General features: G+C 51.7%; 21 protein-coding genes across 21 annotated transcripts in view; 12 read left to right on the plus strand and 9 right to left on the minus strand.

Moving 5' to 3' along the window:
• Positions 1-2953: 2953 nt before the first annotated feature.
• On the plus strand, positions 2954-5018 carry MIND_01228300 (Vacuolar DHA amino acid exporter; the record flags this gene model as incomplete). Its single annotated transcript, XM_037368784.1, has 3 exons — positions 2954-3095; positions 3144-4021; positions 4068-5018. The coding sequence occupies exons 1-3, from the start codon at positions 3086-3088 to the stop codon at positions 5016-5018; spliced, it is 1839 nt and encodes a 612-aa protein (XP_037214752.1). The 5' UTR covers positions 2954-3085.
• Positions 5019-5814: 796 nt separating this feature from the next.
• On the plus strand, positions 5815-6843 carry MIND_01228400 (uncharacterized protein; the record flags this gene model as incomplete). The annotated part of the gene is made up of 4 exons (XM_037368785.1): positions 5815-5977; positions 6031-6127; positions 6180-6211; positions 6265-6374. The coding sequence occupies 4 exons, from the start codon at positions 5815-5817 to the stop codon at positions 6372-6374; spliced, it is 402 nt and encodes a 133-aa protein (XP_037214753.1).
• Positions 6844-24796: 17953 nt separating this feature from the next.
• Positions 24797-25842, plus strand: MIND_01228500 (uncharacterized protein; the record flags this gene model as incomplete). Its single annotated transcript, XM_037368786.1, has 3 exons — positions 24797-25402; positions 25455-25761; positions 25820-25842. The coding sequence occupies exons 1-3, from the start codon at positions 24875-24877 to the stop codon at positions 25840-25842; spliced, it is 858 nt and encodes a 285-aa protein (XP_037214754.1). The 5' UTR covers positions 24797-24874.
• Positions 25843-26178: 336 nt separating this feature from the next.
• MIND_01228600 (F-box domain-containing protein) lies at positions 26179-28636 on the minus strand (the record flags this gene model as incomplete). Its single annotated transcript, XM_037368787.1, has 8 exons — positions 26179-26374; positions 26428-26541; positions 26601-26704; positions 26758-26968; positions 27022-27212; positions 27263-27778; positions 27836-28435; positions 28538-28636. 8 exons carry the CDS (start codon positions 28634-28636, stop codon positions 26179-26181), a joined length of 2031 nt encoding a protein of 676 aa, XP_037214755.1.
• A 369-nt stretch (positions 28637-29005) lies between these two features.
• On the plus strand, positions 29006-29691 carry MIND_01228700 (uncharacterized protein; the record flags this gene model as incomplete). The annotated part of the gene is made up of 4 exons (XM_037368788.1): positions 29006-29183; positions 29242-29324; positions 29375-29465; positions 29576-29691. The coding sequence occupies exons 1-4, from the start codon at positions 29036-29038 to the stop codon at positions 29689-29691; spliced, it is 438 nt and encodes a 145-aa protein (XP_037214756.1). The 5' UTR covers positions 29006-29035.
• A 28165-nt stretch (positions 29692-57856) lies between these two features.
• On the plus strand, positions 57857-58889 carry MIND_01228900 (SRP72 domain-containing protein; the record flags this gene model as incomplete). The annotated part of the gene is made up of 4 exons (XM_037368789.1): positions 57857-58043; positions 58090-58319; positions 58370-58435; positions 58482-58889. The coding sequence occupies exons 1-4, from the start codon at positions 57875-57877 to the stop codon at positions 58887-58889; spliced, it is 873 nt and encodes a 290-aa protein (XP_037214757.1). The 5' UTR covers positions 57857-57874.
• Positions 58890-78250: 19361 nt separating this feature from the next.
• MIND_01229100 (F-box domain-containing protein) lies at positions 78251-80520 on the plus strand (the record flags this gene model as incomplete). The annotated part of the gene is made up of 7 exons (XM_037368790.1): positions 78251-78802; positions 78860-79360; positions 79423-79613; positions 79665-79881; positions 79944-80056; positions 80117-80236; positions 80298-80520. 7 exons carry the CDS (start codon positions 78251-78253, stop codon positions 80518-80520), a joined length of 1917 nt encoding a protein of 638 aa, XP_037214758.1.
• Positions 80521-81060: 540 nt separating this feature from the next.
• On the minus strand, positions 81061-84285 carry MIND_01229200 (p-loop containing nucleoside triphosphate hydrolase protein; the record flags this gene model as incomplete). The annotated part of the gene is made up of 16 exons (XM_037368791.1): positions 81061-81208; positions 81258-81781; positions 81837-81874; positions 81929-81964; positions 82017-82086; positions 82140-82161; positions 82210-82265; positions 82316-82465; positions 82520-82836; positions 82887-83261; positions 83315-83488; positions 83540-83771; positions 83817-83848; positions 83897-83917; positions 83968-84031; positions 84082-84285. The coding sequence occupies 16 exons, from the start codon at positions 84283-84285 to the stop codon at positions 81061-81063; spliced, it is 2463 nt and encodes an 820-aa protein (XP_037214759.1).
• Positions 84286-84431: 146 nt separating this feature from the next.
• On the plus strand, positions 84432-85059 carry MIND_01229300 (uncharacterized protein; the record flags this gene model as incomplete). Its single annotated transcript, XM_037368792.1, has 3 exons — positions 84432-84470; positions 84518-84679; positions 84742-85059. The coding sequence occupies 3 exons, from the start codon at positions 84432-84434 to the stop codon at positions 85057-85059; spliced, it is 519 nt and encodes a 172-aa protein (XP_037214760.1).
• A 1263-nt stretch (positions 85060-86322) lies between these two features.
• Positions 86323-88425, plus strand: MIND_01229400 (Zn(2)-C6 fungal-type domain-containing protein; the record flags this gene model as incomplete). The annotated part of the gene is made up of 6 exons (XM_037368793.1): positions 86323-86426; positions 86478-86490; positions 86547-86561; positions 86617-86890; positions 86946-87030; positions 87096-88425. 6 exons carry the CDS (start codon positions 86323-86325, stop codon positions 88423-88425), a joined length of 1821 nt encoding a protein of 606 aa, XP_037214761.1.
• Positions 88426-88762: 337 nt separating this feature from the next.
• On the minus strand, positions 88763-90328 carry MIND_01229500 (F-box domain-containing protein; the record flags this gene model as incomplete). The annotated part of the gene is made up of 1 exon (XM_037368794.1): positions 88763-90328. The coding sequence occupies one exon, from the start codon at positions 90326-90328 to the stop codon at positions 88763-88765; it is 1566 nt and encodes a 521-aa protein (XP_037214762.1).
• A 3353-nt stretch (positions 90329-93681) lies between these two features.
• Positions 93682-95694, plus strand: MIND_01229700 (putative halogenase; the record flags this gene model as incomplete). The annotated part of the gene is made up of 11 exons (XM_037368795.1): positions 93682-93699; positions 93753-93825; positions 93873-94012; positions 94062-94104; positions 94154-94200; positions 94248-94602; positions 94651-94928; positions 94982-95130; positions 95181-95293; positions 95341-95493; positions 95534-95694. 11 exons carry the CDS (start codon positions 93682-93684, stop codon positions 95692-95694), a joined length of 1530 nt encoding a protein of 509 aa, XP_037214763.1.
• Positions 95695-105913: 10219 nt separating this feature from the next.
• On the plus strand, positions 105914-106811 carry MIND_01229800 (uncharacterized protein; the record flags this gene model as incomplete). Its single annotated transcript, XM_037368796.1, has 3 exons — positions 105914-106047; positions 106094-106251; positions 106297-106811. The coding sequence occupies 3 exons, from the start codon at positions 105914-105916 to the stop codon at positions 106809-106811; spliced, it is 807 nt and encodes a 268-aa protein (XP_037214764.1).
• Positions 106812-108779: 1968 nt separating this feature from the next.
• MIND_01229900 (Glutathione S-transferase) lies at positions 108780-109847 on the minus strand (the record flags this gene model as incomplete). Its single annotated transcript, XM_037368797.1, has 6 exons — positions 108780-108869; positions 108916-109409; positions 109465-109477; positions 109528-109653; positions 109701-109721; positions 109764-109847. 6 exons carry the CDS (start codon positions 109845-109847, stop codon positions 108780-108782), a joined length of 828 nt encoding a protein of 275 aa, XP_037214765.1.
• A 519-nt stretch (positions 109848-110366) lies between these two features.
• On the plus strand, positions 110367-111398 carry MIND_01230000 (Serine carboxypeptidase; the record flags this gene model as incomplete). Its single annotated transcript, XM_037368798.1, has 5 exons — positions 110367-110492; positions 110531-110635; positions 110692-110704; positions 110754-111247; positions 111303-111398. The coding sequence occupies 5 exons, from the start codon at positions 110367-110369 to the stop codon at positions 111396-111398; spliced, it is 834 nt and encodes a 277-aa protein (XP_037214766.1).
• Positions 111399-111861: 463 nt separating this feature from the next.
• Positions 111862-113193, minus strand: MIND_01230100 (uncharacterized protein; the record flags this gene model as incomplete). Its single annotated transcript, XM_037368799.1, has 3 exons — positions 111862-112388; positions 112433-113043; positions 113093-113193. The coding sequence occupies 3 exons, from the start codon at positions 113191-113193 to the stop codon at positions 111862-111864; spliced, it is 1239 nt and encodes a 412-aa protein (XP_037214767.1).
• Positions 113194-114582: 1389 nt separating this feature from the next.
• MIND_01230200 (uncharacterized protein) lies at positions 114583-115147 on the plus strand (the record flags this gene model as incomplete). Its single annotated transcript, XM_037368800.1, has 3 exons — positions 114583-114726; positions 114786-114959; positions 115010-115147. Exons 1-3 carry the CDS (start codon positions 114592-114594, stop codon positions 115145-115147), a joined length of 447 nt encoding a protein of 148 aa, XP_037214768.1. The 5' UTR covers positions 114583-114591.
• A 265-nt stretch (positions 115148-115412) lies between these two features.
• On the minus strand, positions 115413-116569 carry MIND_01230300 (Fe2OG dioxygenase domain-containing protein; the record flags this gene model as incomplete). The annotated part of the gene is made up of 4 exons (XM_037368801.1): positions 115413-116106; positions 116154-116208; positions 116256-116498; positions 116554-116569. 4 exons carry the CDS (start codon positions 116567-116569, stop codon positions 115413-115415), a joined length of 1008 nt encoding a protein of 335 aa, XP_037214769.1.
• An 82-nt stretch (positions 116570-116651) lies between these two features.
• Positions 116652-117617, minus strand: MIND_01230400 (Acid proteinase A; the record flags this gene model as incomplete). Its single annotated transcript, XM_037368802.1, has 4 exons — positions 117405-117617; positions 117183-117355; positions 117086-117132; positions 116652-117040 (listed from the first exon to the last, which is right to left on the minus strand). Exons 1-4 carry the CDS (start codon positions 117606-117608, stop codon positions 116652-116654), a joined length of 813 nt encoding a protein of 270 aa, XP_037214770.1. The 5' UTR covers positions 117609-117617.
• Positions 117618-138786: 21169 nt separating this feature from the next.
• Positions 138787-139558, minus strand: MIND_01230500 (Cytochrome b561 domain-containing protein; the record flags this gene model as incomplete). Its single annotated transcript, XM_037368803.1, has 2 exons — positions 139459-139558; positions 138787-139412 (listed from the first exon to the last, which is right to left on the minus strand). The coding sequence occupies exons 1-2, from the start codon at positions 139514-139516 to the stop codon at positions 138787-138789; spliced, it is 684 nt and encodes a 227-aa protein (XP_037214771.1). The 5' UTR covers positions 139517-139558.
• Positions 139559-140283: 725 nt separating this feature from the next.
• MIND_01230600 (uncharacterized protein) overlaps positions 140284-140955 on the minus strand; it is a gene marked incomplete at both ends in the record, with an annotated part of 2020 nt that continues 1348 nt past the window's right edge. Inside the window, 3 exons of the mRNA XM_037368804.1 lie at positions 140284-140642; positions 140692-140804; positions 140850-140955. The exon at positions 140850-140955 is cut by the window's right edge and continues 43 nt beyond it. Of these exons, the coding sequence (XP_037214772.1) occupies positions 140284-140642; positions 140692-140804; positions 140850-140955 (578 nt within the window). The remainder of the gene's footprint in view (positions 140643-140691; positions 140805-140849) is intronic.

Raw genomic sequence — 140955 nt, forward strand, 5'->3', positions numbered from 1 at the left:
CTTATATATATTATATAATAATTTATTCCATCATTGATATTATTGAGTCAATAGCCTAAATCACTAGGTACAGCTAGCCCTAGGTGGAAATAACCGTGTAGGCAAGCACCTGTTTAGCTGTACATAGGGCTTTAGCCTAAAACTTACAGCTACGGGTGGCCCGGCGCCCGCTGTCGGCGCTGGGGGACGCGACGTCGACGCTGAACTGGATCTGCCACGGCGCGGGGTCGGGCCCGACGAGCACGCGGAACACCCAGTGGTTGTCCTGAGGCCGTCGTCCGCGGCCACGTCGCCGGTGCCCCGCAGGGCCGTCGCCGTCGTTGAGCACGTCGATGTACAGCGTCGCGTCCGCGCTGCGCAGGGCGAGCACCGCGGGCGGGACCGTGCCGGTGGTGTAGTCTCCGGCCCTCTGGCGGCAGTGCGACGACGGAAGCGGGGTCGGCGAGGGCGGGGTGCCGGTGGGGGGCAGAGGAGGGAGTAGCGGACGACGCGTCAGCAGGCGGCTCGACGGCGGGGAGACCGTGGCTTGGAACGTAACGTACCAGAGGGGACGATTGCGACTGCGACTCGGACATGAGGCAAGGTGCGCACGGTGGAACTTGAAGTGGCTTTATTGGAGAGGCGAGGAGCCGGAGCAGGGGGCTGCGGGGAGGGAGGCGAGGTATATAAGGCTGCCTGCCAGCGAACTTCGGTGCTTACTCACCGGGGCACTTCGACGCCCACCGAAGTCCATCACCAGCCGGGAGCTTGTTCGACGTCGACGCGGATGACGTGATAGCGCGTCTTCTCCTCGTCTCAGGCGCTTCTCCTCGTCTCTTCCTCAGGCTGCCGCATGCGCATGCGCATGCGTGTCGGGACGTTGTGTGTGGGTTTTCTTTGTCCTATATATAGTAGGTGTCGGCGTCGTGGCCGGCCGGCGCGGGCTAGCCGGCGCTTGCGTAAGCCGAGTTGCTGACTCACTTTGCCGAACGATGCATCAGTCCCTGCTCCTGCCCCTAGCCGGGTCCTGCAGGCCCACACACCCGCCCATCCGCTAGCCGGTGCCATGGCCATGGCCAGCAACACAATTGTCAATTACCCTGCATCCCAAGCGAGACAAAAATGTGTATGACCACTTCTCTGACAGGTCCCAGCAGTGCCAGGAAAATTTTTGCTAGATTTTAGATATATATATATATATATATATATTTTTCGAATTCAGCACCCCAAAAAAACGTCGATTTATCACTTCCGGTCTAATTTTCCCCACAGTGTATCCCTTTTTGGCCAGGTTTCACCATTTCAGGACACTGGCCTGGTGGGTCCGCGGCTGACTGGCAAGCTGCAAGTTGTAAGTTTGGTAGCTGGGGCCAGGAAAGGGTTGGATGAAGCCAAGGACCAAGACCTCAGCAGGGTTGAGCACTTCAGCCAGTCACAGTAGTAGATAGTATACCTACTGAAGGCTTCTCGTCTGGGCTTGGACAGATTTGGACAGGCTGTGACTTATGACAAAATCACAATATAAGTATACTGATGATATCACTTCCATCAACGTCTCTCTGTGATGTATGGGTGATCTACAGCAATGCCGAGTGATGCCGACGTGATTTTCCCACATGTATCACTTTTCTGGGGGGGGGGGGATTTATGAAAACCTCCACCAATTCCTTAGATATTTTCACTGCATGTACCTCTACCCTGTAGCTTTCATTTCCTGCAATCTTACAATAACACGGTGATTACCAGGCTCATACCCAACCCTCGTTGCAGAGCAGCCAGATCCGAGAGCGTAATTTTTTGCTAAATATGTAATGATTTTAGAGCTAAATCAGAATGATGTGACAAGCATTATTATTTTTCGGGGGGTGAGTGCTCTGCAAGAGGGCTGGTGCAACTAGCCCGGCCCGGCTCTGAACCGTGCGTAACCCCTGCCCACCACTCTTTTCTTCCTCCACATCCAACCCCTCTCACAGCCTGTGAACGACGTGTCGACTCCGGTCCCGACACCTTCCAGACCCCCTCTGCCTCCGCTGCCACCCCCGGAAGCCCACCAAACTGGTATACAAGTGGTCTATTTGCAAACACGGGCCAGGCTAATTGTGCCAGCCCTCTTGTAGAGTGAACCCACACTTTTCCATCACATTTGTCACACTTCGGATTTATCGGTTAATCAATTATATCACATTCGGCTTTAAACTACACTACTAGGATTGTGAGCTCTACAACGAGGGCTGGGTATGAGCCTGGGTGATTACTAAAAATGAACGGTGGCCATCTTTCTTTGATTGACATCTACCCTAATCCGGCATTCGAGAGGTGGTCACACACACACTGTAAAAGAATAATTTTGAGTCTTTGCAACTAGTTTTACATACTAAGAAAAAATTACAAGAAAAAATTCAAGGTGTTTTGAAACATTTTTACTAGTGAAATATCTCAAATTTTTTTACTACTAAAAGTTGGATCAGTTTTTTCCCCTGTAAGGACCATCAGAATGCTTCCTGCTACCCGTGGCTGCTCAAAAAACCTGGTTCATGACCACATTCCGTCAGCTTCGGCACAACGCAACGCTGTAGACAGCGCCAGCATGATGGATGCGCGTCCGCAGCACGCAGCCCGCGGCCCGCAGCCCGTTCGACGCACACCGCGGGCGGGGCTGATGAACAACCTCCCACGTCTGCCGCCTTTTTGGCCGACGCGGGCGTTGCGCCGCCGGCCCGGGGACCCGGACGCTGATGTTATATTGTTGCGTGCGTGCCCCGGGCTCGCTTGCGTAAGCCGAAGTCGTTGACTGGTCTGTTGATGTCCCTGCCCCTACATCAAGACTCGCTGCACCTGGTCCTGCAGGCCCACACACCACACCCGCCCATCCGCGAGCCGGTGCCAGCGACACAATTGCGCTGCGTCCCAAGCGAGACAAAAAAGCGCGTGACATCACACCCCGATTTGGGAAGTCACGCTGTCACACTCTATTGTGCGAGGAACAAGGACGAACAATGGGCGGCGGGGTATAAGGGCCCGCGGGTGGCTGCGTGGGGCCACTTTTGCTCTTTCCCCGCTACCACGACTACGCTCGCTATTGACGACGACGAATACGAATACGACTATGATGAATGGTGCGTGGCTGTGCTGCCGGTTGGTGGGGTGCTGACGAGAGCGACAAGCTACTACGCCACCACGAAGAGATTTGAAGAGACAGTCGCGGGTGTCCCCGGCGCGGCGGGGGACGGCGACGATGGAGGCGATTGTGGAGGTGCTTGAAGTGGACGACGAGGAGGTGGAGGTGCCCCCGAAGCGGAGCAGCGTGAAGGCGCGGCGGAGGCAGGGCGTGTCGGACCTGCGTGTGCCCGTCATCGCGCTGTTTGCTGCTGAGAACGGGGGTGAAGACGGGTGGCGGGTGTCGCTGGACGGGGAGGAGGTGTATGACTTCCCGCTGCCGCCCCGGAGCGCGGCGAGTTCGTCGAGCTCGGGCTCGGGCTCGGAGGCGGGGTCGAGTCCTGCGACGAGCCCGGGCCCGAGTCCCGTTAGGGAGAGTCACGGTCACGGGCTGCAGCGGTGGAAGACGGTTAAGCCGCTGACGATCACGAAGCGCTCGCGGTCGGCGTCGCCCGTCCCGCCTGCGCCCCTCCCCCAACTCCAACTCCCCGAAGATGATCACGACGCCGACGACGACGACAACGACGACGACGGGTTCTACGCGTCCTACGCGCGCGGCGTCTTCGCGCTCGCCCCGCCGCTCCCCGCGCTGCCGCTGCCCCCCGCCCGCGCCGACTCCGCCACCCGCCGCCGCCACCGCGAGTCCGCCGTCGTCGCCCCGCCCCGGCCTGTCTCGGCGCTCCTCACCCCGCCCGCCTCCCCCCACACGCACGCGCGCTCCGCCTCCGCAGACGTCGTGCCAAACTTCTCCCGCCCCACCTCCCTCGCGCTGCGCGCCGGCTCCCCGCCCCGCGCCAAGAGCCGCGCGCTCAGCGTGTGGCGCGACAGCGACTTTGCCGCGTACGCCCCGCTCATATCGGCCGCGGCGTCCCCGACGTCCTCCGGTGTGTCCAGTCCCGCCTCTTGTGTCGGTGTAGCTGACCATTGGACAGCGTTCCGATCCCCGCTCTCCCTCTCCCCCTCTCCCTCGCCCTACTCCGCCCCCGGCCAGCTCCCGCTCCCGCCCACCCCCCCTCTCCGCCGTCTCCGCCGTCTCCGCCCTCCTCTCCCCCGCGTCCTCCAAGCGCCGCATCAGCGCCGAGGTCCCGTCCGATATCGACCTCGACGGCGACTGGGACGACGTCTTCGACGCGCACGCGGACTACCCCGAGATCGACGTCCCCCGCTCGCCGTCCTCGTTCTCGTACGACGAGGAGGCGCGCGAGCGGCGGTCCGGGTGGCCGCGCGCCGAGTCACGTGTCCCGCCGGCCCCGGCGCCGGTGTGGCTCGACGCGCCGGTGTCGCCCGTGTCCGAGTCCGCGTGGAGCTTCCCGGAGGACTCGCAGGCCGGGTCTGGCTCCGACGACGACGAGCCTCCGCTCCGCTCACACTCCCCCGACGACGATGACGACGACGTGTTCGGCCCGCCGCCCGGGCCCGGGCCTGGCCCGCGCACGCCGGTGCTCCGCTCGCGCTGGTCCGCGTCGACGCTCGCGTCCGTGCGCTCCGGATCCGCCACCTCGCCCCGGTCGCCCGCGTTCCTCCGGTCCCCGGCCTCGGGCAAGACGTTCGCGTTCGCAAGGCGATACCTCCGCGCCCCTGCGTCCCCCGCCGCGCCGAAGCGCCGGGCGTCTGTCAAACCCAAGCCCGCGAAGGCGAAGAAGGCCCCGAAGCCGGCGCCAAGGCCGATGGGCAGCGTCAGCGCGCCGATCCATCGGCCAGCCAGCGCGGCCGCGGCGGGCTCGGTCGTGGTCGGCCGCCCGCCCGCGCCGATGTCCGTCCTCGCCGCCGCCGCAAGCGCGGGAGGGGGAGCCGCGGACGCGTCCCCGTTCGCGGCGGCGTGGCCGTTCTCCGCGCAGTGGGTGGGCGTGGGGGCGGGGAGCGGCACGGGGCGGTTTACGTGAAGGAGGGCGCTCACGTTCGCTTTCCACGATTATGATCTACCCACTTGTCTTGTTCGGTGGCCACTGCTTATATTTATATACCAGTCGCATGCATACCACGCTCCCTTGTAGCCCTATCTCGGTTTTCTTTTGTCTTTTGTTTGTACCTACTTGTGTTCTGTGGCTCGTCACTCCGCCAACTTGCTAGTAACTCCCGAGACCAAGACCCGGCCCAAGAAGGATCCGGCTCGTGATACCGAAATGCGCGGGGCGTGCGTCGAACGGACGCCCGCGCGCGCGGCGGCCACGTGCACTGCAGCTGCAGCTGCAGCTTCACGGGGAGTGTGCCCTTGCCGGCTTAAGTATTGTCTGCTTATAATTAGATACCAGTCGCATGACCACGCTCCCTCGCGCGCTCTTGTAGCCACTACTTAATGTCTCCGTTTTGTTTGTCTTTTCTGTGTACCTCCTTATGTTGTGTGTAATGCTGAATCTGTCCGATCGCCGGCGGCTGCAGGCTGCAGCGGGACAGGACTTTCCCGGCAGAGCGGGACAAGGCGAGATAAGACGAAAAACAAAAAACGTACATGACAAAGACTTTGTCAAGGCCCCGCCGGCACCGGCACCGGCGCGGGCCAGGGGCGTGCGTCGAACGGACACTGGGCGATAGTAAGGACAGACGCTGGGCGATGGTATATTGGCGCTCGCGGCCCAGTGCCCGCTGCCCATACGAGCACGCTCGATGCTAAGTTTGGCCCAGACGCCGAAACCATATGATAACTAAATATGGCAAGCCCCAAGAAGCAGTCCTGCAATGATGCTGCCACGCCACTGGCGTGATGCCACATGGTGCATGCGAGGCAAACGCTTGCCTCCAGCGCTCACGAGCGGTCTTGGTCTATGGCTGTTTGAACCCCCCCCCAGACTGATGGAGAATCAGGTTGCACCGGGGCTGGGAACTACTGTGGTTCACAATTACGGTGAGTATGCCCTTTCTCGATGTATCCACCCGTGACAACCGCGTGTGCTGCAGGCGGCTACGGGGGCCCTGGAGGAGCCGGCGGGCACAGCGGAGGAGGCGGCGGTACAGGGCAGGGCCAGCAGCTGTACGTCACAGGGGACAACCCACGGTAGCATGCCCTTGAAATGCCCTTATTTCCTCTGAATCTGAAGTATCCTCAGAATCTACGACCACGGCCCCTTTGAATCAGAAAGTATGTTACCACCTCCCTCTCCATCCCTCCACTCAGATCTCTGGCAAATCCAGCCGACACACGAAAGAAAATTATCAACTGGATTGCACCACTCAACTTTGCTCCTCATCAACAAGAGATATACGAGACCTGCCACAAGGATACTCTTGAATGGTTTCTATAAACTCCTCAGTTTATCAGATGGAAAAAGGGGACTGGGCGCAATCTCTGGTGCTCTGGAGACCGTAGGTGCTTTGTCCAACCATTTCCCTGGGATCTGCCGACACATATTAATAGCTGGTGTTGGGAAGACTGTTCTAGTGTACTACTCTCTATGTCTGTTCTCCTGCAGTACTAATGTTCTTTGTAGCTCCAAGATTGTGCAACACCTAATGCACACCTACCAAGAGAATGAAAATTGTTGAACAGGGCACGGCTGGCCATACAGCTGACGCGCTTATTCAGCGCGTATCAACACCGTAATTTCCCTCGTTCCCCTTACTACTGTTTCCACACTGATCGAGTACTTATATTTGACGATACCACAGGAGCATGCCTCAGTCGTTCTCCTTGCGCCCCGACTGAGGTATGCTCCATTCTACTATACTCTCATGTTTACTTACTCGATTACTAGTACAATTGTCTACAGGTAGATAATCTATCTAAGTCGTTCTCCTTGCGCCCCGACTGAGTACAATTGTCTACAGGTTATGGGCCCCGCGCGTAACTAACTAACATTGTACTCGAGGCACATCTGAAAGCTTACACGACTCACGATTGCGAAGAAGCAACTAAATCCCGTCATACCCACTCGTAACCCCTGACGCTCAGCATGAGCACGACTTCGAATTCTTTGACCATTCTCCCAGACGGGGAGAAGTTCGATGGGACCGGTTTCATTGGATTTGAAACCAAGTTTATTGCCATCGCCGATGCACGCGGATTGCGTGGATATATCCTAGGCAGCATAGCTCGCCCTTCTCCACCCCCTATTCCACCGACGACAACCCTTCCTGCTTCAGTTCCTCTCCCCCCCGATCCGACCAGTGTATATTCGACGACTCCCAGCGTCGACGAATGGATGCATCGAGACGCTATGGCCAAGGCACTCCTTATCTTGAATGTCAAAGACCCCATTGGTCTCGGAATGAAGACAGACGGGACCGCTGCAGAGGCGTGGAAGTCGTTGACCGACAACCACAAGCGCATAAACTCTATGGCACTCATTCAAGCGAACCGCGAGTTGGTCTCCCATTTTCTCCAGCCCGGCACTCCGATCCAAGAACACATCTCGAAGATGCGAGTCTTGTGGCGAAACGCGAACGACCAAGGAGCCAAAGTCACTGACGAGGCATTCCGCATCATATTCATTGGATCGTTAGGCGAGGAATGGGACAGCGTCGTTCCCCAGCTATATCCGCTACAGACGTTGGCCGAGGTGATCAGCCTAATAATCATGCACTCCGAGCGAATCAGTAACCGTGCACTGGCAAACACCAACTCACCAGCACAAGTTCTAGTCACGGATACATCCCCAGCCGCCGCACGCCGAGCCGCACGCAAGAATCTGATTTGCGTCAATCCGCGATGTGGAGTCGAAGGCAAGCGTGGGCATCTAATCGGCGACTGCTTCTGGCCAGGAGGAGGGAAGGAGGGGCAATGGCCGTCATGGTGGAAGGGGAAGCGAAGTACTACGACCCCAACAGCGAATGCAGTCGATACCTACGCTTCAGCGTCAACACATTCGCTGGTAACCACCCTGACATCTCCTGGACAGTCCCTGCAGCCACAATCGGGGTTTACGACCAAGATGGTACCCAGATCATTGGGTTCCAAGGCGAAGAAGTGCTTGCGTCGCCTGAGTCTGTGATGAACTGGCAGGAAGCTGCTGACGCGACTGTGCACGTGACCGTGCCCCGAAACCTTGCCCATGCCGCCTCAACCGACGAACGCGCAACCGAATCCTCATACTCCATGATCGACTCTCTCACTGACTCATCTTACGTGTCCGACTTCGAATCTGAGGAAGATGACTCCGTATTCGGCGAGCTCAACGACGAATCTGACCTTGAGAATTATAAATCACATTCGGCACGTGAGGAAGAGGTAGCGATGATCCTCCAAGAGAACCAACCATACCCTGGCGATAGCGGAATCCAAAGCGAAGCGCGGTTTATCGTGTACCGCACCTCCGATACAGAGCACGTCTTGATGGATAACGCGCACGATGAGGACGTTGTCTTCCCTTCCGAATGGGTCGACACACCGAAAGAGGGTTTCAGTCTTGCCGCATGGTACAGAGAATACCGAGCTCGCAAGATGACCCCGAACGTCAGTGCACTTGCGATCGAGACACAGAAGCCCTATGTCGTGGTTGCAGATTCCGCTGCCACCGACCACTGCTTCTGGCGCCGTGAAGACTTCATCGACTATCGAGCTGTCGAGAGCCAAGGAAACGCTGCTGAAGGATCGAAATTCAGAATCGCAGGTAGCGGGACGGTCAGAAAGACTTACCTCTATAACGGACGTCAAAAGGAGATACTTCTTCACGCGTTGCACACCCCCGACATCATATACAACCTGATCTCAGTGTCACGGCTCGACGAGAAGGATTTCGGTGTCGAATTTCGCAAAGGACGAGCAGTCTTCAAGACTCCAAGCGGGGAGCCGTTTATGGAGGGGAAGCTTGAAGGGGGCATGTACCGTTTGGATTTTGACCAAGCCGATGTGACTGCCGCGGTGGCGAGCTCGAGAGCATCACCGACGGACAGAGAGACGTGGCACCGACGTCTTGCTCACATCGGCGAAAGCGGTATGAAGGCGTTGCTGACTGGCGAACATGTCAACGGCATGGGTGTACTTGACGGGGACACTCACGGCTTATGTGAAGACTGTCTCGCTGGAAAGCAGGCGCGTAGGCCTTTTGACGGGGAGCATGAACCGGAAAAGGAGATTGGCGAGAGGGTATATATCGATCTATGGGGACCAGCACAGTTGGTCGGGCTAGGGGGAGCTCGATGGGTTTTCCATGCGGTCGACGGATTCTGTGGCGGACCTTGGGTCTTCTTCCTCAAAGACAAAACGGCAACATCCTCGCTTGATGCCTTCAAGCGAGTGAAGGCTGAGATAGAAACTCAGACTGGGAAAAAGGTCAAAAAGGTTCGAGTGGATGGAGGACGCGAGTGGATAAACGAGAGCTGGGACTCTTACCTCGCGGCTGAAGGCATTATGCTGGAAGTGACTACTCCCCACTCGTCAGCACAGAATGGTGTCGCTGAACGAGGAATACGCACGACTATCTCGTTCGCTCGATCCCTACTCGCAGGCTCCGGCTTGCCCAAGTCGTTGTGGCCAAAAGCTGTGGAGGCCGCGGTTTATATCCAATGGTTCCACCCAAAGCGACGCGCTGGTGGGGAAGACACCGTGGGAGGTATATCACGGAAGCAAACCGGATATTGCTCACCTCCGCGTATTCGGATCGATTGCCTATGCGAAGATTGTTCCTATCTCCGAGGCCGGTGGGAAACTTAATGCCCGATCTGTCAAGACGGTGATGGTCGGCTATAACGGCACAGCGGGTTACCAGATGTGGGATGCCTCGAGGCGCCGACTCTTCTCCGCACGCGACGTGGTATTCGACGAAGGGGCTGGACATTGGTCCCGCCTCCCCAGCAGGGGGAGGAAATGTGGGTGCTGGAGATGCGGGAGACGATGGAGATGGGATGGAACCGCATGTTTCTCTTGGCTCTGATTTGGATGTCGCTAACAAGTTTGGTGCCGCGGGTGTAGATCCTGGTAACTTGACGGCGCCTGACGATCCCAAGATGCCTCTCGCTTCCGCTGCTCCGATGGCACGCCGCTCTGGACGTACGCAAACCGCAACGAGGGCCGTAATGGAATCGCTTGAGTACCAGTCTGATGAAGCAGCAGCGCGAGCTGCAGGCGAAGACTGGACCAATTCGCGAAAACGGCCAAGACGGACGCGGGCCGCGGCGGCCTTCACTATTTCAACTCCAGCGGTGCCTACTAGCTATCGGGAAGCTATGCTGCATCCCGAGGTATGGGTAGCGCCAATGGAGAAGGAGTACGCGTCCTTAGTTGGTCGGGAGGTTTGGGTCCTTGTCGACTTGCCTCCTGGGGCAAACGTAATTGACAGTAAATGGGTTTATGCTGTCAAATACGACGCCGACGGCGCGATAATCAAGTGGAAGGCACGCTTGGTTGCGAAAGGCTTTCAATAGATTGCTGGGGTGGATTTCTTTGAGACGTACGCTGGTGTTGTCCGGTACGAATCTCTGCGAATCCTCTGGGCAATCTGCGTGAACGAGCCCGGCTGGGTGATGTGGGCGATGGACGTCGTCAGTGCATACTTAAATGCAGAGATGACTGAAACCATGTACATGCGGCAACCCGAGGGATTCACAGTCCCAGGGCAGGAGGGCAAAGTGTGCCTCATGTTACGCTCACTGTATGGGATGATGCAGTCGGGTCGGAACTGGGCACACGAGCTTAACAGCACCCTTAGCGCTCTCAAATGGATTCGATCTCAAGCTGACCCAGCCGTCCGCATACGCCACTCTGACACGGGCACCTCAATTATGGGGGTGTACACTGACGATATGGACGGCATCTCATCGTCGAGCGCGGCTGCGGAGGAGGCTATTGAAGGCATCAAGTCAGCGTACGAAGTTACCGAGGTCCCATGTACGACATCTTCACTTGGAATGACGGTCTCATATGATGAGTCTGCTGGGATCATAACGGTTTCCTCTCGTCCCTATCTTGAACGTGTACTCACTCGTTATGGGATGCTAGACTGCAATCCCAAGGCAACGCCCCTCCCACTCGGAATTGTCCTCAGCAAATCTCAGGCGGCAACCACTCTAGCCGAGTCGAAATTTATGGAAGACAAGCCATATCGTGAAGCTGTCGGATCTATCCTCCACGCAGCAAACACCACTCGTCCCGACATTGCGTTTGCTATCAATCGGCTCGCCACATTTGTGCAAAATCCCGGTCCTGCTCATTGGAAAGCGGTACAGCACCTCCTCGCATACATCAAGGGCACTCTCGACTATCGTCTTTCCTATCGACGCGGCACAGAAACAAATATCCAACCCACTGGATGGGTCGACGCCGACTATGCATCTGATATTGACACCCGTCGTTCAACGTCGGGCGAGATATTCATGATGTCAGGAGGCCCAGTGTCGTGGTCATCAAAGAAGCAAGCAACGGTTGCGACCTCGACGACCGAGGCCGAATACATGGCGCTTTCGCGTGGAGCGAAGCAAGCCATGTGGCTTTATAGCTTCTTGGACGAGCTCAATATGGTGCAAAAACGACCTGCTCTCCTCCGCACAGACAATATGGGCGCTGCTGCACTCGCGAGAGATGCGAAGGGACACGCGCGAGTCAAGCATATCGATGTCAGAGAACACTACATTCGGGAGCGTGTTGAGGCCGAGGATATCAGAATCGAGCATGTCCCATCTGGCGATAACATAGCCGACATCTTCACGAAAATCTTGCCGCGGGATCTTCATCGCGAACACGTCCGAGCGATGGGGCTGATGGAGTAGAGGTGGAGGATGTGGAAGAGCGGTGGCGGTGGGAGCGGGGCGAAGATGCCCGTACGTATATGCGAGGGGGAGTTTCCGTTCTCCCTCGCTCTCTGTTCCTATTCTCTGACTGATTTCACTTTTACTTATGGACCGTCCGCGCCAGGGGGGAGTGTTGAACAGGGCACGGCTGGCCATACAGCTGACGCGCTTATTCAGCGCGTATCAACACCGTAATTTCCCTCGTTCCCCTTACTACTGTTTCCACACTGATCGAGTACTTATATTTGACGATACCACAGGAGCATGCCTCAGTCGTTCTCCTTGCGCCCCGACTGAGGTATGCTCCATTCTACTATACTCTCATGTTTACTTACTCGATTACTAGTACAATTGTCTACAGGTAGATAATCTATCTAAGTCGTTCTCCTTGCGCCCCGACTGAGTACAATTGTCTACAAAAATATTGGGATAGCATATGCTTACCTCAATTACCAGGAGACTCAGGTTCAAACAATGCGAAATATATTTTCTGCTCTTTGGAGACAACTTGTTGAACATAGAGACATCAAGGACGCCAAGACACTATATAAGCTCCACAGTGAGAGGGAGACTAGTGCTTCATTAGAAGACATCCAGCAGCTCATATCTGCACTGGCTTCAGAGCTGACTACAGTATATATCATCATTGATGCACTGGATGAATATCTACCAGATCAACAGAATGTTCTGCTAAAACAGCTACTACTGCTTGGACGGCATACCAATCTCATGATCACTTGCAGACCTCATATCAAGCCTGACACTATATGGTTTCCTTCTGAGTCCATGCTTAAAGTAACAGCACAGGAGCAAGATATCAGGCAATATCTTATGGCACAAATGGATACAAATCCTCGTTTCTTAAGACTGGCACCTAGAAATTCAGCTATAAATCATGAAATTGTGGCCAGGCTAGTGGCCAATGCAAATGGAATGTATGTCAATTTTCATAAGCCTTGTAACAGCTATAACCAAGCCTGAATTTATAGGTTTTTAATAGCAAAGCTCCAAATCAAGCCCATCATGTCTGCAAAAACTCTTGCGCATTTGCAAAGTCTTCTCCTAAGTACACCAAAGACATTGGATGCTACATATAACCAGACAATTAGGCGTATCTGTACCCAAGAGCCTGATATTAGCAAAGTCTCTCTCCTAGCCTTAGCCTGGATTGTTGCTGCAAAACGGCCTTTAAAAGCAGCTGAATTGCAAATAGTTTTGGCATTGGAAGAACATACAGTCATGCCAACTGATGACATGATCATGCCTATTGATAATCTGATAGAAATGTGCTTTGGGCTTATTGTGCATGATAACCAAACAGATATCATCCGACCAGTTCACTATACTGCCCAGGCTTTCTTGGAGAGAATTCAAGTTGAGCAGCTCCCAGAGATAGAAGTTGTAATCACACAAGTATTACTTAAATATTTGCTGCTGGTAGCCACAGAGTCAAAGAAATCTAGAGAGTCACCATATCCACTTCTAGATTATTGTCAGCATGTCTTGGCACATGGCATAGGCAAGCCAGAAGTTGAACTCCAGGATGAATTCATATCTTATTTCAACCATATGGATCCTCAGGTATTCAAAAGCTGGTCTACTCTACCCTGGAGAAGCTTCTGGCCTGTCCACATCTCAGCTATCACCCCTGCTTGTATTACAGCCTCAGGGAATATGCAACAGTTAACAGATAATATATGGCAACAGGGCTTATTTCCCAATGGAACAGCAATAGTCTTTGCTGCATTATATGGCAATGTTACCACTGTTAACCTGTTACTTCTAAGCTCCATGTATGTTGAGGATGAGTATTATGGCACTGCATTACATGCTGCTGCACAAAATGGACATATCAACATTATTGAGATTCTACTCCATGCTGGTTTTGATGTAAGTACCATTGCTGGCAAATATGGAACAGCACTTCAAGTAGCATCCTATTATGGGGAAAAGGATGTTGTTCAGCTGCTTTTGAAATCAGGTGCTAGAGTTGATTTGATTGCAGGAGAATATGACACAGCACTTAAAGCAGCTGCATGTATTGGAGATAATGACATTCTTGAGCTACTTCTTAGTGCTGGTAATGAAGAACTCCTTATTTCAAATCATGGTTCCTATAGCTATCAGCCACGGTCACAACTTCTTGGCTCTCTAATAGTAGATGAAGACTACCAGTTTGACATATCTAAAGGTCTTCAAGATATTAACCTGAGTACATATGCAACAGCAGACCAAGCCACTAGTTGGGCTCCCCATAATACAACCAAATTGAGCAAAAGTGCAAATCATCTGTCAATGGGTAATCATGGAACAGCTCTTCATCTGGCTGCATATCATGGGCATACTCAAAGTATCAAACTTTTACTTAGCTTTGGAGTTCCTATAGATTCAGAAGCAGGAAAATTTGGAACAGCTCTCCAAGCTGCATCCTTTATGGGACAGGACCTGAGTGTAGAATTACTTCTACTTTTGGGTGCTCAGATCAATAAGGAGACTGGTAAATATGGAACAGCACTTTATGCCGCTGCATGTCAAGGAAGAATCAGCACTATTCAAAGGCTGGTGAATGCTGGGGCAAGGGTAAATATGATTGCAGGAATATTTGGAACAGCACTGCAGGCTGCATCCTATGAAGGGGAAATAGAGGCTGTAAAGCTTCTGCTGGTCTTGGGAGCAGATGTCCATCTGGTAGCTGGAAAGTTTGACACAGCCCTATCTGCTGCATCTGTGGAACAACACAGTGACATAGTGCAGCTGCTTATAGAGGCAGGTGGAAAGCCAGATATAGATAGCAGTTGATAATTATGTATTCAAGCAGTCAGCTATATTACTGGCAATCCACTCAACTACTGAAATATATGAAATGAGAGCAATGGTAAATGCAGAAACAACTTCATAAATGACCAAAACACCCAAATCAAGGCTGTATGTTCAGGGCTTTATGCAAAGTATATTTGAGAGCAAGATAATGATGACTTGGTTGCAGAGGTGAAATTAGTGAGAGTGTGATGAGATCAGTGAGGACAGGAATGATGGTGCTGGTTTGCAAGATGGTGAAACACTTGTGAGACAGACAAAGACAACTTTCTAAAAACCTCATGTATTATCATATCTCTGTCAGGGGAACCCCCCGCTTCGGCCTTCTTCGGACCCTCCGAACGCATCCGAGGCGCATCCGACCAGCGCCCCCTTGGACGCTCCGACCCACCCCGACCATCGTCCACGGCCTCCTTCGCCCGCACAATCACCGATCCGTCAAGACCCTCCCAACGATCACCTTGGGACAGAGCCTGCGACGCCGCTCAGGCCTTCTGCGCTCTATGTCGGCAGTTACGAACCACCAGTATATAGTTGGCGCCCTAGCAGGCGGACCCTTAGAGTTTCTTCTCTTTGGATCCTCCCCTGCTAGGTCGGTCCCTCCGTGTATTTCCGTAGCTTTTATTCACGCTTTGGATCCTCCCCTGCTAGGCTTTCGTCGGAGTCTCCAGGGTTGCCCTTACAGCAGAAGAAACTCTCTACGGGATTAACCGGTCAAGATTGCCAGGTTTGGCGCTGATTCAGGCTCAGAGTACGAGTCCGTACCCCCCTCGTCACCGCCCCTGCCACTTGACCCCTCCTCCTCTGCTCTTGTCGTCTTTGCGCCCGCTATGTCTACCGGAGCTGCCCCGGACGCTGACGCGCGCATGGACGCACTTGAGGCGAAACTAGACAACCTCACCAATATCCTCACCCACCTTGCTTCCCAGGCTTCCGCTGCCGCACCACCTTCGGCAGCTCCCGAACCGCCTTCGGCATCTCCGAATGCCCCCGACGCGGTTGTCGCCTCAAAACTGGTCTTACGGCCAAACCCCCCGTTTGCGTTTAACGGAGATCGCAAACGTGGCCGCGCCTTCCTATACGCGGTCAAGACTTACGCCCGGCTTGCCCCGGAGGCCTTCGTGGTCAACAGAGAGCCGAGCGAGGAAAAGGCTGTCCGCTACGCCATGTCCTATATGGCGGAGGGACCTGCCCAACAGTGGGCAGAGCGTCATGGAAGTAAAACCCCGTTCCCTTCCCTCGGTGGAACCTATTCCTCTCCGAGTTTCGCCTTCGGTTCGTTGAGGAGAACGAGCAAGACCTCGCCCTCGCCAAGTTGGAAAGCGCGGGTTATCATATGGGAACGCAGGACGTCTACGGATACACCGACGACTTCGAGGACCTAATGGACCTCGCCGGATTCGAAGACGCGTTGGTTAAGGTGACCAAGTACCGCCATGGACTTGACCCCCTGATCAACAATGGCATCACGTCCTCGAACGACCCCCCAGACCTCCGTGACTATCTGGGCTGGCGCACTCGGGCCTTCCGCCAATACGAAGCCTTGGTACGGGCGAAACTCATCAAAGGGACCACCCCGCGGACGCCTTCGGGGGCTCCGCGTGGCGCATTCCCTATCGTCCGTTCGGCAACTCCGTTCCCCATCCGCCCGGTGGCCGCACCTGCGCCACCCGCGGCCCGCGCCCCCGTCTCGGTACCTCCGGCTCCCGTCCCTATGGAGTTGGATCGTACTAGGGCTCGGGGCGCCCCTCGTCGAGCCTGCTTCAGATGTGGCGACCCCAACCACTTGGCTCAGGATTGTCCGCTCCCCGCCGATGTTCGCCATGTGGACATCCTTGACGAGGTAATCCAGCAACTTGGCGACGAGATGCTGGGAGAGCTGCTTGCGCGGTTGTCCGATACCGCGGCCTTAACGGAGGCGCATTCGGAGGCTCCGGCAGAGGATTTTGTCCCCCGCGACGAGTGACTGGTGTGCCCTCGTTCGCGTCCATAAATCGTTTCACTTGTTTGGATGATGAATCAACTCCCTTGCCCTACAACGAGCCTGAAACGAAAGACGCACCCCCTGCCCCCTCCAAAGCCCCCGTTCGGATTCGCCGACTTGCCTGGGAGAAAAAGTTACCTGGCAGCTATACCATCTCTGCCGCTCCTGGGGTTAACTCGCTCCACCTTCCTCTCGAACTTGAGTCCACTGCGAACGCGCTCAAGCTCTCCCTCTCAGGTCTGGTCGACTGCGGAGCCACTTCGGACTTTATCGACACAGAATACGTCAACCGAAACAACGTGCCAGTCCGAAATCTCTCAGTACCCATACCGGTCTACAATGTCGACGGTACCCCCAATGATGCTGGGTCTATTCGCCAAATCGCGGACCTCGTTCTACAGTACAACGGACACTCCGAACGCGTTCAGCTGGCTGTAACCCACCTTGGGAAACAGGACTTGATAATCGGATACTCCTGGCTCAAGAAACACAACCCCGAGAGCAACTGGGAAACAAAAGAGGTGAAAATGAGTCGATGCCCCCGAAGCTGCTCCACTTGCCGCGACGAGGAACGGACCGAGTGCGCTGAGGTTCGGTGCCTCCGACTCCTCAAATTGTGTTTGCTCTCGGGCGCCTTCCCCACCGTTTGCGCTATCAATATTGCCGGTCCAGACGATGCTGATGACGAACTCGGAGCTACTTCAGACCCTCCGAGTCCCTCGCCAGACCTCGACGACGACGAGCATCTTGAAGACGGCGACCGCATCTTCTACACCTCCTTTCGCCCAATCGAGGAGATTCGCGCTGGGAGCACAGTGTCCCAACGCCTTGCAGAGGCCTTCGCCCGTAACTCGGCCCCCCCGCCTTCGGAAATTCCGGACTGGGCCAAGGAGTTCCAAGACGTCTTTGACAAGGAGTCCTTCGACACGTTACCAGAGCGGAGGGCTTGGGACCACGCTATCGAACTCGTTCCTGATGCGAAGCCCGCTAATTGCAAGGTGTATCCGATCTCCCCCCTTGAACAGCGTGACTTGACGAGTTCATCGAGGAGGGACTTGCTACCGGCCGTATCCGCCCTTCGAAATCTCCGATGGCTTCCCCTGTCTTCTTCATTAAGAAAAAGGACGGAGGACTTTGGTTTGTCCAGGACTACCGCGCCCTCAATGCAATGACGATTAAGAACCGGTACCCCCTCCCGTTGATTAATGACCTTATCAACAGGCTCAAGGGTGCCCGTTATTTCACTAAACTTCGATGTTCGTTTCCGGATTAAAGAAGGAGACGAGTGGAAGGCAGCCTTTCGGACTAACCGAGGGTTGTTCGAACCTTTGGTGATGTATTTTGGCCTGACGAACTCCCCCGCGACTTTCCAGACGATGATAAACGACATTTTCCAGGATCTCATTCTTTCAGGAGACGTTATAATCTACCTTGACGATATCCTTATTGCACATTCAGACCTCCGTAAGCACCGCGAGATCGTCCGCGAAGTCCTTCGGAGACTCCGAATGCACAAGCTGTACCTTCGCAAGGAGAAGTGCGACTTCGAGAAATCATCGATCGAGTACCTGGGGGTTATCATCTCTCACAACCACGTCGAAATGGATCCCGTTAAGGTCGCCGGAGTCTCCGCATGGCCTCCGCCCGAAAACAAGAAGGACGTCCAGCAGTTTCTGGGGTTTGCTAATTTCTACCGCAGGTTCATTCGGGATTTCTCGGCCCTCGCGCAGCCTCTCTTTGCGCTCACCAAGAAAGACCAGAAATGGACCTGGGGAGACGCCGAAGCCGCCGCCTTTCAAGCTATCAAAGACGCGGTCGTCTCAGAGCCCATCTTAGCGATCCCGGACGACTCTCGGCCTTTCCGACTTGAAGCAGACAGCTCAGATTATGCGACAGGGGCGGTTCTTTCACAACAATCCGCCCCGGACGGGAAGTGGCACCCTGTAGCGTTCTATTCCAAAAGTTTAAATGATGTCCAGCGCAACTACGAGATTCACGACAAGGAGATGCTCGCGATCATCCGCGCACTCGAGGAGTATCGGCATTTCCTTGAGGGCGCCGTGCATCCGGTCGAGATCTGGACTGACCATAAGAATTTGGAGTATTTCCAAAAGGCACAGCACCTTAACCGTCGGCAAGCCCGATGGTCGTTGTACCTTTCTAGGTTTGACTTCACGCTGCACCACGTCCCAGGTCGCCAGATGGGCCACCCCGACGCTCTCTCCCGCCGGCCTGACCATGGCGTCTCCGAAGACAACTCGGACGTCACCCTCTTGTGCCCTGAGCTCTTCCACGTTCGTGCGCTTGAGGCCGTCACTGTCTCCGGGCCTGGGTCCGAACTTGTCCGCGACATCAAGGAAGCGCTATCCGGTAAGCCTGACCTAGAGGAGCCCGTCGCGCTTGCGGCCCGGCAACTCTTGAAGGTCCGAGGTCAAGTTCGGGGCCCCCGCTCATCACGTTGGGACGAGTGGGCCGTCTCGGGCGATCTCTTGTGCTTCCGCGGCAAGGTTGTAGTCCCCAAAGACAAGGACCTAAGGAGGCGCATCATCGAGCTCTGCCACGACACGCGAGTCGCCGGACACGCCGGTCGGTTCAAAACCCTAGAGCTGGTTTCGCGCAACTACTGGTGGTCACAGATGTCCCGCCATATCGGACGCTACGTCGCGACCTGCGACTTGTGCTGCCGCACGAAGGCCCTCCGAAGGCTCCCGCACAGAGAGCTACACCCGACTGAAGTCCCCCCCGAACGCTGGCACACCGTCATGGTAGACTTCATCGTTGAGCTCCCCGAGGCTCATGGGTACGACGCAGTCATGGTAGTCGTCGACGCTCTTGGCAAACGTGCTCACTTCACTGAGTGCCATACGACAATAGACGCGGTCGGAGCCGCCCGGTTGTACTATCGGAATGTCTGGAGGCACCACGGAACCCCCTAGAAGTACATTTCGGACCGTGGTTCGCAGTTCATCGCTGACTTCACACGCGAACTCTGGCGCTTAATTGGCGTCAAACCGGCTACCTCTACGGCTTACCACCCACAAACCAACGGACAAACCGAACGCGTTAACCAAGAGCTCGAGCAGTACATCTGGATCTTCATCAACTACCAACAAGACGACTGGGACGAGCTTATCCCTGCCGCTGAGTTCGCCTATAACAACCATGTTCACTCCTCCACTCAACAGGTACCCTTTATGACGGACACTGGTCGGCTCCCCCAAATGGGTTTTGAGCCAGGCGCCCGCTCAGAGTTGGAGTCGGTGAACAAGTTTCGCGATCGGATAGCTAACGGCGTCTCCGAGGCAAAGGCCGCGCTCGTTAAAGCCAAAGACGAGTATAAACGGTACTACGACCGGAAACGTTCGGACGCTCCGAATATTCAAGTTGGTGATAAGGTTTGGTTGGACGCCTCTGACATTAGAACGACTCGGCCCTCCGAGAAGTTCTCCCACAAGCGCCTCGGACCGTTCAAGGTGCTCGCAGAGGTTAGCAAAGGCGCCTACAAGCTCGACCTCCCCCCGCGTTACTCCAAGCTCCACCCCGTCTTCCCCGTTGTTAAGCTCGAGCCCGCTCAGGACGACCCCTTCAGTGGACGACCCAGCTACGACGAACCGCCCCCCGAGCTAGAGGACGGAGTCCCCGAATGGGAAGTCGAGGAAATCTTGGATGCCAGGATAAGGTATAACTTGTAGGCAACTGCATGGGTAAACCCCTGGGTTTTTTACGGCTACCCATACCCCTACCCGCACAGCCACCGTACCCGTACCCATGGGTACGGGTACGGATTTACCCATGGGTAGCCAGTAACTGATGGAGATGTGTCAGATATTGAAAGAGGTTAAATAGCCGGAAACTCTGATAAAAAGACAGCAGTTTGCAAGAGTCAAACCAAGAACATCTCGAGAAATCTACAGGAGTGAAACCACCTGATTTAGGAAGCGACGGGTAGGAAAATCCTGGCAATCCCTTACCCGTACCCGTACCCGCACGGGTAAAACCCGCGTACCCGCACGGGTATGGCCTACCCATGCAGTTGCCTAGGTATAAGCGTCTTAACTATTTCGTCAGGTGGAAAGGCTACGACGCTTCACACGACTCGTGGGTTCGGTTCGACCGTGTCTTTGCACCAGACAAGATTGCGGACTTCTATCGGAGGTACCCAGGTAAACCACGGCACATCGCCTCAGCGACCTTCAAAGGGGGGGGTGATGTCAGGGGAACCCCCGCTTTGGCCTCCTTTGGACCCTCCGAACGCATCCGAGGCGCATCCGACCGGTGCCCCCTCGGACGCTCCGACCCACCCCGACCATCGTCCACGGCCTCCTTCGCCCGCACAATCACCGATCTGTCAAGACCCTCCCAACGATCACCTTGGGACAGAGCCTGCGACGCCGCTCAGGCCTTCTGCGCTCTACGTCGGCAGTTACGGACGACCAGTATATAGTTGGCGCCCTAGCAGGCGGACCCTTAGAGTTTCTTCTCTTTGGATCCTCCCCGCTAGGTCGGTCCCTCCGTGTATTTCCCGTAGCTTTTATTCACGCTTTGGATCCTCCCCGCTAGGCTTTCGTCGGAGTCTCCAGGGTTGCTCTTACAATCTCCATAATATCTACCTACCTGCTTTTAGCATTTAAACTGAATGAAATGCTATAGTAATGAATAATTCAAACCTCCAAAGACTTGGGTTGAACTCAGTGCTGAGGTTATGCTGCTACATATGTCACATACTGCAACAAATATTCCAAAAAAGAAAAATTTTCACTCAGCCCTTTGACAATCATCAGAGAATGTCACAGATTGTCACAAAATCACAGTTGTATAGTTTGACTATATAAACAACTTTCATTAAGTGATCGATAGTGTAAGTGTAACCCCCCTGAGATCAAGGTCCTACAGTGCGTATGACCACCTCTCAAATGCTAGATTAGGTAGATGTTAATCAAAGAAAGATGACCACTGTCTACCCTAATGATCTGTCTGTTCTGTTCCAGGCGCGTGTTCTTAGGAGAAGTCTTGCATGGCCCGACCTGAAGTCTGACAGAATCTAATGTTAGCGATTGGTGGCTTGGCGTGCGACAAGGCACGTGGCTGATGCTGATGCGACAGATCGGCGCCGGGATGCCCGACCGGTTGCCAGGCCGGATGATGGGTGGTAACGGGTACCGAGTCTTTACGGTTTGCCTCTGTACTACTAGGAGGTGCAAACTACGACTATCTACGGGTCGGCTCTCGCGTAAGCCAGCAAGGAAGCAGGGTATCTTTAACATCTAAGTGATCCCCTTACACTCACATATAGAACACACAAGAGGAAACCGATTCGATGAGAAGGGTCTCAGAAATACTCACACGACCGGCAAGGAGCCTGGGAACAGTGGAAACAAGACTGACGAGTGAAATGAGTATGGTCGACTCTATGCACAGGGAGACGCTAAACCTGACGAGTTGGCAACTCTGCCAGGTCGACCAGACCTGATTGCTGAACAACAAATGACAAATACTGTGGGTTGATCATCGAACCAAATGACAGAAAGGCTGTCACGGTTCGGTTTGGGCTGCCGGGCCATGGGGCCATTCAGGGCCGATCAGGCCCGCACGTCCACCATACTCCTCAATGCTTCCCCTATTCTTTAACCCCTTCCCTTCACCCCTGCGGATCCTACGCAGTGCCCATCCAATCCGCCCTGGGACCTAGTGCCCATCCGATCCATCCCTAATTTCTTAGCGTATAAAAACCGTACTTACAGGATGTAGTCGCTAGGCTAATATCGTCTATTCTCCGGGCTTACACCCCACTCTCGTGCTTCTCAGACCTACTTGCAGTTGGACCACCCGACGACCCGATATAGCCCGAGCCTGATGCTGACAAAGGCAAAAGCATCGAGCACTAGAAAGTGTGCTACAGTCACGGGGAAATTATAGGCAGATTCCTTTTTGGGTAGGTCACATTTCCCACCAGCCAAAATGCCATCAAAACCAGCGATATCACCATTTTTTTTTAGAAAAACACTATGCTACATATGAATGAACTATCTATGGTATATTAGAAGACATTAGTAGTCAATCCAGTGGAAATTATTTGCCTTTAAAGCCTCTAATCGACGAGGGAATGAATAATATGTGGGTGTGAATAGCGTATGTAATGAACCCTGGGGAGCCCCAAACCTCCTTTGCGAAAGATATCCTCCTGGGTATTGGCAGTTGTGTAGCGAGGGTGCTTGCACACCTCGCGCTTGAGATGGGCCCAGGCATTCTCAATCAGTGAGATATCGGGTGATTTTGAGGCCCAATTCATTGGGGTGATGATCTCATCATAAAGAAATTCCTTTGTGTAGCGTGACGTGTGTGTGGGGACGTGCCGTCTCGCTGGAACACCATGCAATGGTTGGCAGATGCGGGATTGTTTTTGTAGTCATCGATGAGGAGGAGGAGGCCGTACTTGAGGATTTCCACATATTGGAAACGGTTCATTGTGCCTTCCACAAGGATAAGCTCGGTGACTGTAGGAGAAGGCCAGGCACTACCCGTTAGGGTGCTGTGAGTAATTCCTTGGGAATTACTCACATACTCACAGCTGTTTTGAAACTGTTTCGAAACACCCCCCGTTTCAAAACAGTTTCGAAACCGGCTGCTTACCAGGGCCGGACCGCCCGGTGATAGTAGCCGGCGATGGTGCGAGTCAGGCCGAAGCTTGGCCGATCAAGTTTGGCATGAAGAACTCCGCGGAAGTGGTCAGGGTTAGCCCCAGTTGGATGGCAAGGCCATAACATCGATTGCCAATGGCGTGGTCCGGGGATCCGAGGATCACGTGTCAGTCCCCGGAGCCACGTGCTGGTTTCGAAACCAGGTCGACCCTTGACCGATTTCAAAACTTACATGTGTTTTGAAACCTGTTTCGAAACTATTTCGAAACACTTTCAACTCACAGCACCCTACTACCCGTAGAGCAGCAGGACGGGACTGGTATAAGGCGACAGCAGCTTGTCAATGATATTGTAGACCGGGGCTATTGAGGGGGAGACTCGAATGAACGAGACTGGGAGGGAAGTGATTCGAGCCTATATATGGCCCATGTGGAAGGACTCCAGAAAGGAGGTCAAAGTGAGACACCCTGAGGGCGCCCAAAAAAAGCTAAAACAGTGACAAAGGACGAAAATGTATCATATGCAGATCCACGCATGTGATTGCGGTGAAATTTTTGATGGACAGCAAGAAGGGATCTGCGGACGCCATGAGATAACAGAAGCCGCAGGAGATTAAAATACACAGCCAAAGCTTAGCTTAAGCTTATATGCTGGATGGAATTTGCGATTGGAAGGACAAGCTAGAGTTTAACCCGAGAAACTGGGACGACCGAGCCACACGGACTTGAGACAAGTTGTTCCTAGCAAGGGGGTAATGTCATGGATAAGATCTGGCCCATCCGCTCCGGCGCTGGTGTCGGGCTATCACGGGTCCGCAACACACAGTATGTGACAATGGAGAACAGCTGCCCCAGTAGGAGGAATGTACATGTGGGAAGCACGTGACCGAGAACAATGTGTTGAGCCGTTGCTGGGCCTAACTCAATACCAGGGGACTGGGGAGGAGTGCTGGGAGGTTAGGAGTAGTGCCTGGCTTGCAAGGGATGTGCAATCATCCCCTCTGCAGCCAGGAACAAGGGCGAGGAGGAGCAGGTGAGGTGAAGGGTGTCTGATCACCCCTCGGCAGGCCCACATATATAAGGTGCAATAGTGTACCCTGTACTCTATGGCTTAAATTTTCTATAGTACTGCTTCTTTCCTCCCAAGAAGGTACCACTGACTTATTGGACTTGAAATGACCCGACTCGAACTTCAACCCTGACAGCAACAAGGGACTGTGTTAACGGGCCCTTTTGGTTCCAATCTACCCCACTCACTCTGCTTGTGGGCCTGACAATCCATCTGTTCTGTTCCGGGCGCACATTCTCAGAAGAAGTCTTGTAAAGTTGTACAGCCTGACCCAAAGTCTGACAAAAGAAGCTTCTAAATTTCCCCTATGTGTAAATTATAATATAAGTATATATCAGTGGTACCCAATTAAAAAACTGATTAGCGGAAGTGTCTTCACCTGAATTGACTTAGACTTACTGACGGGCTGGACAAATTGACAATCATTGGATCACTGAAACACTGATGTAATAATTTGTCACATCCGTAACTACTTCATTCATCACAACTATCAAGTCTAAAGCTACTGTCCTCCAGGACCGTCTGCTCACGGCTTGCTACCTCCGTCTCTTGTCTCCTCGTCTGCAGACACGCCATGCCCCTCGCCGAGATCGCCCTTACCTCCAACGACCAGCCCGCCGATCTCCCCAACCCAGACACCATCATCGCGGTGTGTAGGACCCACTTCAACGCAAACAAAGACAGCCCTACTTACCAACGCGGCATGCCTCTGATGAACCCCGCCGGCACCGCGTATGCCTGGGTCAAGTTCGGGCGGTCGGTCACCATGGCCGAGGCCCGCACCCAGGACTACGTCGCCAGCACCGTTAACGGTACCGCCGCTGCCAGCGCCGCCGGCGTCCACGTGCCCAAAGTCTACCTCGCGTTCGTTTCCACTCACGGCTGGGGCTATATTGTCATGGAGCTCGTCACAGGGGTCGTGTGCCGCGCCGCCGATGGCCCCGCCGTCGCCAAGGCCGTCGAGCTTCTCATCACGGTCCGAAGCCCTACACTGCAGCCGGGCCCCGTACATGGCGGCCCGATCTTCCACTCCTTCTTCAACGATTGGGAGTCTGCGGTGGCCTATCCTTCTGTCGAACTGCTCCAAAAACACATCAACGCTGTGGGTGTTCCGCTCCCTATCACCCTTTGTTACATGTTCACGCCTAGGACAGATGCTGAGATGGTACCATAAACCGGAGCGCGTCGACTTTGCCCCGGAGGTTGCGACGCATGGCCTCCGGCTGTGCCTGTCCGACATGAACCGGCACAACTTCATGAAAAAGGACGACGGCACCATCTGCGCCCTCGATTTCGGCGGCACCTGCTTCCTGCCCGTCTCCTTCTTCGACCTTGCGCTGTACCACCACGACCCGTTCACGTGGCGCCTCAGCCGCCTGATCCGCCGCGAGCCGCCGGCGCACTTGTACGCCCTGCAGCTGGCGCGGGGCGCCCTGGTTATCACCGGGAACAACAAACTCTGTGAGCATTCTTTTCCTTTCTCTTGAGTCTGACCTTGAATGCAATCTGCATCGCGCAGGTTTACCCGCAGAACTCCGGTAAAATGGACTTTTGCTCTCCATCCACGCAGGCACACACTTCTCCACTGGTAGGACAGTTTCTCCGAGCTTTCTTCTCCCTCCTCGACCCGGACTTTCGACGCGGCCCAACTTGAACTCGGAGTTGCAAAGGGCAGAACATCTTGCCCAGACGTAGATCGTAAATAGACTCACCACCAGTACCATGGGCAATACCAACAGACCCCAAGGTCGAAGTAGACCACAAATCAAACATTCTCCTGTCCATTCCATTGGATTTTGTAACATAGTACTGATTATGTACAAGTCTATTGCTTTCAGTCCGGTTCTGTTCTATACACTTTTTAACCATCAGGCGGGCTCAATTCAATACCCTGGTTGCACCCCCTCTTCTGTTTTGCTCAGTTTCACTGGTAAATTTGCTCGTCGTGTGGCATTTTCGACTCTGCACTTTCAACCGCGTGCGCCACCGCGTCCCGTTGCGGTCTGCGACCCGAACACCCGCCGCAATCAGCCCATCCGCGATGTCCACCCAGGCGCATCTGTTGATGTCCCGCCTGCAAGCAGGGTACGATTAGCATCAACCTGTGTCATGAAGGAGCGCACTCACTCGGTTATCGGCCACTGGAAGTTCGCATTGAGCACAACTTCCTGCAGCGTCGGGAGGCAGCGCGGGATGATCCGCGCCGCCAACCCTGCGAAAAAAGCCGCCCACGCGTGATCTCTGCGGAAAGCAACTGGGTCAGCCCGGGAGGTTTATATATTCAGTATAATATTACGCACCGGTCAAGGCTTTCGATGATGAACACGAGTGTACGCAGCGAGCGATGTGCGTACTGCGCGTCGAACAGCGCGAGAGTCCCGCCGGTGAATCGGCTGTCGGTGTCCTAGAAACGCGTAGGGTTACTTATCCCCAGAGAACACCACTTGCGAGGCTTACGATGGTTAAGCTCCGGAGGTTGGGGCATAGGTCGAGGACCCGCGGAGGAGATTCCGGTGATTCGGAATTCTCGGAAGAAGATAATAGCGGCTGCATTGTGCGGAGAGAGCTGACAGCAACACGCAGCGTGATGAGCCGATGCGCGTACATCAAGAAAAACAGATGACAGTATAGGTTGCATTTGAACGTGAGGTGGTTCAGCGCGGGGAGCCTGGGGAAAGCGGTCAGCGGCCGACCCGGACTGGGAGTGGACCCGAAGCATACACGGTCATGATAAACGCATCGAGAAGGAGGCTGTTGCCCTCAGCGGACACGTCTTGTCTGGAGTCGCTCAACGATACGGATCGGATGTATCTTGCATAACGCGGTTTCGCCTCCAAAGTCCGCGCCAGTAGTACCCACGAAACCAGGGATTTCAGCTCGATTTCTTGATAGAGCCCCTCGACAGCGGCCGCCTGCAATGCCATCGTGAGCAAATTTCGCAGGAATGGACGCATGGCCCCACATGAAACATTTTAGAAACAAGAAGCAAGTTATGCGGGTCGCGTTCGGCACTGGTCCACATCCAGTGCCAGGCCCGGTCGCGGTCGGATAGAACAAAGGAGAGGATGTGGGACCAAATGCGCGTCTGGACATCGAGTGGCGCAGCCGCCATGGGGCGGAAGAAAGGGTCCGACTCCGACTCGGAAGGCGGGGTTAACTGGGTCCGGACGGATGTGTGGGGGGTCTCTTGGAAGCAGGACCGGATATCCAGCTTTAGTGGCCGTTTGTCAGCCTTGATTTTCGCTTCCATCGACCCGATGCGTGAAGACAGAAAGTTGGCGTCCCATTGGATCCATTCAGTCGTTGATTTGAGTTCGAGGAGGCGCAGGGGGCAATGCTTCGACTCATCACACACATATTCGCCCTCGACTACGCCCCCCACGACGACGTGGGTCAGTGTTGTGGTGGCCGCGAGGACGCGTGATATGAATGGACGGCTTGGACCCAGATAATTCGTGGCGCTGACATCTAGGCAGCCCTGGACAGCGATGTAAGATGAGCAGCTAGTAAAATAAAAGTGGGGGGTGGAACACACCAGCCGGTACCACCGTGGTATGGCGGCTACGAGCGCGTCGGCCAGTCGCTGCGTGGGGTTGTTGGCCTTATATCCGTCCGTGTCCAGTATAAGCCTGCGCGGGTTTACACACGCAAGGCCTTTGCAGAGCCCGTCCGTCTTCTCCGTGCTGTAGGTGTCGAACCCAAGAAAAAGGTCGGTCAGATTCAGCGCATTCGCGAGCACTTTGTACATCGACGCGCCATAACCGCCCTCGACACGCAGCTTGCGGATAAACGCCCGCAACGGCGGGTTGTGACAAAGCACCGCCGAAAGCGCCTGGGCCTGGGCCTTGGACCGGATGACGACGACGTTGTAGAGCAGGGGCGTTGCTACTCGCAGCCAGGCCTTGCAGACGAGGAGGTAGGCTGAAGGGGGTTCCGAGAAGCGCACAAAGGGGGCGGCGGCGAGGGATTGTGTGAAGAGGTCGTCATCGACGTTGAGCGCCGTTGAGAGGATTTCAGAGAGGATTTCGTCGGGGAGGTGCGGTGCGACTCGCAGTCGCCGCAGACTGGGCGAGGGAAAGCAATGCAGTTTCGTCGTCCTCCTTTCGGCCTTGTGCTCGAGGGAAACAGACTGACCCTGGAGTCAACGTAAGAGGAATCAAGGGTCCACGGCCACTCCGTTGAATCTCTTTAAAATCTCGTTTAGGAAAATCACTCTCACAGTGCTGGTCCGACTCACCGCCGCAATCAATCGGTAGGGCGGAAAAAATTGCCAGTTCGCCTGTCCAAATACCGTCGAATACGCTCTTGCAGCAGAGTCTTGCTTATCTGTCCTCATCCTTGAGTCGTTACTGGTCCGTTGAGAGTAGTAAGCTGCGATTAGTCTAAGAAGAGTAAACGCAGTTCGCGACAGAAAACCGGAAGAAACCTTTGTTTCCCGAAGGTTTGTCTGGAGGACATCGTCGTTACGTGTAAAGCCGTGACTCGTGTCAAGGATGCGGTCACGCGTCTTACGTCCTCTTGCGCAAGAAACCTCTTACACTAGCATGAGAGAAGAACTTGGACCATTTAAAACAGTATGAGGGATGCAGTATTTGTATCTGCGCACTCAAGTTCGATAGGACAGACCGACGGAGCACCCAAGCCTCTTGGGAGCCCATCTGCCGATCATGCTTCCAATTTCTCGTGATGCGATGATAAGCGACCCTTTCCCTTCCTCTTCCTTTCGCGCACTGGTATGGCGCCCCGCTCCCGCTCCTTTTCCGTTTCGCTTGGACTCCCCGCCCCGCTGCTGTCGCTCGTGCTTGCGGTGCTGTTCCTGGTGTCGTCGGTGGCGGCGCTGCCGGGGTCGTGTCTGCTCATGAATCCCGACCAGCTACAGAGCAGTGAGCATCTTCCTTTTCGCCGCCGAGGACTGGCTGCTGAAGAAGCTTGTTTGCGCAGTCCCTGGGTGGATGACTTTGCAGCACGCGGTGGAAACGGGGTACGGCACGTCCCCGTACAAAATCGTCACCAACGACCGGCAGGTGGGCTTGCTTTCTCAGTGCAATGAAGGGGAAACGCTGACTCGGAGCAGTTCCCGAATAAGCCCGCGTCGATATGTGGCGGCGTCGCGCAGGGATGGGTCTGGTTTGAGTACCATGCAAGGGTGCAGGGGCATTACAAGTGTGCGTTGGTCTCCATTTCCTTCCGTTCTCTCTTCTTCCTTCTGCGTTCCATTCCCTCTCCCTTCTCTTTGCCTTCCCATCTTCCCCGCCACAACTTACGCCCCTCTCAGGGAGCTTCAAAATCGAGGACATTTTGTTGACGCCCGAGGAGCGCCGCTTGCCGGACGTCCAGCGCAAACGATACCCCGCCAAACTCCGCCGCGAGGCCGACTTCACCGATCTATAGCGCCAGCGCAACTGACTTTCGACAACCTTTGGGCTTGGTGGGCCGTGCTTACTTGGGCATGCGGCGGGCGAGCGAGCAGTATAAGGAAAGGCAGCAGAGGCAGTTATTTATTGAGGAGAGGAGAGGACCAAGCAGTGAGTGAGGAAAAAGGCGGCGCCCACCGACCCGACCCGATCGACAGACTACTTTATCGCTTATCGCTATATGGCTACCCACGCAAAACACCCACCCACCCAGACACACACACATACACTCAGATATCGCCGCTAGTAGCTCCCTGGTATAATGGAATGGAACAGAACGCATTTTGCAAGTCTTGCGAGGGGTGCCAAGCGCAATCAAGAACACGGACAGCGACAAGCTGGCAACTGCTTGATTTTGTGCCTTGCGATTCCATCTGCCACGGTCCACATTGTCTCTTGGTTTTCTCGATCCATATACGTTGTGTCTAGCCTGGCCTTTCGTGGACTAGCACCTAAGTTTGTAAGCTGAGTAAAACACCGAACAACTTCATTAGTGCACGGCGTTTTAGAGTCTGGCCATTCTGTCAAGTGGAGCCTAATTAGCGCTAGAGTCCCCAGGCTCTATGCTTGCTCCATGTGGGGAATTGTCTCGTATTGCGCCTGACCGCGTCGATGTGACGATTCGTGACCAGCGCATCACTTTCCGCCACTTCGACCGGAGTTACAGCGCTCGGATGTTGCCTCGACTTTCCCCTCTCTTTGAGCTCAGCAAAAACAGCCCGTCTGTCGTTCCCGACGGACCAATGACGATTCAGAGATGATAAGGACGAGCTTATTCGACGGTACTTATTTGGGCGCGCACCGACAGGCAAATCTTCATCCCGATTAATCGAGTTACCTAACCGAGAATTTTAAGGGAATGGACCCTTGATCTCTCTTTCGTTTACATACCGGGTGCTCTTAACCAGCACGTCCCCCCAGCAGAAAGCTCGCGGAAAGGCAACGAAACCCACTACGCCGCTTTCCAGTTACCGTTGTGTGCAGCTGACGCCACTGCCGCTCACCTCGTTCTGCGCTCCGCCCTGCACCGCTTTCAGAGCGTGATGTTCCCCGCCGCCCCGCATCTCCCCGACGAAATCATCTCCGAAATCCTCTCCCCCGCCCTCACTGTCGACGATGACCGCTTCACACAGTCCCTGGACAAAGCGCCATTTGTGCAGTTCTCTGAATCCACTTCAGCCTACCTCGTCGTTTGCAAGGCTTGGCTGCGCGTGGCGACACCGCTGCTCTACAACGTCGTCATCATACGCTCGACGGCCCAAGCTCGCGCGCTGGCAACCGCGCTCGGCAACAACCCGCTGCTGGGGTCGTTTATCCGCAAGTTGCGGGTCGAGGGCGGCTATGGGGCCTCAATGGAGAAGGTGCTGGCGAATGCACCGAACATCACCGACCTGTTTCTCGCGTTCAACATGTACAGCGCGGACAAGACGGACGGGCTGTGCAAGGGGCTGGAGCGCGTCAGCCCGCGGAGAGTCATCTTCGATTTGAATGGCTTCAAGTCCAACAACGCGAATCAGGGACTAGCGGGCGCGCTCGTGTCCGCCATACCGAAATGGGACCGGCTGGTGTGTGCTGCGCTGTCTGCTCCTTGATATTGCTCATCTGAAGCACCAGGTGTGCCTCGACATCAGCGCCGCCAGCTATCTGGGTGCAAGCCGACCATTCTTGTCACGCGCCATCGCAGGAAGCAAAACTCTGACCCATATCGTCGTCGCGGACTTCTCCGAGGCCGAATATGTATATGAGCACTCCAAGCAATGCCCACTCCGCGTGCTGGAAATCAAATCAGAAGAATGGCACGCTGGCTCGAGCAACGACGGTCGTATAAAGGCGAAACTCAAGGCCGACGACCGGCCCATAAAACTGGAGCTACGGTCGTGTCCTGCGGAAAAACCTCGCATATCGCGGCTTGCCTATCACCAGATGGAGCGCAACCGTCGGGGTGGCGCGCCGTATACTATACCGGACCTGCCCCTCCCGGATCCATCATTCCATCCCATGGCTACTGCGCCGCTTGATGTTCAGAAACACATCTGGTCGCGCATTCTTTCCTTTTACTCTTGTATACCGCGACGAACTACACAGCGTGGGCCTCACTGACCTCTTCCTGACGCTCAAGATTTACGGCGTGGAGAAGACGGACGGGCTGTGCAAAGGACTCGTATATGTCAACCCGCGCCGACTCATTCTGGATATGAACGGATTCAAGTCTAACAGAATGACGCAGGGACTGGGAGATGCATTGGTGGCCGCCATACCAAAGTGGGACCGTCTTGTGCGTCTTGTTTCCTATTCTTTCAATGCGTCCCGCAAGTAATGACCACTGAATTTTGATTTTAGATTTACCTCGACATCAGCAACTCACATCTGACCGACGGCGCTTACGACTTTGGACTAAATGTTGTCGCAGCCAGTAAAACGCTCACCCATATCGTCCTTGGAAGCTTACTCGAGGCCCGAGATGTATACAACCAATCAAAGCAATGCCCGCTGCGCGTACTCGAAATCAAATTAGCCTACGACTTCCACGATGGCCGGCTTCTCCTTAAAGGAATGCTCAAGAAAGACGAACGCCCGATAAAGTTGGACATACGGACCAGTCCACGCATCAACTCGCGCATATTGGTCCCGACCCAGACGACGCCTGTCTTGCTGCCACCGTCGAACCCTTTCTTTCGCCCCATGGCCGCTGCGCCACTGGATGTCCAACGACGTATCTGGTCACACATCTTGTCGTTGGTCTCACCCAACACTAGCAGTCGCCTATTTTGGTACCTAGGATGGAGTCATGCTGATCGACGGCCGCATAACTTGCTTTTTGTGTCTAAGTTGTTCTTGGTATGTCCATTGAATCATCATCTCTCAAAGCCTGCTCATGCGATCGCGTCATAGGCAGCTGGGACCGAGGTCCTCTATCGAAATGTCGAGCTAACATCTTTGGTTTCCTGGGTATTACTCGCCAGAACTCTCGAATCGAAGCCAGCATATGCAAGATACATCCAATCTGTATCGCTGACAGACCGCAGACAGGAGGTGCCCCCGGAGGGCAACGGAATGCTTGTCTATACTTTTGTAAAGACCGGGTATGTTTCGAGCCGAATCTCATGCAGCCGCGCTCACCGCTATGACCAGGCTACCCTCTCTGCGCCATCTCACATTGCAGTGTAATCTGTATTGCCGTCTGTTTCTCTTCATCCACGGCGATCGCCTCGCCACGCTACGTGTCTCTCTCAGCGCTTTACGTTCAATGAATTCCGACCATCTTTCTATGATCCAGCTGTCCCTATGTGTCCTAGATGGATGCCCGAACCTTACGGCTCTGACCATTGTAAGCCCGCGCAGCATTGTTTGTGGGCACCGGAACCAGTTCTCATGATTGTGGCCTTAGGACGGCGATCTGTATACTACGGATGCACCCCCAACCGTCGACGTGTTCGATGCCCACGGCGTGCATCTCTCGCTACACACCCTCAAGTTTAACATCTATCGCCCCGACCTGTGCGTGTGTTGGCATTTCTCGTCCAAAGCTCATGATGATCAGATGGGCGGTCTTCTTTACGAACCTGGCCACACAGGTCATCCCGCGCAGCCTTCCAGTTTTGCGCGAAGTTATCCTCGATGCGGATTTCCGGTGGCCGACAACTGAGTGAGTACACCCCCCCTGCAAGTTTGTGCTGTCGTGCTGACTTACCTTGCGCGCCGCTGCAGACGGGATATTAACAAAAACCCCTGGGTGTGTATTGCGGATCGCTTGATTGCGGCCGGGGTTCGGGTTACGAACCGAGACGGGACGCGATGGCGCACGCGATTGAGGGCGACGAAGCGCAAGTTGACAAACACCGCAGGAAAGAGCAGCACTTCTGCAGCTCGGCAACGAAAGACGCATACGAACTATGGGACGTCACGGTGAACGGAATCGGGGATGGTATACTATAGCAATGTATGAAAGACAACCCTGTGCGCCAAATGCATCTTCAACGAGATTGTGAAATTCAATTGGAAGTTGGTACCAACCAAACCTTGATGTCGAAGATGTAGTAAGGGACGCGAAAAAGGCATCGATCTTTCCAACGATGAGATTGAAAGCTCGACGGGTTACATACTTAGTGTAAAAGTCGAGGCTGTGTCAGCCGAGAAAATGGACCAGGAATGGGGATATGTCGTAGTATATGGGGTATGTGGTGGATGGACAAGAGTTTCGAGTTGGTTTCAAGATAGACAGTCATTGGCTGACTGAGGAGTCCGATCCCCAAAATGTGAATTTGTCCCTTCGGTGGTTGCATGTCTGTCCGAGATTGAAGCTTCTTCATCCACAACGATGAGCCAGTTACTTGTAGGCACGAAAAAGACGAGGGGTGGCGGGTCCCAGCGGATATTTCATGCTGTAACCGTGACGACGCAGCCGCTTGTCGTTGAATGGAATCGCTGGAGCCGCCTTGAATGGTTGGTGGACCGGAAAGAGCCCATTCATTAAGTAGTTGCAAAAACGGCGCAGGCTAAGGGGAAAAAGGTTGGTGAATATGCAAAATAAGCCAGCAGGAGCACGCACCTTCTTCCACAAAATTGGTCCCTCCAAGCTACATATAGCCAACAAGAGTTGTCTCCTTAGCCGGGGTTGCCTAGATATCTTCTCGAGAGCCCCTGCAGCAACTGGGACTGTCCAGAGACGACCCTCGTCACTGTTGTCAGTGCTCCTTGTTGAGGACAGTGCAAGAGCCAGCGGAAGCTCTGGCAATTGAAGTCAGCTTGTTTCTCCGGCTGCAGGAAGACACACATGAACAGCATGCTGATACAAGCCCGTCGTTCGTCAAAGGAGACCGCCTTCAGGTTTGGAAACGGTGCTTATGATTGCAGCCGGGACCGGAAGAGGTATCATAACGAGCCGCAGTAGATAGAACTGGCACACGGTGGTGAAGGTGAAAGTCAAGAACAAGCTGGATGCTGCGCATGCCAAATTTGGCATGATGATTGCAACGACTCTCTTGCTTCCAACGCCCCACATATTTCCAAGGCCGCTGCCGCCATGGCTCCAAGTCCCCTTCCACTAGAGCTCATCTACCACATTGTGGATCACCTATCCAACGACACACCTTCGCTTAAAAACTGCTGTCTCTCTGCCTCTGCGTTTGTTTACGCATGTCAAAAACATCTCCACCGCATGCTCAGCCTGAAAGCCGGAGAACTTGCCTTCTGGGATGCAGTCGTAGAACATTTCCAGCAGTCCCCGCATCTTGTCAAGTATGTCAGCCGCGTGGCCATCGATGTCGACTGGCTATTGTTCCCCGATATTGACCGACTTTCCATCAATCCAAAATTCTTCCTCCAGTTCACCAACCTTGAGACCCTTAACATCGAGGCCCAAACAGATCTATCATGGCAGGCTGTGCCCGAAGCAATCACAGAAGCACTGTCGGCGCTCCTTGTCGAGAGGAGTGCGCGGCCGCTTCGGCATCTGGTGTTGAAGAGCAAAAAGTGGGGGGTAAAGAATCTATTCTCTAAACTAGGTACATGGGCTGAATTTATAGTACATGAGATGCGCAGCGCGCAGTCCGCGCAGTCCGCAGTCCGTAGTCCGCAGCCGCAGCCGCAGTCCGTAGTCCGTAGTCCGCAGCCGCAGCCCGCAGTCCGCAGTCCGGAGTTCGCACGTGATCAGTGCTCCGTCAACACTCCCCCTCGAACGAAGCGACTGTCCTTTAAACTTGAGTCATACCAAGTTTACGGACTTGCTCTTGGTGCTGTGTGCGGGCAAGTGGTTTGGTGAATATGTCCGCACGATTATTAGCTGATGCGCAGTGGTGAACAGTGACCTTGTTAGAAGTCACAACATCGCGAATGTAATGGTGCTTGATGTCGATATGCTTTGAGCGAGCATGAAATCCAGAGTTGAATGTGAAGTCGATTGCACCACGATTGTCCACGAAAATTGGAAAGGGTTCCATGTTGGTTACACCCAATTCGGAAAGAAGAGTAATAAGCCATTGAGATTCGCGTGCCGAATGTGATACTGCGACATACTCTGCTTCCATAGTGGATAGAGCAACGGTGGCCTGTTTCTTGGAAGACCAAGTGACTGCTCCCCCTGCAAGGGTAGAGACATATCCAGAGATGGATCTACGGTCGTCAACATTGTTGCCCCAGTCTGCATCTGAGAATAAAGCTGGCTCAGAGAAGTTGGTGTGTAAGTCCATTTCAGCCAGAGAATTGGCTGAGTAAGTGATTCCCAGAGTTGGGGTCTGTCAGGGGAACCTCCCTTTCGGCCCCTCGGAGACGATTCCGATTCCGGCCCGACTCCGGCTCCGACTCCGGCGATCGCATCACCGCCTCCGTCAGGCGCATCGCCGCCCCCGCCTGGCGATCCCCCTGGGACCTGGCCTGCGACATGGCGCAGGCATACTGCACGGAGCAACGATCAACCTTGGCGCGTCAAGAGCGCAGTATATAGTTCCGCTACCTAGCAGGCGGACCCTTAGAGTTTCTTCTCTTTGGATCCTCCCCTGCTAGGTCAGCCTCACTTGTATTTGCTTACTTCTATTCACTCTTTGGATCCTCCCCTGCTAGGACCTTGATCTCAGGCCTCCGGGGTTGCCCTTACAGCAGAAGAAACTCTCTACGGGATCAACCGGACAAGATTGCTAGGTTCGGCGCTGACTCAGGCTCGGAATACGAGTCCGTTCCGCCCTCGTCACCGCCCCTACCACTTGTCCCCTCCTCCTCTGTCACTCCTGTCGTCCCCGCACCTGTCATGCCTTCCGGAGCTACTCCTGACGCTGACACTCGGCTGGATGCACTCGAGGCGAAAATCGACCGCCTAACTGAGGCCCTTACTCTTCTCACCACCCAGGCTTCCGCTGCCGCTGCCGCCGCTAATACTGCTGGCGGACCCCAAACAACACCACCCCCGGAGACGTCGATTCCGACTCCGACTCCGGTCCAGGGCGATTCCGAGGCCCTCTTTGGCGACATCAACCTCGCCTCAAAATTGGTCTTGCGACCAAACCCTCCGTTCACCTTCAACGGCGATCGGAAACGCGGCCCGCGTTTCTCTATGCGGTCCGCACCTACGCCCGCCTTGCCCCTGAGGCCTTTGTGGTCAACGGAGAGGCGAGCGAGGAAAAGGCCGTCCGCTATGCCATGTCGTTTATGGCAGAAGGACCCGCTCAGCAATGGGCGGAGCGCCACGGAAGCAAAGCCCCGTTTCCGTTTCCGTCCTGGGGCTCGTTCGTTCCGAGTTCCGACTCCGGTTCGTCGAGGAGAATGAGCAAGATCATGCTCTCTCCAAACTGGAGACTTCCGCCTATCACATGGGCACAAAGGATGTCTACCAGTACACCGACGACTTCGAGGACCTGATGGACCTCGCTGGATTGAAGACGCGTTGGTCAAGGTGACCAAGTTCCGCCACGGACTTGACCCCCTGATCAACAACGGAATCACGTCCTCGAACGACCCCCCGGACCTCCGGGACTACCTTAGCTGGCGCACCCGGGCCTTCCGTCAATACGAGGCCCTGGTCCGGGCCAAGCTGATCAAGTCAGCCGCCCCCAAGACGCCTGGCGGTTTGATTCGGACTCCGTTTCCGGTCAACCGCATCCCGGCTCCGGCCCCTTTCCGCCCGGTGGCTCCGGTCGTGCCACCCGCGGCCCGCGCCCCGCTCCGGTGCCTCCAGCTCCCGTCCCCATGGAGTTGGATCGCACTAGGGCTCGGGGTGCCCCTCGTCGCGCCTGCTTCAGGTGCGGCGACCCGAACCATCTCGCCCGGGATTGCCCCCTCCCCGCGGACGTCCGCTCAATGGACATCCTCGACGAGGTGATCCAACAACTCGGTGACGAGATGTTAGCGGAGTTGATCGCCCGCTACTCGGACACAGCCGCGTTGCCGGAAACAGCTGCGGAGTCGATGGCCGGAGAGGATTTTGTCCCCCGCGACGAGTGACTGGTGTGCCCTCGTTCGCGTCCATAAATCGTTTCGCTTGTTTGTATGACGAATCAATTCCTTTGCCCTACAACGAGCTTGAAACGAAAGACATACCCTCCCCCCGCCCCCGTTTCGACTCCGTCTCCGACTCCGCCCGCGACTCCGGTCATCGTCCTTCGCCGCCTCACTGCCTGGGAAAAGAAACTGCCCAAGCAGTACACCGTCGCTGCCTCCCCTGGAGTGAACTCCCTCCACCTCCCGTTGGAGCTAGAGTCTACCACCAGTGCGTTGAAGCTCTCCCTTTCTGGGCTTGTTGACTGTGGTGCCACCTCCGACTTCATCGACACGAACTACGTCGCTCGGAATGGCATTCCGGTCCGCACCCTGGCGCAACCGATTCCGGTCTTCAACGTCGATGGCACTCCGAATGATGCTGGCTCCATCAACCAGATCGCGGACTTGGTCTTACGCTACAAAGGCCATTCCGAGCGTGTTCAACTCGCCGTCACCCATCTTGGTAAACAAGACCTCATCCTGGGGTACTCCTGGCTGCGGAAGCATAACCCAGAGATCGATTGGGAAACCAAGGAGGTCAAGATGACGCGGTGCCCTCGCGGCTGCTCCACTTGCCGCGAGGAGGAACGCGTTGAACGGACTGAGCTACGGCGACTCCGGCTGCTCCAGAAGCGACTCCGCTCCGGCCCGTTCCCCTCGGTCTGCGCCATGGACCTTTCTGGGTCTGATGACGGAGACGATTCCGTCTCCGGTGACGACTCCGGCCTACCTGATCTGACGCCGGACTCCGACGATGACGATGACGATGGTCAGCTTGAAGATGGTGACCGCATCTTCTACACCTCGTTCCGCCCCTCGGAGGAGATACGCGCTGGAAGTACTGTCTCGCAACGCCTGGCCGAAGCCTTCGCCAGGAACTCCGCCCCTCCGCCCTCCGAGATCCCGGACTGGGCTAAGGAGTTCCAGGACGTCTTCAACAAGGAGTCCTTCGACACGCTACCGGAGCGGAGAGCCTGGGACCACGCCATTGAACTCGTCCCCGACGCTAAGCCGACCAACTGCAAGGTGTACCCCATCTCGCCCCTTGAGCAACGCGAGCTCGACGCGTTCATCGAGGAAGGGCTGTCGACGGGCCGGATTCGCCCTCCAAGTCTCCGATGGCGTCTCCGGTCTTCTTTGTCAAAAAGAAGGATGGCGGACTCCGTTTTGTCCAGGACTATCGGGCCCTCAACGCGATGACCGTCAAAAACCGGTACCCCCTTCCGCTGATCAACGACCTCATCAACCGGCTCAAAGGCGCTCGCTACTTCACCAAACTCGATGTTCGTTGGGGCTTCAACAACGTCCGGATCAAAGAAGGTGACGAGTGGAAGGCAGCTTTCCGGACTAACCGAGGCCTGTTCGAGCCCTTGGTGATGTATTTCGGCCTGACAAACTCTCCCGCGACGTTCCAAACGATGATGAATGACATTTTCCAGGACCTCATCCTTTCCGGAGACGTCATGATCTACCTGGACGACATCCTGATCGCCCATTCCGACCTCCGGAAACACCGACAGATCGTCCAGGAGGTCTTACGCCGACTCCGGGAGCATAAGTTGTACCTCCGAGCGGAGAAGTGCGACTTGAAAAATCGTCAATCGAATACCTCGGAGTCATCATCTCCCACAACCACGTCGAAATGGACCCCGTCAAGGTCGCAGGCGTCTCCGCTTGGCCGACTCCGGACAACAAGAAGGATGTTCAACAGTTCCTTGGGTTCGCTAATTTCTACCGCAGGTTCATTCGGGACTTCTCGGCCCCCGCGTCCTCTCTTTGCGCTCACCAAGAAGGACCAGCAATGGACTTGGGGCGACGCGGAGGCCTCCGCGTTCCAAGCAATCAAGGACGCGGTCACCTCGGAACCGGTCCTGGCGATTCCGGACGACGCACGGCCTTTCCGACTCGAGGCGGACAGCTCTGATTATGCGACGGGGCGGTTCTTTCACAATCCGCCCCGGACGGGAAGTGGCACCCTGTAGCATTCTATTCCAAAAGCTTAAATGATGTCCAGCGCAACTACGAAATCCACGACAAGGAGATGCTCGCGATCATCCGCGCACTCGAGGAGTATAGACACTTCCTCGAGGGCGCTGCGCACCCTGTCGAGATTTGGACTGACCATAAGAATTTGGAGTACTTCAGGAAGACGCAGCACCTCAACCGGAGACAGGCCCGCTGGTCCCTCTACCTCTCCCGGTTCGACTTCACGCTGCACCACAAGCCCGGCCCGCGACGGGCCGACCTGACCCTCTCTCGGAGACCCGACCACGGAGTCGATTCCGATAACTCCGATGTCGTCCTTCTGCGGCCTGAACTCTTCCACGTCCCGCGCACTCGAGGGCGTTTCCGTTTCGGTCCCGGCTCTGAACTCCTCCGCGACATTCGTGATGCCCTCTCCGGTGAGCCTGACCTGGAGGAGCCCGTCGCACTAGCGGCCCGGCAACTTCTTAAGGATGGGCCGACCTGACGCCCTCTCTCGGAGACCCGACCACGGAGTCGATTCCGATAACTCCGATGTCGTCCTTCTGCGGCCTGAACTCTTCCACGTCCGCGCACTCGAGGGGCGTTTCCGTTTCCGGTCCCGGCTCTGAACTCCTCCGCGACATTCGTGATGCCCTCTCCGGTGAGCCTGACCTGGAGGAGCCCGTCGCACTAGCGGCCCGGCAACTTCTTAAGGATGGGCCGACCTGACGCCCTCTCTCGGAGACCCGACCACGGAGTCGATTCCGATAACTCCGATGTCGTCCTTCTGCGGCCTGAACTCTTCCACGTCCGCGCACTCGAGGGGCGTTTCCGTTCCGGTCCCGGCTCTGAACTCCTCCGCGACATTCGTGATGCCCTCTCCGGTGAGCCTGACCTGGAGGAGCCCGTCGCACTAGCGGCCCGGCAACTTCTTAAGGTCCAAGGTCAAGCTCGAGGCCCCCGCTCTTCGCGGTCTGACGAGTGGGCCGTCTCCGGCGGTCTTCTCCATTTCCGGGGAAAGATTGTTGTACCAAAGGACAAGGACCTCCGGAGACGCATCATCGAGCTCTGCCATGACACCCGAGTCGCCGGACACGCAGGTCGTTTCAAGACCCTGGAGTTGGTCTCCCGGAACTACTGGTGGCCTCAGATGTCTCGCCATATTGGCCGGTACGTCGCGACCTGCGACTTGTGCTGTCGCACCAAGGCGCTCCGGAGACTGCCCCACGGAGAGCTACACCCGACGGAAACGCCCCCGGAGCGCTGGCATACCGTCTCCGTCGACTTTCATCGTCGAGCTCCCTGAGGCCCATGGGTACGACGCGATCATGGTCGTCGTGGACACCCTCGGGAAGCGAGCCCACTTCTCCGAGTGTCACACCACCGTCGACGCAGTAGGGGCAGCCCGCCTCTACTACCGGAATGTCTGGCGCCATCACGGGACTCCGGAGAAGATACGTCTCCGACCGTGGCTCACAGTTCATCGCGGACTTCACCCGAGAACTCTGGCGTCTAATCGGCATCAAGCCAGCCACGTCCACCGCGTATCATCCACAGACGGACGGTCAGACAGAGCGCGTCAACCAGGAGTTGGAGCAATACCTGCGGATCTTCACCAACTATCAGCAGGACGACTGGGATGAGTTGATTCCGGCCGCGGAGTTCGCTTACAACAACCATGTTCACTCCTCCACGCAGCAAGTCCCCTTCATGACGGACACGGGACGGCTTCCGCGCATGGGCTTCGAACCCGGAGTCCGTTCCGCTATGGAGTCTGTGAATGAGTTCCGCGACCGGATCGCCACTGGTGTTGCTGAAGCCAAGGCCGCGCTCACTAAGGCCAAAGAGGAGTACAAGCGCTACTACGACCGGAGACGCACTCCGTCTCCGGAGTTTAAGGTTGGCGACCGTGTTTGGCTAGATGCCTCTGACATCAGGACGACTCGCCCCTCGGAAAAGTTCTCCCATCGCCGCCTCGGACCGTTCAAGATAGTCGCGGAGATCAGCAAAGGTGCCTATAAGCTCGACCTCCCTCCGCGCTACTCGAAGCTCCACCCGGTCTTCCCCGTCGTCAAGCTCGAGCTCGCCCAGGACGACCCCTTCGACGGACGCCCCGGCTACGACCAGCCCCTCCGGACCTCGAGGACGGAGTCCCGGAGTGGGAAGTAGAGGAAATCTTGGACGCAAGGGTGAGGTATAAACGGCTGAATTACCGTCAGATGGAAAGGCTACGATGCGTCGCACGACCAGTGGGTCCGCCGACCGCGTCTTCGCCCGGAGAAAATCGCGGAGTTCTACCGTAAGTACCCTGGCAAACCACGGCACATCGCCTCTGCGACCTTCGACTCGATTCCGTTCCGGTCTATGCGTCGGGACGCCGCATTCAAAGGGGGGTGATGTCAGGGGAACCTCCCTTCGGCCCCTCGGAGACGATTCCGATTCCGGCCCGACTCCGGCTCCGACTCCGGCGATCGCATCACCGCCTCCGTCAGGCGCATCGCCGCCCCCGCCTGGCGATCCCCCTGGGACCTGGCCTGCGACATGGCGCAGGCATACTGCACGGAGCAACGATCAACCTTGGCGCGTCAAGAGCGCAGTATATAGTTCCGCTACCTAGCAGGCGGACCCTTAGAGTTTCTTCTCTTTGGATCCTCCCCTGCTAGGTCAGCCTCACTTGTATTTGCTTACTTCTATTCACTCTTTGGATCCTCCCCTGCTAGGACCTTGATCTCAGGCCTCCGGGGTTGCCCTTACAGGGTCCCACGAAGATAGCGATAGACTCGCTTGACAGCAGTCAGATGTGCGGGTCCAGGGTTGGTGCTAAATTGGGAAAGGGTTTGGACAGCATATGCAATGTCAGGTCTGGTGGTGATGGCTGCATACATGAGTCCTCCAACCATTGACTGATAGGTTGGCTTGATGTCAGGGTGTGATTCATCAACAGAGAGCTTCTGAAGTTTCACATCTGGATCCATAGGTGTGTGGACAATGTTGGCTGAGTCCATACCATGTTGTGCAATGATCTTGTTGATGTAGTTGGTCTGAGTGATCGTAATAGTGCCCTCTTCACGGTTCCGATGAACCTCCATTCCCAGAAGTTGGGTTGCATCACCAAGTCGAGTAATTTGGAAAGCGGATTCCAGCTGGTCCTCGGTTTCGGTGATCAAATCAGAGTTAGAAGCATAGATGGACATGTCATCCACATGAACGGCTACAATGACAATACCATTGTCATCACGTTTAACAAAGACACAGCGGTCAGAGAGAAGACGCTGAAATCCCATGTTGTTGAAGCGTGCATTCAGCTTCTCGTTCCAAACGCGGCCAGATTGTGGAAGTCCATAGAGTGTCTTGCGCAGACGTAGGACACGATTAGTCCCATCAGAGAATCCTTCAGGCTGTTTCATGTAAACTTCCTCCTTTAATTCACCATTCAGGTAAGCACCCTTAACGTCGACAGTGCGAAATTCAAGATCATATTTCGCTGCTAGGGCTAGTAGGAGTCGGTTTGTCTCGGCACGGGCGACTAGAGATGAGATCTGGTCAGGGTCATAGTCGGTGCCAGGGATAGCATTGTTCCCTAAAATCACAAGTCTTGCTTTGTGACGTGTGATATCGCCTTCAGAATCAAATTTGTTGCGGTAAACCCATTTGCTGCCAAGTGCTCTACGGCCTGGAGGTAGACCTGTGAGTTCAAATGTTGCCAGGGAATCTAGCTGCTGAATTTCTTCCTCCATTGCCTTGCGCCAATCATCAGCACGTGGATGATTTACAGCTTGGCGATAATTCGAAGGCTCTGTGTGAAGTGCCATCTGTGCAAGATCGGGTTTAGCAGGGCGGCTAGCTGGGTTGTTGAGCAAACGCCAGTATCCAGAATTGGATGTGCCTTCAGTAGCTTTTGCGAGATTCACGCTGTTCACGTGGTGGCATAGTGAGAATGTTTCGCTTAGCTGGTGCAGTAGGGGGTTCAGGTCCATCATTGGAGTTCAGATTTGAATCTGGAGTTTGGACCTTGGTTGAGGATGTTGGTGCTTTGGGAGTGCCTAGATTTGGCGGCTGAGCCGGCGGGCTCGCTATTCCCAGATGAATTACCAGAACTCTCCCCCTCGAGCTGCGACGGGTCAGAAGGTGTGTACTCCTCGAATGTGCCATTTGACTTAATGAACACAACATTTCTCGAAGTGAGAATCTTGCGCGTTTGGCCAGTGTAGTAACGCCAGGCGCGTCCTTCCTCAGTGAGACCCATAAAGCGAAAAGGCTTTGAGCGTGGCTGCCATTTGGACATAATTTGTGCCTGGGTAAGCACCCAGCACTTGGTCCCAAATTCGTACATGTTGCTGACGTCAGGTTTACGTCCCCAGAAAGCTTCATACGGTGTGACATGGGTTGCAAGAGAACGGGTAGGTGATCTGTTGATGATGTAGATCGCATAGTTGACAGCGGCGGGCCAGAGGAAAAGTGGGAGGTCTTGAGAGATGAGCATGGCACGAGCACGCTCCTGAATAGTTCGATTAAGACGCTCCGCAACACCATTCTGTTGTGGTGAATAACCAGCAGTTGGTTCCACAACGATTCCCTTTTCAGCTAACTTGTTGCGAAAGCTGGTGGAAAAATATTCGCCTCCTAAATCGAAGCGGAATGCCTTGCAGCGTTTTCCGTGTTGGGTCATGATGAACTCGATATGGTTCATGACTTGCTGCTCAGCTTCGTCCTTTGTCTTGAGAAAGACAACACGCTTGAATCGCTTTGCGCCATCCGTAAATGTCATGAAATAGCGCTCGCCATTGATACCAGTAGTGTTCATTGGCCCACAAAGGTCTGTGTGTGTGATGTCCCCAATGTCTGTGTATTGCCTCTCTGCTTGTTTTGGAAAGGGCTCAACATGCTGTTTGGCCTGGATGCAGACCTCACATTGGGTATGGCTGGTGTCACCTGAGACTTTCAACCCATTGACCATATTGTGATGGAGAAGCTCCTGCATTCCTGAGTGGCTGAGATGCCCATAGACCCTATGCCAGTCATCAAGACTGCGTGATGGTCCAGCTGCAAATGCAAGAAAGGTTTCGGCGGAAGTAGCGATGTTTGCTGCATGTGGTGTGACCGGTGTGACGTTCCCGAGTGCATATACATCGCCAATGTTACGACATATACCGAGTTGTTGGTTGTGAGAGTCACGGATACCAACGTCCAAAGAGTTGATTGGGAAGTCCAGATGATAGCCTGCACGATGAAGTTTACCCAGAGAAATCAGGTTGTGTGGGCTATTTGGGAGATAGAGCACCCTCTTGAGTGTGATGTAGTTGGAATGTGATCCAATTCCAAGTCTAAGTCTCACACTCCCTTCACCTTCAGCAGTTGAAGAACCAATTCCTATAACTGTATGGCTGGATAATGCCATGTAAGAGGTGAAATAGGATCTGTTGTTGGTGATGTGAACACTTGCTCCACTGTCTAGAAGCCAAGAGTCCTTGGTGAGAGTAGGGGTAGCCATGAATGCAACATCATGGGCTTGCTCTGTAACTGTGTGGGCCTTGGGTCCACTTGAAAATGTACCACCCTTGGTCTTGGATGAGAACTTCGAAGTTGCGCTGCTTCTCCTTATCAGAGAATTCTTTGCCAGATTGCTTGGCTCTGCAGTCGTTAGCGCGATGGCCTAGCCGTCCACAATGGAAACAGGCGCCAGGTCGTGAGTTCTCATGAGTGTGGGAGGATTTTGAATGATTGCCGAATTTGCCCTTGAATGCCGGAAGTGCCGTTGTGCTGGACTCAGCTTCAGGCTTGGCGGTGGGCTGCTTCGCATGCTGGATGATGCGAGCAATAAGGTCCTCAGGATTTGTGAGCTTGGTGAGATCAAAGTTCCCAGTCCAGTTGTCCCATGAATCAGGGAGTGATGTGAGGATAATAATGGCAAAGTCCGGATCCAAAATGACTGTCCCATAGGTTTCGAGATCAGTCCGAAGGGTAGTGAGAGTGCGGAGGTGCTCCTCAATAGGCTGCTCCTCGCCGCATCGAAGTGCATACAACTTGCGTCTCAAGTGTATGATCGTGATTGCGCCCTTGGGGGGCATAGATGGACTGTAGTTTGTCCCATGCTTCCTTTGCAGTCTTCGCGCCTCGAATATAAGCCATTGGTGTATCACCGACACGAAGTCGGATGATAGTGAGTGCCTTGGCTTGCTTTCGTTTCCAGTCCGCATTGGCCTTGACCTCGGCAGCATTGGCGGGGTCGGTGATAGCCGGTTCAGCAGTGCTGGTTCCGAATACATAATCATCATAGTCCTGGTCGACGAGGATGTCTCGGACTTTCGTCTCCCATGTTGGATAGCCAGCGGCGTCTTCCAAAAGCTTTACAGTAGTCCGGTAATGATCGGTCATTGTGTGCTTGTCCAGAGGAGGGATGATACAAAGAAGAAGAGAGAGAAGAGGAAGATCAAAGAAAAGAGGTGGAAGATCAGTGAGATCAACCAAAGATCAGAGGTTTGGGGTGAAGGATCAGAGGAATCGATCCAGAGATCAGAGAGATCAGAGAGAGAAGGCTCGATATCAAGAGATGACAAAACAGGCGGAGGGTTATGTAAGCGATGTCCTAAGTTCAGTGACGGCCGGGGCCCATAACCTGTTGAAGAGCAAAAAGTGGGGGGTAAAGAATCTATTCTCTAAACTAGGTACATGGGCTGAATTTATAGTACATGAGATGCGCAGTCCGCGCAGTCCGCAGTCCGTAGTCCGTAGCCGCAGCCGCAGTCCGTAGTCCGTAGTCCGCAGCCGCAGCCCGCAGTCCGCAGTCCGGAGTTCGCACGTGATCAGTGCTCCGTCAACATCTGGAACTGTGTAACCTTGACGACATTTCCCCCGAGCTTGTAATCCTTGCTCTGCATGCCACGAACCATTTAGCCCTGTGGCTTTGTATCGGAACTGACCTCATTCCAGAGGCCAACCTCGGAAAACATTCCAGCGCGCCAATTATGCACTTGCCGCAGAAGACTGTCATCTTGTCCTACAGTCGCACTCTGCTTGAAATGCTCGCCTGGCCCCAACTCCGGCCATACGTTTCCAGTATCGCGTCGTTTAAAGTGGACGCCGATCAAGACCCGCCCGAGGCTTGGCTTGCGCTGTATGTCCTGCTCGCACCGACCATCCCGGAGATCCATTTCCCCAGCATTGGTGAGCCATTCCTTTGGATGCACAATATGCGCCCTCTTACGACTATGACACAGACGATATCTTCGTTGATCCTGAGGAAGCCGCTGCTCTCGCGCTGCCTTCGTACTGGCCAGCGCTTCGTACTGCCTATGCATACATCAAAACGCGAAAAGAATTAGAGGAAGAGCCGTCTTGGATGCTGACCCAGCTGCTTGCCAACGTTGCCGTGCCGTATTCCACCCCCAATCTGATGGAGATCCGTATAATATTTGAGGTGGACATGGCAGGTCCCCAACTTGAAGGTCTGGCAGCACAGGATGGATCCTTCACTCCCGCCACACCCATAGCGTGGCAGCTCAACGCGACCACATTGGCTGCCCTTGATGCTGCATGCGCCTCACACCCGACACTCGTAGCTCTACACTGGACAATTTCCATTCGGACCTACCTAAACCATTACGCGTATGCTGATTCGGACCATGCCCTCCTGGAATTTGCAGCATGTTGTGAAGCGCTCGAGCGGGCGTTGCCAAAGACCAAAAGTAGCGGACGACTGAAGATGGAACATGAGGGCCCAACAAACTGATACTTAGGTTGGAATAAGGAAAGTAGATGTTAATTAAACTTGATAGAAGTTTTTGTTGAGGATGGAGGTGGGGCATTGCGCAGAGGAGAGGAGAACAACTCTGATTTTGTTGTAGCCATTACATGTGTTTATATACTGTAGATATTTATTCTAGTAAGTTCTACTAAATGAGTAAGTGGAATGTAGTAGAAACTCGGGGAACCGGAGGGGCCGGGCTGAGTAAGCGCCGGCCGGTGACATCATTCTCCGGCCTTACCCCCCAGTATTATTATTATTATAATTGGTGTAACAAATGAGAACATGCGACCCAGGCTGCATGACAATACTTAAGAGGCTGAGAACAGGGTTGTGCACAGCTGATAATATTGAAGCATCTTCTTCTGGACAACAAGCAATGTGAGGTAGCCAATTTCACTGTCAGCCCTTGGAACTCAGAAGTGTTGGTCACACCTTGACATGGTGCAAGAGTTAGACTGTAAAATACTGTAGTAGTCAAGGGGGGGGGTTTTCAAGATTCTTATCAGACAAAGCTGAGTGGGATAGAGAGTGATGATAATGTAAGTGGTGATGATGTCAATGATGATAGTGATGATGTGGGTAATGTGGATGTGGATGTGGATGTGGATGTGGATGTGGATGTGGATGTGGATGTGGATGTGGATGTGGATGTGGATGTGGATGTGGGTGTGGATGTGGGTGTAGACAGGTAAGACCTGCTCACCATATCATAAGAGGAAAGACCAGCTCCCTCTAAACACCAACCCAATATGAAACCAAAACCAAAACCAAAGTAACTTCCCAAAAGGGTAGTAGTCACAGTCACCATCACATTGAATATATTTGTTGTTGTTGATATGTTATCTATTGTTTTTGTTATTGTTGTTGCTGATAGCACTAAAGCCAGCATCAAGAGCATCAAACAATATGCCATATGGTGAGGGCGACATTCCATATTTGGCAAGATGCGTCTGAGCATAGTCACAGTCTAACCAAGTGCCAAGTTGTTTCTCATAAACAGAGTCGGTGTGATCACGTGATCACGGAGATGACTAAGCAGGTGGGTGCAAGGGTACCAGACCCGACGACAAAAAGGGGAGGGGTGTATAGGCAAGAACTCGATGAACTGCGCAGCAGTTCTAGCGTGGGAACGGGGTGGGGCAACAACTGAAGGGCACCTATTCACTCTCGGACCGACGATGTTGATGTTGACAGCGGCGACGACGTTGACAGGTGTTCTTCAATACAATACCCTGCGGGGCTGTGATCGTGATCGTATACAGTACTCGCTTAGTCGTTGACGGCTTCTGTTAACCCTGGCCCAAAGCGGCGCGAAAGGGGAGGGAACCCGAAGGGGGGATTCACTGAACTACCTACTACATAGGGGCCCTTTATATACCTCAGCCGTTGCTGCAGACAAGCCACTGAGTCACTCGGCGCCGCGTTGCCTAGTACCCAGATAACTCACTCTTGCTGACTCACTCAGTTCTGGTGACTCACGCGGCTGTGTGGGTGACGTGTCCGGCCGGCTGCTTACGCAGCTATGCTGACATCTTCCTTCTTGGCCTTTCCCGCCATTTTCACCCCCTCTACAGTGTGCACGCTCTTCAGTATATTTGGTGTAATCAATGAGAATAAAAGGACTAGGGTACAGGGGATCTAGCAGGCCACTTATATGCTGTCTGCACCTGTGACATCTCATTCTAGTGCAACAGGTGTCAGACTAAACCAGACTGTAAGTAGCTGTTTCAGTATGGCACTTGTCACACTACTGTCAGAGTAAGGCTATGCAGGACCAATCATTGAGGAGAGGTATGAATAATTACAAGTACCAAGACCTTGCGCAGCACACACGTCATATCAGATGCAAGTTGTCAGTCACTACATGCTGTGGATAATTGTCAATAATTCTGGGAACAAGAAACTTGCACAGTTATAGTGCTACATGACATGTGCTATGTGACATGTGTGCCATATGGTCCTCAATAGGAAATTTTCATGTACAATCACTTGCACTAGTTTCAAGAGCTGGGATAACCTGACAAATTTCCAAAAAAGGAAATTTTCACCCTTTGACAGTACAATTATCATAGAATGTCACAGATCGTCCCAAAATCAAAGTTGTACATTTTGTCTACGTGAACAACTTTCATCAAGTAACTGAAAGTGGCAGTACCAGCACTAGCCAATCACAAGCTGATCTATAACTAATGAGATGAGATAATATCTTAATAACGAGATGGGCTATAAAGTTGATTGAAGCACTACTGAGGACATTTGAATGGTGAGATCAATCTCCTTCATAATATAATATTATGAGTTTGTATATACCACGGAATGATTGTGCATCAGACTTATTGATTTAGCAATATCTCTCCCAACTCTTTCTATGATTGTTTCACTAGGAGGTAGATAAGTATATTATCTTCATATGTTCTGATCTGCATATAATCTCATACCATTAGACAAAACTGTTATATAGCTTTTCTGTACTTTTTCTGCTTCAAGTTGTATTATAGGCTGATGAATGTCTATTATAGCCCTGAGACACAAGTCTATTTTTAAACATTCTATATGTCTGTATATATGCCCTATATCCTATTCTGCCAATCTTTTAATAACTCACCCAGAAGTGAGGGATACCCAATGGGTAATGGTAGGAAGTATACGGAGGGATCCCCCTATGAGATAATATCTCTCACATCATCTTGTATGCATGTAATCTACTGATATTTGCCAATATACTATTACATATGATATTAACAATACAACCATAATCTGGTAGTTGATCATATATCAGGATATGTAGAATTCAGTCAATGAGGAGTATAAATCTACCCACATACTTTGATTGATCTCTGTATGCTCAGTGAGGATGATTTGGGGTGGACATTCAAAGATATGTTGCATTCAGAACTAGTTTACATGAATAGAAGGGTTTATAGACTGAGTGTTGATCATTGAGGTGGATTTATGAGGATATTTGGATGTCTAATAGGATCCTGTATGATCATCAGTTATAGTTCTGGCATGTATCACTAGAGGTAGCTGAAGAGAGGGTAGGTACCCATAGAGCAAAAGAAAGTGCCATCGCTCTTACAACTGCTCAGAAATTAATTTCAAGTATGATCCAAGACTTGAACATAGGATGGTATAGACCTTTAAGTAAACCTGTCCAGCACTTGAATCAACTGCATAGCTATTCTGGATCTCTCACAGTACCATTATCAGTGTTATATATTCCAAAGATGATGAGTTCACCATGGTATGACCTTTGTGATTCTAAGAAATCTGAGTATACCTATCAGTAGGAGTATGGTCCACCTCTCGGGAAAGTGGCGCCCCTGACCCTATAGCATATCTCTATCCTGGACTATATAGCACCTAGGGTCTCCAGAAATTCAGTGATGTCAACACTTCCTGTGGGGTCACTAATCAGTAGGATTATAGCAGACCATTCTCTGAAACTAGATTATCTTGGATCATGAGATTCCATGCATGGGGTCCCAAGATATCAGCAAAATGCTTCTCAACTCAGTATTCAGTCTGTCACGGATAAGACCTGGCCCGTCCGCTCCGGCACTGGTGTTGGGCCATCGCGGGCCCGCAACACGCAGCATGTGATGACAGGGAACATGCGCCCCAGTAGGAGGAATGCACATGTGGGAAGCACGTGACCGAGAACGATGTGTCAAGCCGTTGCCGAGCCCAACTCGACACCAGGGGACTGGGGAGGAGTGCTAGGAGGTTAGGAGTAGCACCTGGCCTGTAAGGGATGTACGATCGTCCCCTCTGCGGCCAGGAACGGGGGGCGAGGAGGAGCAGGAGAGGCCAGGGTGTCCGATCACCCCTTTGCGGGCCCACGTATATAATGTGTGATAGCGTACCATGTACTCTATTGCTTAGATAGTCTGAAGAACTACTTCTCTCCATGCAAGGAGGAATCACCAACTCATCGGGCCGACACAACCCGATTCGAACCTTCAACTATCGATAGCGACATGGGACCGAGTTAACAGGCCCTTTTGGTTTCTATCTACCCCGCTCGTCGTACTCACGGACCTGACGATTCATCTGTTCTGTTCCGGGCGTACATTCTTAGGAGAAGACCTTGCACGGCCCAACCCGCAGTCTGACACAGTCATACTTGGCAGTCAATAGATTGATGTGATGGCACCAGATGAGATGGGTATATGGACCAAATAGTAATAGTATGTTGTACCTTCCAAATGAGCCCCTCCAAGCTTTATCTACCCAGGCTAGCTAGAAATCCATTGTTATCTTTGAGGGTTGATGGAGATTAAATACTACCGATGAGTGAATATGTTGCATTTTCAGTATCATATGCACTTGGGATTGGGAATAGACAGACTAAAGCCTTATCTTGGAGTCTCTGGATATATAGGTCATCTACCTCATAATGTTGAAGTACCACATATTCTCTTTTACATGACTCAATAGCAATTATAGTTATTATATCATGTGATGGTGATCAAATACCCTGGTCCATTAATGATACTTTTGGGAACCTTCCTGAGAGTACTCAATTCATGTAAGCACAAATGTCTTTGTGTGAAAATTTCTTGTTTGGGACAATTTGTCACACATGTCACATAGCATAACTATTACTGTATAAGTTTTGTGTTCCCAGAATTATTGACAATTATTGACAGCATGTAGTGACTGACAATTTGCATCTGATATGACTTGTGTGCTGCACAAGGTCTTAGTAAGGTAGGGGTCATGGGAACCCCGCACGTTTAGTCAGCTGATGGGATCAGCACTGATGCACCTGCAATGGGCCCTACATCTGAACACTTATATCTTAGTAAAGTATGTAGAAATTAACCCCAAGTGTGAAGTCTGGAAGGTATGAGGGCCTTGAATTTGACTAAGAAGTCTCTATATACTGTATATCTTCTCAGTCCAGCCCCAAACTCTCCCAGAAATGGGCAAAATGAATTATTTTTTGGGCCAGGAGTGCAAATGATGGCGCTGATGGCATCAATTGATGTATGACTAAATGTGCGGGTTCCCACGATCCCTACCTTACTTGTAATTATTCATACCTCTCCTCAATGATTATTCATTTATATGAGAACTGAAAAATTTACTATGGCTTATCAGTGTTATGCTCGCAGGGTGTCACTGATAATTCTCAGTATCTGGTGGGCTAAACAGGTGTGTGACATATGAAACAATTTCACATAAATTGACAGGTGTGATATGTGACATGCAAATTGAGTAAAATACTATAGTACTTCTCACTCAAGGTTTACTGCTATTATGTTTAACTATGCTATCAAGGACTTGATCTTCTGATACAATTTTAGCTGGGCTCACCCTTTTTCCAGAGGTTGGTCTTCACATATATAGTTGCTGAATTTGTTCCATCAAGCATTAACATAGTAGCTGTGTTGAGTAAGTCCCACCATTGATATGGTATTATTTCACCAAATAATATTAGTGAGTAGGCTGTCTCCTTTGGCTATCTGGCAATCACCACAATACCATCATGTACCTGCAAATGTTGATGTGCCTGCAAATGTTAATGAGAATTTGTTCTAGTATGTTCTAGATAGGGTGCTGTGAGTAATTCAAAAAGAATGTTTTGAAACTGGGCGGCTTGATGAGGTAAGTCACCGCCGGCTGGTGACAGCCAGACAGGGTGGATGACAGAGGGGCCGGCCCACTGAGCGAGCCATGCATACATGAGTTCCGGCACATCAGAACACATGCTCATGAGCCGCACATGTTTCCGCAGCTACTGCTGCAGTCCCGGGAGCCCGATTCACATGCCGGACACATGTCCCAGCATCCCGGATATGTCACATGCCTGCTTCGAAACCACGGTCGGTCTGCAGATATTTCAAAACTCACACCTGTTTCGAAACCGTTTCGAAACGGGTCAGGGGAACCCCCGCTTCGGCCCCCTTTGGACCGTCCGAGCACATCCGAGGCACATCCGACTGATGCCCCCTCGGACGCTCCGACCTACCTCGACCCTCGCCCTCGGCCTCCTTTGCCCGCACAATCACCGATCTGTCAAGACCCTCCCAACGATCACCTTGGGACAGAGCCTGCGATGCCGCTCAGGCCTTCTGCGCTCTATGTTGGCAGTTACGGACGACCAGTATATAGTTGGCGCCCTAGCAGGCGGACCCTTAGAGTTTCTTCTCTTTGGATCCTCCCCTGCTAAGCTTTCGTCGGAGTCTCCAGGGTTGCCCTTACACAGGGTTTCAAAACAGGTTCAACTCACAGCACCCTAGTTCTAGAAAATGATGGCCAGAGCTGTCTACAGAGACAGCTGACCTCAATCTCACCTGGGCTTTGTCAGTCCATCCCCATATAAGGCTTAAAAACTGCTGCAAGTCAAGTCTATCTCTTATATTACTGTACTAATTAGATCAAGTGTCTGTGTTACAATTACAATGACAAAAAAAAACTCCTTGTTAAAAATCCCCTTAAATCAGAACAAAATTTTTTGGGTCCAAAAAATCAAAAAGGTGTGGACACTTGATCTAAATAGTATAGTATGAGGGAAAGAGAATCACCTTCTTGACAGCCTATCGCCATGTCATCAGTAACAATTCACCAAGCAAATATGATTCCTTGTCCATCATCCATGCCCAACGTAACTTATCATGTTCATCCCAGTTCGTTCACAGAATGGAACAGAGTATAACTAGGATCCAGAATACAAATTTCAGTGCATCATCTATCTATGACATGGTCACAATCATCCTGTACATCCACCATCCAAACCTAGTGCACAAAATGTTCAATGAATATGTAAAGGCAACCTCGCGAGGCTTGAAATCAGAGTCCTGAGCAGAGGGGGAATCCTTAGTGAACTACTACAACAGGAAGGGACGCTACAGACTCACCTGAGCAGAGGGGGAATCCTTAGAGAACAAGCCAAGGAGCCCTCTGCCCAGGTGTACTACTATATACTAGTGACCGGAGTAATGATAGAGTGACTGCGTAGCAACGGATGACGGGTTGGAGAAGTCAGGTGTCGCTAATGGACCCTAGGTGAGTGTCGAGTAGCCCGGTTTGGGACCGTGATGCCAAGGGAGGGGCCCAGGCATCCCTAGAAGGCCCAAGAAGGGCTTCGGGAGGTCCAGGCTGCCTCTGGGCGTCTCCGTTTGTGACCGTGACGTGACAACCAGAATCGGAATCGAAATCGACTCCGGGTGTGTGACCGTGACGTGACGGCCGGAAACGGAGTGGAGCGGAAAGGGAAGGAGTCTGGTCTAGCCCAAGGGCCGGGGAGTGTCGAAGAGGACCAATAGGAATGGCAGCCAGCCATGACCACTGGAGGGTAGCGACAGGGGGTCACTCGGAGACGTCCCCTCTCCAGAGAGGTGGAGGTGTGAGGGCATGCAGCCTGGGGCGCTGCAGTAGGCATGAGCCTTAACGGCAGTAGGCCTCACCCAGGGGAAGACCCGATGACAGGGGCCATGGTGGCGGAGTGGAGAGCGGAGCCATGGCAAAGCTCAGCCATCCGAACGTAAGCCCGAACGCTGACATAGGTTGGGGACACCCAAGAGGTCCAGCGGATAGAGATCGTAGGGAGACCTTGATAAGTAACAGCCCAGAGAGGCTAGAAGGCCATAGGCTCAAGGTCTCAGAGGGAAGTGGTGCGTCCACATCCGGAGAGGTCTCCGATGGCGTTAGTGATCCCTGATGGTGATTCCGGAGGGACTTCCGGAGGGGAGTGGCCAGGGAAGTCGAAGACTCGGGATCACTGGATGTGGGGTGTGGTGCAGGTAGTGGAGGGAGAGCGTCAGGGTGCGGAGACGCGGAGACGCGAGCGGAGACGCAGCGCTTGATGGGATCAAGTGACGGCATCAGGGTTTCCCCTGACAGAATAGCTGTCAGAATAGATCTACCATTTGTTCTTGTATGGCATATAGGTAATTTGATAGCTAATAACAGTTTGTGTGTCAAAGTTCTATGCAGGATTGAGTGCTATTCAATAGGACTGACAGGCCAATCCTACTCCTACTTTTTTGTACATACTCTGCCAGAGGCTTGGGCCTTGATCTGTTGGTTTAATCGGAATCAAGGCCCTCCAAGTCATTGTCTTGAAGACCCTGACAATCCCAAGACTTCTGCACCAGTCCTGCCGGATAGCCCTTCGGCATGCGCACAGGCACGCCAAGCTGTCGGTGGAGGTGCTCCAGGTCGCGCATGTCCTCGGGAGAAATACCATATGGCGGAAATTCGACGACAAACTGAGTGAGCGAGCATTGCGCTAGTGACTCGCATGGCGACTCCGTCTAGGAACGGACGGATGTTGACGGGGCCCCGGGTAGCGACAGGGACCACGAGGGTGAATGACTCAAGGTGAGGAAGCGTATCGAGGTCGGCGAGGCCCTTCGCACAGCATCGTCCATCGTAGTCGTCCATAGGGAATAACGTTACCGTCAAGTCTTTTACAGAAGCCAGTGCAGATGACAACATGCAACTAAAGGCATCATAAGTGGTAGGCACCAGCGCCAGGGATATAACGCTTGCGGCCGAGCGGACAATGCATGGGTTGATAGCAGACTCAACATCATTGTCATCAAAATCCGAGACATGAAGGGATGTGAGGGAGGGTAGGACGAGGTAGTACAAGATGACGGAGCTCTCTTGGCCGAGGAGGCACAAGACAGAGAGGTGGGGCATCGTCAACAGTGATCTTTGCTCGTCGTCGTCGAGACTCATGTCGGTCATAAGTGAGGCCAGCGACAGCTCCTCCAAGGCTACAAGGTGAGGGAGGAGGGACAAAATGTCGCGGTAGAATGCCGGGCGAAGAATAGTTAGTTTCCGCAATTGGTGTGCAGGAAAAGCAAGATCGAGAACCAAATTCGGGATACTGATAGCGAGCTCGCTGAGCCGGGGGGTGCTTTGCGCGTGGAACTTTGGGTGCTGAGCTGGAGCGAGTGTTGGAAGAGTCAAGCTATCGAACGTCATCTTTGTGAGCCGCGGAAGTTCCAGAGCAGCGATGGTACTCAGTGTGTCGAGCGTCAAGATCAAAGGCTCTCCCCAGTCTGCAGACAAATCTACATCTCCCCATTGGGAAGCAGAGGCGAAGATGTGGTCAGGAAAGCGCATTTCGCGATACTCATCACCACCTATGATGGAGAGTGCGATCGGCAGCCCTTGGGTGCGGGCAATGAAGTGCTCAAACAGCAGATCGGGATTTTCGCCATCGATGCAGTAGCACGCGCGCGTCCACAGGCGGGGGTCTGCAAGCGCAACACTCCGCCATCGTTGGCACACCGCGGTAATGTGCAACAGTGTGTAGTTGACCTGGCTCCGAGGAGAGGACGAGACGGCGGCTGCCGCAAATATCCGGCAGAGGAGTTCGGCGGGAAGGGTATTGACTGGGTACACGACGGCGGCGAGCGTTTGCTGGATCTCTTCTAGCTGGATTGTCAATGTGCTTATCGTTTTCACGATCCGGGCTGCCTCTTCCCGGAGGCGGACGATGTCCGAGCTGCTGAGCGGAGGATTCGCATCGCTGGGTGAGTCGGACCGGATGCGGGGATGGCGAAAAAATGAGAGGAGTTCGGCGGCTGGGAAGTCGTAGGGGTCTTCGTACATGAGAGCCAAGACAGACAGGCGCGATTGATGTCGATAGCCAGAATCGGAAGTTGAGCGCTAGCGTAAAGTTGTTGGCTCGGCTATGGATGGAAGAGATCGATATGGCTCGGGGCTCGAGGGCAGATTTGAGGAATAGGTTGCTTGCTTGGTGCTGCTCGGCTTGGGAGCAAACAACAAGGATAGTAGTGTCACGGTCACTCACGTGGCATACTTTCGGGTGCTAGCAATGTTGGTGGGTGGTGGTGACTCGTTTCTGTTCGTCTGCAATGAGGACCCCCGACAACCCCCTTAGAGGCCGGAGGCCGGGTTTGGGGGTTTTTACCCGAATTTTTTTGAGCGTTTTTGGCCAGTTTTTACCCGAATTTTGCCTCCGGCCTCCGGAAAGGGCCCATTTTTACCCAGTTTCGACCTCCAGCCTTACAGGGTCGTGCTAAAAAAGGCGCGAGGTCAGAAATCGGCTAGAGCGCATTTCAGAGAGAGAAAACTGGCTCAAGACGGGATCGAACGACGTCGGCAGCCTAATAGGGGCTACAGACCACGCGGAGTACGGCCGGTTACACCAAGAACAAGTGAGGGGAGAAGTTACCCGGTTGGGCCTCTGGCTCCCCCAGACGACGGTCACTTTTACCCAGTCTTACACCTGAGGCCCCCGGCCAAAATTGGGCCATTTTTACCCAGTTTGCCTCCGGCCTTGGCAAAAATTTCCGCAAATTTTACCCGGTCGGGCCTTCGGCATCTAAGGGGGTTGTCGGGGGTCCTCTGCAATGCCGCATTGTTGGAGAAGGACAGCGTGCGATGCTCGTTTGATCACCTCCGGATGCGCAAGTCAACAGCGGGTGCCGAAGTCGGAACTGGAGGAGTTGTGACGCGCTAGTCACATGATGACGCAGCTCCTTTTCTCGTCATGCCAGCGAAAACGAAGCCCAAGGCGACTCCTGCGGCCAAACATGTATCAAAACCGAAGACGAGGCCGGCTCCGACGGTGCCCGCGCAGTTGACGCGGTTGTTCAAAACGTTGTGCGCGCAAATCGATGGCGGACACCATGCGAGCGCTATCAAGACTTGCGACAAGAGTGCGCTTTCTCTTTTTATTTCTGGGTTGTTCACGAGGAAGTGTAGTATTGCGACTGGCTCCGGGCGACGAAGACGCGCTGCAGACGAAGCTGTTCTTACTGCTGACGACGGACCAGCCGAGAGAAGCGTTGGCGCTCATCGAGGGTCTCCCGGCAGAGTCGGCCTTTGAGAAGGCGTATGCGCTATACTCTTTGCAGCAACGCGACGAGGCGCGTATGCTTTTGGACGGGATCGGGGAGGAGGAACGGGGAGCAAGGCATTTGGCCGCCCAGTTGGTGTGTGCTCCGTCTTCCCCCCATGCGAGTGTTAACGAGGGCTTGCCCAGAATTACCGCGAGGGCGCATACCAGGCCACGCTTGACATCTACAACGACCTGCTCGACTCCGCACCGGTATAGCCCTGCCTCTTCTTTCTTTCTGCTACTAATCTTCCCATAGACAGCCGAAGAACACGCGGATATCGCGACCAACACGCAAGCCGCGTCGACCCACCTCGACTTCATCAACGCCGGCTACCTCCGCGGCCTGTCCGCCCTCTCCGGCGCCGCCCAGCTCGAAGATGCCCCCCCGCCACTGCCCACAGCGTCCGCGCTGCCCGCCCAGGCACCCGCAAAGCCCGCACAGGAGGATCAGCCGAAGAAGAAGGTCAAGCTTCCGCCGGGCGTCGTGCTGGGCGTGACCCCACCACCAGACCCGGAGCGCTGGCTCAAGAAGAGCGAGCGCTCGACGTTTGGCACGGGCAGGCGCAGAAAAGGCGGAGGTGGGGCGACACAAGGCAGTTCAGTCGATGGACCCGCTGTTGGTGGAGGAGGCGGTGGGAAGAAGGGCGGGAAGAAAAGAAAGTAGCGGACTGTCTGTGTTCTGTCGCATCCACGGATTTTGGTCAAATGGGACTGCACGAATTGGTATTATTTGAATCTTCTCTACTCTGACTTCACATTATCGCAACCAGAGAGAACAAATTGAAAGAGAGAACACATACACCCCTTATGCCATCATGATGATAATGAACGTTTGTACAATGCCCTTAAGTTCCACATACCCGTAGCGCTAACAAGCGAGCTGGCTTCCGTTTTTACCAAGTCTGCAGTTCTTCAGCACTCAAGGTCCCGTCTACCGTAAGGAGAAGACTTGCGAGCTTACTCGTAGCATTCTCCGCCTAGGCCTCAATTTTGTCGGAAATAATGTTGCGAAACTCTTCTTTCAAGTCGGGGTATCGTTTTAGTCGGGACGACGATCTCCCTCTGATGGTTCTCTGGGCTTTAGACACTGTTGTCGTTGGGGAGCCTGTTTTCATCTTGGGTAGCACTACGACACATTCTGTAGTATTCATAGTCATGTAGACAAGGTGCCCGATGTATTGCGCTACCGTAGCACTATGACATGCACCTCTCATGGATACTGTAGCACTGTAGCAGTTCTGTAGCAGCCTATAGTCTATAGATCGGGCACGTCAGTGACGTCACATGCATGTACACCGCTTCTTTTTTCGAAACCAAACTCGAGCCTTGACCAAGCCTTGACGCTAACCCTCCATTTCCCGGGCCCATCTCCATGCTCTTGCTTTCCGGTTTGGGCAACCTATTCTGCCACTCGGGCCATGGGTGATTCGGACTGTCAATGCGGGAACTTGAAGGGGGATAATTTTGGGATGGGCCTATCAAAATCGATTGTGGCCATCAGGAGCATTATTGAGGGCTGATCGCGATGGTGTGAGTTGGTTGCCGGAGTGCGATTTAACTTCGTGACCCTGCATTCGAATCCTGACAAGTTGTAGGCGCCGCTCTCTGACTCAAAGTTTTCCCTCCAGCAGAAGCTGCACCCGCCACTGACCGTCCCGGGCCCAGTCGCCATCGCTGCAGGCTGTGAGCGCTGCCCTGAGACCCTCGCTCACCAAATACTCACTTCATGAAATCAGCGTCGCATATGCCAGTGCCCACATTCCCAGCACCACATCTTCCCGACGAAATCATTTCCGAGATCCTCGCACCTGCCCTCGACGTCGACGACGACCTTTTTACCCAGTCCTTGGGCTACGGCCGCCGCTCGCCATTTGTGCGCTTTTCAGAGTCCACTTCTGCCTATCTCGTCGTCTGCAAGGCCTGGCTGCGGGTGGCGACGCCGCTGCTCTACAACGTCGTCGTCATCCGGTCCAAGGCCCAGGCCCAGGCGCTCGCGGCCGTGCTCGGCAACAACCCGCTGTTGGGGTCGTTTATCCGCAAGCTGCGTGTCGAGGGCGGCTATGGCGCGTCGATGCACAAGGTGCTGACCAATGCACCGAACATCACCGACCTGTTTCTCGCGTTCAACATGTACAGCGCGGACAAGACGGACGGGCTGTGCAAGGGGCTGGAGCGCGTCAGCCCGCGGAGAGTCATCTTCGATTTGAATGGCTTCAAGTCCAACAACGCGAATCAGGGACTAGCGGGCGCGCTCGTGTCCGCCATACCGAAATGGGACCGGCTGGTGTGTGCTGCGCTGTCTGCTCCTTGATATTGCTCATCTGAAGCACCAGGTGTGCCTCGACATCAGCGCCGCCAGCTATCTGGGTGCAAGCCGACCATTCTTGTCACGCGCCATCGCAGGAAGCAAAACTCTGACCCATATCGTCGTCGCGGACTTCTCCGAGGCCGAATATGTATATGAGCACTCCAAGCAATGCCCACTCCGCGTGCTGGAAATCAAATCAGAAGAATGGCACGCTGGCTCGAGCAACGACGGTCGTATAAAGGCGAAACTCAAGGCCGACGACCGGCCCATAAAACTGGAGCTACGGTCGTGTCCTGCGGAAAAACCTCGCATATCGCGGCTTGCCTATCACCAGATGGAGCGCAACCGTCGGGGTGGCGCGCCGTATACTATACCGGACCTGCCCCTCCCGGATCCATCATTCCATCCCATGGCTACTGCGCCGCTTGATGTTCAGAAACACATCTGGTCGCGCATTCTTTCTTTTACTCTTGTATACCGCGACGAACTACACAGCGTGGGCCTTGCCGACTGCTCGCACAACTTGCTCCTTGTCTCAAAGCTTTTCCTTGTTTGTCTATTCCTTTGTCTTTCTCAAGATGCGATGTCATGGTGCATTGATTGGATCATAGGCCGCAGCAATCAAGCCCGTCTACCAGAAGATCTCACTTCGATCCCTTCGCGCGTGGACCCTACTCGCAAGAACCCTCGATTCGCACCCAAAATACGCAGGATACATCCAATTCGTGTCGTTGACCGACTCTCGGGAACATGTAGTCGAGCAGGACCACATCGCTTTTCTTGATGCGCTCATGCGAACTGTGTATGTTTGCGCTTGTTTACCGGCGATATTATGTGCGCTAATTTCCACCCAGACTCCCCTCCCTCCGCCATCTCACCTTCAAATGCGCATTTTACTGTCATTGGGTCCTCCTCATACATGGAAATCAGCTGGTCACTTTGGATGTTTCTGTCAACACACTCGGCGCGATGCGACGGGCGGATTCTGATTGTCCCGTCATCTGTGTATTGGACTTGTGCCCTAATCTCACCAATATGACCCTGGTCAGTCCCGCGATTGTAGTCACCATGTCTGATGTGCTGCTAGAACACGAAAGGCCGACACTCGGGGCAGTGCATCCCCACTGTCGACCTGCTCGACGCGCAAAACGCGCACCACTCCCTCCACACCCTCACATTCCATATTCTCGAGTTGGCGCCGCGGTGATTTCCCCGAACCGCCAGCGATTTCTGCGTGCTCATGCTGCCTTCTGCCAGAGACCACGGTCATTCCTGGGCGGATTTCTTCGTGGAGTTTGCGGCACATGTCATCCCGCGCTGGCTCCCTGCGCTGCGGCACGTCGTCCTCGACGCGCGTTTTGAATGGCCGACGACAGAGTGAGTCATCGAATGTTCGGCTTTGTGTTCTGATTTAGGTTGGCCTCTGTCAGACGGGAGATCGGCAGCAGTCCCTGGGTGCGCATTGCGGACGAATTGATTGCTGCTGGGGTGCAGGTCGAGAACCGGGACAGGACGCGGTGGCGCTCGCGGTTGAAGACGGCCGGGCGGAGGACGGTGAACTCAACCGCGAGGAGGAAAGGGAGCGCGTCCGCGACTAGGCGACGAAGGACGCGAGCGGCCGGGGTAATTGAGGGTGGGGAAGATCCCACCATCGAAGGCCTATAGAGTCTGCTCTGCTTTGTGAAGTGTCGTTTTCGTTTTCGTTTTGTTTGCATGTCGAGTACGGAGGAGTTTCTAGAAAGCATTGTAGTCACACTCAGAAAGCAGTATACTCCAAAATACTGAAATATGAAACCAGAAATTTCCAGGTGTTGCATGTAACAGTGGCCAAGCAATTTCAAACGCAGGTACATATGATTGGAGATGGGCTGACAATTGTCATGGCACAAACGGATTCATGATGAGGTTGAATATTGAGCCTAATTATTGGACCACTATATTTTTCCCCTCTTTTTTGTATATACAACAAACTGTACCCGATAAGTACTAGTAGTCATCAGGAAAAACCTACTTTTCCACTTTACCTCAAATTACCATCCCAGAAGTTCATCTGGGGTAATGAGGGATAAACAGAGGTAAAATACCGGGAAGGTTAGTAACATCACCTTGGCATTACCTATTATCCCATGTCATCATTGACAGACTAATGGGATTTCACTCGGAATTGAATGACCATAAGTATTCAAACCATTGTAGGTTTTGCTGTAAGTAGTGCATTGCATATCAAATAAACAAACAAACAATCTACATTGTCTTTTCCACAATAGTTGTTGCCAATAGTATTGGCAACAACTATAAGTATGATTTGTTTGGGATTTATTTTTTGCATTTTACTCATTATTGTCAAAGTAAGCGCTAGTAAGCATCAATTTGGCTATTACTAAGCAACTATTGGTCCAATGAAATGTCAGGGACAGATGGCACTTCTGTGGAACTTATATAGCATTTAGAAGCATCCCAGTACACAATCAGATATAGGGCGGAATTCATGTTCGTCAGATCGTCAGGTCGCCGGTTTTCGTCAGGTGTCATTTTTATGCAGATCTTTGATTGATTTAGGCTGATTTTCGTTAGTTGCCAAGCAAATGGTAAAGATGTTGAATTTACCGGGCTCCGCGCAGCGGGCCTCCGCGGCGAGCGGCAGCTCCCGGCAGGGTGGGGTCCGGGGCAAAGCCTCGGTCGGGGTCCGGGGTGGAAAACCCCGGCCGTCGCGGCCGGCGCCGCAACTGAGAGCACAAAGGACGTGAAAAGGCAGAAAAAATGGAAGGAAAATGAAAAGAGAAGGGAAACATGCACCGCGCAGCGGGCCCCGCGGCGAGCGAAGCCCCCGGCAGGGTGGGTCCAGGGCAAGGCCCTGGTCGGGGTGGAAGACCCGGCCGTCGCGGCCGGCGCCGCAACCATCAACACGGCATGGTAAGATGATTCCTCAAAATCTGATCGATTATCAAACAACCTGACGAAAGTAAGACACCTGACAAAGATCCCCATCAACCTGACGAAGATGGCGGACCTGACGACCTGACGAACATCGCTACGACCCTCAGATATATACTAAGATTCCCCTCACCCCGAAGGGATCATCGAAGCCGATCCAATCGTCTCCCAAAGGCCGAAGTTAGGGTACGAGGCAAAACAAACAAACCCCGCTTGACACATCCACCACCAGGAAATGCACAACTGCACTTATGCCAGTCCGCCGTTACGGCTTGCCGGTCGCGTCATGTGGGGCTGGGAGACTCTCCAGGGCAGCAAGCTACCCCATCATCAAGATCTCCTGACCCACTAAAACCTGGAGCTCCGCTAATACACGTAGAAAATGAGCAATCAAAGAGATCACCAGGACCTTCAACTCAACTAATCAAATCCTAATTTTGTGCGGTTTTGTGTTCGGGGTTCAAGCCGCAGGAAACGGCTAACGGATTCAGATGTTCTTATTGATATCAGTTGTAATTTGGGACGTTGTATAAGCTTGTATTGAAGTTTTCACTGTGATGAACAGAAAACAGCAGATGTTGGTGAGGAGTTAGATTTGAGAGGAGCAATATGGCTCTACTCTCCTTGCACTTGCACTTGCACTTGCACTTGCACTTAACCTAACCTGATGTTTATCTTAACCTGACAATATGTGAAGTGTGACAAAACCCGACTGATGTGATGATGGTAGTAGTCACACCCAGGGGGGCTAATCTATTAATCTAGGGTTTTACAGGCCTCCTTATATACTACTCTCAAATTAATTACATAATCCGTGACGATGTGACTTGATCCGCTGATCCGGTTCTAGAATGTTCTAGTTCAGGCTTCTGGAAGGTTCTAATATAGGTCCTGGGTCAGACTTGCCAAATATGGACATGTTACCCTTGGTTCGGTTCAGAGTCTAGACCAGTCCCTGGCCTAGAGCAGGCCTAGACCTTGTGGCCGGGTGCATATAGATTTGATTCAAAGGTTTGCAACATTTATTCTGAGATTCTTCATATGTTCCATAGCTATTGTGCATGAAAATGAATTTATGGGGTCCATATGTTATCATTCATATGGTGGTCATATTGACCGCTCATTACCGCGGCGGGCTTAGTCCAATCCGCCGGGAGTGTGTCTGCGCTTGAAACTACCCCTCGCCATGTATTCAACACGAGCAAGGGGGCTAGGGCCTTCTTCCCCCATTTCCGCTTGTTCGTCAGTTGGCAGTCAAGCTCCAGTCGCAGGTCCAGTTGCCTGTACCATCAGTTGTGAATCTCCCACTTGCTTGCTGGGTCCAGGCCATCTCTCTGGATGCGGTGTTCCAGTCTGAGTTGCCAAATGAGATATGCTGATTCCGACACTATTATTCGGAACAGTCCCGTGAGTGATTTATTTACATTGTTGCAGGCAGTCAGGAGTCCATGATTACTGCTGTTAGTGCTTCTATAATTGGCTCTCAACAAATGGTATGCTATTATATTTAGCTATATTCGAAAATGTTCAAGGGGAAACATTACTGGAAATATGTCAAGTTTTGGAATTAATTTTTTTATTCAAAGCAGCTTTGAGGATTTTCATGACCAAAATATTTAATGTTTTTCAATGAGTTTTGGACCAGAAAAAACTTGATATATTCCCAGTAATATTTCCCACTAAACATTTTTGAATCATAGCAGTAGTTTGTAATGAGCTACCAGGAGCCACCTAGTGGCCAAAATACATTATGATCACTAGTGGCTCTAGTGGCTCCACAGTGATGTGGGGAGGGGCATACTATGTGTGATGCAATATGACCTGGAGACTTGCAAACTTCAGCAAATTTGACAAATCTGTAATGTGTAAGATGACTCTCAGAACTTTTAACCCTGTAAGTTCAGTGTAATAGTAGCTGAACTTGAGATCTGAATAGTTGTAAGGGCAACCCTAGAGGCCTGAGATCAAGGTCCTAGCAGGGGAGGATCCAAAGAGGAGAAACTCTATGGGTCTGCTAGGTAGCTCAAAGGTAGCTGACTATATACTGCTTGTCCATAGCTGCTGCTATTAGGCACAGAAGGCCTGGGCAGTGTCACAGGCAAGGTTCCAGGGTGACCATTAGGATGGCGTTGACAGATCTGTGATAGCGTAGACACAATTACAAAAGGGTTGGTATCACAAACAGAGCTTGATCAAATGATAGGTCAACTGAATGAGTGATCAAGTGATGGCTCTATAGAATAAGGTAAAGAGATTTGTAAGATGGTAGGAGTTTGTTACTAGTGTAACAGACTCCCAAACATGTAGGTGTTTGGTGTAATCAATGAGAATAAAAGGACTAGGGTATGGGAGATCTAGCAGCCTACTTATATACTGTCTGCACCTGTGACATTACATCCTAGTGCAATAGGTGTCAGACCAAACGAGACTGTAAGTAGCTGTTTCAGTATGGCACTTGTCACACTCCTGTCAGAGTAAGGCTACGCAGGACCCGTGAATATGCCCCAAGAGGTTGGATACCAAAATCCGGACAAAAATTTGCAAATCTCGACCAAGGTTAGACCAGAATCCGGACAAAAATCGGGCCAAAACCAAAAATGTTGGATCCACAGTCTGGACAAAAAAAATTCCTCTTGGACAGGTCGGATCCGAGTCCAGACAAAAAATGCATGTTTGGGTGGACAAATCATGTGCAATTGGATGAGAAATGTATTGAAGTCACATTTGATATAAAATCAGCCTGGATCAGAGCTTCGAAGAAAAGTGTCTTTTTGAGACAACTTTGCTTAGCGCGGCTTTTCTCGGCTAATTTTAGCTGACTTGGGGATTTTCCCTGATTTTCGCCAAGGTTTGAAGCAAATCCTGACAAAATTTCCTGCTTGGGGCTAGGTGTGTTCAAAATCCGGACAAAAAAGCTCTGGTCCAATGTCCAAAAATCTGGACAAATTTTGGCAATCACCGATTTCAGTATCCAACCTCTTAGGGGATACTCACGGGTCCTGGCTATGCAACAAGACATAGACATTTGACAGGAACAGTGACAAGCGGGGGATGTCATCAGGGCAATGATCGGATCAAAAATGATAGGTATGTGATGGGAATCAACAGGGTGTGATAGTTGGATTGGAAATGGAGACAGACCAGAGGCATCTCTGGGGGAGCTGAAGGGGTGATAATAGTAGAGTATAAAAAAGCTTTTTTTACGCCCTGGAGACCCTCCCCCCACCCTATGTGTAATAAGAATCTTAAACCCCTTGTTTTAGTAAGTAAAAAGCAATTGACTGTTTAATTATAAAATATTCACTGTCAGACTGCGGGTCGGGCCGTGCAAGGACCTCTCCTAAGAACGCGCGCCCGGAACAGAACAGACGGATAGTCGGGCCCGCAGGTACGGCGGGCAGGGTAGATCGAAACCGAAAGGGCCCGTGAACTCGGTCCCTTGCTGTGGTCGGTGGTCGAAGGTTCGAAACGGGTCGTGTCGGGCCCGATGAGTCGATAACGTCTCCTTGCACGGAGTAAGGTAGTTCTTCAGACGATCTAAGCGATAGAGTACAGGGTACGCTATCGCGCCTTATATACGCGGGCCCGCAAAGGGGGTGATCAGACACCCTGGCCTCTCCTCCTCCTCCTCGCTCCTGTTCCTGGCCGCAGAGGGGACGATCATACATCCCTTGCGGGCCAGGCGCTACTCCTAACCTCCTAGCACTCCTCCCCAGTCCCCTTGTGTCGAGTTGGGCTCGGCGACGGCTCGACGCGTCGTTCTCGGTCACGTGCTTTCCACGTGTGCATTCCTCCTACTGGGGCGCATGTTCCCCGTCATCACATGCTGCGTGCTACGGGCCCGCGATGGCCCGACACTAGCGCCCGGAGCGGACGGGCCGGGTCTTATCCGTGACATTCACCAATGCACACACTGGGGTTTTAGACAGAAAAACAGTCCCCAAAGGAGGTTTTATTTCTGAGAAACAGTGCAATAACAAGTGTTATGATGAGAAAAGGAGTTGTGTCACAGAACCCCTGATTATACCCTAAGAGGTAGGATTCTGGAAATAGGGATTGAAAAATTTTGTCTATAGTTTTTGGACACCAACTCAATATTTTTTATCTGGAATTGGATCTGATCTGCGCCGAAGCTGCAAAATTTGTCTGGATTCACATTCATTAACTGCCTTTATTCTGTAGCTACCACCTAGCTACAGGTGCTACATTGTACTATAAATCACCAGCACCTAGCTACATATGGGGGGACCTTGCAATTTAGCTACAGTAGCTATATTGTCTATATAGTCATATATTGCAGTTCTGTTTTTTCCTGATGTTTAGGGCCTGTTTGGGTGCAACAGGTAAGAAGCTGTTGTCAGCCAAAATGATCCCAGTGCTGTGAGTCAGCAAGCTTAGGATCAATCTACCCATTTGAGGTATTCGCCGCCTCCGGCTAGCTTGACACCTCACGTCACAGCCAACACTTCTCTTTTCTGTCTTCTGTCCTCCACACCAATGCCTGCCACTGGGAGGGACAGCCTCTCGCTGTATCTGGCGGGACATCGATAACCAAACCCTTGTCAACACCTTGCATTGGGTCAAGGCTTACAGCATGTAGTCCAACAGTGGCTGGAAGCCGGTTACATGGACCTATGTTGAGCAGGCCCTTGCCTTGCGACAAGTCCAGGACCACCCAAGACTGCTGATAAGTGCAAGGACCATTGGACCAGCACAGTAGGTGTCAATACAGCATTCCAAATATCTGCTGGCGCATCATAGGTCAAAAAAAACTTCATCAATGTCCAGTATCTTTGTTTGCTGTTGGAATTTGGGCAGAATGAAGGGCTGAGGCTGGTGACAGCATCAGATAGGGTCTGGGTAAGTGTTTTGGTAAGTGTTCATAGGACAGTGAGCTTCGGTACTAACAACATCCAGAAAAAATATCAAAAGTGGAGGAACACACCATTTCCCCTGTATGACAGCATTCTTCATCTTGTGGATGAGATTATTGCTACTGGGACTAGGACTTTTCATGCTGGGTTGTCACAAACTCAGCTCACCAAGTCCCAAACATAGTCAGCAGCCTCTTCAGCATTGCAAACTCAAGATGATGATGTTTTACTTCTCGGAATACTAAAGATGGCCACCTCATTCCCCGACACCCCCTTCTCCCACCCTTAGCGTGGTTTGTGAGATCATACCCCACTATATACTCTGCTGACTCCCGCTCAGGATCTTCACAATGATTTGATGACATCTTCACCACCACCTCCCTCCAGCCCAACTCCAGCCACAAACATGCTGCATTGTCATCTCCCAAGAAGCCTGTGGGACGACGACGACGGGCTCGGAACAGTGAAGCTGCAATTGATCTTGCTTCGGCACTGTGCGACATTGCTGGTTTGATGAAGCTACTCGACAGCCCCAAGATCTACCACTGAGCTGTGAAGATGCTCAAGGACGATGGTGACTTTTCGGATAATGAGACAGTAGTATGTATGCACTTATTCAAAGACTCTACTGCAACTGCTTCTACCTACATTTCCTCCTCTAAGAAAGCTATTGTAAGGGCAACCCTGGAGACTCCAACGAAAGCCTAGCAGGGGAGGATCCAAAGCGTGAATAAAAGCTACGGAGATACACAGAGGGACTGACCTAGCAGGGGAGGATCCAAAGAGAAGAAACTCTAAGGGTCCGCCTGCTAGGGCGCCGACTATATACTGGTCGTCCGTAACTGCCGACGTAGAGCGCAGAAGGCCTGAGCGGCGTCGCAGGCTCTGTCCCAAGGTGATCGTTGGGAGGGTCTTGACGGATCGGTGATCGTGCGGGCGAAGGAGGCCATGGACAATGGTCGGGGTGGGTCGGAGCGTCCGAGGGGGCGACGGTCGGATTGACAGTTGCAAAAATATGGATAGAATTTCAGATTGTTTTTAATTTCCAGTGGAGTAGAGTTATCGGGGAGATAAACATGTTTGGTGTAAAATAACCCCACAAGTAGAAGAAGGACAGAGTAGATGGACCTGCACAGTTGATGTCGGAGGCTGACACGCTCAACCCTCCGCCGATAATCTTATCTGTGACTAATCACAATACCTACATCTGGAACCTGGGCGGAGAGAGTAGCCCCTTACTGCTTCTCTCTCCGACCCAGGTATGTCCCCTTTTACCTACATATGGATGTACACTACTGCTTCTCTCTCCGACCCAGAATACTATTTATTGACAGGTTATGGGCCCCGCTTGAATCTGCGCAATACTTGTATTCAACAGAGAAATCACACACACAATCCCAAACTACCCCTTTTTCGTCCCTCTGGCGCAAAAGGCATCCTAACCAACACGTTTCCTTATCAACACTTATTCGCTATGTCGGGATCAGCATCAGCCGACAACGAGAAAGAATGGCGAGGGTTGAAACTGACCTCGATTGTTGAAAGCGAAGATGGAACCAACAACTACGTCGAATTCAGGGCAAAGGCGAAAACAAAGCTTGACGCTGCTGGGTATTGGAAGTATATCGACGGCGATGACTACAATCCCCCTGTCATCCCAAGCTTGGTCGCCAGTCAGAACCACACAGGACTTGATGCGAATGGCGTCCAAGTGACAATAACGACGCCTGGCAATGAAGTAGCAGTGAATGTTGCGAACAAGGCGGCTGAGGCTTGGTTGGCACAGGACAAGAAGGCTTTGTCGATTATTGTTGACGCCATTCCAATGGCGAAACTTTACGTGGTTGACGACTGCACAACAGCACGTCAGGCTTGGCTTGCACTCAAGGACGCCTACGAACCGATAAACACCCTAACAGCTGTTACGCTGAAAGGCCAGATTTCGTCCTTGATGTGCGGTTCTGGACACCCAGTAGTCTGGTAGTCTGGAGGGTAGCGATGCTCGAGAAGTACCAAAAGCTGCGTTGCCGACCCCACCATGATGCCCAACCATGAATTCGCCAAGTCGTTGGTGACGAACATGCCGCAGAATGAAAAATGGCAGTTCTGTCGGGATTCATTGTTGGAAGAGATAACGAAAGCGGAAGCAAGTGGTAAACCGCTGAGTTCAGCACACGTAGTTGGTCGACTGCAACGCGAAGAATTTGCAAAGGGATACAATGCGACCACCACAACACCTGCGACATCCTCCATCTCAGCCACAGATGCAGTTGCAAGCGCATCTTTGGCTCAAGTCAGCAACCAAAACCAACGCCCGAAATGACCGCACCTACCAGCGAAATGACCGCCGTCCAGCTCCGTATGATCGTCGAGGCGGACCAAATCCCAATCACAACAACAACCGCCCTCACGGCCCATATGCAACCCACGCACGTGTTTCAGTGTCTTGCGAGAATAAATGGTGCACAACCCCGATCGGGTACACCCAAGCAGAATGTGTGGCTTGGGAGGGAGGAAGAGTGGGTCAATATCCACCAAATTATCGTGGAGCAAAAGATATTCACCTTTCGCCTGAAGAAAGAATCAGATTGAAGCGGCAGTATGCGTTGGACCAGGCAAGAGAGCAAACCAAGGCCAGCAAGGAGGAAACCGGTATGTTGGCATGGTTTGCATGACAGACGACACAGAAGACGAGATCTTGCAAGCCCTCGGAAACGAGACAGTTGACCCCGCGTTTGCCTTCTCGATGGTGATTGGAGAAGATGATGTTGACGACGAGGGGGGGATATGGATAAACGCTGTGGACGTCGTCTCTGAAAACGCAACCGTCAACCCAACAGACAGTGTATGTCACGACACAGGCGCTTCGCGACATGTCTTCAACAAGCTGTCCGCTTTTCACGACTACCAACCCTTCGCTACACCGGTGAATGTTCATGGCTTTGGGACTAACTTGACTACACAAGCATTAGGAAAGGGGACAGTGATGTTGAAGGGGACGCACGAATTGGACCGCAAGTTCTCACTGAGCGGCGTCTTGCTTATTCCCTCAGCACGCTGCAATTTAATCTCTGGTACCCAACTTGATCGCAGAGGCGTCGAAGCAGAGACGGGTGGAGGGACTATCCGCTACTACAACCAAGAGGGCGCCTTGTTCGCCTCTGGGACGATAGTCAACGGACTATACAAGATGGACGTTGAGGTCACTGATGCTTCCGCGGAAGCAAATCAGCTGACCACGCATCTCATCAACGCAACAACTCCTTCGACAACCCCAATCCTTGACTCAGATACTGGGGATGCGAACAAAGAGATGGTTTTTTCCACCGTCTAATGGGTCATCTGGACGTTAAAGGACTCAAGCGCGCCACGTGTGGGATACCCATCGACACGATTCAAGTCAAGAACTGTCGGATATGTGCGCTGGCGAACATAAAGCGTCTCAAGTTCCCTTCCAAAGCCTCAAACCGCGCAGAGCGCGTGTTATTTCGAATCCATTCAGACATCTGTGGCCCCTTCCCCGCTGGTTACGGTGGTTTCAAATACTTCATTACATTTACTGACGACTTTAAACGGTATTCTTCAGTTTACTTTCTCAAGACCAAAGACGAAGCTCTCAAATGCTTCAAAGAGTTTCGGGCCGCCGCAGAAAATCTTTTTGGGGGCCAAGGTGGTCTACCTCCGCATTGACAATGCTCCTGAATTAATCCACGGCCAATTCAACAACTTCTGCATCGAAAATGGCATCATTTACGAGAAATCGATCCCCGACTCTTCCCAACAGAACGGGCGTGGCCGAGCGACTCAACCAGACAATCAAGAGCATGACACGGGCAATGCTCATCGACGCCTCTCTCACTTCTTGGTTTTGGCCCTTGGCTGTACAAGCCTGCGTCCATATCAAGAACCGGTGATAAGCCGCAGTCTGGGACAGACCAGGAAACGACTATTTTTTGTCGATTTTGTTGCTCAGCGCATGTCTCAGAGTTGACATGAGTCCCGAATGGTCAACTAGGGAATTACCTGCACAAGAACTAGTCAAACTCCAGTCAAAATCTATCAAATGGCTCTCAGTGATTCCAAAATCTTGACTAGGAAAAGTTCGCAGAGCCTGTTCTCGCTAGAATCTATCCAATTCTGTGCAAAATACCCAAAGGGAGTGTATTCTAAAAGGCATATTCGGTTTGGCGCTCAGTGGAGACTCGAGATCGACTTCTCCTAGATAAGGGACACCCCTATCTCTGTTGGTATCGACGACTGACATCATTGGAACGTGGTTACGGATCATGCTGGAGGATTGAGAGTGCCAAGGGACGGTTAAACGGCGAAAACCTACTCAATTGATTGGGGCCTGGACCTGTGATCAACGGCGACTCTAAAACACTGTCCAGGAACAGGTCATCTGAACATTGGAAATGCGCCAGGAGAGTTGGGACAACCACCGCTGAGGCCATATGCACAAGATACGAGTTATGGGTGTCAATCAAAAGCTGGGAAGCAGAGCTATCCACTTATCCTACTCAAGATTGAGGGATTCTTCACAAGACAAACTAGATGGTCGCGAACACGGAAGATTTACACAGGCCATTGACACCAATACATGCGATACCAGTCATCTGGACCTGGATTTTCGACTCTGGGCCGTATGGCGAAACGATACCTATACAATTATGCACATGGACTACTTTTCTTACTCGAGATTTTCCCTGATTCTATCAATTTCTGTTTAGTATTTATATCTCTGTTTTGTATTTGGCAGGTTCACGGATTGCCCCGCTCTACTAGGTGCATCTGGGGATCTAGCTCGTCAATCTATCTTGCTAGCTCTTTCGAAATAGTATCATCACGTCAGAAGGATTATTGGTTGAGGGTTTCGGTTGCTGAATACAAGAGTTCCGGTTGCTGTTTATTGGGTTTCGGTTGCTGGTCGAGAGTTTAAGGCAGTTAGTTCCTGACTCGAGACAACTCAGAGGGTTTAAGGCAGTTAGTCCTGATCCAACGAGTATAAACTCTCCGGGCATCGTATTGGCGCTTCTCTATTGCTGAGTTTCGTCGATAGTACGCTTTGGGGCACGACAAATCAACGTTTTTCGCAAGAAACTCGTATCTACCCTACAACCTTACACATCTGTGCCAAGGCTCTGTTCACAGGGGCCTGTACTTGCACAAGGAGTTGACGATTTTTGGGTGTTGTGACTTTTCCTACTTGACATTATACATCTTTCTCTCTATGAAAAGTGGAGTTTTGGTTGTTTTTGTTGGTTTGGTTAGTTAGAGAGCACATTTGCTGTCCCCACTCCGCACTCATCACCGGGTTCCCCATTCATCTAACGACGACGGATCAGCACCATTCGAGAGCTGGTTCAAACACAAACCCGATTTATCCCATCTTCGACCCTTCGGCGTGCTAGTAACCGCAAGGAAGACCAACTCTACAGAGCAAATGAAGTTCAATGCGCCGGGGCGAAGAAGGCCGCTTTGTGGGGTATGCAAGAGATGCAAGAGGCTACCTGATCTGGCTACCAAAATCGAAAGCCATCCGGCCACGACGCGACGTAGAATTTCACAGCTTCCCAGAATTCATTCCCTCTCCCTCCAACTCCGAACTCTTATGGGAAGACGTGCCTTCCGAGTTGGAGGAACACTTCCGCGACCGTGATACAATGAATCGACCGTCACCACCAACGAGCAAACCCGCATCAGTGCAAGACACTAGCACGGCAGAAGCGAGTACGGAAGCGAGCGTGGAAGCGAGCGCAAGTGGAGAAACTGCCACAGAGCCTATATCAGCCCCAGGGCTTAACGTGTATGTCCTATCGTTAACGATAGAGACGATGTTTACCTGTTTAACCAGGCCTTCCTCGGAAGATACACCTATGATTCCTATAAGGAGCGAAACTCCAGAGTGCGTATCAAATCGCGAAATATACTTTATCCTAATTATTGGTTCAGGCCCGTACGACGCGTCCTAGACGATGTTATGGAGCATATCCAGAGCCAGCCACGTGCTAATGCGTGCGTCATATTATCTATGGGCCATTATAAACCTAATAGCTATTGTTTAGTCCTGCGCAAGAGGACGTTGAAATGCCCGACATCATTGATGATACACCACTAGCCCAACGTCGAGCTCCGGCGCATTCGCCACGTTCCTGCTCGCCATATAATCAATCACGCGACATTGGACGAGGGGGGGATGAACAACTGTGTCCTCTCTGAAGACTATCTACTATCCGTCCTGCTGTCGGGCGACGAACTTGAAATCGAATGTGAACCAGAAGACTTGGTCGAGCTTGCCCAAATCCTCGAACAAACAGAGACAGCCTATTCACTCAAGACTGAACCAATCAACAACCCTGACGCAAAAGACCCAAATTCGGTCAACGAGGTGAAACGATTGATCTACTGGCCACAATGGCTAATCGCCATATTCGAGGAGCTCGAATCACTCAGAGCGAAAGGCGTGTATATTGAGGTTGACGAAATACCCTCAGGACGGAAAGCAGTTGTGTGTAAATGGGTTCTACACATCAAGAGGGATCGAGACGGTCTGATATCTCGATTCAAAGCTCGACTGGTGGCGAAAGGCTTTACCCAAATACCGGGACAAGACTACACCTACACATTCGCTCCTGTAGCTCGATGGGAGTCTATTCGTTTCGTCCTCACACTCGTGGCAGCACACGATATGGTGTTACGACAAGTGGATGTCAAAACCGCCTTCCTCAACGGCCCGCTCGATGAAGAGATATACATGAAGAAACCGGAAATCGCTGGCCCTGGCTATTGGCGTTTGCTTAAAGGACTTTACGGTCTCAAACAAGCTGGCCGACAATGGTATCTGGAGCTCAACTCACGTCTCGAACTCATCGGATTCAAATGAGTTGAATCTGACTGAGCGTCTATATTCGAAGAAGCCACAACGAACTCACGATCATCACAACGAGTGTCGACGATATATTAATCGCTTCAACCACACAGTCTGAATCCGACTCCGTCGTTGCCGCCCCTAGCTGGCCAATTCGAGATAACAGACAATGGTGAACCACAACTCCATCTGGGTTGTTCTGTTGAGCGAGATCACAAGAACCTGACAATCCGACTCCACCAAAAGTCATTTACCGAGTCGATCTTGCGGGACTTTGGTTTCGACAAGAGTAATTCAGTCCAAACGCCTATGGACCCAAGCACCCAGTTGATGCCCGCATCCGAAGAAGAGATGGCTAAGGCTAAAGACTTCCTATACGCTGCCGTTGTGGGAAGGTGCATGTACCTTTCAACATGCACACGTCCCGACATCTCCTATGCCGTCCGTGAACTGGCTCGCTTCATGGCAAAATACGGACCTTCCCATGTCACCGCCGCAAAGCATCTCCTCCGCTACCTGCGGGGAACCGTCACTCACGGGATCCTTCTCGGCGGAAAAGAGGCTCGACAACCAGCCATTAAGGCTATGAGCGACTCCGACTGGGGCATGGGAGATGATCGAAAGTCAGTGTCTGGATTCGTCATCTTTATGGGCAATTCTCCAATCTCCTGGAGCTCAAAGCAACAAGCTGTGGTTGCACTATCGTCGTGCGAAGCGGAGTATCTTGCCACAACCCACTGTGCGAAAGACATACTGTGGTTCCGAAACTTACTGTCCGAACTCGGCTTCCCTCAAGACTTACCAACGTCACTGTTCTGTGATAACCAGGGCACGGTAGCGTGTACTCACGATCCACACGCCCACTCGAAGATGAAACACATCTCCATTCGGGAACACTTCATTCGGGACTGCGTTCTCAACCGACTTATCGATGTCATGCACGTGGCAGGGAACACCAACATCGCCGACCTATTCACCAAACCGCTGCATCGCATACTGCACACTCGCTGGGTCAAATTGTTAGGGTTGGACGCGCGTCAAGGGGGGGTGTCGGAGGCTGACACGCTCAACCCTCCGCGATAATCTTATCCGTGACTAATCACAATACCTACATCTGGAACCTGGGCAGAGAGAGTAGCCCCTTACTGCTTCTCTCTCCGACCCAGGTATGTCCCCCTTTTACCTACATATGGATGTACACTACTGCTTCTCTCTCCGACCCAGAATACTATTTATTGACAGTTGATATTCAAGAAGAGGATATATTGAGAAGCTACTATACATACCTGCTGATTGTATCTGCACTTCTCTGAAATCGCTCTTGAAGCATGCAGTTACTACTCCCAGTTCAGGCCAGGTGGAGGAATATAGCCAGTTCTTCATCTGCAGAAACATGGTTGGAGCTTCGGAGACCATGGTACTGTTGCAGCTTAAAAGAGAGTCGGAAAAATCCAGCTTTTGCCATGCCTAGATTGTTCTTGAACCGTTGGTCATGGCCAGCTGTCAGGTCTCTGAGCCATTTTTGTCTAGTATAGTCAGAATCATTCATGGGAATAGGCTCCGCAAGGTCAAGACGCATAAATGACACTATGTGACAGTGAACACTGAAGATACTGTAGTAATTTATTCAATTCGGCATGCCAAAAGGGTGTGACATCGGTGCCGAAATCAAATTTTCGGCGCCTCCTGTCAATGTGCGTGACTGCCAAAATATTTCGGCCTATTTAGCAGCCCGGAGGGCCGCTAAAATTTTTTTGATAGTCTGATGGGTGTTTGACGTTCGGCATCCAGGCTGTGGGCATGTGACACGCCGAAATATTTCGGCGTTGGAGGGCCCGTGTGACACGTGACCGCCGAATTGAATAAATTACTACAGTAGTGCATACTTAGTAGAAATAGCTACTGCTGCCGGGCTAAATCCTGTTCTTTCTTGGCTCTATAGCAGGCATCAGATGCAGCAGTAGTCGCAGAAGCTTTCGTTGGACGTGTTCTGTCTGTCATTGATGCGACAGAGAGCCAGCAGTTAGTGGAAATCAATGCAGAGTGGGTTTGACAAGTTTGTGGCACATGTGACTAGACATGTTTTATGGTAAAATTATATTACGGGGCTATTACAGGCTGTAACATATTAAGTAATGTTTGGTGGTCCAGTTGACATGAGAGAACGGGAAGTGCTCAGCCGGGCCAGGTCTTGATGGCTTGCTACCCATTGCGACCGAACAGGCCCTTAACCTTTACCGTGACAAAAAGTGCTAAATCAGCTAAAAGTAGCTGAGAAAAGCCAAAATTGTATCTAAAGAGCCCTTTTTCGGGCTCTGATAGCCATTGTGTGCTGTCCAGATTTTTTCTCAAATGTAGTCTGGTTGTCATCTAACTCAATACAAATTGCTGAGTGACAATGCTGACCCAGCTGAGGAAATTTTGTCTGGACTTGGTTCTGACCTGCTTAAGGGTAAAATTCTTTTGTCTGGACTTCAGATCTAACACTTTCGGCTTCAGCCCGATATTTGTCCGGATTCTGGTCACACCTTGGTCGAAATTTTCAAAAATTTGTCTGGATTTTGGTATTCTACCTCCTTGCGTCACTGATGCTGATGCTCATGTGACTAGCGCGTCACAACTCTCTTCCCCCGACTTTGGGGTTTACAGTAAGCCTTGACGCCTATTCAAACCTCGACTTCCCATCGCCATGCTCTCGCTCTCCCGATAGGGCAGTCAATTCACCTGGGCCACGGATGACTCGGACTGCGAGCGGCTTCAAGATGCAAGTGGATTAATTTTGGAGAGTAAGAGATGCCTATCAATATCGATTGCGGCATTCAGGCAAGAATTATGGGCTGATCGCGACGGTGTGGGTTGGTTGCCGGAGTGCGATTTAACTTCGTGACCCTGGATTCCTTACAAGTTGTAGGCGCCGCTCTAAAAATTTCCCTCCAGCAGAAGCTGCACGCAGCACACAAACTTGAAGCAAAGCCACTGACGTCCCGGGCCCAAGGCTGTGAGTGCTGCCCTGGGACCCTCGCTCACCAAATACTCACTTCATGGAATCAGCGTCGCATATGCCCACATTCCCAGCACCACATCTTCCCGACGAAATCATTTCCGAGATCCTCGCACCTGCCCTTGACGTCGACGACGACCTTTTCACCCAGTCCTTGGGCACCGGCCGCCACTCGCCATTTGTGCGTTTCTCAGAGTCCCCCTCTGCCTATCTCGTCGTCTGCAAGGCCTGGCTGCGGGTGGCGACGCCGCTGCTCTACAACGTCGTCATCATTCGGTCCAAGGGACAGGCCCAGGCGCTCGCGGCCGTGCTCAGCAACAACCCGCTGTTGGGGTCGTTTATCCGCAAGCTGCGTGTCGAGGGCGGCTATGGCGCGTCGATGTATAAGGTGCTGACCAATGCACCGAACATCACCGACCTTTTTCTCGCGTTCAACATGTACAGCGCGGACAAGACGGACGGGCTGTGCAGGGGACTGGAGCGCGTCAACCCGCGGAGAGTCATCCTGGATACGGGGGAGTACAGATCCAACAACGCCACGCTGGAGCTGGGGGACGCTTTGGTAGCCGCTATACCGAAGTGGGACCGTTTCGTGCGTTATTATTTCCTGCTTCGCCAAGGCGCTCACCTGCGCCATAATATCTTGCAGGTCTGTCTCGACATCGCCGCCGCCCACACCAGCCTCCCATTCATACCATGCGCCATTGCCGCCAGCAGAACGCTAACGCACATCGTCGTCGGGAGCTGCTACGAAGCTACATCTGTCTATACTCACTCTACGCAGTGCCCATTGCGCATACTCGAAATCAAATCCAAGAGATTCGAATGGAGCATGTTTACCCTTTCGTACCTGCATGATCTCGAGGAAAAGTTCAAGACAGGCGGACGTGCAATAGAACTGAGGCGGCCGGCTGACATCAACGAGACGCCTCGCCCATCCGTCTCGTCGACCAGGAATATCGACATCATGGTTGTGCGAAAAAAACCGGATCCCTGTTACCGGCCCATGGCGGATGTGGCATTTGATGTCCAGAAGCGCATCTGGTCCAGCATTTTCTATTTTGCTCTATCCGACAGTGGCTGGCCCCCGGCGTGGCGCGCCCGCAACCGTCAACCGCACAACTTGCTTCTTGTGTCAAAGCTGTTTCTGGTCAGTGGTAATGTCTGTTTGATTCGGAGGAAACTGGCCATTGATTGTATTACTTATACTAGGCCGCTGGATCCAGGTGGGTCTATCAGAACGTCGTGCTACGATCCTTTCGGGACTGGCCGCTACTCGCAAGGACCCTCGATTCAAACCTAGCATATGCACGATATATTCACTCGGTGTCGCTGACCAATCCGAGCATATGTGTGGCCGACCAAGACCACAATGCCTTTCTCGATGCGCTCCTGCGAATTGTGTGCGTTATTGGCCAATGTCAGTTACATTTGGCGCTAATTGTCCTCCCTAGGCTTCCCTCTCTGCGTCACCTCAAATTTCACTGTGCAATCGCATCCTATTGTCATTGGCTTTTCCTCATCCATGGGCATCACCTCATAACGCTGCGCGTCTCCGTCAACACCCTCCGTGCGATGCGAAACGATCCCGGTCGTGTGGCCGGATCAGAGGTGTCGAGTCCGGCGGCCTCTGTGTTTGACCTATGCCCTAATCTCACACACATGACCCTGGTAAGTCTCGTCCGAGTGGGGTATTGTTGGCTCTCAAACTAGTTGCCATCTTCTACTTCCAGGACAGCAGCGACAAATACTCAAGCTCAGTCGCCACCATCGACCTGCTCGCCACGCAAAACGCGCACCGCGCGCTGCATACGCTCACATTCTGTATCTTTTACTCGGCGAACCGGTGCGTCCAGGCATTTCCTCCCATCTCACCGGGCTCATATCAAATAATATCCTGGTACAGCGACCACGGTCGGGAATGGGCGCCGTTCTTTGCGGAGCTTGCGGCGCGCGTTATTCCGCGCTGCCTCCCCACGCTGCGGGACGTCGTCCTCGACGCGCACTTCGAGTGGCCGACTGCCGAGTGAGTTTGCCAGTGGTTGCGCTTTCTGCCAGTGAAGCCGATTTCCCTGACCGCTTTGCAGACGGGACATCGGCAGGAACCCCTGGGTGGGCATCGCGGACGACTTGATTGCTGCCGGGGTGCGGGTCAAGAACCGGAACGGGACGCGCTGGCGCTCGCGGCTGAAGACGGCCGGCGGGCGGAGGACGGCCCGGGCGAGCACGCAGAGCAAAGGTAGCGCGTCCCCGACTCAGACGAGACGCCTGCGACTCGGAACGCGGGCGGCCGGGGCGATTGAGGGTTAGGAGGAGTCTGGTCCGCTTTGAAGTGTCTTGCTTTCGTTTTTCGAGTTGTTTGCATGTCTGTTTTAGCGAGTACTAAGGAATTGAATGTTTGATGATAAGTAGCAAGAGGGAAAAAAAACCTGCCAAGTTGTGTATTCTTAGTTTTGTATGCATGTTAGTTGTAAAATGTCATTACATATATATCACAACCTATCAAAGAACCAACAAAAAACACTCAATTGAGCAGTGCTCTGATCTGAGGGTCGAATCTTGTCTCTTGCACTCTTCATAGATTGTAATCTTGCACTAAGGTAATCTAGTAGCTGATACATTACAAACCCAATATTTTGTTTATCGCTCTCTCTGAAGTACGAGCCTCTCTCTAGGAATACACTTATCCGTCAGAGCGAAACCACATCCTCTACCAAACATCTGTTCGGGATTGTTAGTCCCCATGAGGGTCAGGATTAGAACGAGTCGGGGCTATAGCTACAAATTGTCTACTACTTATACACAATCTAGTGCGTGGGGATGTTATCGCATCTGTAATGTAATCTTTGTCTATCGGTTTGTGTCAATATCGTCATCGTCAGTCCTCAGCGTCCGCTTCAGCTCCGCCGACCCCGCCTCCGGATCAGGCAGATGGTTCTCTTGGATAAGCAGCGTCTGGTTGTCGCCTGACACCCGGATTTTTACTCGGTCACCCTCCCTGAAAGTACCTGTCAGCCGATGAAGGAAGATAGGTTGTTCGACATTACCGAATGGTCCCCCGCAACAGCTTTTGCGCCAGCGGAAACAGCACCTCCGTCCTGACCACCCGCGCAATTGCCCGCGCGCCATACAGGTTCGAGTAGCCATGCTTCGCAAGCCACTCCCGCGCCCCGTCGTCTACATCAAGCGTGATATGTCGGTCCTGCAGCCGGTTGGCCACATCTTTCAGCCGTAGCCCCACAATTTTCAAAACAGATTCTCGCGAAAGCTTGTTGAACACAAGCATCGTGTCGAGGCGATTGAGCAGCTCGGGCGGGAAGTACTCCGAAGTTACATCGAGCACTTGTTGCTTGGCTTCGGTCGTTACAACGCCGTCGACATCGCATGCGCTGGGATCAGCAAGGATGTTACTGCCTGAGGGCGATTTAGTGGAAAGTATACCGAACAAGAATACTGCTTTACCGAGGTTACTTGTAAGACAGATGATGGTATTCTTGAAGTCGACCTTTCGACCTTGGCTGTCGGTGATACTACCCTCATCAAGTATTTGCAGCAATATCATGGCAACGTCCTGTTAGACATATTGGAATCGTCCAAAATGAAAAATGAAAAATTATCAGATGTACCTTGTGGGCCTTCTCCAGCTCATCGAGAAGCACAACAGCTATGGAGATTCGTCAGTTACATATAGTTGAGAAAAGCAGCGAACAAAACTTACCGTATGGTTTACGCCGGACAGCCTCAGTTAATTGACCTTACAAAAACTTCAGTCAAATCTCGCGGCAGTAAGCAAAAGGGGTGCCAACCTCCTTCTTCGAATCCGACATAACCCGGGGCAGCACCAATAAGTCTTGATATCGTATGTCGATCGTGATACTATGAGTAGAAATTGTATCAGAGTTAAGCGCGATGAAAAGCGAAAGTTAGACCTCAGACATATTGATATTGATTCTAAAGCTAGCTCAGCACAGGTACCATTCAACGCAAAAAGGGACTCACAGACCACGCTGTTCGTCGTTGTACAGGAATCCCGCGAGGGTTTTGCAAAGTTCCGTCTAGACATCATTAGTTTTCGGCAGAAGCAACGACACGGCCACCAACACACCTTTCCGACACCGGTTGGGCCCAAGAGCAAGAATGATGCAACCGGTCTATTTGGCGCTTGTAAGCCCGCACGCGATATCCTGACGGCGTCGCTGATGGCGGAAACCGCGTCGTCTTGACCGACCACTCTCCACTTAATCGTGTCCTCCATCTGCAAATGATTCATGAGACTCGAAAGGAAGAGGAAGAAAAGGAAAGAGCAAACATTGACAAGCTTCTCCCTCTCCCCTTTGAGAAGGTTGTGAACGGGTATTCCAGTTGCCCGAGCAACAACACGCGCAATAGCACTAGATGTAACTCGCTCTTGTAGCATAGAAAGCGGTGAGTCTGCATCTTCCCTCGCAGCCTTCTCTGCCGCTTCGACCGTTTCATCGGGCAATTGACGCGTCAAGTCTGGGATGGTGGAAAATCGAAGTCGACTAGCGGTTTCAAAGTCTCCAGCTCGTTGTGCTACATCGAGCTGGTGCTTGGCCGCCTCAATTTGCTGCTTCAGATCCTTGGTCCGAGTGAGACGAGCTCTCTCTGTCGCATAACAATGAAACAAGGGTTTGACAAAGAAAGGCACGACACACCTGTCTGCCAAGTTTCCGTCAGATTGTTTGCAGCTTTGCGCTTCTCTTCAATTTCGGCCTCCACAGCTCGTCTCCTCTCCGCGCTAAAAGTGTCGGTTTCCTTCTTCAAGCTTTCCCTCTCTATCTCCAGGGTCATGATATCCCGCTCCAGCGCCTCGAGCTGGTCCGGCTTGCTCTCCTGCGCCAGACGAAGTGACGATGCTGCCTCGTCTACGAGGTCAATAGCCTTGTCGGGGAGGAAACGGTCGGATATGTATCGTGCTGAGTAGAGAGCTGCTGTCACTAATGCGCTGTCGGAAATTTCGACCCCGTGGTGAACCTCGTAGCGTGGCTTCAGCCCGCGTAGGATGGATATAGTTGACTCCACAGTAGGCTCTGGTACAAGAAGTTAGTAACTGAGATAGGAGAAAAAACGGGAAGAAACGCACCCTCGATAGTGACGGGTTGAAAACGGCGCTCCAAAGCCGCATCTTTGCCTATAGTCTTTCGATATTCGTCTGGCGTTGTAGCTCCAACGAGCTGAAGCCCCCTCGCTAACGCAGGCTTGATCATCTGACCTCCGTCAATGCTGCCCTCCGTTTTACCAAGATTAAAAAGCGTGTCTGCGGTTTTTCAGCATCCGAAATCCAGTGCAGCATGTGGAAAAGACTCACGAACTTCGTCAATGAAGCAAATAACATTCCCTGCCTCGGCCTCAATGTCGGAAATCAAGTTGCGAAACTTTTCTTCGAACTGCCCCCGGATCCCAGACCCCGCCATAATACCGGCGAGATCAATCGAGAGGACGCGTTTGTTATGTAGCGACTCGGGGACTTCTTTGCTGACGATGCGGCTGGCCAGACCTTCAAGAATGGCAGTCTTGCCAACACCAGGCGGCCCAATGAGCTAAGAAGGGTGAGGTAGGATTGAGGGTGGAGAGCGAATGCATACAACTGGATTGGATTTGGTCCTCCGGGAGAGAACTAGACCAGTAAGCCCAATCGTATGGTGCGGTCAGGCCAGAAACTCACTCTGGATCGTTCTTCGGATTTCTAGGAGCATTCAGACACTTGTTCGACTCCAGGAGCCTTTATCAACGCACCTTCGTCACGGCCAATAGTAGGGTCAAGTTTCCCATTCCGCGCCATATCCGTCAAGTCGACGCTCTGGCGAACAGATGAGTTGGTGTGGTTATACGAAGAGACACAAGCCATACATATTCTTTCAATGCGTCGCCCTTCTTGTGCTGCGAGCCCAGCATGAATGAGAAGGGGTTCTGGCCAGCCCCGCTTGTTGGCGGCTGGCTTGCATAGCACCGTCTTGGGCTGGGGTTAACTCGTATGGCAGCAGTGGTCCTCAGGACGATAGGCCGAGAAACGCGGAAAAGAGAGCGGGCTGTCGGACAGAGTACGCGATGCATGAAGGATAGTGTGTAGAGTGTTATGGGGACATTAAATGGTGGATGGCTGGACGAGAGAGTTCTGGAAAAGACGCGTCACATGCGCACATGATGTGACATTTTCCTGACTCGGTGACGTCACTTCTAGATACTCTCGAATCTCCATCATGTCGAACACAACAATGTCCCCTGAAGTTGGCCGCAAAGTGCGTTCTCCACGAAACCCGTCCTGATTTTCTCACACTCAACCCAGGCTGTCATGGACGAGCTTCTTGCGAGCGGCTTCGGTACTGCAGACTACGTGGCACAATTTGAAGAATATATGAAAGTGTACGATCCTCGCGCTGTGCCTGTCCTCTTGGGAGTCATCGCCAACATGGTCGAGATAGAAAAGCGGAATTTGCCACAACTGGTTGTGCGTGTCTAAACTCTACGACGTCTAACATCACCACTCACCGGTGTACCACCACTCTCCAGCACGATAGCCCTCCTGATGGGGTTGAGTTGTTTTACCACGACTTTCCGGAGAGCGACATTCGTCTTCTATATCATCAAATGCATTCCCTGACGATACCCTGCCCATGGCAATACTACGTCCGTGACAGCCAGTCCCAGCCCCTCCAAGACAAACCCATCGTCGAAGGATACGACCCTGATGAAGATGAATGGCACGTTGTGACCGTGTACGTTGCGCGGCCCGGCGATATCCTTCGCATCAACGGAAAATACACAATCCGGCTGCCCTTTGGTCCAGAGGAGCCTAACGGTGTGCTCCGACGGTTGTCCTCAGCTTAGTGGTATCTCTTGTTTCTCGGAGCTTTGACCATGCCACATTCTGTAAACAGTGGCACGACGCAATCAACTCCATACGCAACCCTTTCCCCTGTGCCACTCCCTGAGCTTGTTCGGAATTTAACGCTGGGATGGGTGGAGTCCGACTTGTGGAAGCCAGTACATTCTTGACTATTAATAATATCCCCGCCCTGTTTTGCCTCACGTTGAGACAGAGATAGGTGGTGGCAAAAAAGAGAGTTGACCATACCAGACACAGCTCTCCTCCGCAACGAAGCCAGATCCGACGTTTGCTCTCGCAATAAATCACACTGCTCAAATTTACGCCTTGGACCACGGGAATGCGATACAGTAATGCATGTCCATAATTTCGAAGTGCGTAAGTACAAACTCGTTGTCTTGTCGACTCATAGAGCTCAAGTCGTTCATGGAGTTTTATTTCCGTTGGAGGAAGGAGCCGCATCCGAAGCTTCCGCTAAATCCTCAAATGCGACCGATCTTCAACTGGTATCCTTGGTCGACAGTACGGGTTACAAGATCTTTTCCCAGGTTATGCTTGCAGCTGAGGCTGGTGCTGCATTAGATTCTGAACAGTTGTTGATGGTCAAGGAGGGTGCGCCGAACTTGAAGGAGACGTGCTGCGGGCCATGCAGATCAGTCACGTACTATTCGGTGTCAAGCCAGTCCGAGTCGGCGTCGGGTGGGAACTGCAATTTCGAGCATGGAAATGTCACTTGCGGCGATGCAGCTTGGGAAAGGCTGCGGATTCCTGTTGTCCTTGTTATCGCCTATTCCTGAATGCTTTACATAGGTCCTTTAGCACCGTGCCTCCAAGCAAACTCCAAAATGCTATCCTATCCAAGTAACCCGACTCAGATTACCAGGTTCAAGTTGATCATCTAAGTACTCTTATGGAACTTGAATTCAACTAGAACCTCGGTGAATTCTTGTCCCGTGCGTTGGCCAAGCGTTGGCTTCAAGACTTCTGCTATAACCTCCGCATTCGGTTGATAGCACGGATCTCTGTGGATCCTGATAGGCGTTCCTGATGCGGTCAAATCGTCCTGATTTACTCTATTTCGACGATGTTATCGCTTGCCCACGTTTATTTTCGCATCTTCCTCCACCGGTCTCGACACCTCTATTCCTCGGCTGTGAAACGATTTGGCCCTGAGGATCGACATACGTACTACTAGCCTTGGCAACCATATTTCAGTGCTCGACAGTTATGGAGAAACGGCTTTGACCTTTTCCCTCACATCCACAATGGAGCTCGACTCCACCGCCAACAAGACGAAGCCAAAGCGTATCCGTGCGCCGAAACCACGGAAACCTGCTCTCCGGAGAGGCAAAGCATGTCTCAATTGTCGGTATGTAGCCTTTCATCATCCGGTATCCCAATACTTACTGGCCTTCACAAGGCATCTGAAGATCGTACGTGCGGAAATACCCATCTCAAACTACGACTTACATACATATCTGTTGGCCAGAGGTGCGACGGGGTTGTGAGTTGTCTCCTGCACTCCCTTTGCACTATTCAAGTTGACGCAAACCCTATAGCATCCGATTTGCGGAAACTGCGTTCGTGTACCCAAGGACGAGCCATGTATCTTCATTCTCCCACTCTCAGCTCGTCGACGCTCCGCTGCGGCCTCTCTACCTATGGAACACCATAGTATCGATGCCTTGACGTTTTCGGGTTCTTCAGCCGGATACCCACTGGCACCATCGTCTCCCAGCTCGTCTCCTGAAAGCATTTTCCTCCTGCCCGTAACAGAGCACACCCCTGGCTCATCCCCTGCGCCATCAGGGAGCGACAGCAGCTCTTGCGGCGGTGAGCTTCCTTCGTCTGAATCTTGACTCGCGGTTCTTTGCTTACTCTAAGCTAGATGCTCTGTCGTATTTTTCTTGTCTGAGTGAATCGCGTAGTGAAGACCTTCAAGTTGAGCAACATCCAGAGACAATCGAGCTTTTGTGCGTCCTCTTCTATGTCTTTTCGTGACTCTATGACTATTAAGCCGCTAAGCGCTCTCTACCAGGCTTCAATTTTTCCTGCCCTCCGCAACCCAGCTCAATTTCTTCCTCCACATTGACCGCTTCGTGACCTCAGCGATCTGCCCAATCATTTCGGGCCTCGAGCTGCTCGGCGACCTTCTAGGACCAACTCCGCCCCTCTTATACGCCGTCTGCCTATGGGGTGCCCATCTCGCTGGCCCCAATCATCACCTCTTCTCGTTGAAGGCCGCGTTCCTCCGCCGCGCATTACGCTACCTCTCCGCGGAAATTTACGCCTCCGCCACCAGAGAGACAACCGATGTCATACAAACCATCCAGGCTCAGGTCCTCCTTGCGACATATTTTCTCGTCAACAAGCAGCTGTTGGCAGCGCACGTGCAAGCCGGGGGAGCGGCGACTCTGGCGATCGGGTATAAGCTCCATCTGCTGGGGTCGCCAAGGCGCTACGACCAGGACCTGTCGGAAGTGTCTATCCGGCATCCCCATGACGCCGTCGAGGAGGGCGAGTGGATTCGCGCCTTCTGGGCGGTTGTAAGGCTTCAAACGACATTGGAGCTCGTCGAAATCGCCTCGAATATGGTCGGCAGTCCGCACGTGAAAGCCGGTAGTATACACTGTTCGTCAAACATCCTCTCCTGCTTTGAGAACGAAATCGAGACGCCGTGGCCGGGGCATATGGACGACTATGACCTATTGCTGACCCCCCCGCTCGCTCAAAGTAATGGCGGCGAGTCTGCAATTTCGCGACTACTTTACGGCGAGCTCGACTATTGCTGCGACGGATCATCAGCAATGTACCCTGCTCAGGCAGCTGTGTTGTTCAGTCAAGCTTCTCGGATGGCACTCAACCCTACCGACCCTCTCTCCGACCTGCTTCTCACACGTATTTCTCTCTTTATGGACTCGCTCAGTGGGCTGGATGCAAACGAAGACTTGCTCAATGCCCACGCCCTCGCCGCTGCCGCTTCGATTATTCTCCGCCGACCCCAGGCTGGCTGTGGGCCCAACAGACAGCCAGCCCTGATCGATGCTGCAGGTACCATCCTCCATCTCCTTGGGAGGCCAGGACTGCATGGCATCGATGCAATCGCGCACGGGCTTACCAGCCCGACGACGAGCTCCCTGTGCTACTTCGCATGCAGTATTTTCTGTGACGAGATACATGCGTGGAAAACGCATTCAGTCCTGTTCGGCCTCGGGCAGCAAGGAGCTCCGGGTCCCGAGGCTATCCTGGGGCTGCAGTTGCAGGAAGGGATGAGGGTGTTGGGGACTTTCGTCGGGGGGAACCCGCTCGCTGAGCAGCAGCTGACGGAAATACAGGAGCGGTATTCGACCTTTTTCGGCGTGCTGTAACAGGCAAACTCAAACAGACATTTCCTTACCTAGCACGGTACATGGACGGGACTTTTAAATGCTCGCCACACTCGCTGTTGGTTGTAATTATCGCATCAAGTACACGGATGTTATGTAATATTCAAGTTCGCATTGTATGTTGTACTTAAGGTGGGGGCGTTTTGTTCCCATCGAGAATTTGGAATATATCCTGCTGCGCCGCAGCACCAAGTAGTGTATACACTCCGCCCGAGTCCCGTCATGATAATATAATAAATGACATCAAGATTGTGTGCACATGTATTCAGGAATTAGGATCATGTACTCAGTATTTGACCTAGCGAATAGATGTCGGAGCTCAATCAGAATCAAGGCCCTCCGAGTCATCATCTTCAAGACCTCGGCAATCCCAGGACTTCTGCACCAGTCCTGCCGGATAGCCCTTCGGCATGCGCACAGGCACATCAAGCTGTCGGTGGAGGTGCTCCAGGTCGCGCATGTCCTCGGGAGAAATACCATACGGCGGAAATTCGACCACAAACTGAGTGAGCTTCATTTCAACGTCAGCGAGCATTGCACCGGTGGCTCGCATGGCAACTCCGTCCAAGAATGGACGAATGTTGACGGGACCCGGGGTAGCGACAGGAACCACAAGTGTTAACGACTCGAGGTTAGGAAGTTTGTCAAAGTCGGCGAGGCCTGCAGCACAGCATTGTCCACCGTTGTCGTCCATAGGGAATAAGGTTACCGTCAGGTCTTTTACAGAAGCCAGTGCAGAAGACAACAGGTAAGTAAAGGCATTATAAGTGTTCGGTACCAGAGATAGAGAAACAACGCTCGCGGCAGAGCGGACAATGCATGGGTTGATGGCAGACTCAGCATCGCTGTAATCAAAATCCGATACATGCAGCGATGCGAGGGAGGGTAGGACGAGGTAGTACAAGACAACGGGGCTCTTGATGCCGAGGAGCCACAGGGCAGATAGGTGGGGCATGGTCAACAATGTTTTTGGCTCGTCGTCGAAAGCCAAAGCCAAATCGATTGTAAGTGACGACAGCGACAGCTCTTCCAAGGATATTAGATGAGGCAGAATGGACAGGATGTCGCGGTAGAAGGCCGGGCGAAGAATTGTGAGCTTTCGCAATTGGTGTGCGGGGAAAGCGAGGTCGAAAACTAAGTTTGGGATGCTTATCGCGAGCTCGCTGAGCTGGGGGGTGCTTTGCGAGTGGAACTTCGGGTGCTTATCTGGAGCAAGTATTTCAGCAGTCCAGCCATCGAGCGTCATCTGCGAAAGGAACGGAAGTTCCAGAGCAGCGATGGTGCCCAGTGCGTCGAGCGTCAAGATCGAAGGCTCTTCGGCAGACAAATCTACCTCTCCCCATCGGGAAGCAGAGGCGAAGATATGATCAGGAAACCACCAATGACCGAGAATCTCGCGATACTCATCACCACCTATAGTCGAGAATTCGATTGGCAGCCCTTGGGTGCGGGCAATGAAGTGCTCAAACAGCAGATCTCGCTTTTCGCCATTGATGCAGTAGCACGCGCGCGTCCACAGGCGGGGGTCTGCAAGCGCAACACTACGCCACCGTTGGCACACTGCGGTAATGTGCAACAATGTGTAATTGACCTGGCTCCGAGGAGAGGACGAGACGGCTGCCGCAAATATCCGGCAGAGGAGTTCGGCGGGAAGGGTGTTGACTGGGTACACGACGGTGGCGAGCGTTTGCTGGATCTCTTCTAGCTGGATTGTAAGCGTGCCTATCGTCTTGACGATCCGGGCTGCCTCTTCCCGGAGGCGGACGATTTCCGCGCTGCTGAGTGGAGGACTCGCATCTAAATCGCTGCCAGTGGGCGAGCGGCCGCGGGGGTGGCGAAAAAATGAAAGGAGGTCGGCGGCTGGGTTGTAGGGGTCTTCGTACATGAGAGCCAGGACGGACAGGCGCGATCGATGTTGATAGCCAAAAATAGGAAATGGAAGCTGAGCGCTAGCGTAAGGTTGTCGACTCGGAGGCAGTAGACTGAAATTACTAGTATTCAGAGAACTTGAAGCCAATTGCTATAGATTTTACGGCGAAGAGATCGATATATGGCTTGGGGTTCGAGGGGGGATTTGAGGGAGAGGTTGCTTGCTTGGTGCTGTTTAGCTTGGGAGCAAACAACAAGCATAGTGGGCGCTTAGCACCAAGTCATAGTCACGGTCGCGGTCACAGCATCACAAGCCTAGTAGTCACTCTTTTCTTCTCTCTCCGTCATGTTTGCCTGACTGTGAATGTCATTTTCCTTCTCTTCCAATTACAAGTCGAGCGACCTGCGAGCTACAGACGCCAGAGGAAGAAAAGAGCAAATTCGAGCCCCGACCCCTGGCCGCGCGTTTACCAAACGACGACGACGACTTTGATCACCTCAGGTCAGCGCTCCTGGCCATAGTTTCTGCTCCTGTCGTTTTTGCTGTCTGAGTCTCGCCCTCGCAGTGCCGTCTCTTTCAACTCCTCTCAGCGGCGGGATACTGCGGTTTACATCGTGAAGTCAGCCGAGAAACTTCAAATTGAAATCCAGACTGGAGGTACTAGACCAAACATAATGGCTGATGGAAGTTTGCCATCCGCGTGGCACTGGCTCATCTTGCTGCAGTGGTGCGTACACAAGGCCTTAAGTATATTCTTTTGCCAAAGAATGATAGACTCTCTCAACGCACGATTCTAAGCCCCGCATGATCATCGTAGATTCGTCGAACTAAAGACTGCCAGTGACACAGCTTTTCACTGGCAATACTGTGACGTGTACTGGAGTTGACGTCCATCGGGATCTCGTGGCTCTCAATCGACAATACCGGAGCCTGCATAGTGAGCTTTGTCATACTCGTACTTTATTATTGGGATTTCTGGTCCGCAAAGTCCACAACTGCGGTGCACTGTTGACTCATCTTTAGTCTCCCACTAGATACTCGAAGCAGCAACAATACACGAAACACTGGCAGCCTGTCTCCGACTCCGTCTTTCTCGGCGCGCGGGTGGCGCATCGGAAATCAGAGGGTGGTCCACTGGGGCAACGAAAGTGGCTAGAGATGTTGAAGAGTTGCAGTACTAGCTTCAATCAACTCACTCCGCTGCGAGACGCGGACCGTCGTATACGGCAACGAGAAATACCTCCGTTCCCGACGAGGCGGCCGGCCTATCGGAGTCCGTTCCCACGGAGGCTTGTCTTCGCTCAACTTGTCGACTGCTACAAATATCGGCCGAGCAGGCCGTACTCAGACGTGCGTCAGTCGCTAGGGGAGCTGGCTGATACATACTATTGGGCGCGATTTGGTAGTGAAGTCAAGTTCAAGAAACTGACTCCGCACCGGGCACCGCTTGCTTCCTTGACTTCGGGTAGACGGCGCCCCATAGTCAAGAGGCGAGGACTAGCTTCTTAAGCTGATGGACAGATAGGTCTAACTTACTTCGTGGAGGTTCAAGTTGGATTCGAAGAATCACTTGACTTAATATAGCGCTGGCAGCGGTAACTGAGCGCTTTCAATTTATCGGTGGATTCGTGAACAATCACAGACAATCACTTTTATCTAGGCATATAAACGCAACATAAAAACGTGGCCACATTGCCGAGGAGAAGGGCCGGAGGAACCGCCGGTTGTCTACGTCCATATCTTTGGCAGTTGACACATTCTCTCAATACGCTTTTAATCCGGCAAGCCGAGTTCGGATCACCATAGCGTGCAGTCGTCTGTTAGGATTCACAAACGGATTGCTAGCCTCCAAGCTCCACAAGTATGATACAATATGCATATGTACCTCTCAGCACCGTTATTAATGGTGATATTCCCGTCCCGAACCCATTGGAAACGTGCACTGGAAATTTGACCCCGCGTCATTGGTCCGTATGCACTCCTATGTACTCGAAGCCAAACATCGGACTTCAAGCGGCACGGGGTCATCGGCCGCGGCATGTGTGCGGATCTTGATGCTTGGCCCATTACTAGTACTTGTTGGTTGACTATAAACCCGATCATCTCGAGATGAAACCAAGGCCGGGAAAAGCAGAAGAAGTTGGGAAGCAGGTCTATTGCGCTGGGCTACAGCTTGAATCTGAGATTTTCACGAGACATTCATAACACTAGATAACAATCAGCATCATCATCGAAGTTTATGACTTCGTTGAATCGTTGCTCTGGTGGCTCGAATTAGATGTGGTACATACTTACCATTGGTAGACTAAAGACCGTTGCCGGGACTCACTGTTCTATTGGTTATACGGATCAAATTACACATGGCGTGTCGGATTTGCCGAAAGGATGGTTTACTGCCTCAAGTAAGTCTTCGTCACGGTCTTACAGGGATTCTATTGAGGGCAGAACGATGTAGCCTTGCGTTTTCTTCTCCTTCTTGCTGATCTTCCGACTATCAACACGAACTCGGAGGCTTCCAGACTTTTCAGACGGGCTTGTTCTCCGGGAAGAAGTGTTGGACCAGCCGTCTGGATGGGATTACGGCGTGCTTCAAAGAAGCCAGCCTTGCAACGACTTCATGGTCTTGATAGCCGAAGCGACCAAGAGCAGTTATCTGTTGCACCATCCCTCCGAGATACTCCCAAGATGAACAATTCCGAATCTCTCCCCGACTGTATATAGTGGTCGGAGGCAAGTCGGATACCTGGAACGAGAAAAAGAGATGGTGCAAAAACTCTTGTCAGCGCACGTGAAGAAGAAGCATTCTGTCGGCAACCGCTGATGTACTGATGGCGCGTAAGCATCACCGCATCGCCATCAAGGCCGCGGGAGCAGAAGATCACGTCTCCGGTGGGAAAGGCCAACGGCATCGGAGTGGAATTCATCCCACAACAGTCCGACGACGGACGTTCTAGCCATAGCTATTAATTCGCAGGCCGATCCTTGACGGTCGGCAAACAGATTCTGGGGGCAACGAGGTCGGAAACATTCAATGGTTGCGGGCGGGAGAAACGTCCTTGCGCCTGCGCGGAACCGCGTTTTTTTTTTTTGCAGGGTGTTCCATCAGGTCTTCTTCGTGCTTTTCAGATGGAATATTGGCGTAACCCTGGTTTTAAACGATGTAACCGCGAATGGACATGCCCAATTTTGTTGCGCTGCGTTCGTCTGATTTTCTTATTCGTTGGGCGGTGAGAGCGTGTGAGCGCGCCGTGCATAGACGCATAACACGCGAGCCCGTATATAAGCCCGGCAGGGGTTCAAGCGAGGATTTGATTCAGGTCGCACCTTCTCAGCCACCTTCCCCCTCCCTCCCCTCTCAATTCTCTCAAATGGCCACCTCTGAAATTGTGCGTCGCAACTCCCGCTGCTCAGGCTGCGCGCTGAGCCTTTCTTGACCTAGCCCGAGCACTCTGACATTCTCGTCATCGGTGGAGGACCAGCTGGATCTTATGCCGCCGCTGCGCTGGCTCGTGGTGCGTACCCGTTTTTCCCTGCTCGTCTAACGCTAAACAGTTCATAGAGGGCTACGAGGTCACACTGCTGGAGAAAGACCACTTCCCGCGGTACCACATTGGCGAGAGCATGCTGCCCTCGTGCCGGCCATTCATGCGCTTCATCGACGTGGAGCAAAAAGTTGTGGACTTCGGTTTCCTCGTCAAGGTGATTCCCCCATGTCGATGTCAAGACGCCCACACTGATTCCTGATTAGGTTGGTGCCGCATTCAAGTTCAATCACAACAAACGCGAAGGCTGTGAGTTCCTTCCCCGTCCGCACCCGGACTCGAGTAACGGCAAGTGCAGACACCGACTTCATCAATCCGAACCCCAACAACGCCGCGTGGAACGTTGTGAGTACTATAGTTCTTGATAGCGATGCATCTCTGACGCGTTCCAGACACGGGCTGATTTCGACGAGCTCCTTCTTCGCAACGCCGCCCAGCAAGGTGCCCGTGTAGTCGAGGGGGTCACCGTCGGCGCAATTAAGTTTGCGGACCCCGACGTCGAGCCCACAAAGCTTCAGCCCGTGTCGCTGGAATGGAAGACCGACAAGGGCACCACCGGCGAAACCAAGTTTAAGTACCTGGTTGACGCCTCGGGCCGAAACGGATTGATGTCGACGCGCTATCTGAAGAACCGCAACTTCAACAAGGCGCTGCGGAGCGTGGCTTATTGGGGATACTGGACGGGTCAGGACATGTATGCGCCAGGAACGAGTCGGGAGAATGCGACTTGGTTGGAGGCGTTGACGGGTATGTCGTCCATTTGTCTGGACTTGCCTCCTCTGACCCCCCGATTAGACGAGAGTGGCTGGGTGTGGTTCATTCCGCTGACCGGCAAAGTCTCCGTTGGCATCGTCATGAAGGAAGAAATTGCGAAGGAGAAGAAGAAGGCATTCACTGGCCCCAACGCCATGCTGGACTTCTACCACAGCCAGCTCCAGTTCGTGCCGGGTGTTACCAAGCTCCTCAAACCCGCGACATTCCAAGGCGAAGTCATGACTGCCGGAGACTACAGTTACTCCGCACCCGTCCACGCCGGCCCGAACTACCGCATCGCTGGCGACGCTGGCGCTTTCGTGAGTTTTACTGCTCTGCTTCTGTTCTTGAGATCTCATCATGCCTTCGAAAGATTGACCCATACTTCTCATCCGGCGTTCATCTCGCTTTCAACGGTGGTCTTACAGCAGCTGCCACGATTGGTGCTTCGATTCGGGGCGACTGCACCGAGGAAGAGGCTGCCAAATTCCACACAGCGAAAGTCGGCGCCTCCTACACCCGGTTAGTGTCCCTTTCCTTCCCGTTATTCTGCATCTTTACCTTGGGGACAGATTCATGATGGTCGTCCTGGCCGCCTACCGCCAGATCTTGCACCAGAGCGCGTCTGTTCTGACGGATGTCGAAGAGGACAACTATGACCGGGCCTTCTCTTTCATTCGACCTGGTATGTGGCAATCGAAGTTCGTTCATGCCTCTGCTGACGGGAACCAGTCATCCAAGGCATGGCCGACACCAACAAAGGTGTAACAGAGGACATGCTGCAGTCGACCATGGACTTCTGCGAGCACGCAATGGGCATGACCGATCCAGAAATGCATGCCGAGGTCGCCAAACGTGTTGACCCGAAACTTCTCGAGCATGAGGGTCCCCCTCATGAGCGTAGAGGAGATCAAGAAAATTGCAGGCGACGACGAGGAGATGGAGGTCGTATTAAGACGTGTCCAGGCTCGCAAGACATTGGAGGCGCTGCATTGGCAGCCGAACTTCCGTGGCGAATTCTTTGAGGGGCTTGGCATTCGTCTCGAGCGAGGAAAGTTGGGCCTGAAGCGTGAAGAGGGCCAGTAGATTATATGTTGTTGTGTTAGTTTGTAGAGTATCGCAGATATATAGAAATGCGTTGTGCACTAGTATGTGGTTGATTGATTCGAAAGAACGGGTTGTGACATTTCCGAGTCTGTTCTGCGCTCTCATCCAGGTTTTTGCAACTATTAAAAACGCTGTCATTCGTCGTTGGTTTCCGTCATAGGGCTTCAAGATGGGGCCCGAAGAGCTAATCGTAGCCTTTCCATTACTGTGCTGTGCTTATTGTCAGTGTCTCCTCTTGCTGTTCGAAGCCAAAGTCATCCTCCCTCTAGATGCCATACACAACGCTTCGAAAACCCTTTCCCTCATCACGCTCTCAGCATTCAGCCATTGATGTACCAATGCAATCTCTGCCACCGTTGCTCGTAACCTCGAACTGCCTTCATTCGGGGACCACTGTCAAATTCGCCGCTCTCTCTGAAGACTGGGAATAAATAAGGCGAGTCTCACTGTATCCTCCACGACCATTCCCTTTGCTAACTTCTCGAAGCCGCCCCTTTTCCAAATATGCATGTCTTGAATCATGAGGACTGCTGCACGTTGGTCTCAAGTTCTGTCATCGATGTGCGTCACCATCTTTTCCGAGCTGCCCTGATTTGAGCCCACCCTCTTAGGACGCCATACCCGATGCTTTTAACCTACTCCTCCCATCGCACCCCCAGCATCCACTCATCGATTCAACACGGTCTCCGCTACCGCTGCCAATAACCTTAAACTCTTATTCTTGTCATTTTGTGGAATGTTTGGTCGTCGAACCTGGTCATTCGGTGAAGTACTATAAACGGAGTACATCGGGAGCCAGACTACAAACCAGGACAAGGTGCGCCTTGTGTCGATTCAACCTCACTATCTTACCTCCAGAAGTGCCGTTTTCTCGACAGCCCGATGAGTGGGAATGCATTTGTGTCTACTTCGTGCGCGTTTTCCCTCTAGCTTGCCTGTGCCAGTGTTGCCCTCATTCACAATCTTTTTGTTAGTCTCAAATTCAATACGGTTAACAACTCAGCTGTGTTAAGCGCTGTTACAATGGTCACCCACTATACCGAATGTTTTCGCCCGCAAAATCGAAGGAGAATATGTGTAACAGTTTGGGCAGGTGAGCAAGAACTACTTGGGTCAAGTCCACGTCAAAACTAACACTGAAAAAGAGATGACAATCAAACCGGAAAGGATCGTAGGCCGATAGCAAAAGTGGTATCATTGGTCTCAGTCTCTCTCTCTTGATATTATATTGATACTCGTCCAGCCAGATTCTTCATTGAACCCCCCTCCACCCCAAAAGCGGGCATCGTTACCTTACATCCTACACCACTCGATTCACCCTTTTTAACCATTATTGAATTATCTCTGTCTGCCTTCCTCCTACCACACGATCCACCTCGTTCTTACATTACTTCCTGGACTTCATAACTTTGTTTACGATGACTTGATACGGCAGGCCACTTCCCATATTTAGTCCCCATTCTCGAAAACTTCATCTACCACGATTCTAATTGCTTTCTATCGACATCATCCTTCGCTCTCTCTAACGAATCCGCGCTCAACAATCCCTCTAGGTCTACTACATGACCCTGTTGACTGGACCTTTCGCACAAGGCGGATGTCCATAACAGCCTCGCCTCATCAAGCCGTTTCTCACTGAGTGCGATATGGCCCAGGTCAATCATGCACTCCGCCCGTCCACGATGTACGTCCATTTGCGTGAATCCCTCCAATGCGAGTCTGAACAATGTACGAGCAGCGCTTAATTCGCCCCACAGGAAGTTTTCCTTGGCCATGAACTGAAATGCCTTATGTATGGCTAGTCGCTGCTTGACCTTGACGGAATACGCAAGGAATATCGTTGGCCAGCTGGATACATGGGGCTTTTGCTGCTTATATGCAAGTCTTGCGAGACATATCAGCGTCGGCTAGGGAGCCGTTCCGCATGCATGCGACCTACAACGCCTTCGCCTTCACAATGTCTCCACGATGCTCTTCGACCTCCGCCTCGAAGAGCTCGCAAAAGTTCAAATGGCGGAGACTGGCGACAAAAAGTCCTTGAGGCTGTTACGCGATTCCATAGGCTCCCATATCGTCTCGACATTGTCGAGGACCAAAAGCATCGGGGCAGTCCCGAAGTATCGCGCCAATTGCTGCACGATGTCTGTGGTTGGCTGCATATCGACATAGGAACCAACGAGGACGGCCAATTCCTGCGCTGTCTGCGTGCCGCTTCGCAACTGACGAACAATCGCCGTCCTGGACCGTATTTGCGTTCGACATCCGGATTGTGGAGAACTTCTCGCGCGAGACTTGTCTTACCCATGCCTCCTGCCCCGAGGATTGCAATATGCGGAGCTCCGGATTCAAATAGCGCAAGAATATGAGACCGCTCCTCGTCTCGGCCGTGGACAATCTTTGGACGGGAAGGCAACAAGGAGAAGGTAACTATGTGGGCATGGGCTGGGCGTACTTAATTGTTATTGAAGCACGGACCTTTCCGTGTGTGTCCATGTCTCCTGTCCACGTTTATGATACTGTGCATGATATAGTGAAAGTTGACGACTCACCAATGAGCCAGCCATGGAATCCCCATCAGACACTGATCGTTCTTCCCACCTCAGTATATCTTGCTTCGAGCTTCATCTTCAAGTTGCTGAAGCTGCGCATCGAAATTGAATACACGCAGCTGTTCATTACAGTCCTCGCTGAAACACCATATTGGACGCGAAAACCGACCTGGAAAACTTTGACCGCCTGATCCAATCCCGCCTCACACTCTTTTTGCGATTATGTGTGTGCATGCCAATTACAAGAGAGCTTGGACGGCTTTGGACTGAGGGGGAGGATTATCGGATAGTACAGCTTGGTTGGCTGTCGAAAATGGATTGACTTCGGGTGGGGTGACTATGGGTTCAAGGTACAAGATGACAAGATGAGAGCTGTGTTACAGTATAATACTTGTATGCTGGAGTCCAACTTGAAAGCGATGCGATGCAGACATAAGGATGTAGAAGAGGCGCGGCGTCTACCGGTTCTGGAGGCAGGATAAGAATGCATGGAGAGGCGGCAACGGCAACAAGTAGACTCACGGGCAGGACAACATTCGCTTGCGGCGGGTATGATGATCCAGCGCCGCCAGTTTGTGAGCTTCCTGCTGATAGCGACAACGACGGCGCGGGGGACGAAGCGGAGGGCACGACGATGTCGTATGGGTTGAACGACACTCTGCGCGGTGTGTGGGAGAAGGCGGACGATGTCGGGGTCGGGGCGGGGCTCGGGTCGCTGGGCACTATCGGGGCGGGAGCGCGCTGTGGGGCCGGCGTTGCGAGGTAGCGATATGGCTCGTACTTCGGCTCAGCTTGCCCGCCTGGTCCCGTCGTTGTGGTGGGCAGTGGCGCGAACCGGCCGCGGGCCCGGGCGGCGCGCCGGCGGGAGAGGCAGTGCGAGAGCCCGTAGAACGCCGCGGCGCCGAGCGCGAGCAGCAGCAGCAGGCCTAAGAGAGTAAAGGGAGTCAGGGAAAGCGGGGAAGAGAAGGGAGAAGGACGCACCACCGACGACGATCCCTGCTTTTGCGAAGCCCGGCGAGGTGGTGTCCGCTATGTGTCCCCCGTCGCTTGTCGTTTGGCCCCAGGCCGCGGAGACGAGCGCTAGCGCCGACGTGGCGAGGACGATGCCCCAGGGCATGGTTCTATTGGAGCTGTGGTGGCGGAAGGGAAGAAGGAAGGCGGAAAGGAAGACTCCGAACGGGCCAGCCGAGCCCGGGCACTGTGGACCCTGCATGTGGCATGTGTGTGTGGGTAAATCTGCGAATCCATCACGCACGAAAATAGCGCTGCGCACCCGCGGGGTTTTTGCGGATCGACGTGGCAGGAAAAGCCCAGCAGTGATGAGGTCACATAATTTCAAGCCAAGTTTAAGTTATGAATCTATCAGATATGTGATTTGAAGATGCTAGGGATCCTAGTAACCACGCTATATCCCTTGCTTCCCCCCCTCATCTTGACTGTGACTGAAAGGACCTCAGCGCTTGCTGGGTTGACTGTCAGTAATATGAGTCTGACTCTGCATGGTATTTGGTCTTGCATCCCTGAAAAGCAGAGCCTCATGAATGTTTCTTTCAGGTGGCAGAGGTGGAAGGGGTGGATCTGCAATGGGAACTGGAGGTAATGGTGGTATTGGAAAAGCTCCAATAGTACCAATCATTACCAATAGTGTCACAATCCATCAGTATGTCCTACCCTCCTTAGGAGTATTCTTAACTTATTTCTGTTAGATCTTGAGCCCGGCTCATTCACAGTATAGTGAGTCTAAACTTGAAAGTATCTATATCTCCTATTTGACTGGTGATGCTGTCAGATATAGATATCTCTCCCCATCTGGGATGCCCTCCACCTTGTGAATTATTTACTGGCTGTGAAGAAATTTTGGCACAACTGCAGATTTCTTTCAGGACAACAGTAGAGGAGGACGTCACATTGTTCTTCTCCATGGCCTAGGGGGAACTGGCAAGACAGAAATAGCTCTCAGATTTGTAAGTATTTCTGGGGATAGGTATGTTACATCTAACAATGATTGGTTTCTGCTGACTATAAATAGAAAAGATTTACAGATCAGTTTAAAGTTGATGCCAGTGATCCAGCCACAATTCAAGCAAGTTATATAGATATTGTTAGATGCAAGAATCTTGAATTATCAATGGTTGCAGCACATGGCTTTTTAACAGGCTTATTAACAGCAAAAGTGAATGGGTTATTCTTTTTGACAATGCAGACAATGTGGAAATTAATCTCAGAGATTATATTCCCCAGTGTTCCCATGGCAATATTCTAATAACATCACGTAATCCAGAAGTTGGAATCCATGTACAGAACTCAATCAAAGTGATAGATTTGAGTACAGGTGAAGCTATCAATCTACTATCAGATATTGCTCAGATCAATGACCAATCAGCGGCTGAAAAAATTGTGAAAGTAAGTGACCAGACACAAGAAAAATATCTTAAGCTTACATTTCATAGGAGTTGCATTTTTTTCCCTAGCTATTGTCCAAGCAGCAGCATTCATTCGCCAGTCTCACAAACTAAGAGAGAGTCCACTTGATTATCTGGATATCTATCAGCAAAACAAAGTAGCTCAATGGAATATAAGGCCTAGACAAGCCCCCTGGGATTACAAGAAGACTGTGTTTACTACATGGAAGATCAGTTTTGACAGTCCCTGATAGCAGTACAGAATAAAATTTACTATATGTATCCTCTAGTACATGAATGGACAAGGGAAACCCTAGTAGATCTTGGTCTATAACAGCAGTTGGTTATGAATATACTGGGCATGGCTGCCACTAGTACATTTGATTTAGCCAGTCAATTAGTGTTAGCAATTCACTCTACAGAATTGGGTGAAGTGGTAACAGAAATATCATTGGGCCTGCATGTCAGGGGAACCCCCGCTTCGGCCTCCTTCGGACCCTCCGAACGCATCCGAGGCGCATCTGACCGGCGCCCCCTCGGACGCTCCGACCCACCCCGACCATCGTCCACAGTCTCCTTCGCCCGCACAATCACCGATCCATCAAGACCCTCCCAACGATCACCTTAGGACAGAGCCTGCGACGCCGCTCAGGCCTTCTGCGCTCTACGTCGGCAGTTACGGACGACCAGTATATAGTTGGCGCCCTAGCAGGCGGACCCTTAGAGTTTCTTCTCTTTGGATCCTCCCCTGCTAGGTCGGTCCCTCCGTGTATTTCCCGTAGCTTTTATTCACGCTTTGGATCCTCCCCTGCTAGGCTTTCGTCAGAGTCTCCAGGGTTGCCCTTACACTGCAAATCCACTCGGGTGATATACATAGGATAGCTGGACTGTTTAAGACTGCACAAAGGATAGGAGAGTGCATAGTGGCCAAATATAAGAAGTATACAGAAGACAATGATAGATGGAGAATGACTGCAGAAGCTAACCTAGCTATCATATATAGGGATTTGGTAAAAATACCATGATGCCCAGAGGTTAGAGGAAAATGTTCTAAAAAAATGCACATATGTGCTTGGCCTAGAGCATATAGACACTATCAATGCTCAGGCCAACCTGGCTAGCACATATAGTCATTTAGGGAAGTATGATAATGCCTGTAAGCTAGACAAAGAGGTCCTAAAGAAGCACAGACATCTGCTTGGCTCTAAGCACCCAGAAACAATTTATGCTCAGGCCAACCTAGCTAGCACATACCATGATTTGTGAAAGTATAAGAAGGCCTGTATCTTAGAAGAAGAGGTTCTAGACAAGCAGAATCACCTACTTGGACCAGATCATCCACAGACAATTTGTGCTAAGGGAAACCTGGCTCGTATATATGGAGATTTGGGAAAGCATCAGAAAGCCTATGTACTAGAAGTAGAGGTCCTGAACAAACGTAAACATTTGTTTAGCCCAGACCATCCTATCACTATTCTTGCTCAGGCCAACCTAGCTTGTACATATAGGGATTTGGAGAAATATGACAAGTTCTGCATACTAGAAAAAGAGGTTTTAGAGAAACACAAACATCTACTTGGCCCAGAGCATCCATACACACCTCTGGCTCAAGGAAACCTGGCTTGTACATATAGATCTGGCAAAGTATGATAAAGCTTGCAAGCTACAAGAAGAAGTCCTGTATAAATATCAGTATCTGCTTGGCCCAGACCATCCAGATACCCTTCTTGCCCAGGAAAACCTTGCTAGTACATATAAAGCTTTGGAAAAATATGACAAGGCATGCAAGCTTCAAGAAGAGGTTCTTGAGAAACACAAATATTTACTTGGCCCAAAGCATCCACTAACCATTCTTGCCCAAGCACACCTGGTTGCTGCAAAATATATGACTACTAGAGGTGCTTCTAGTATGAACATGTAGCTTAGTCAGCACATTACTTATATATATTCAATGGTTCACCACTTCATATAAGGGCAGGCTCAAAAGCTTGGAAATGATATCCCTATAGGGGAGGATCCAATAAAGTGAATACTAATATTTTATAAAAATGCGAACAAAATCATATCTTATAGATTGAGTCGACCTACCTTTATCATGAGTTTATCTCTCATTTATCAACTTAAGAGTTACAAAATTGACCCATTGTAGTGCTGCCCATAAATAATATCTTATTTATATTCAGGTGTATTAACATTCAAGGTCTGCACTGACATTATATTATATCTATGAGAGGGGATAAGGCCGCAAGCAGCAGATGCCGAACCTTACCAGATGATCCAGCCATCATGTGATGCAGCCAAAAAAGGGAATAATTTTGCACTGCCACTCCGAATGTGGTAGTGCTGATGGCAATCTTGTTATATAGAGCCAAACCTTAGGTTCGGCAATAATATTCAGAATATATTCAATATTTATTAAAAGATATTATTTAATATAATCTATCATGAATCCATTATATTACCACCTAGGAATATTCAATTATACTCAAGTACACCACCAATTGGTCTGTAGCTGTGGCCCAGCTGAAGAACTCAGCTGGAGTGAGGTATTTTCCCAGCTGTAATCATCTGGCTTCCAGCTTACCACCAGCTGGGAGGTCCAGCTGGATAGCCAGCTGGCTACCATATAGAATCACAGCTGAGCTGAAGAATATCTTTCAGCTGGTGACATCCAAGTCATAATATTTTCAATAATGTAATTTATTCATCATCTATTTCATACTACAATATTACAGTTTTGCAGTTTATATGTGTGAATGAGATGTGTTTCAAATCACTTTAGGGCCGACATAACCATGTCTTTTGCAAATCTGACTATCAAATGTCAGGATCAATGTCCTGTCTTCGTGAAACAAGATCAAATGATTTTGTCATTGGTGACTGAATGAATGTGATGATTTTTTTTTTCAGTCACACTTTCTTTCTCCCTCTTCCCCTCATTAGCTGTTCTCTCCACCAGTGCCCTGCGTGTCTCCAGTGACCGTCCCTGGTGAGCCTTCTCCCCACGTCTCTCATCAATGATGTGTGACCATCTGCCTAGGCGTAACCCTATGCCGCCAACACCGCAGTGGCATACTTTGGGTGTCTCAAAGAGTTGAATGGGCACCAAAGGAGTGGCGCTTGCAGGACCATGTCGGACTGTGAGTTACTCACCCCCGGTTTTATGTGCTGACCCTGCAGTAGCTTGCGTCGTTCTACCTCCAAGTTCCAATCTCCCGCGCTGCACTGGTCGTTCTTGCCAGCGCACATGAGCCATGTTTGGCCAAATTCGGCCAGAACTGCCCCCCGCTCTGCGTCGGCCACCTCCGGGGACATCCTAGCAGTTTCGGTGCATCTCGGCGCCCCACGGACGGCCCCATCAGGGCTCGCTGTTGACCGCGTTGTCAGCAAGTCAGTAAGCACGGCGCTTCTTACTAGTACCTGTTCTGGCTCATGTTTAAACCCCAGACAGCCGCCTCACGCGCGTTCAGCCTTTGGTGCGTGTTCCCCCAAGTACTATAACAACAATACTGATGGCCCTTCACAGTGTACTTACACTGTCTTCATGCTACAGACACTCTGCCTCGCGCTACACAGTGCAGACGCACAATGCTGGTATGTGGCCCACTTCGGGACCTCCGCGTGTTCGGGAACCATCTCCGCCTTTGACACGCTGATCATGGGCTCGCTTGTGGTGCAGCTCTTCGACTGCTTCCATATCGACCTGTTCCGCACTGGGAGCCGCACCATCCCAGGCGTTGTTGGCGTCATTGTGCTGGTGTGTCACTTAGCACCTGATCTGCGTGTTTGGGCTGATGGACGACAGGCGATGTGCTGTAGGCGGTTGGCAGGATGGGCAGGGGGCATCAAGGCATATATTGCGGGCAACCAGGCAGGGACGGTGCTTGTGAGAGCAGACGCAGCAAGCGCGGTGCCTGGATCTGAAGATACCGAGATGTAATTTAGTAATATATTTTATATTTAATACAAAATATTTTTTAACAAAAATGTCTGTTCTCTGGCCGCCAAGGAAACTAGATAATTCCTAGCTGCCAGGAAACTCTGTCAGCTGGTGGCCAGCTTGACCTGGCCACAAGCTGGGTCCATTTGAGAAGAGAGCTGGATTCCAGCTCATCCCAAGCTGGCCTCCAGCTGTCAGCAACACCTGCCCCACATGCAATCTGCAGCTTATGGCCAGGTGGCTGCCCATTTGTGGTGTATTTAACCATTCCTGATTTCAGTGTATCTATGGAACACATATGGTACTATTTTGATCAATGAATTCATATTATCTGAAAATTTTCTATAGTCATAACAAGTTTCAATGGTAATTTTCAAATATTCTGTGCCTATGGTGTGCAGCCCTACCATATTAGGTAGGAGGCCAGATGAAAGTTGGCCATTGGCTAAATTGTATATCTCTGCCATAGGTATCACAGGTCACTGGCCCATAAGATTGAACAAAATACTACAGTATCCTCTCACCTCAAGCATATACAATATCTAATGTCTGTGGAAACCTGGTGGCCTGGCCAGGAAACACGACAGCCAAAATATAACAAGAGCATGCTGTATTCAAAGACGATAGCAATGGTGCAAGGTAAGGACTCTGAGGACATGTGATGATTGTGATCTACAAGTACATGATGTAAGCCAGGCTTACAGTCTACCCAACAAAGATAATATCAATTAGTATCATTACCAAGGGATGGCTAAAGATAGGTTTTAGGCCTTAAAGTTCACATTCCAGATCAATAGATTATATTTAAATATATTCATATCATATTGGAAATATAAATATAATATACTACAAATGTAATATTCTTCCAAGCATGCAAATATCATACAAATATAATATAATATCTAAATTGCATATTATGTTTGTATTTGGCCAGCACTAACCCATTGTTGTCCACCCTGTTGGGAACTCATTCGGTCAAAACCTGATGTGGTTCATGCCCACTAAGTAGTTGCGCAGGCCCACTCCTGGACGCATGTTAAGTATGGGATGTGGCGCGGCCCGGGGTGGGCAGTAGGCTGAACCACTGCCGTCCCTCGCCCTGTTGATTAATGATGGTGTGGCCCCACTTTCCCTGCCAACAATAGCACTTTGCATCAGCATCGCTGGAAAGCGGGACTGCCTACAATTTTACAGCTAATCAGCTGACAAACTCTCGATTGCGTCACCCGTGACAATCACCACGTGGCGACTCCGATACTTGTCCCGGACGATGACCAACTGCGGGCAGCATATAGGGGGATGCGGGGATGCGGGGTAACTGGCTGCTTCGACGGGTCTTCCTCTGCAACTCCCACGCGATAATGGATGCTACTATCGTTTTCTACGACATCCCGTCGCAGCACCCGGGCGTCACCTGGTCGCCCAACCCGGCGAAGACGAGGTGTGTCGTCCGCGATAGGTGGTCAGGCTGGCTGACCCCCCGCAAGATATGCGCTGGACTTCAAGGGCCTCGCGTACAGAACGGAGTATGTCGAGTACCCGGACATCGAGGGCGTCGTCAAGGCGCTGGGCGGGGCGCCGACCGAGAAGAAGCCCGACGGGCGGCCCCACTACACGCTCCCCATGATCCACGACCTCACAACCGGTGCGTCTTTATCCCTCCTCACCCTGTCTGCTGACACAGCTTCAGGCGCGGTCGTGACCGACTCGTTCAACATCGCGGTCTACCTCGACAAGACGTACCCCGCGAAGCCGCTGCTGCCCTCGGGCGACTTCGCGCTCGTCGCCGCGCTGCAGGCCGCGCTCCAGCCCGTGATCATCAGCCTCGTGCCCTTCGGCATCCCCGCCTCGCAGCGGCTGCTCAACGCGGCGAGCAGCGGGTACTACCGCGCCCGCCTCGAGGGCATGTTCGGCACGACGATGGAGGCGCTGTTCCCCGCGCCCGGCAGCGACCGCGACCGCGCCGAGTGGGCCAAGGTCAAGGACGCGTGGGGCGCCGTCGACGCCTGGCTCGTCGCCGCGAATGCGCGGTATTTCGGCGGGGCGGAGCGGAACTATGCGGATCTCTATGTCGCGGCGTATGTCTTCTGGGTCAAGACGGTGCTCGCGGAGGAGAAGTGGCGCGACTTTGCGACGTGGCATGGCGGGCGGTGGGCGCATCTTCTGAGCACGGTGGAGCGTGAAGCAGACGGCGCGCCGCAGTGATTATAGTTCAAGTAAATATATCTACTTACGTTGAACTTGAAGTGTATACTCATTCCACTGCAACCTGAAGTACCGTCTCAAATCCATATATATATTGATGTACTATATGACTGTTATAGGGTCCTGTAGAGTGTCAATGAGGCTAATAGGGTCACAAAGTAAGTTACTGGGAATATTTGAAGTTTTTCTTAGCCCAAAAACTCATTGGAAAATATTGAATATGTTGGTCCTGAAAACTGGTTCACCCCAGCCAAGTAAGCATGTTTTGGGCTGAAAAACTCAAAGTTTTTAGGCAACAAGAAAATTAATTCCCAAACATTATATATATATATCAATATAACTACCTATTACATGTCTTGTGTTGGTCTAGACTCTACTGGAGGTATATCAAGGCTTATATTCATTCTTTATAGAAATGTGTTCATCTGCATTCAAACAACTGAGAAACATGTCTCCATCTACCATATACACCAAACAATAGGCCTTTGGCTTTCTTGATGGTGTTGGGCTGACTGGGGCAAGTAATACATCACAGATTAGCCACTGGCAGTCAGCAAACAGGAAGGTAGAAGATTTCACCCCTCCTCAACAAACATTTCAAGAAATAAGGGCCCAGGACCCCACTCTGTACAGAACCTGTTCATCAGCACTATTGACATCATTGTGTTGCCTATTGCCTCAGCCATACTGACAAAAATATGATTTGCTCTCACAATTAAGGCCCAGAGGGCATGCATATATATAAGTTCACAACTTTGTACTAATCATGATATAGCTCAATTGTACTTTAAAAGTTTGCTAATAAAAGGTATCTGGTTCAGAGGCTAATGTTGAGTGCAAGCATATGCATGTGTTAGAGGAACCTCCCTTCGGGCCCTCTAGAGATATCTCCATCTCTGGTCCAACTCGAGCTCTACTTCAACGACCTGCTGACTCCATCAGATGTATAGCTACTGCCACCCAGCAGCCTTTCAGACAATCCTCATTGGACCTGGCCTGCAACATGGTGCAGACATACTGCTTGGAGCAATAATTATTCTTGGTACATCAAGAGCACAGTACAAGGGGGTGTCACGTGTCAAAAAGTGACAACCGGGATGGTCGGTCGGTCCCCCCTCCGGACCCTTAAAAAATTTTTTGGTAGAAACTTTTTGGCTGAAATGGTAAGTCAAAATTGTCTTAGGATGGGTTACAAGTACTGTTTGGTGCACTATACATCCATAATTAAGTATCAACAATCTCACAAGTGGTTATTTTTCAGTATCTCATCATCAGATGGAACATTGTGACAAATCAGACCATATGGGGATGGATGTGGACACAGAAGGCTAGAATATATACGTATAAGGTAATCTGTTCAATTTGACCATGTTTTCCTACCTATGTGTTATTTTAGCATATTTTGGTGTTTTTGTTGATGTAATTACACAACAATTAGTGTTCTAATAACTCTGCAAATTTGGGCACTCAGAGGGAATATGGTTGGAAATGGGTAATCCAAGTTCTACGTTGATCGGATCAATAACGGATCAATAATGAACAAATTACTGGTTACTTTAGGTGATAAGGAGTATATGTCCATATATATTATATTGTCCTATAGATATCCTATAGCTCTCCTCAGGGAGCTTATAGGTACCTATCACACTGTATACATCATTACTGCTGTATACATCATTACTGCTTGGTAGGTGATAGCTGTAAGACTTATGACCATATAGTGCACTATCAAGTACTATCAAGCTATATATTGAAAAAAAGAAATTTGGGACTAATCCTCAAACAAAACCAAGGAGTCCCGGTGTGCAATACTAATTAACCAGTACTAGGTACTAGCCTACTAGGTTGTTCATAAGCAGCGTTCAATTCTGGGCCAAATTGATCTTGCAGGATCAGTGGTGAATACGTACAGTAAGTAGTACAGAGATGGACATATAGTGACATTCGATATACAGGAGACTTTCTATCTCAGGCATTAGCAGCAGCAGCCTCCCGCTCAGCCTGAAGCTTGGCCCGGATCGGGATGAAGCGCGCAGTATACTTGGTCCGGATGTATTCCTGCAATACCATCAGCCAAACAACAAACAGAAAGTGAACCACACACGGCATCGAATGTGTTCTTGAGGCTCTCCCGGGCCTTGATCGCGTCATAGTACCGGAGCAGCTTCGTGAAGCGGCCCCCGTCGAAGAAGTACTCCGCGGCCTTGGTCCCCTCGCCCGCCGGGTATGCGCCGATGTCGTGGCGCAGCATGACCTCCAGGCGCGCGAGGAACGGCGCGATGGCGATGTCCGCGGCGGTGAAGTCGTCGCCGACGGCGTAGGTCTTGTCGTCGGGCAAGAGGCGCTGGATGACGTCGAGGGCGTTCCAGAGGGGCTCCCACGGCTGGCCGCGCGCGAGCGGGCCCATGTACGCGGGCAGGAAGCGGTTGCTGACCTCCTCGATGAAGAAGCGCACTTTCGCACGCTGCACGGGGTCGCGCGGGAGGAGCGTCGAGGCGGGGTACAGGTCCGCGACGAACTCGACGAGGACGAGCGATTCGGCGAGCTTGGCGGAGTCGGGCGAGGGGAGGTCCGGGGACACTTGCGGGCCGCCGAAGGCTGCGTAAGATGTACCAGTTAATAAGAGGTAAAAGCGCATCGCAGGTGAGCGTACCGATTGCGGGCACCTGTGGACGGTGAGTCAGAATAAGAGGACGGGGAGTCAGCATAAGAGGACGGGGAGGAAACTGAAACGCGCCTTGCTTTCGGGGTTGATCTTCGCCGCGTACCACTCCGGTTTGTTGCTCAGGTCGACTTCGAAGCGGTTGTAGCCCGCCTTGGCCTCCTGCAGCGCGAGCTCGACCTACACGCCGTTCAGCACCGGCGACCGACCCAAAAGCGGGCGCTTACGCGGTGGGCAAAGGGACAGATCTAGGGGCGTTGTCAGCGAGGGAGCTGGAGGCGCGCGGCGACGTGCCTTAGCGCTGTATAGTGTGAGTTGCTCGGTAGCCATTGTGCGGGGGGAGGGAGGGCAGTGCGCGGTGGTCGTTGCGCCATCGTGTCTTATACAAGCGCGTCCGAGTCACGGTCACACGTGAAATGACAAATGCTTATAACAAATTTGCCACGTCGGATCGGATCGGATAAGATAAGATACACCGTTCTTACTTATGATTAGTCGCACGACAGATCTGCTGAGAATAGTTGCCTATGTATGTCTCACCGTACGAGTACTTGCTTGCCGAATGTCTAGGGAAGAAGAAACTTTGAAAGTGTTTCCATACTGGACTTGTTCCAAATATTTCTGGGTGTTCTTCGCCACTGATAATCTCTCAGTAGGGGATAGGGCCGTGAAATCTTTCTACCCACTTCATAAGTCTTGTCCATATCAAACAGAAGACTCCACCAAATGCTTTCACAAAACTGGACATCAACTCACGCCGGCGACGTTCGGCGATCCGGGTTTGTCATCGCCGGTCGGAGCTGACGTGAGCCGATTGGTGTGGGCACGTCATCGGATGGGGATCGGACGTCGGCTTATAAGCGATCGTCTTTGTCTTCTCTCTTCCAACCACGATGGCTACCGAGCAACTCACGCTGTACAGCGCCAAGGTGCCTCCCGCTGCACAGCCCCCGGTCCCCTCGCTGACGGTCTACGCAGATTTGTCCCTTCGCACAGCGCGTAAGCAGCCAATGCGGGAGGTGTGGCAGTGGGAAGCAGCGCTCAACGGCCCGTCCAGGTGGAACTAGCGCTGCACGAGGCGAAGGCGGGGTACACCCGCTTTGAGGTTGACCTCAGCAACAAGCCGGAGTGGTATGCCCCACAAGTTAATCCGGCCAGCAAGGTGCGTCCGCCTGGCTTCCTTTGGCAACGCGCTTACTCACCCACATCCAAACATAGGTCCCTGCCATCGGTACACTGCCTGCTGCCTAATCCGCCCCCCGCTGACTAACGACACACAGCCTTCGGCGGCCCGCAGGTGTCGCCCGACCAGCCCTCGCCCGACTCCACCAAGCTCGCCGAATCCCTTGTCCTCGTCGAATTCGTCGCCGACCTATACCCCACCTCTGCAATCCTCCCGCGCGACCCCGTGCAACGTGCGAAAGCGCGCTTCTTCATCGACGCGGTGAGCACGCGCTTCCTGCCGGCCTACATGGGCCCGCTTGCCCGCGGCCAGCCATGGGAGCCCTTCTGGGATGCACTTGAAGCCGTGCAGCGCTTGCTTCCGGCGGACAAGACGTACGCCGTCGGCGACGACTTCACCGCGGCGGACATCGCGATCGCGCCGTTCCTCGCGCGCATGGAGGTCTGGATGCGCCACGACATCGGGGCCTACAAGGCGGGCGAGGGCATCAAGGCCGCGGAGTACTTCTTCGAGGGCGCGCGCTTCAAGCGGCTCGTGACGTACTTTGACGCGATTAAGGCGCGAGAGAGCTTCAAGAGCACCTTCGATGCGGTTTGTCATGCCCGCCTTCCGGGAGTTTGATAAAGACTGACCAATGACGGTGCAGGAATACATTAAGAAGACGTATACCGCGCGGTTTGCGCCGCTCCGGGCGAAGCTTCAGGCTGAGCGCGATGCTGCTGCTACGCCTACCGCTGCGTAGGTTAGGTTCCCAGTACTCTGTACGATGTTCTGTAGCTTCATTGACACTGTGTGGTTGCAATTAGGCTGTAAAATGATATTTTCTATTTCGTTAACATAGACGATGGAACATTTTGAATCGCTATGGGCATCTAGTAAACTTAGAAGCCGAATCCGAAGTGTTACTGATGCACATATATGTATGGCATTATTGCATATGCAATGGATTCCAAGCTGAATGTGGAGCTTGGAAAATTTACACGACAAGCCTGCGTTGTCCCCTCTAATTCAACTTGAAGGGAAGACTCGAACCTGTTCAAATACTTAAGACCACCCTCCTGCCTAATCTCGAGATCTCAGATCAACATTTGATTGCCTCTCAGGCTGCACATTAGTAAGTACATACATTCAAGTTATTGGTCGTTTGAGTACTCGTACCACAGGCCGCTATCGAGTTGAATCGACGTCTACTCCCCTATTCCAGACTAAGTATCTAGGCCCTTATGTTCCATCTTCAGTCGTCCGCTACTTTTGGTCTGCGGCAACGCCCGCTCGAGCGCTTCACAACATGCTGCAAATTCCAGGAGGGCGTGGTCCGAGTCGGCATACCTGTGCAGCTTGAGGCAGTAGGTCCGAATGGAAATCGTCCAGTGCAGAGCCACGAGTGTCGGGTGTGATGCACATGCAGCATCAAGGGCAGCCAATGTGGTCGCGTTGAGCTGCCACGCTATGGGTGTGGCGGGAGTGAAAGACCCATTCTGCGCTGCGGGACCTTCGAGTTGGGGACCTGCACCGTCAGCTTGCATGCGCATCTCCAAGTTGAGGCGGATCTCCTTAAGATTGGGGGTGGAATGCGGCACGACAACGTTGGCAAGCAGCTGGGTCAGCATCCAAGACGGCTGTTCCTCTAATTCTTTTTGAGTCCTTATGTATGCATAGACAGTGCGAAGCGCAGGCCAGGACGAAGGCAGCGCGAGAGCAGCCGCTTCCTCAGGCTCAACAGAGATATCTCCTGAGTCATAGTCAGAAGATGGGTGAATCAAAGGAATGGCGTACCAACGCCGGGGAAATGGATCTCCGGGATGGTTGGTGCGAGCAGGACATACAGCGCAAGCAAAGGCTCAAGCGGGTCTTGATCGCCGTTTGCTTTGAACGAGGCGATACTGGCAAGGTATGGCCGGAGTTGGGGCCAGGCGAGCATCTCAAGCAGAAAGTTGCTGTAGTACACGATGACAGTCTTCTGCGGCGAGCACACAACAGGCGCGCGAGAGTGTTTTCCGAGGTTGGGACCGTTGGGCTCCTCATCACTCCCGATACAACGCGAGATGGCTAAATCGGTCGTGGCACGCAGTGCAAGGATTAACAGGTCGGGGGAAATGTAGTCAAGGTTATGCAGGTCCAGATGCAGAAGCGGCCGCGCACTCCTCTCGACAAGGAGCGCCGAGAGTGCCACTGTGATTGCTTCGGGGACAGAGTGCCATGGTATCGGCTCTTCGGCAGCCGCAGAGATGATGAGGGCTTCAAGGTTGGTGAACTGGAGGAAGAATTTTGGATTGCTGGAAAGTTTGTCAATATCAGGGAAGGATAGCCGGTCGACATCGATGTCCAGGCAGCTGACATGCTTGACAAGATGCGGAGACTGCTGGAAATGTTCTACGATTGCAAGTCTTTCGGCGGAGTATGCTGTGGAGATGTTTTTGGCACGCGTAAACGAACGCAGAGGCAGAGAGACAGAAGTTCCTAAGCGAAGGCGTGTCGTTGGATAGGTGATCCACAATGTAGTAGATGAGCTCTAGTGGAAGGGCACTCGGAGCCATGTCGGCAGCGGCCCTGGAAATATGCGGTTGTAGCAATCCGGGTCAGCGTTGGAAGCAAGAGCGTCGCTGCAATCATCATGCCAAATTTGGCAGCATCCAGCTTGTTCTTGACTTTCACCACCGTGTACCGGTTCTATTCACTGCGGCTCGTTATGACACCTCTTCCGGTCCCGGCTGCCATCATAAGCACCGTTTGAAAGCCTGAAGGCGGTCCCCTTTGACGAACGACGGGTTCATGCTGTTCGTGTGTCTTCTTACCGCTGGAGAAACAAGCTGACTTCAATTCCCAGAGCTTCCGCTGGCTCTTGCACTGTCCTCAACAAGGAGCACTGACGACAGTGACGAGGGTCGTCTCTGCTCAGTCTCAGTTGCTGCAGGGGCCTTCGAGAAGATATCGAGGCAACCCCAGCAAAGGAGACAACTCTTGTTGACGATATACAGGCTTGGAGGGACCAATTTTGTGGAAGAAGGTGCGTGCCCCTGCTGGCATATTTGCATATTCACCAACCTTCTTAGCCTGCGCCGTTTCTGCAACTAGTTAATGGGCTCTTTCCGGTCAACGACAAGCGGCTGCATCGTTACAGTATGACCTGGATTCTTCGCGGACCCTCCCACCTCTCCCGCCACCCTCCTCTTTTTCGTGCCTACAAGTAACTGGCTCATCGTTGGGGATGAAGAGGCTCAAATCTCGAACAGCCATGCGACTACCGAAGGGTCAAATCCACATTGTAATGTTTTGGGAATGGGACTCTTCAGTCAGCCAATGGCCATCTCAAAACCAACTCGAAACTCTTGTCAATTCATCACATACCGCATACTACGACATATCCCCATTCCTGGTCTATGTCCTCGGCTGATACAGCCTCCACTTTCATCGAGCTTTCAATCTCATCGCTGGAAAGACCTTTTTCACGTCCCTTACTACATCATACCAGGCTTATTTCGTTATTTAAGGAGCCTTCTTTTCCATATTCCCCATACTTATTTGTTTCCATCCCCTTGCCTACTTTCTTCATGTGTTTACATCCTCGTGCGATATCGGCGTATACTCTGCCTATTTCTGGACTTTCTGATGACTACATATCGATTTCCTCGGTACATCTATTTTCCATTGAAGCTATCACCATTTGCGTGTTGACGCTGACCGTCCATTGTAGAGAGATTGCTGGATGAGGACAGCCAGTCCCAATATGGCAACTCTCATGCCTAATCGGGGATGCCGTCCTCGCTCCACTCCATCTCAATTACTCACAGCCCGCGCTGACGCGAGCTACATCCGTCGTTCATCTCTCCGGCATGCCGATGCGGCAGCGGCCAGGGATTACCGTGTTTCGATGCTCCACCAGATGCGCTCCCGTCGAGTATAAAACTGCATGGGCTCCGTCCCGCTGTGGCACAATGCATTTCTCGACTACGGCACTCTTCACTGCTCTCTTTGCCGCAACTTCTGCGCTAGCCCAAACTGGGTTCTGTCCGGAAGCGGCGCGATTTGGAGGAGTCAAGATTTCGCCCTCTACTTTGTCGCCAGGGGAGGTAAGCACTATTTGGTATTCTCTGACAGGAGGTGGCCACTGAGAACCTGAATCTATCAGACCTTCACCGTCATGGCGAACTTAACCTGTGCCGTCCAGCTGGGCAACACGCCGACTTTCCTTGACTACTACGTCGATGGCACCGCCACGCACGCGATCTCTGGCCCGGTCCTCATTGCGCGCCGCACGTACAACGGCACCGCCGCCGCGCCTGTGGACATCTTCCCTGTCAAAGTGAGTGCACATGTAAATGTGCTTATGATGTCCAGCTAAACAATGGGAAGCTCCCGGAGTGGTTCTACTTCACGGACGCAACATATGCATTCCGGATGGTCAACAGCTTCGCGCGTGCGGGGCCGACGGGGGAGAGCGTCATTACTAGCGGGAGTATCTCGGTGGCGATGAACATTACGGGCATTTGAAACTGGACTCCCTTGCATACATATATGGACAAATTACTTCAGAGTTTTAGGACGAGTGTTTGTGCATATCCAAACAAAACAACTAAAATTACACATCTCACAGTTGAGCTATACTTACATACTGAGGGAATGTCCAGAAGATAATTATATCCTTCAAGTTGGTGTATTCATCTAGTGGTTTGTCTCGACGACATATCTAGCTAGATAGTAGTGCTAATTTCTAAATACTCAGTGAAATTAAATTGAAGCCGCTTTTCGTCCTACTTCAGACCAAATCGACCACGTCGAACCCCTCCCCATACCACCTCTCCCAGTCCCACTCCTCTCCACTCATCTGGTTCTCGCGACCAAACGCTTCCCTCATACCGGCGCTCTCTGCCTCACCCTTGAGGACGACACCCGCATCGTCCCGTGTCTTTCCTTTCGCACCTTGGCCGAATATCCGTTGAGGCTCGGACCCAGCGCCGTCGTTGGTGAGGAAGGTACCGATGTGGCGGAAGGTTAGACTGATGCGCTCGCCCCCCATCGCCTGCTCATCCGCGGACTTGATCGTCAGCGGGCGGTTGTCGTGCGGGATACCGTGCAGCCAACTGCTGTTGGTGTTTGGTCCCAGGACAAAGAGCGAGTTGTGAGGGAGGGGAATGCGCTGTGTCGGTCGTGGCGGGGGTCTTGCAATCGCAGTGTCTTCACTCGTCGTATTTGGGACTTTCTTGTTCCGAAGGACCATGACGCGCTGCGCGCCGAGGCTGACGTTAACTATGCTTGACCCGTGCACGACGTCGATGGTCTTGTCGGAGTGGTCAGATATGTAGTCCGCGCCGTTGCGGTACAGCTGGATGAGAACGTGGTTAAGCGGATGGCCGATGGCGGCCTCGACATGAGTGCGGATGACAGATACAGTGGGGGAGAACACGAGAAGAGGCGGGGAGAAGTCTGCGGGGTGGCGATAAATCGGGAAGCTACTGGCTGGTTAGGATGGAAGCAAAGATGACGCTTGAAAACACACCTTCCGTCTGGAAGAACCTCGCCTTCGACAGCGACCAGCCTCGGAACCTCCCCACCTGAAGTATCAATGGGTGGGCCTCATAGTGTCAAGCGCGCCACGTACCCCGATGGTGCATCACTGCCCACCGCACCTCCTGCTTCAGCCTGTCAAACGCGATGGCACTCAGTTCCGTCGGCAGCACGTTGAGTTTGAGGTAAGAATCGCCCGTACCAAGCGCGTCGCCAGCGCCAAGGGTCACCGAGTGCGTCTGTTTCGGGGCCATAGATGGTGGTGAGGAAGTAAAAGAGGTTCTAACAGGGGGCGGTGACGGTGACGTGACATGGCTCTCTCTCTCCTTCAACGAACCTTCAACGAACCTTCAATATCTTCACGATCTGCGCGGGTTGAACAACGTATTCACGGGCCCAGATACTCATCAAAAGTCGTCAAATTCGATACAGACAAGCTTGTTAATGCACTGATGCCAATGACTACGTTCTCTTCCTCCTCCTCGGTTCTTCAAGAGTCCTTCATCGAAACAGTCGAGCCCGAGAGGGTGGCCGAGCAGAGCTCCGAGTTCTGCACAATGTCGATAAGGGTCGCGGTGGCTGGGCTGACAGATGTTCCCGAGCGGATGGCGGAACCCGTGAAGGTGCTGGTGGGGAAACCGGCGAATGCAACAAGGCTAGAACCGGACTCAAAGTCCTCGAGAATCCACTCCGCGGACGTGCTGGACAGTCTGGTGCCACCACTGACCGTGCCGACGAGAGTGGTCCCTTTGGAAGTGTTCTGGATGGTGATGCTGCCAGAGGTCGCCCCCGTTTGCGTCACATTGGTTGTAATATGGTCTCCAGTCGACACAGCGAGGTTTACTTGCCGTAAAGCCGCTGGCAGCATCTCAGACCACGCTGCTATTTTCAGAATATCTCAGGATGCAAGAAGAACTGACGAACCAATGTTCTGTTGAGTTGAACCACTCAGTTGTGAAAGCGTGCCCGCTCTGACGAATTTTTATCAGTAACAGCTTTAGCGACCCAGAAACGAGCGTACTGGATCAAGGCGCTGTTGGAGAATCCGTCGATTCCCACCCACTGTGCGAGAGCAGGCGAGGAGGAAGAGGATTGACCGGAACGACGGGAAATCGTGGGGACGACCCAGCTCCCGACGACCGAAGAGAAGCCAGACCCGGTAACAGCAGCTCCGCACCAGTTAGACGACGTAACCTGATCCAAACTCTTCAGAACTGTCCCGACAGAGAACCGCGACCCTCACCGTAGCGTCCGCAGCACGCCCCATTCGGTTGTTGCGCTTCCGCACCTCGCCAACCTTCTTCAGGGCCTGCGACTGGAATTCGGTGTCGGGGCCCTGCTCGAGCGGAACCTCAACGCCGTCCTGGAACTTCTTGAATGTCCAGACAACCTCAGCGGAGGCAAAGGAAACGGCGGCAAGGAGGGAAACAAGGGCGGCGACCTTCATGGCTAACGAAGACTCAAGGAGCTCGTATCGTATCGTCGCGAATCCTACGCCCTTTATACTGCCTTCACTGCCAGCTGCATCAAAAACGCCATCTGGGCCCATACGTGCTCCGAGTCTCCATCTGCTTCAATGGAGACAACATGCACATCCGACCACTCAGATTTAGGCTAATGGCCCACGGCTCCCTTCGCGTGTGATCGCAACTCGCGATTGAGCCCGGCCCGGTCGTATATGCGTATTTGTTCACGGTGGTCGTCTGGCCAACGTGAGAGCGCAAGGGTAAGCATGACTGGCGATCCATGTGCGACTCGTCGAGTCTCCACGAACACATTTGCATGCGGAGCCGGCATAACATCACCAGGGTTTTTCGTTTGGGAATAGAAAGAAAAATCATCGGAGACCGAACACCCCCTTCGGCTCGCCAGTAGTCCAGTGGTCTTCAAGTTCTTGAATGCAGCCTCTCCTGCGCGGTAATCGTAGATATTTTATAACAGATATTCTTATCGCTATCCTTATCGAGTTAAAAATATCTAACCATCTTTTCTCAGGCTTATCTTAGGCTTCGATTGTAAGGAAGCTAGTACTACTGACTGGTGGAGCATCTGTCTACGTGGCTTGCAAACTCTCCAGTTGGACATGCTGATTCTGAATCGGCCTGTGGCCGTTGCTGCCACTGGGTTGTCGCATATGTATTACTCTGCCATCAGAGCCAGAAGTCTCAATGTACAATGTTTGAGTGAGACCCTATGAGTCAATAAACAATAAATGGGTTTGTGTTGCTCAACTGTCTCTCGAGCCTGAAGGAAAGGATATAAGACGAGATACAAGTAACTATACTAGTAGGATTAGACTTCTTAAATATAGATGCAAATGCATTTAATCTGGCTACGACTAGTATTTTATATGGCTACTACTGTAGCATTTTACTTAGTTTGCTTGTCATGTGTTACCACGTTGATTTTATATAATTTTTGTTTTACATGTCACATAGATTTAAGCAAAAACATGTCCCAAACAGGTAATTTCTAATATTTCCCAGCATTGGAGAAGCCGAAAATTTACCTAATTAGGCAATAATTTGAGTTGAAGTTTTGGATTGATTGTCACACCAAAAATGACATATGAATAGTTTATTGTAAAATGATATGACATCAGAACAAAATTAGAATTCCACCACTGCTCATGTGACTGCAGACTGCTACTTATTTTTTGAATACTTTGATGGGATCAGATGATATTTGTCATTTAGAATCTGGGTCATAGTCATGAGCCTATAGGGCCACTATGACCTGTGACTGTTAGATTGAATAACTTATGTAAGTACAAAATTAGTCATCAATAAAGTGCACTTCTCTTTTCTTGATAATAATGTGAATAAAGCAGTCACACTAGGGATTCAGCCAAAAAAAATGGTCCCCTAAGCAGAATTTATATATGAGAAATAGTGGTCCAAAACAATAGCCTTTTTTGCTGCCTTGATTGATGTGCAATAAATTGTATCTGATTTACAAGAAATCAAGTTCTGTATTGGGGTATCAAATATAGCATATATTATGACTACCCATCTCTGACCATGTTTTGTAGACAATAAAAAAATAGTATCACATTATTGTTGCCCTAATTTGTTATAGATAAGGGTGATTTGTCATATATAATGACAATTTGTCACTTATTTCTAATATATCAGGTCCACTTTGGTGCTGTCCCTATTTTATCTTATATCTTGGGGCATATTTGGGGTATCTATTTGCTACAACTTGTAGTAACGAAATTGTCAGCTGATATTGACCTTGAGTTAAGTATAATCTGATAATTTAATATATACCTTAATTTCTTACAAATCAAGCCTACTTTCCTGGAGTTTTATTTGTTATCTGTCCAAGTCATTAAAATATGTCCACTATTTATCATAAATAAATCCTATCTTAGGCCCATTTTTGGGGAGATCACACTGGGGATTGCAAAAACGGGGGCCTGAAGAAGGAGTTTTTTTATGGCAAAAGCAGTGCCAGATGTGGTCAGCCAATTGTATCCAAATCAAGGCCGCAGATTTTCCTATAGAACTACCAGATATGGTAATTCACACGTCACGTGCGTGGAAATCGGGGCCCATGATGTATGTAAAGATTGGTCCCTGTGATTTGAGCCTGTATCTTCCCCAAAACAGTCCAGCTATGGGCTGCCTTTTTCCCCTGAAACCTGATGTGGGTGTGAGTGCAATTCATATTCTAATCAGAGTATTTTTTTTTTCTGCATATAATAACTGCTACAATATCTTGTTTTGCAAGTAGATTATATCCTGCTTGCTGTACAGGTCAACAGGAATGCAGCACTAAAAATGATTTGATATTGAAATCAAATCCATATATTGAGAAGGACCAGGGGTAGGAGGTTGAGGAGCAGCAGCACAAGGAAGTATGACTGCCCTCTCTACAGCCAGGAATAGGAAACTTGAAGGGGAAGTACCAGGAGAGTTAAGGGTGTCTGATTACCCTTGGTGGGACAACATATAAAAGGCATAATGTCACAAACAACACCAATTCAGAGGATGCCAGTTGGCCAGTGAAGGCAAGCAAGAAGCACCGTGAAAGGATATCGTAAAGATGATGCAATTCGAAGACTGGGGTACAAGACGAAATCTACTCTACTTATTACCACTACTACCATGTGTTTACCATGCCTAATACGAGAGGCAATGATGTCATACTTTAGCCATGCCGTTACGTGCTGTTTGCCTCATGTCCAACTCCACGCTGTCAATCAACATCAGCATCGATATCTGATGATCCAATCACCATCTTATCGTCCATCTTATCTCCTCCTTGTCTTATCTTATCAACCAGGGCCAGAATAAAAGGTTTAAAAGGCGAAGAAAAAGGGTTTTTGAACCCAGCGTTTGATACATAATAGTATACCATATACCCTATTGCTTAGTGTGTCAAGAGTAAACAACACTAATCCAGAGGATGATAGTTGGCCAGTGAAGGCAAGCAAGAAGCACTGTGAAAAGATATCGTAAAGATGATGGAATTCGAAGACTGGGGTATAAGACGAAATCTACTCTACTTATATACACTACTACCATATGTTTACCATGCCTAATACGAGAGGCAATGACATTATACTTTAGCTATGCCTTTACGTGCTGTTTGCCTGATGTCCCAGCTCATATAGCTGTATCTTTGCAAAAGATGAGGGCTGAGCTGCAAGGCTGTAATGCAAAAGATGAGGGCAAGTGCTTAAAGAAAAACTTACAAGTAATAAAATAATTACTTATAAGCCCTCTGGTGGGTTTTGATTGATGGGATCAGTGCATTGGATAATATTACCTAATGTGGAACGATTTTTGATTGCCATCACTAGATCTAATGACCAGGTGATGCCACATCAGTCTTACTTAATCTCTGAATTTATTTTCTTATTTGTGCCACATAAGTCCAAAGTATTACCCTACGAGTATTCAGCCTGAAGAAAAGGTGATTTATATGACTATATCAATTTTTAGCTTAGTCATATCTTTCAATTTCATTGAGAAAGTTAATAATTAAACCCTGTTTCACATCTTTTGCATTAGAGCCTTGCAGCTCAGCCCACATCTTTTGCAAAGAATGAGCTATAGGATGCATGTCCACCTCCACACTGTCAATCAACATCAGCATCGACATCTGATGATCTAATCACCATCTTGTCGTCCATCTTATCTCCTCCTTGTCTTATCTTATCAACCAGGGCTAAAAGAGAAAGGTTTCAATTGCGAAGAAAAAGGTTTCTTGAACCCATGGTTTGACAGGAGTTGGCAGTACCTCCTTACACGTGGAGAACTGGTACAATAGATGATCTAAGTGATAGAGTACAGTGTACAGAATCGCGCCTTATATACACAGGCCTGCCAAGGGGTGATCAGACACCCTTGGCCTCTCCTGCTTCTCTTCACCCCCATTCTTGGCCATAGAGGGGACAATTGTACATCCCTTGCCTTTGACTTCAACAAGGGACCACTTTAACAGGCCCTTTTAGTTTGATTCTACCCCACTCACCCTAACGATTTGTCTGTTCTGTTCCAGGTGCATGTTTACAAGGATAGCCTTGCACAGCCCAACCCAAAGCCTCACAGTACCGGGCCTGCTTGCCCAGCTCGAGTTGTCTGTTCTGTTTCAGGCATGTATTTCTAAGGAGTAATAATTGTTACGGGCTGTGTGACCTGCGATAGGCTGCAAGGAGGTGTGGGCCTGGCGCCCCAAACCCGTTAGCCCTCATGCTGGCTAACCCAATACCTGGCCGGTTGGCTGGCTTCAGCCAAGCTCTGACACCTCGGAACCATTGATGACTTGGCTCGGATAGCTTCAACAGCTGTTGCTGGGGAGTCTACACCTACAATAGCCTAGCCACAGCCATCTCCTTGATGAGATGTTGGTCTCAGCAGAGCTGACAGTCTCTGTAGGCCTATGAAAAGTGGGCCACCCCCATTAGCCAAGACGCGGGTACCCACACCTGCCGAGGCAGCCCGGGCTATCAACAGGAATGGGTGCAGTGATGAGGGGAATGACAGGTGGGAGGCCAAAGATGTGACCGATACTACACAACTTAAACCCAAAAACAAAATGACTAACAACCGTTCTGCTCGAGCTATAACTGCGCAACACTGTTCCGATAACCACCAATAACCGTCTCCTAATACAAGTGCAGAACCCTGGGAACAGAGCCTCTACATGGATGTGCAAGGTTGTAGGGTAGATCGAATGAAATCTTGTTAAAGATTTGTTTTGTGGTTGTTCTTAAGCGTACTATCAACAAAATCTTGCAATAGGAAAGCACCAATACGATGCCCAGAACCGTTTCTACTTGTTTGGATCAGGAACTAACTGCCTTAAACCCAAGGAGTCGTCTCAAGTCAGGACTAACTGCCTTAAACTCTTGACCGCCAACAAAAACCAAGTGTACGCCAACCGAAACTCTTGTATACGGCAACTGGAACCCTCAACTCCTCAATTACAACACCCATTTACTTGAATGAAAGAGCTAGCAAGATGATATTGACAAGCTAGATCCCCAGCTACACCTAGTAACACGGGGCAATCTGTGAATTGCTCAAATACAGGACAGAGATATAAATACTAAAACAGGAAATGATAAGATTAGGTAAATCGCCATAACAGAATGATGGTCCATATACATAATTTGTAAGGTATCATTTCACTATAAGGCCCAGAGTCGAAAATCCAGGTCTAGATGACCGGTAACGCGTGTTTGGTGTCAATGACCTTTATAAATCCTCCTTCCTTGTGACCGTCTATGCGTTTTTGTGAACGCTCCACTAACCATTGTTGTTATCGTTATGTTGCTCCACTTCCTAGCTTTCCATCAATACCCATAACTTGAGGCTAACCGCTAGACACTGTTTAATCACAATCTATTGTCAAGTTGTTCGGTTGGACGGCTGCGGTTTAAGGTTGCCGCGATCTGCAGCCAAGCCCTTGTTTCCACTGAGTCATGTTTCCCGTTTAACCGTACCTCCACATGCCCTTGTCCTTGTGTAAGCTCCAAAACTGCGTTCCAATACTGTCAGGGATTGATCCGTTCGAAGCCTGGTTGAACCTTTGTTGGAACATTCTGAGTTCAAGTCCCAAACGCCGCACTGAACCAAATATGCCTTTTAGTTTACACTTCCTTTTAGTATATATAAAGGATTGGATGGGTCCTCTATGTTTGTTTGAGCTCTGCTGTTGTTCAGGATATGCACACAGTAATGCGTGCAATACTCTGGCTACTACCATTGAGCGTTGCACACATTTCTAGGCAAGGCTGTGGCAGGCCAAAGCCTAAGGATGTGACCTTAACTGTGACATTTAATGTTTCTTGAATATCTTATTGAATATTACAGATATGACTAAGCAAATAACATATATGGTAAGCAAATCACTATTTCTTCAGGCTGAAGACCCGTTATATAATTAAGGTATACTGTATAACTCCTAAAACAGGAATCTGTCCAAATTGGGTATGAATTGATGTATCACCAGCCATTTATCAAAATGTCTGATGGCAATCAAAAATGGTTCCACATCCATCAAATAATTGTAGATGCATCAATCCCATCAGTAATATTGTATTATAACACTCAAAAACAAATAAAATGTATTTTTTAAGAATGTGACAAATGTCACTGCCCAGAAATGCGTGCAACACCCAATAGCAGTAGCCAGGGAAATGCAAGCATTACTGAGTGAATCAGCTGTGTTGTTTGGGTTGTTGTAAGAGTCATTCTAAATGGCCAGTTGCTATTAACAACCGTCGAGTCAAAACACCTCCTCACAGATATCTCTCTAATTGGCCATTCGGGACTCATGCCAGTTCTTAAACGTGCACTGTACCCAACAAACGAACAAAAACAGTGGTTTTCTGTGTGTGTTCCAAAATGTGGCTTATCAGCAGGCCACCCAGACTTACTGCAGCATTCTGTATGGGTACAACACCGCGGTGACCGTTATACCTACATGTTAGACCTGCAACGCACACCAGCAAGACCGTTATGTGTTATCCTTGTCAGGTGACCGCAACAGTCGCGCAGTCGGATACCCATTGTTCTGCGCATTGTTCATACATGATTGTTGCGTACTTAAAAGAGATTGTATTTGCCACCCATCTGACACCATCATTAATATCACAATGAAACGAAAACATCACAACCGCTCCCCAACAGGCCCAGACCAAGCACTTATTGAACACATCAACTACCTAGGCAATCTCCTCAAACATCTGCCAACAAATCTTCCCGAAATGCCAGCTAACTCTATGGATGGCATTCACTTCCATCTTGACACGGGAAGACGTGAGGACGGCGGTGCATTCGGTGCTGGTAGCCATGCTCTTGAGGTTGCATTTCAGACTCACCGCACTGGGGGCAAGATCATTATCTGGGAGCGTGGTGCTTGCATTCTGGGACTTGTGCCATTTCTGAAGGAGGTTATTAGGCTAATGAAGGACAAGCGCGAGGAACGAGAGCTTTGGCTCGATGCCTGGCTTGGCCGTCTGACAGAAGCTGCAAAAGCCGCTGGAGCCAAAGTCCCTTCCCGCATTCCAGCCACTGCTGCGCAATCAACCCGAGCCGCCACAGCTCCCGAGCCTCCAAGCAAAGACGATGAACAGCGGCCGCTAGCTAAGAAGCCGCGGACAACCGCACCTATCGATCTCAGCTCTGACGACGAGCTACCAACACCGAAGAAATCACCTGCGCTTATCGATCTCAGCTCCAATGACGAGCTTGAGGTACTGACGGCAAAGAAATCTATCCTTGTCGCTTCTGAGAAATGTTATTGATGTGGAACGATTTTTGATTGCCATCAATAGATCTGATGGCCACATAGAGCTACATCATTTCTGTCCAAAATAGGAAAGTTCATTCTCACAGCCCACCCAACGTTTAACCGGGTCATCGGCCTGAAGAAAAGGAGTTAGCAGTACTACATATAGTAATATCTTAGTCATAGACATCAAATTGATACATCAGTACTGATCTTTGATAATTATATCACAAGACTTTAGGCAAATTGGCTAGCAGTTGCTAGTAAGCTAGAGCTTGAAATTTAGGAAAGCTCTGCCCTAGTCACTGCTTGAAGCTTAGGCCAAATACTACACCTATGGGTGATTGCAGAGGAGACGGTGGCGCTCACTGGTTACGCACAAACTGCTGGCCCAATTAACCACAACATTACTGGCCAAGCAACACTCTTCCAGCTTGGTTTCAAGAAAGGCTGGGACTCAAAGGAGGCCAAGGCCCATTTCGAGTCAAAGCAGTGAGGCCGGTGGGCAGCACGGCGGGATGATCGCATTGAGGAGGAGAAGCGGGTGAAGGAGGAGAGGGAGGAGAGGGAAAAGATGTTGAACACTATGTGGCAGAAGAGGTTCCGCGAGCGCAAAAAGGAGATGGCAACATCCACCACAGCCAACACTGTAACCACTGTGTTGATGAATGGTGCGGCTGCGGCTGCTGGCGGTCCCGCTGCTCCAGTCGACACGGCACTTCTTTCGCGGTCAGATCATCGATTGGAGTGGCGAAAGGAGCGTGACGGTAGCCGGGGTGGTGCAGTTGTGGCCAACAAGCCAGTCAAAGTGAACTGGTTTCATCCACTTCTGTTCAATGATATCAACCGAGTTGTCCACGCAAAAGGATGGGCTCTACGACCAGCAGTTAAGGCACTGCAGAACGAATTCAAAGACGGCCGTTTCGCAAAGCTTCATGCGTGCACAATCAGCCACTGGAAAGTTTCTAAGCTCAACCGTTGGAGCGATAAGACACTGGAGAAGGTTGCGATGCACGGCATTTTACAGAACTCTGGGCGTGTTGGTGTTTTCACCAAGTACCCCAATATCGTTGACTCCGTCGTTTCCACCATTACCGGCATTCGTGAGGCCAAGGGTCCAGTTACCGCCAGTATTACCCAGGCGCTTCTGCGGGCGGAAATTGAAGCTGAGGCACCAGAGCTTTTTAAGCAGGGATTCAAGAACTCGGAAAAATTTGCGCGCGAATTCCTATCAAGCAAATTAAACTTCACATCGCGAGCGGCAACCAGGCCTGCTCACCATCTCCCAGATGACGCCCCACAACAGCTCCTTCGAACATTCTTCCGGCTTCGCTTTGCTGTAAAGTCTGAAAACATCCCACCGAAGGTCAGTTGCCAGCGCAGTCATTTTAAGTACCATACTCACTACAACCACAGCTTGTTGTGAATGCAGACCAGACAGGTGTGCTAATGCTACCTTCTGGCAAGCACACGTTCCATACAAGCGGCGCTAAACAGGTGGACCTTGCGGGAAAAGACAAAAAACGTGCGTACAGCCTCATGGTCACAGTGACACTTGCGGATGATCCACTGCCATTTCAGTGCATCTTTGGTGGAAAAACTGATGCCTCACTCCCTGGCCTTGACGCACCGGGAATGGAGCAGGCAAAGAAATATGGCTTTCTGTTCACACCTGCAAGAAGTGAGAAAGGCAACAGCCACTATGCGACACTTCATACCATGAAGATTTGGGTACTTGAATGCCTCGAACCACATCACCGTCAAGTCATCGAAGATGATGGTCTCCCCGACGACCAGATGATGATAGCGTACATTGATATCTACCCCGTGCATACCAGCACCGGCTTCCAGCAATTTGTCTTCGCAGAAGCCCCACATGTCATCCTCATCTATGTTCCGGGTGGCTGCACCGGGATTGCCCAGCCATGCGATGTCGGCCTCAATCGCATCATCAAGCACTTTCTTAAGCAAGAATTCCAAGCATGGCTCGCACAGTATGCCCGCAACCAAATCGCGCAGGGTGTCGCTCCGCCTGACGTACGCTTTCCGAAGCACATTGGGCCCCTTCGTGATGCCTCTGTTCTGCCACTTGTCAAACTCTATGAGTTCTTGCTGACTTCCAGGGGTCAGCGGCTCATCAAGCAGAGTTTTGAGAAGTGCAAAATTCCTGACTCACCGTGGTGCTTGTCGCAGGACTGTCTCTATGGCGGCCCAAGCGAGAAGGCCCTTCTTAGATATCTGGGGTCTGATCCGACACTCGCAACTGAAATCAGCAATCGATGTGGCGCAGCAAAGCTGGATCGAGTTTTAACGAATGCCGAGAAGGAGGCAGAGGCAGAGGCAGAACTAGATGACTCAAGTTTTAATGATGCCGAGGTTCCACTAGAGGATGTGGTGCGTGCAGTACTGGAGGAGACAGATACAGATGGATTGGAGTCTGTGGGACAACTGGAGGATGTAAACTATATTCATGCTGAGGACCTGTAATATGTATTTTTACAATTTTTTGGACCATTTCCACATCAGTTTAAAACATCTAAAAATATTATTTAAATGAATATCCTGGATCTGCAACACTAAGCCTGTTATGCGTTACATGTTGCAACAACCTGCAACGCAACACAGGCGCCGTTATGCGTTACGTTGTACCCATACAGAATGCTGCAGTACCTGCAGATGGCTTGTGATGAACACTACTAAGGAGAACCTTGCACAGTCTGACCTAAAGCCTGACAGTGATGCATCTAATAGAGTCAGCAGGGGTGGAAGCAGAGTCAGACCAGAGATAGAGGCATCTCCAGAGTCAAAAGAGAAGGCTTCCCTATGTGAAAGAATAGACGTAGTTTTGACGGAGTGTCAAAATTAGATAAGAATGTAGATCAGATTGGTTCTAAACCACCCACGATAAACTATCTCACTGAGTCTGACTGCTGACGGATTGATACAAGGCCAAGCCGTTGTAGAGATCTAGACTAGTACCATAAAACAAGGTTACACCATTGCTTTAGGTAAATAGATGCAATGTAAGTGTCGAGGACTACTTAGATCACACAGCATTCAGAGCAGTGTTGCACTGAAGGGCTAAGGCTTCAGCTTGGTCTAAGGCCTAAACCTTAGGCTAAGGCTTCTCATATACACGTAGGTGGCTGAAGGCCTTAGAGGTCACGTGTACTGTGACAGTCACATCATGATACCGATCAATTGCACGGCTCTCTTTCCCTCTCACGATGGCCTGCGGAAACAACTGGCATGCCCTATGGGCATTCTTCTGGAACCGGCCCAGCCAGAACAGAAGCTATATTTGCGCTGCTTGCCGCGAATGTGTCAAACATTACATGCACCATCCACAGCCTGAATGAGAGGACACCCGCCCGCTGGAGGACCTTGATGAAAATGAGCGTGGTATTTGGCATGAGCTTGGTGTGAAACCAGGCAACTACTGCACAGATATGTACTAACTTAATGCACAGCCTGCAATACCGACGGTGTTCATTGCAATGGTGTCCCTGCCTCAGTTGCCACCCATTTCAATAGGTATCGAGGGCAAGCTGCCTGGGCATATGCATCAGCGGACGCGCGGGAACTAGGCCGGAAGTACAAGGAAGACGAGAAAGCGCGAGCTCATGCCGCCAATGTAGCAGCACCGACCGCTGCTAGCTCAAGCAAACACCCTCATCTTGCAACAGTGAATGTTGGTCCTAGGCCCACACCGACTCCCTCGAATCCACTACCAAAACGCGCCAAGTGTCAACGTCGGGCTCGGGCCGTATCGGGGCGTCGGGGGGTCCGACTTCGAGAGGGTCTGAGGAGCACGAAAGATGGGTGTTCGCCCGGAGAATAGACGATATTAGCCTAGCGACTACATCTTTGTAGGTACGGTTTTATACGTCATGATATTAGGGATGGATCGGATGGGTGCCAGGTCCCAGGGCGGATCGGATGGGCGGTGCGTAGGGCCGCAGGGATGAAGGGAAGGGGCTGGAAGAATGGGGAAGCATCGAGGAGTATGGCGGTATACGGGCCCGTGCATCCTCGTGGCCTGGCGGCCCGACCCGAACCGTGACATCACCCCCTCTGTTGTGGGCGGCGCCTCGACGCCCCTAGGGGTTCGCGTTCCCTGATCTTCCTTTCGGATCTTCCATCGTCCATTCACGAGTTCTTTGCGGGGCGCGAATGGGTTGAGAATATAGAAATCCTCCAGTGCCTCTTCTGCACCTTCGAGTTTGTCCCGCAATTCCCACGTCCACTCTTCCCGAGGATAGCCTTTCCATTGAATTAAGTACCTCAGGCGGTGTCGTCCTTGTTTGCGCACGGAGGGAGATTGGAAAATGGGGCTCACGCGCCAAGTTGGGGGGCAATATCAGTTCGTAGGACATTTTACCGACTTTGCGCTTAACTTTGAACGGCCCGAATCTCTTGTCGTCTAGTTTTTTTGATGGCCGATCGCTGGTGAGGTTCGTACCCTGGAGGTATACTTTGTCCCCTTCGGCGTAGTTCGGGTCCGGGGAGCGCTTCTGATCGTAATACTTCTTCATAGTTTCTTGTGCTTCTTTCATGGCTTCGGCCGCGTCGGCCCGAGCTTCCTTTATTCGCTCGGCAAACACTGTGGCGGCTTCAGTCGGGACCTCTTGTGGAGCTTCGGACCCCTTTCTCGGGTGAAATCCCAGCGTGAGGAAGAAGGGCGAGAACCCTGTCGAGGAGTTTACTTTATCGTTGAAAGCAAATTCCGCTAGGGAAAGCCAATCAGACCAGTCACTCTGCTGGAAGTTGCAGAATGTTCGGAGGTACTGCTCGACCTCCATATTCGCATGCTCTGTTTGCCCGTCCGTCTGCGGGTGGTAAGCCGATGAAGATCGGACCTTGATACCCAGCAATTTGCTCAAGTCGCTCATGAAATGCCCGATGAATTGTTGTCCCCGGTCGCTAGTCACTTCCTCTGGGAATCCGTAGTCCTTCCAGACGTTATCACGATATAGCCGGGCGACTCCTTCCCCGGAGATGTTTCCCGTGCACGGGAGCACACGGATCCCTTTACCCAGTCTGTCGACAATCACGAGAATTGCGTTATACCCGGAGGACTCGGGTAGTTGAACGATCAGATTGATTGATATGCGCTGCCATACCCGAGTCGGCACGCTGTTCGGGACCAGGGTCCATGCGGGGCGTCTCGGGAATATCTTTGTTCGTTGGCACAACGAACAGGCCCGTACGTAGGCCTGGCAGTCGGTCTGGATCGACGGCCACCAATAGTTGCGGGTCGTAAGCTCGAGGGTTCGATGCCATCCCGGATGTCCCACAATAGGGATGTCGTGGTGCTGTCGTAGAACCCGATGCCGCAGTCCCATGGCTGGAGGCACGTACACGAGTCCATTCCGAGTCTTGAAACCGTCGTGCTGTTCCCAGCCTTCCGGTTCTCCCTCTTCCCAGAGTTTGAGGACCTTTTCTTCCGTGGCCGGTTCGGCCCGCCGGATCGAGTCCATTAACCCGTCGCCCTCCGTATGCTCCAATGTGAGCATCACGCGAATCGCGTGTTCCTTGAATAGGCCTGCCGGTAGTAGTACAATGTCCTGGTTATCCTCCTTCCCGTTGTCATACCCGTTTCTTCGGGATAACGTGTCGGCCTGCCCGTTCGTCTTCCTCGGCTTATGTAACAAGGAAAAGTGATACTCGCTCAGTTCGAGCGACCATCGTGCCTGTCGCCGGTTCAGCTTCTTAGCAGTCATGAAGTACTCCAGGTTCTTGTGGTCGGTCCAGATCTCGAACGGCTTTTCTCCCCCGTTTTGGAGATAATGTCGCCATTCGGTAAGGGCCCGCATAATGGCAAGCATTTCTTTATCGTGGATGTCGTAGTTGCGCTCGGTGTTGTTCATGGCCCGAGAGAGAAACGCGATCGGTACCCATTTCCCCTCTTGTTCTTGCAAAAGGACGGCCCCAGTGGCGAAGTCGGAGGAGTCCGCTTCGACCCGCCATGCTCCGTGATCCGTAGGGAAGTGTAGAACTGGTTCGTCAGTGACCCGGTCTATCAACGTCTGAAAAGCCTCCTCCTCTTCCGGTCCCCATTTCCATGGGCTGTCTTTTCGGGTCAGTCGAGTGAGTGGCTTGGCATAGGCGCCGAAGTCCTTGATGAATTGTCGGTAGAAGTTGAGGAACCCCAGGAAGCTTTGCACCTCCGGCAGGTTACGAGGTCGGGGCCATTCACGCACGCCAGCGACCTTGATCGGGTCCATGCGGAGTTGCCCGTTCCCGACGATCACGCCGAGGTATTCGACTTCGTTTCGCCCAAGTCGCACTTGTCCGGTTTCAGATATAGTTGGTTGTCCTTCAGGATCCGCAGAACCTCTTTCACTATCGCGATGTTCGGAGAGGTCGCTGGAGTATATGAGGATGTCGTCCAGGTACACGATCATGCGACCCTGGGAAATCAAGTTGGAAAACAATTCGTTCATCATGGATTGGAACGTGGCCGGTGAGTTGGTGAGGCCGAAAAACATCACGAGGGGTTCAAATAGGCCCCGGTTGGTAATGAACGCAGCCTTCTCTTCCAGCTGGAACCCCACATACAATGCACAAGTGAAGGGATATATCCCAAGGGTACAATGCACAAGTTATGGGTTATAACCCAGGGGAATTTTAAGAAATATTACTCTATTTCATTTTATTCTTTGTTTGAGCTGTTTGGTAGGATATCAGTGATGGGATTGATGTCCTTAATTAAATCTAACCTTTGTTGAATCAGTTTTGAAAGAGATCAATTGTTTTGATGATTACATGATGCTGCATCACTCCTTCCCTAGTTATTATTGATCTCTATTTTCTACTCTCCTAAGAGCCCAATATTACATTGCGAGTCATCGGCCTGAAGAAAAGGTGATTTACGATAACATGTATGATGTCACATTAGTCACATTATGCTTTTATGGTATATTTTGGTATATATATAACCCACCACTTGTGCATTGTACCTTTGGGTTATAACCCACAACTTGTGCATTGCATGTGCTGAAACAGGTGTCGCGGCTGCTTACGAGGCCAAGGATTTGCACGGGTCTTCGTGGTGTTTCAAGTTCTGGGAGTGTACGGACGAGGAGGGCGTGTACACCTTGTTGGAGATGGACTCGCAATTTGCGGACCTTCAAGCGCTGTCGGAGAATTTCCTCTACTGGCGCTTCTGCTTCCGTTTCCTGCCCCGCTCCAACACCCTTCGGGCGCAACATCGGCGTCGTTCGGAGGACAAGGGGCACTCTACTCATCCCAACGTTCGGAACCGGCATGCGGGCCGTCAACCATCCCCGCGACGCCCCCGGGCTTCGACACGGGGCTCCCGAACCGGGCCCGCGCGTTGGCGTTCCCATTCCTCTTCTCCCCCGGCGCTCGGCTTCTCCGATCCGTCAGCCAGCGCCGCCTCCTCGTGCACGGTCTCCTGTTCCTCGCCACTCCGCACCGGTTACCCCGGCCGGACCTCCCCGCACTGGGCCGCGTAGGGACGCGAGCCGCCCTGAGGCAGGGACCAGTTCCGGTCGTGCGGGCCCCTCGACGATGGGGGACATGCTTTTCCGCCCAGAGAATTACCCGGACGTGACGCTCTGGTTCGGCGAGCCGTCACCGGTTCGGGCCGCCGCCGAGGCGCACCGTTTGTTGGACGACCCGGATGTGGCCCAATCGTGCCGGTTCTCCGCTGTGGGGGTGACGCTGCTGCACCAGTTGCTGACCCGGCCCCAGGATAACCCTCTGTCCACCGGCGTCTTGCGTTCACTCCGGTCCGAAACTTCGCATGTTGATGCAGCCGGCGGATTTCAAACTGATGGATTACCTGGGGCACCGGTTCTCTTCGGCTCAAATGGTGGAGTTGTACACTCGGGTGCGGGGCGTCTTCGGTGCCGTTGATGACTCGGGGTCGACCCGGCTCGACTTGTGGGAGCAGAGGGCCGCCGCTGATCGTCGCCAGGCCGGTCGCTCGGTCCCCGTTCCTGGGGGTACTCGGCCTGGGTCGGGGTCGCGACGTTCACCTCTGTCGGGTCCTTCAGCAGGTCGAAAAGGAAAGGGTCGTGTGTAGCCGGCAGGTGTTTTTTTTTTGTATTTTATTATTTTATACCTCTTGTTTTTGGACTTTTTTGCAATAAACTGTGTTGCCTTCTTGTGTGTTCTGTTTGTGCGGGCGTAAGGGGATCGCTTAGATTCTGTCAGACTGCGGGTCGGGCCGTGCAAGGACCTCTCCTAAGAACGCGCGCCCGGAACAGAACAGACGGATAGTCGGGCCCGCAGGTACGGCGGGCGGGTAGATCGAAAACCGAAAGGGCCCGTGAACTCGGTCCCTTGCCGTGGTCGGTGGTCGAAGGTTCGAATCGGGTCGTGTCGGGCCCGATGAGTCGATAACGTCTCCTTGCACGGAGTAAGATAGTTCTTCAGACGATCTAAGCGATAGAGTACAGGGTACGCTATCATGCCTTATATACGCGGGCCCGCAAAGGGGGTGATCGGACACCCTGGCCTCTCCTCCTCCTCCTCGCTCCTGTTCCTGGCCGCAGAGGGGACGATTGTACATCCCTTGTAGGCCAGGCGCTACTCCTAACCTCCTAGCACTCCTCCCCAGTCCCCTTGTGTCGAGTTGGGCTCGGCAACGGCTCGACGCTTCGTTCTTGGTCACGTGCTTCCCACGTGTGCGTTCCTGCTACTGGGGCGCATGTCCCCGTCGTCACGTGCTGCGTGCTACGGGCCCGCGATGGCCCGACACCAGCGCCGGAGCGGACGGGCCAGGTCTTATCCGTGACATTATTGGTGGGCGGCTGCTACAAGATGAAGCATTGAAGGTGATGGAGGAAACACAGAGTGCGCCGGGGTAAGAAAGCTGGTGTATTGTACATGTTTCCTTCCCGCTTTGGTCGTTGCTAAAGGCTTGTCAGCGTTGACGGCTGGAAAGGCCAAAAACACCAGTCTGTCAATGGTGTCTATGCCAATGTCGACAGCAAGTCGTATCCCATCGACCTCATTGATGCCACGGGCGCTGCCCAAGGACAGACCGGGTCTCTGCACCCAGTCCGTCGAGATAATTGAGGACATTGAGCACATCTACGAGTGTGTCGTCACACGCACTTTATGACAGATGGCGGCAGTCTAAAGGCATGAAAGCTTCTCCTGAAGCTGTGACCTTATTTGTTTGCAGTCTCATGTATGGCACACCAGGTTGGTAGTTCCAGAAAAAAATCTCCTGAGCTCATCTGCATGCAGTTCCAGCTTATTCTTGGCGATTATTTCAAGTCCTGGGACGCGGCCAAGTCAATCGCTGAGCAAGCAACTGCCGTTACTTCCTGGATCAAGAATCATAGCAAGGTTTGGGTTATCTTCGATGCTGCTCAGCTTAAACTTGGCACAAAAACTGCCCTTGCTTACCTGGTCACGTGTCTCACCCGCTGGACCATGCATTTTACCACATTTGCCCAGTTAGTCGATCTCAAGAAGGCTATCACTATGGCTGTTGGCTGGCAGTGTGACAACATCATCAAGGCACAGGTTGGGGCTGCCCAATCAACAGAAGCTGCATGATTGTCGGCCGATGCGAAGGAGCACTGTGACATGGTTGATGATTCCGCGTTCTGGGATGGGCTTGAGCAGGTGCTCAGTGATATAGAAGCTATCTGCTACGTGACAAATCTGGCGCAGAGGGATTTGACGTGAGCGGACCAGGTACTACTAGGGCTGGTCGGGGTGTATCTCCGGTTTGTGGAGCAACCTGAAATGGCTCTGAGGGATGAGATGGTGCGGCGCCTTGAGAAGCGCTGGGGTGAATGGGACCATGTTTGTCATTGCCCTTATACTCAATCCCTGGGAGCAGCTGTCATGCTTTAGCAATAGCACTAATCTCGATCATTTCAAGGTCATTGATATTGTAGACCAGGAATGTAGCTTTTTTCGCTGCGAAATGTGACTGATCTTTTTATAGATGTATCGCCGACTTGCCCTTCGTCCCGGCTCAAAGGCGACAGTTGCAGGTGAGACTGCTGTTTTCAATGCAGTTGGAGACTATCTTGCTGGTATCCACTGTTTTGCATCCTAGACAAAGCATGTTGCAAGTGGGGAGAAGTATGCTATTGATGAGGTATAATTTTCTCTCCAACTCGTACTCGCCAATACTCAGTTAACTAGACATATGACCCAAATCAGTGGTAGATTGGCTACCTTAACACAATGGTGTACGAACTTGCTGAGTTGGCGCTTCTCATTTTCAAGATTATCGTGAATCAAGCTGCTGTTGAACGGGTCTTTTCATTTGTCAAGGAAACCACCAAGGATCGACGAAACTGTCTCGGATTAGACAAGACTAAGGAGTTGCTCCTGGTTTGTGTCCGCATTTGGTCTGTTGGGGCTGGCTGAATATGATGCAGGTACCTTATAAAATTCACTCCAAGCACCAAACTGTGGGAATATTTAAGGAGCGACACGTGTTGAATACGACACAAAATGATGGAAAGAACTGGTTGATTGTACTGACTAGCTAGCTTAAATACAAATGTAGAACAAGAATATCTAAATCTGTCTGTACAAAGGCAGTATCCTAAGTAGTATAATGAGCAAGGAAAAAGAAAGGCAAGTGTGCATTGGGCACAAGTCCATACGCGATGTGTCCACGTGACACAGCAGACGCATAACGACACGCTACGGTTTGTAAGTCCAACAACGCGTATAAAATAACCACAAGAATGTTGTAGCACTTCTTGCAGTTCCACGTTATGCCAATCCTCTGCAGGGCCAAAACAATGAGGATCCGTCCGAGCGTGGCCGAGCTCTAGTGCAGTCCCAATCTGTATAGAAAACAGCAATGGCGGGATGGATTGCCGATTCCTGCACAGCTGCTGAAGCAACAGAAGAGGTAGGCAATGATATGGCTGCTGACAGCATGGAAGAGGACAATTCTACCCCACTACCTGATAACCAGCCCCCGTGTAGGCCCCGACAGTGGCATAAACTTACTCTGCACAGTCTTTTTGGGATATCTCCTGTTAAAGAATCACTTCCGAACGCGGGTTTCATAAAGAGCACAAGAGGAGGAGGAGCAGTATATGCAGGTGATGGCTGAGTTGGATGAGGATAATGATGAGCTGGATGATGGTGCAATCGAGATAGATGATGATGAGGTCTTTAAACCGTAGCATTCAATTTATTATATTCAATTATTGCGATCAAAAATTTCCTTTTATGGACACTAAGACCTAAGCCCTGAATAAGGTCTATGCCTTATGCTAAGGTCTAAGCCCTTAGCATATAATGAAGGCCTTTATTAAGGCCTTCTATGTATCACTGGTTCAGAGTTCAACTGAATAGTATTGCAGGGTAAGAAGAGAGTGTCCTGCATTAGTCTGTGCTTATACTTATATAGGGATCCTTTGATAACTCCAGCCTAGCGGGACCAATAAGCCAGTGGCAGTGCCGCCCGACATCACACCCTGACAGTCCAGACCCAGTAGGGAAAACAAAAGTAACATGATGTTTCTTTAATAACTCTTACAGCACATTAACATTACTCAACTGAGCACAGCTAGCTAAAAGGGCATAATATTGAGAGAAAAACAAACATAAAGGAGAAGTGCAAGTTGATTAGAGTGCATCACTGTAGGGTATTTTGATCAACTGTCTACCTATTTGTAATGTAGACACCTGATCAAAACACTCAAATATGACTATCATACACATATGATGTAAAGGCCAAATAATGGGACAAAACAAACTGTATATATATGTGATATAATTACATCTGAAATTGTTTTGTACTATCTTATTATAATTAAGTGTCTGCCACTTTCTTTTTGTAATTTGGAGCTAAAAAGGTTGTTTTGATTTACAATGATTTTTCACAAGGAGTTTTTTTTGGGTCAATGTAACATATAATGTAAGCAGTTGATTGAAAGAGGACAGTATACTACCATAGTGTAAGTCCAATATGCTATGAAAATAATCTCAATAGCTGAATGCTACGGTGACCAGTTCAAGAAATAGAGGGGAAAAGATCATTCAAATTTAGCCTCTGCTCTTTCCATTTGTATGGCATGCGCTGTGATGTCAATTCAAGAAATGCAAGATGTCTGACACATGCATTGAAGTCTTGGTTCCTGAAACATATCAGAGTCTATATAAGCTATTGTATAAAGCAAAGGAGAAGAAGAAAGACTTACTCTGCAATGACTTTGAATAAGGAGACTACTTGGCTGAAAGCTTTAGGTGGAGGCTCTGCTGACCACTTAATATAGCCCTCACTAGCCACCCAGTCAATCAGTGCAACCCAGGTTTCCGAGTTTGGACCAAGTTCTAAGATTTCTGGCAGAAGATGAATAGACTGGGAAGGTTTTTCCAGGAACCCTTCGCCCAACATAGAAAAATGATGATATAGCAATATCAATTGCTCTGCTGCTTTATGGGCACTAAACACAACTTTCACTGTCAGTTTGAAGCTATCCTGCAGTGTATTTGACTTTGAGATAATATTTTCAGAATCCAATCCAATGTCAGCAAGGAAGACATACAGCTGTTAAGAGTTCATTGAGGGCAGGTGTAAGAATTTCATTCTGAAGGACAATTCCTATTATCTTGTCCATATGGATTTCTGAACCTTCAGACTTGCAAAGTGCATTTACAAGTGCATCAGCTCCTGCCCTATAGTTGCAGAGAGTAGCAAGAGCAGCATATGTAGATGTATGCCTTTTAAACCACATCAGATTATATGTATAGGCTACTTATGTAAATATCAATAGCTTACGATTGATTTGTTGTGAGCAATTGAGATATGCATGGTGAAAGCACTAAAATGGGCAATTGTGTTCCAGCTTCAGCAATAGCCTTGAGGAGATAGAGACTAGAAACACGTGCAGCATTTGGACTAGGCTGTACTAGAAAGGAACCAAGAAGGTCTGGCTCCTGGAAGAGAATCCACTCTGTAATTTGTTGCTGACTTCCACTTGTGAAGGCAAGATATAGTTGGTTAAACAAGAGAGCTTTAACTTGAGTCGAGATATACATTGATCTGGAATATTAAGCGCAATGAAAGAGATATGATGCCATTGATTTGCACACCTGAGATATATGCCATACAGCAATAAGGTATCATTTGCTAGATAATCAGAGGAATGTGCTTTGAGGAGCTGACGGGCAGCACGGTTATGTAAATATCGGAGCAAAGGCTTTGTGGTAGCATGCAAATCAAAGGTTGCTCCAACATTGTTTCGATCTGACCACCAGCTGTGGACACTGTGAAGGCTGGGAATTGAGAGTGAGCGGGAAAGCGGTGGCATCGGTCGTTGGGGGGTAGTGGACAGGGTCTCTATGGCATCAGGATCCATCATCTTATACTAGTCGGCCGAATTCATTGATAATCAGTCATCTTTTCATGACTATGTTTAAACCTGTACTCAATTTGCCGTGCACTGGCATCAGAAAGGAGCAGATCGCTACTAGTACGCCTTGACATGCTGTAGATCGTGAGGCGGGTGTTGCTGTGGGAGTTCTAAAATTACAACTTGAGACCAGCTGTGGAACTGGTCCAATGCATACACGCCGCAGGAACGAATATGATGCAAATGCCCTCCGAGTCAACCTCCCAGCGTCAGAGTTTCTTGCAAGTCTCGCGGGCGGGCTGCCAGCGCCGGAGCGGTAGACGTGTCGCCTGGCCCGCAGAACAAGAGTGTGGAGTCACAGCCTGGAGGCGCCGCTCAGTCTGCGGCGAGAACCATGATGTGGCGATCGGCAAAGAGGACACGTCATCATGTCACGCATCACGTCATGCGTCACGTCAACAATTTTCATCCAAAGCACTCGTTCTTACAGAAATATGAGCACCACCACTAGTCTTGCCTAGAGAACAACACGCTCCACTGGCACGATTGACCCGGACTCTACGCTTCGACCGCGACTTTTTCCTCGCTACCACCATCTAATGAGGCGGCGGCTCTCTGTGTCTTTTTGGCCCGAAGTGGCTCCATGACCCAGCCAAACAAGTACGCCGCGACCTCGATCCCAAAAAACAACCAATAAACGACCACAATGCCACTCGGCACACGGGTGCCCATGTCGCTGACGGTGTCCCACTCGTCCATGCCCGTCTTAACACCAGCATAGAGCAGCGCTGTCATTGCAACGCCGCAAAACACGTGCAGGTGGCGGAGGGCGTGCTTCGGGGTCGAAAGGGTGGGAAACGCGGCGCCTTTCTGTGCCCCGGCCGGGCCCGCAGAGTGGGTGTAGTGCGCGGCGATTCCGAGGAGGTATTGGAGGAGGAAGAGGATAAGGATGGCGAGGCCTAGGTCGTGATGCGCATCCGCTTTAGGGCCGGTGAGCTGGACGATGTGGGAGGCGCCGGACAGAACCGCGACGATGCCAACAGCGAATACGATGATGATGCACGATGCAGTGACTGACTGGAGCCAGAGGTGCGCCTTGAACCACCATGGGCGACCCCGAAAGTATCGCCCGATTAGGATGGCGGCAGGGGCAGTGAAGAGGGTAGCGATGCACGCGAAGACGGCTGGCGAAAGGTGAGCAAACACAATGGCCTCAATCTAACGATTCACCATGCGCAATGATCATTTTGTCGTGGTAGTCGACTCCGTCGGTGGGCTTCTTGGCCATCTTGCTCAAGTGTGGATACAGCGAAGTACGGGGGGGACTTTGGGTGTCGGGTCTTGTTCGTCTCGACTGACAAGGCATTTTTATCTGTCTCAAACTCATGGGTTCTTGTGAGAGTGTTCCCCTCCATGCGGGAAAGTTATTTTCGGTTTCGCTGACCCTGCAATCTAGCTTCGGTGAACATTGGACTTCGCTCGACAACATCGATATTTCCGAAAATTCGACCACAAAACAGTATTTTGGCATTTACTATCACCTGCCCGACTCCAAGCGGCTCCGCGTCCCTGCATTAAACTTGAAGGCGCATTTTACGGGTGAGACAATCGGTCCTATTGCGGCTATCATCTTATCCTCCTTATCTGATACGATTGCTTCTCAGGTTCTTATCAGATTGCAGGCATGCGGCTTCCTGAACTTTACTCGCAAAGCGTCCGACAGCAAATCCAACCCAAACCCACCCTGCCATTTTGTTGGTACTGCCTGCCCGTCGATTCAAGAGATTTCCGAGTTGATCAAGCAGCCGACACAGCTCTCGATGACCAAACTCGGTTTTTACTAGTAGGCGAGCAGCTTACTCGGATCAGACGATACCAATCGCGCTTCTCTTGACGTGGAATACAGGCGTGCCATCGGAAATGGGCATCGGAGACCCGTTCGTAACGATTTCCTCCGTGGCATTACATGGGGTCAATGTTAATAGGATTACAAAACACAACGAATGCCGCATAACATCCCGCTCATCATAGAGTTTGGCTGATAATCCTGGGTAGTTACTGTCCCTCCGCCTCCGCGCGCTTCAGGCCCAACTTCCCGCGCTCGAGTCGTATACCCAGCCCTTCAAACATCTCCCCGCGGAAGTTCGGCTGCCACTGCAGCGCCTCGAGCGCCTTTCTGGCCTGTACCCTTCGCAACACGATCTCCACCTCCATGTCGTCCCCCGCGATCGCCTTGATTTCTTCGACGCTCTTCAGCGGGCCCTCGTGCGCCAGAAGTTGAGGGTCTACACGCTTGGCGACCTCCGCATGCATTTCTGGATCGGTCATGCCCATTGCGTATTCGCAGAAGTCCATCGTCGACTGCAGCAGGTCTTCTGTTACGCCTTTGTTCGTGTCTGCCATACCTTGGATGACTAGGTTGAAGGTCAGCGCGTGAGCGGCGGATCTAAACACAATGTGTACCAGGTCGAATGAAGGAGAACGCGCGGTCGTAGTTGTCCTCCTCCACATCCGTCAGTACTGACGCGCTTTGATGGAGGATCTGGCGGTAGGCGGCGAGTACGACTATCATAAATCTGCATCAAGGGTAAGCAGAATCATTGAGAGTGAGGGAAGCTAACCGAGTGTAGGACGCGCCAACTTTGGCAGTGTGGAATTTGGCGGCTTCCTCCTCTGTGCAATCGCCCCGGATTGAAGCGCCGATGGTCGCAGCGGCCGTGAGCCCGC

The sequence above is a fragment of the Mycena indigotica genome (assembly GCF_014461135.1).
Source record: "Mycena indigotica strain 171206Taipei chromosome Unknown Mind.scaff0012, whole genome shotgun sequence".
Taxonomy (NCBI): Eukaryota; Fungi; Basidiomycota; class Agaricomycetes; order Agaricales; family Mycenaceae; genus Mycena; species Mycena indigotica.